We start from the raw sequence: 144,179 nt of genomic DNA on the forward strand, positions 1-144,179 counted from the left end.
GTTTGTGTGAATGTGTAGTCACAATCAGCGGCATTGAGGTCCATAATCAATCAACTGTGAGCGGCTGGTTCCTCTCTCTGGGGCAGGTATCCTACCAGCCATCAGCCAATAAGCCAAGGACTCACACAGAGCAGAATCAATACACACACTTATACACTCAGCAGCTGAAGAACGATTCTGGTCTGGTCTGACGAGGACTCAGAGACACTGGAAGCTGCTTAAAGATGCCTGTTTTTAAAAGCTGGGATTGCTGGAAACAGATGGACAGGTTGATAAAGAGTGATCATTAAATTTAAGTTATGGTCGTCAATAAAAGATTTTGAGACAATGAATTTGTTCTTCGTACAATGTTGTAAATAGGGTAGAGCATGTCTCACACAAAAGTTAAAGAAAATCAGAATTTTTAGTCAATGTTTATTTTTTTCATGCTAAAATATAATAAAATAGGTCCCACTTTATATTAAGTGGCCTTAACTACTATGTACTTACATTTAAATTAATCATTTGATACAATGCACTTATTGTGTACATACATGTCTCTACATTGTACTTATATTTTAAAAACACCTGCATGTAATTACATCTGTAGTTAATTTCTGTATTTACATTTATAATTACACTGTTGACCCATCCCTTACACCTTACCCCTACCCTTAATCCTACCCACACCACCAAAGCTTTCCCTAACCTTACCCGTATCCCACCTCAATAGCAGCAAAAGTGTTTTGCAATTCAATATGAACCCAATAAGTACATTGTACTTATTTTTTGATGTAAGTACATAGTAGTTAAGGCCACTTAATATAAAGTGGGACCTAAAGTTGAAGTAGTAAAATGACTAAAATACATAAAAATTTAAAATCATATACCTTAAAATACCTTAAAAACTAACTAAAAAAAAAGACAAACATACATAGCAAAATTACTAAAACTTAAAGATTATTAGATTTTAGTATAAATATGTTAGACTAAGCTGGCTGTTCCAAAACAATGAAAAAATTGCATATTGGAGATATAAGCATTCAAAACTTATTCATGACATTACAACGCAGCTTCTCATTAGATCTTCTGTCCAATCAAATGCTCTCTAGAATCTGAAGTCCCGCCCCCTCCTACACTATCAGCTGCTGCTGAAATAATTTGTTCACACATTTACTAGTTTCTACATGGTGAATGGCACATAGTGCACTATAAGCGATTCTAGTAGGTTCTTGTCTACCAGGCTGGCTTATAGACTGTGGGTACGGTGAGCCTCATGTGGCCTTATTACTCAGCTATCCTGTAAAGGTAAGGAGGGTTCAGAGACACTCACAAATCTTATGCAGTAATGATCTCCAAAGGGACTATTCTTTTAGAGTCCCGGCCTTTAAGCTGCACAGGAGATATTCTTTCAAAACTGACTTAAACTAGAGAGATCTGTACATGGAGGCCCCTCTAATGTGACAGGAACAGAGGTTCTTGTAACAGGTAGCCTGTCACCGGATAGCTGTAAACAAAATACTGATTGCTGGAGGGACCGCAGGCACAACAAAAGATGTCCTACCATGATGTTACCAAACCGAGGTTCCGTAGGTCCCTGAACAAGCAGACACTGTGCTTCCAATGATCTCTTCATCACCCTGAGCTGGTTGAAGGAATGAGAAAAAAATGATAAGACAGACGAAAGCACGGTTGTACAAACTCCTGACAGGACTCGACATAACTGGAGCAGAGCCCCCCTTCACCTTCCTCCTCCGCAAAAAAATCTGCACTCGTCTGCACACAAACACTGGGAAACGTGGCTCCAGGCAAATCTGCAAGAAAGGAATTGGCAGCTAAAATCAGCCTGCATTGACGGCAGATATGTCTGCATTAGCTAGCTGTGTTGCTTAGCATGGGCAGTGCAGATTATTTTCTCCTTTTCTTTCACACAAAGAATTGGATTATGGTGGAGTTTTTGCCTTTGTTGTCTTTTTCCTAGCATTGGGCTATAATGGTAAGCGCAGTGTCACTGCTATATAGCCATCTGTACAATGCAGCGCTGATACCGATAACACAGGAAATATTCAGCACATTGAAACCTGAGAATTTTTTTCACAATGGACTGGTACTGTAGCTCTGCAGATGGGTTAATTTTGTCTTCTGTGTCACCCACGGCTGGTAAAGTCGTGTGGGCGGAAGAGGAAGGAGCTGTCGCGGTGAAACAGACGCATCCCTCAACAGCTCTCAAGAAATCCTACCAAGTTAAATAGTGGTGTTCCCTCTCCACAGATCTGAACATCCTTATAATTAGACACATATTTTTTAAAAATAAAAAAAATGTTTGTTTAGCATTAGATGTTTACACTGCATTGATCCCTGTAAGTCTGCCGGAGTTGTGCAAGATCCAATCAACCCGCAGAGACCTATCCTCAAGCAATTCCATTGGCTGAGAATATGGAACCTTTTTATAGGTATAATTCTTTTGTACTATTTGGTGGCAGATTATAAATTATTAATTCACCTTACAGTGTATTTCTTCTTAATCATGAAAATATGTTAATTAATAGCTTTTAATTACACATTGCATAATATTACCATAGCTAAAAATGAAACATTCCCTGTGTTTGCACATCAAAACCGGTGAAACTGCGCAGATCAAAAGATTAGAAATGTAAATGTTTAATGCACTCTTTATACAAGATTTCAAAACACAACAAGACAAAATTATTGGAAAATTGTCTGCACATAGCTTAGATTATCAAAAGTCAACAATGGGGTCAATAAGTTTAAAAAGAAATCAATACTTTTATTCAACAAGGATGCATTAAATATATCAAATGCTCTCTTTTGAACTCTATTCATCAAAGAATCCTGAAAAAATGCATCAGTTTCCACACAAACATTAAAGGAATAGTTGACTTCAGAATTCAAATTTCCCGATAATTTACTCACCACCATGTCATCCAAGATGTTTATGTCTTTCTTTCTTCAGTCGAAAAGAAATTAAGGTTTTTAGGAAAACATTCCAGGATTATTCTCCATATAGTGGTCTTCACTGGGGTACAACGGGTTGAAGGTCCAAATTGTGGTTTCAGTGCAGCTTCAAAGGACTCTACACAATCTCAAAGCGAAAATCCAAAGACTAAGTCAAACACCCTTTACAAAAAAAGGTAAAACAACGATGTCGGACGATTTTGAAGTTGGAGGAGATGTTTTTCACCCTGTCGCGGTACATCTGTCTATGTCATTCGTTTTTTTTAGAAAATGGCCAATCGTTTCTCTAGATAAGACCCTTATTCCTCAGCTGGGATCATGTAGAGCACTTTGAAGCTGCACTGAAACTGCAATTTGGCCCTTCAACCCGTTGTACCCCGGTGAACATGGAGAAAAATCCTGGAAAGTTTTTCACAAAAACCTTAATTTCTTTTCTACTGAAGAAAGAAAGACAAACATCTTGGATGACAGGGGTGAGTAAAGTATCAGGAAATTATAATTCTGAAGTGAACTAATCCTTTAAGCAACACAACTGTTTTCAACACTCATAATAATAGGAAATGTTTTTTGAGCAGCAAATCAGCATATTAGAATGACTCTGAAGGATCTGAAGAAGTAATGGCCGCTGTAAATTCAGCTTTGCCATTACCGGAATAAAACCCATTTTAAAGTATATTAAAATAGAAAATAATTTTAAATTGTTTACAATGTTACTATTTTTACTGTATTTTTGATCCTTGGTGAGCATAAGAGACTTAAAAAAAAACGTACTGACCCCAAACCTTTTCAGCAGTAGTGCGAATGTAACGATTTTGGAATGTTTTGTTTAGATCAAGTTAAATGAAAAACTATGATGTGTAAGAATTTTGAGCAGCCTCCAAATTCACATCTGGACGGCATTGATGGACAGAGGCAGAGGTATGCGTGCATTCATAGAAAACAATGGTTTCGAATTTTAGGAGACCTTCATAAGTTTGAGGAGTATGTTAAAAGGATGTACAGATGAACCAGATCACAAAAGGTTACTCAGTGAGTATTTATTGTATTCCACTACTAGAGTCTGAGCTCTAGTATACATACATTATATGTCTCATTCCTCTCTAAATCTAGTGTGTTCAGCAGCATGTTGCTTATCCAGGGCTGATCAGCTGCACTGCATAGAAAGGTTGCAAAGAAACATGCTTGATCATTTATAAAGCAGGTTGTCAGAGATCATCTGAGCCCATGAGACAAACCTATGAAAGGTTAAGTCTTAGTGTTCCTCCTCACATTACAATGTTATTGTATTTCCATCCCTCAAGACTACTGTCTTGTATGATAGGTCTAGAATGAGGCAGAACATCACAACTCGGGCAACCCCTAGAGGTTTGCCTTGCCACTGTATAATGTCTTACAGTGCATTTTATTTATGATGGCTGTAGTTTGCTACTGGCGTAATAATCTGAGATATCTAGTGATCCGACTATGGAAAGATCCCATGGTGATGTTTGTGTGGTGTGACGGCAGCTCTCACTCCAGCAGCAGTCTCCTCAACTCCTGCGGGCAGGTGACTGGGAGGGCACAGGCGAAGTTCTCACACACATACACGGTCGCTTTGCCATCCTGCGGAACCAGGGTGGAGAGAATAGGCAGCTTCTGATAAAGGAAACCCTCTGTGTTACCATCTGCCAACATCAGGACCTAAAAGAGGAAAGAGGGGGAAGGGAAAAAAACACAGAGAGAGAGAGATTAAGTCATAACTGTCATCATGATAGCAGTTAGGTGAGATGGTGGGAGTGGGAGAGTCATATACTTTTACTCTAATGTAAAATTTATGACTCAAAGGGCCATATGCTTTCTTGGCTAGTAATAACCTACAATAAAGTACAGGGCAGGGCGATTATAGTGACAGCCCCATCAATGGTTCATTTCTATGGTCTTTGTTTATATCAGGCCTCTCTATTCCCTTGGGGGTTATAGCAACACAGAGTCAAGCACCTAATATGGGATGAGATGACCTCGACCTGTCCTTGCCACATTCACACCTTCAACTCATCAGCATATAAAATGTCTTATTACAAACCCCTTCAACTACTAACACAATTTTACACCCCTGCATGTTGCAGTCGGTGACCACTTAAACTCAGAATCCAATGCAATTTTTGTGCATTGTTAAAGGTGCGTTAAGTAGATTTTGAACAATGCTTACATTGTTCATATTTGAAATCAACCCAAACCTCTCCTCATTGCTCCGCCTCCGAAACTCACACTCCAATACTAACCACCCTGCTCCGAGTCGGTCTCGAACCCCGGCCCAATCGCTGCTGGCATGCGAGGCGAATGCACTACCAATGACGCTAAACACTGCATTCTCTAGCGGTTGTCAGTGTGCAGTAGTTTACCGGCAAAACTCTCACTGTCTGGCCACAGTTACACACGCAATGCAAGCGGATGTCTGTTTTTCAACAAAATGCTTCACGAAAAGTAAAGCACAGTTGATGAACGAATGAGAAGAAAGCACAAAAAATGAACGTACAGTACACAGGAGTAAATACAGCAGCTCCAGACATTCAAAACCGAATTACTCACATATGAAGTGGGATCAAAGCAGCCTCTGCGTCTGTTTTCAGGCCTTCCCACTTAGCTCTCTCCAGCGCTGGAAAACTTTGCTATTATAAATGCGGGTCCTAAAGCGCTTGCCCAGTCATAAACCTTCATTCCAGTGATATTCTTTTGAGCTCTTTTGTATTGTGTCCCATCTCTTGTTCTGCAGGTTTTTTTTTTTTTCTTATTTTCAAATCTCCCTCTTGCTCATAACTCGTTCTCTCTCCTCGACCGTTATACGTCCCGTAATGCTGATTGGTTAGACGTTTGTTGTTGGTGTCGGCCCGACTAAAGTAAAAATGTAATCTAAGTTTGAGAATGAAACCATAATGTTTGTAACAATCTAAAAATTCTGACAAAATGCTTTGAGAATGAAGTCATGTTACAAGAATAAAGCTGTAACATTTTGAAAGTCATATTGTTTTGAGAATGAAGTTGTAATGTTACAGGAATAGGATAGGAATAGGACCACTATATTGATTTGAAGGATTTATGTAAATCATAATTTAGGATTTGATTGACCAAATATCTTTCATCTAATATTGCTACTAATATATTTTGTTAATTTGGACTTTAATCTCATAATGTTAAATTACGAGATTATACTCAAAAAACTATTTTCAAAATATTTGATTAAAAAAAAAAAAAAAAAAATTGATCTAAAAAGCTATGTGCAATAAAGCTTACGCCTTAATAATTCAATTCTATTGATCCATGCAGACTGTAGCATCACACCCCTCCCACTCCTTCACCTCTCTCAGAGGGGGGAAAGTCTGAAATAACTCAATCAGGGCCATGTCCAGTCAGGGGGGCTGACTGGCACAGCAGCAGGGGAGGACACTGTGGTAGCTACACTGGATTCTGCCTTCTGTAGCAGGGAAGAAAAAACCTTGAACCGAACAATACCACAGCAGGATGGGAGACAGCAAAGAGAGAAAAGCGAGAGGCTGAGCAGCCCAGTGGCCAAGAGTTACCGAAGGGAAAAGGATGAAAGAGTAAATCTACTTTTCCTCAGTGAGACGATTTTACTGCCAAGCCTAAAGCTCAGTAAAATCCAAGAGGAGGGCACGGGAAAGGACTTGTGAATGTGACAGAGGTTAAATCTTAGGACAGCTCTCAAGGCTCAGTTTAGACCCAGCATTTTGGAGGATATTCTCTCTGCTTCCTGGTCTTGACACACTCTGATTTTTGACAGGCATGGTTAACAACTCAACTCTGCAAAACCTGTCCCTGGACTTCTAAGCACAATATATTGTTACTGTCTGTTTGCGAGGATCTTGCCTTTATTGCATCTCAGGGGCCGAGACAATTCCGCATCATTACTTTCCCGCTAGCAGCCTGGCAAGGCTTTCTGTCATATTTGTCGTGACCTCACGCAGGCTGTCTCCAGACTGACTCAAAGAACTGTGACAGTCCACTGAGGCAACATATAAAAAATGACAAGGAGACACAACATTGACTGAAAAGATGCATGGGGCCTGGGGTTAAGCAAAGGCAGGACTTTCTCGTAGTTCATTTGCAAAGTTTGTGGTAACCACCCTTAAAAATTCTCTCAATGTAAAACCTCAACATTTTAGTGCCACGTTAAAATAAAAAATACGGTTTGGAGACTAAAGACGTAATGTTTTGAGAATAATCTCATAATAGACCTTTTACAAGAATAATTTCGGGAATAGAATAGAGGTATTACAAGATTAAAGGAGTAATATTTCAAGAATAAAGTCTCAGAATATAAGGTCTTTAATTTCCTAATTTTACGGCTTTATTCCCAAAATCTTACATATTTTTATGAGATACTAAAAATGCTGTCATCAATGTTCTCAATGGTGGAATAAAATAAAACTAAGAGAGGTCTAATTACATATTCTATAGCGTGCCATCACCCTGAAGTCAATGGCTTTTTTAAACGGGTTTCCGGTTAAATGCCTGAAATAAGGCGTGTGGATATTAATAGCCCAGTGGTTTTTTTTTTTTAAAGCTGTACTTGTCTTGAAAAAGGCGGTTGCTAACAAGTGGCTAAATGGGACTAGAGAGGTTATCTGGGACATTAAGGGCATTTTTTAATGATCTAAGCGCATGGTCTAAAGCGCATGGTGCAAGTCCAAATTGACTTTTGCTAGTATAACGACGGGAAAAATGGTGGGTGTGCCCGGCGCATGGTCTAAAAGGGTTGTCCCCATTCTCTTAATGAGTAATGGGTGTGTTTTGGGTGTAACATGCAATAAACCAATCAGAGTCTCATCTACCATTCCTTTTAAAAGCCAGTTGTTCTCACGCCATGGCGGATTCACTATTTACATGGTGGAATTTGAAGAGCGCAAGCAGGCCATCTACAGGACAAGCTGGATTCCACCAAAGCATTTTTACGTACTTTGGACTTTCCGGCTCTATGCGTTTCGCTTTTTTTGGCCGTAAACAAGCTTGCCCGGTAGCTCAGCCGATACAGAGTTGGACTTACGGCGAGTGTTTTTTTATTTCTGGCAATTGTATTTAGGCTTTAAAATTCATAAAAGTTGTGTTCATTTGTGAAGATCATCATGATGAACAACACATGTAAGAATCATAAACTTTTGTTGATCACAGAGCTTATTTTCTGCAATTATCCAAAAGCCAGTGGACAAATATTGGCTTTTTGTCAAGGGAACCAGGGTGATACTAACTTCTGGGTTGACCTACAAAAATACATCATTGCTGCTGCACTCTATACAGAGTGTGCACTGTCAAAATGTAGGAAGTGGTTTCCCATCATGCTTTTATGCTGCGTACCAGACAACTCAGAATAAGTCCACCTCCTTCCTGAAAATAACCATGGGAATGGTCCTTGAGGTTGGATTCCCAACTTAAAGTCTGCATGAAATTGAAACTGCAATAGCCAATTATTCCCTATTGTGATGTATAACCATGTGAAATGGCTTCTCGGACAAGAAAAAAAACAAACAAAAAAAAAAACAGGATGGGATTTGATTTTGTCCATGAGGAATTGATTGGATCTTTAGATTGTTGACTTTGATCTTTGTCTATAAAGAGCCTAGTGAATACAAAGGCTGAAATACACTGCTATTGTATAGATGTTTAAGTAGACGCAAGTTGGCGAATGTTAGAGCCAATCTGTAGATTTTGGGCAGTCGAAGTTGACCAATTTCACAACAAAATCGAGTAGGATATGATGGGCAGACTCACACTTAGCTTCACACTGTGAATACCTCCATGTTTGATATTTTGAGACAATTTTAGAACACATATTGTTTTCATTTTTCATGTGTCTCCCTGCCAAGCACATGTTTGTGCGTGAGTTTTTGTGTTCGATCTGTTCCAATTTTAAAAGTGCAGTGTATTCCAGTGTTAACTGCTACACCTTTTCCTCACTTCTGTCTACTGCTCCTGTATATATTTTATACTCTGATGTAGTACTCTTTGGATATATTGTATGTACTCTGACAGCAATTCTGAACATTGTTATTTATCTTGTTACCTGATCTCTTGTCTGAGTCCCTATTTTATCCCATAGCCTCATGTCCTTTGGATTAGTCTGGTAGTGTTTTGGTCTATCTCTAACTGCTGGCTCTACTGGTGTTGTCTGGATTGCATCTCAGCTCCTTGTGTTTTGTGCTTTTGCAACAAACCCTTCCACACATGAATCCATCCCTTACTCCTCTGTTTTCTGACTCACAAATTCCCATGAGCTAAGACATGATTCCATCCCAGCTACCATACACTGATATCCTTCTTCCAGACTGTCAGCTCCTACCTTCTCTCACCTAAACACACACAAAATCAGGCACAAACACTCACACACATACACATACACACAAACGGTTGATTAGTCTGGGGAATTTCATCAGCTTCTTCTCCTGGCAGGATGGAGCCTCTCTGGAGAGCTTGAGGCTGTCAGCGCGCACAAGTGGAGCACACAGCCATTAGTCATTTAATTATCTGCCGTAAGTTTATTTCTTGGGTGAAGAGGAATGGAGCATCATGACCTCATTGATTCCGGTGTCTTTGTCTACACCCCTCAAAGGTAAAGGCCACTGTACAGAATAAGTATATGCAGTGCAAGATATTGTCAGTGGTTCTGTGACAGATTAAATGATAAAACATCAATGGGAGTTTTTTTTTATTAAAGTTATATTATTAAATATCCTGACTCAACTAAGCTTTATGATAACAGTGAACGGGACCAACGACTATAAAGCTCAAGAAAGTTCCAGTAGACCACCTTCGATCTTCAACTTATAAAGAAAGTGTAATGCCTCTCGCAGTCCAAAATGCTTACGCTACATCCTACGACGTCAGTTACACTTTCTTTCTAAGTATATGTATATATACTGAATATTCAAATAATATACTGAATTATTATGTATGAAAAATAATATTTTTGTACAAACAAAATAAGAAATAAGAAATAAAAATGTATAAAAGATAACACTGGTATGGACAGTGGAGGGTTAGTCAGTTAAATTGACTAAATATTAACAAAATAAAATAAAATAAAACTGGTGTTGAGAAGATTTAAAAACAAATTTGAGGGTGAAACTGTTTTTATTTTATAAAACTGTTTATAAAAATAAAATATCGAGAAAAAAAAAAAAAAAAAAAAAGTAGGATATTTTAAAGGTGCCCTAGAATTAAAAATTGAATTTACCTTGGCAAGTTAAATAACAAGAGTTCAGTACATGGAAATGACATACAGTGAGCCTCAAACACCATAGTTTCCTCCTTCTTATATAAATCTCATTTGTTTAAAAGACCTCAGAAGAACAGGCGAATCTCAACATAACACAGACTGTTACGTAACAGTCGGGATCATTAATATGTACGCCCCCAATATTTGCATATACCAGCTCATGTTCAAAGCATTACACAAGGGCAGGACGTCTAGATGTGCACAGCTGAATCATCAGACTAGGTAAGCAAGCAAGGACAATAGTGAAAAATGGCAGATGGAGCAATAACAACTGACATGATCCATGATATCATGATATTTTTAGTGATATTTGTAAATTGTCTTTCTAAATGTTTCGTTAGCATGTTGCTAATGTACTGTTAAATGTGGTTAAAGTTACCATCGTTTCTTACTATGTTCATGGAGACAAGACTGTTGTTATTTTATTTTTTTAAACACTTGCATAATATCCGTATAATGCATAAAGACAACTTCATTCTTTATAAATCTCTCCAACAGTGTGTAATGTTAGCTTTAGCCACAGAGCACAGCCTCAAACTCATTCAGAATCAAATGTAAACATCCAAATAAATACCATACTTACGCAATTAGACATATTGCATGGCGAACACTTTGAACAATTTAAAGGGGCCGCAGCCTGAATCAGCGCATATTTAATGATGCCCCAAAATAGGCAGTTAAAAAAATTAATAAAAAAAAATCTATGGGGTATTTTGAGCTGAAACTTCACAGACACATTCAGGGGACACCTTAGACTTATATTACATCTTTTGAAAACACGTTCTACTGCACCTTTAATTTAAAGGGTCATGAAACCCCCCTCTTTCCGCTCAAGTCTAGCTCACAATCTTTTTGAAAAATGCAACTTAAATGGGCGTGGTGGCTGTGAGAAGAGGGGGGGGGAGAGGAGAGGGGGGAAACTCTGATCGCCAGTAGCCCATGCATATCGACTGTCACAAAAATCAGTGGTAAAACATGAGGAAATACTACATTTTTAAAAAAAAAACTGGAAAAGTTAAAATCTAATGAAATACACTGACACTTTATTTTTGTCTTTTCAAGAGTTACAGAATGCCCTGATACATATATCCTACAGTAATCGTAATTATATTTAAAACATACTAATGTACATGTGTAATTACAGTCATTATAAAATATATTGTTGTTTATATACACACTATACATATTCATATATTTGAAAAAAAAATAACGCTTAAAAAAAAAAACCTTGCGTACATAGCATAGATCCACGCGCCGAACCTGCAACACGCTCAGTCAGTCAGGCTGCGTGTCGACTGGAGCAGATCAAGCGACCAGAGCATTTTTAGATTCATTCCATAGGAATGAACCGAAAACACTTGCGCTTACCTGCTCGCTCCGCGCCAACGGACACGCACCGTCAATCAGTGTCAGTCTCTCTCACTGTTTAGTGCCGTTAACCGTCCTCGTCATTGGAAAGATCCACGTGGTGTCATGAATAATTAAGAGAGTGTCTTCTCATTGGATAAAAAACTCAGTCTCGTTAATAATTATGAAACACCAATGAGTCATCAAAGCACTATCGTGCTCTGCCACGTCACAGCCTATGATGTGGACAGGATGAAGATTTTAAACCCGGAAGATGAAAATAGCGTATAAAAACTAAAATTTAACCATTTCCCCCCTACTATTAAATCTAACAGATGCTAACATTGTCTTCAATGTTGTTCAACACACATACCTCTGTTAAAATCTCAGAAATTTTGGTTTAGGGTTTCATGACCATTTAAAAAATGACTAAAAATCTTTAAAAGTGTGAAAAATTAGAACTTCCTCAACTTACCACCACAATCAACATAGTTACACTCAACAGATCAAAAAGCAATGTGACAGGCATTTCCAGCATGCCCACAACTCAAAGTGAGCAAAAAAGTGTGAAAAGGGCAAGCACCTAAGCAGAGAACATTTTCTTCTTTTCTATTTCATCTGATCTAGCGCATGACCTCTGCAGATTCTGCTCCTCTGGTCTGAGTGCCCATGATCCTATGGAGGACTTAATGATGTTAAGGGTTGACTATTCCTGCGAGACTGATGCATAGGTCGAGTCTATGCATACATCAAGATCAACTTGTAAGATGCATCCAGATCCCAAATGGACAATACATAGGGCAAACATAAATCAAACTCTATCATGTTTTATTATTATTTAAAAAATAAAAAGCCTAAGCTAGCTGAAAATTAAGAACTTTAGCTTGTCCGTCTCAACCCTATTTCCTATTAAGCACACTCAGTTCTCTCTTGGGTTGCTCATTAAAGCTTGTCAGGGATTCATCCGGTGGCAAAGAAACTCTAAAGTGACAATTTCCCATGAGGTTGAGTACTTGCGGAAATACTCTCATAAGGAGGATGAAAAGACTTGCAAGGTATTTTAATTGTCTGACTGTAGTCTTAGGCTAAAAGTCTCTCTCTGGGAGATTTTTCCAGGGTGATTTCAGGTAATCATTAAGTTCTCAACTAAGTTCAGGAAAGTGAAAGGAAATGGAAACATCTTATATGGTAGGACATAACATTATACAATTCTCTTCAGAATGACTACAGGTGGATATTATAAAGCCTTTTACCAAGTGCTTTCAGTAAAAGGTTTGATTTGAAAAGCGATATTCAAAAAGTGATTTTCCTCTCTACTTTTAGAGGAAGTATAAACTAATGGTACCAAATGAATTTGATTTCAATTATTACTAGAAGCTTTTTGCAGGCTTTTCACTCCTTTTACCTGCTTCACATCATCTCAAAACATTCTGAGGAAATGACACAGACAAAAGCAGAAGCATTATTCTTCATGATGCTGATTAACATAGACAAAGATCTTGTTTAATCTGAGGGCAGTTGATTTAAAGAAGATGGACAAAGACAAAGCAACTTCTCATCCCTTCAGGGGCCATGGTTGGCCACATCTAAGGTTATTTTGTAGGCTGTTGTTAAATGCAGAGTGCTAGTGACATATGACTGCTGCTGACATAGTCTTATCCAAAAAAAAACAACAACAAAAAAAAAAAACTACTGAACACAGTCCCAGGTTGTAATTGAGGCTACACAGCATGTTATTTCCAAATAGTCATTATGTCCAATGAGATTTTGAAACCAAACTTTAATTGTTTTCTTTGTTTCAATTTGGAGTAAAGCTCAATTATGCTTTCACTACATGCATCAAGAATATCCAATCATGCGTTAGTACATGGGTTTTCAATCGTTTCATATACAGAACCCAAAAATATGACACATGAAATGTATTTTAAAAATGTATACAAATTATATATTTTTATATATAAAGATCTAATAATGCTGTGGGAAAAAATATTAAGCAAGACTAGTTATTATTTTTAGTATCTTGAACATGATCCTGTCCATGCAGCTTTTTTTTTTTTTTTTTCTCGCTATTACAAGAGATGACAACATGCTTATCGACCTCACCCAAACGTTTAGACTAATTCATTAAAGAATAAATTACCTTCTCTCTCGTTTAACTGAAATAATATTCGACCAAGGCTTTTTTCTTGTGACTTTTCCCTCTTTAAAATTAGGCAACGACTAGGCAACAATGGTGACAAATCATTTCAAGGTAATGTCATCTCTAAACTGGACTAATTTGGCTAGTCACACTAAAAGTGTGTTGTTTTAATAAAAGTAGTTTTAGGCTTCATGTTGGAAAAAATAATAGCCTACATTTAAAGGGTTAGTTCACCCAAAAATGAAAATTATGTCATTAATGACTCACCCTCATGTCATTTCAAACCGTAAGACCTCCGTTCATCTTTGGAACCCAGTTTAAGATATTTTAGTCTGAGAGCTTTCTGTCCCTCCATTGAAACTGTATGTACGGTATACTGTCCATGTCCAGAAAGGTAATAAAAACATCATCAAAGTAGTCCATGTGACATTAGTGGGTTAGTTAGAATTTTTTTAAACGTCGAAAATACATTTTGGTCCAAAAATAACAAAAACTACGACTTTATTCAGCATTGTAATCTCTTCCGGAATTCTTTTCATTGAATTGATTCCACTGAATCCTTTCATCTGTCGGCGCTGGTAATGCACTTTTAAGCTGCCGTGGTTGTTTTTGGCGATTATGACATCCGCGACATGCACATTTACGCACATTTATAGCAATACCAAAATACAAACAATGTAAATAGCTTGAATACAGCGTGCGTCACCCTCAGACTGTAAACGAAGCTCGGGCGCACCGGAAAACAAGTCAGCAGCGTCTTACATCAGCAGCATCACTGCGGAGTTGTGAACCACACTCCGGAGTAGAAGGGGGCGGTAATGCACCAAAAAGCTGGATGTCAACCACCGTAAAACAGGAAAGAAGAAGAAGAAGAAGCGGAGTCGTGAACGCGGATTGACAACAGACCCGGAAGAGAATACAATGCTGAATAAAGTCGTAAGTTTTTGTTATTTTTGGACCAAAATGTATTTTCGATGCTTTAAAATGTCGCGGATGTCCTAATCGCCAAAAACAACCAAAAGTGCATTACCAACGCCGACAGATGAAAGGATTCAATGGAATCAATTCAATGGAATCAATTCAATGGAAAGGATTTCGGAATAAAGTCATAGTTTTTGTTATTTTTGGACCAAAATGTATTTTCGATGCTTCAACAAATTCTAACTGACCCTCTGATGTCACATGGACTTCCTTGACGATGTTTTTATTACCTTTCTGGACATGGACAGTCTACCGTACAAACATTTTCAATGGAGGGACAGAAAGCTCTCGGACTAAATCTAAAATATCTTAAACTGTGTTCCGAAGATGAACGGAGGTCTTACGGGTTTTAGACATGAGGGTGAGTCATTAATGACATAATTTTAATTTTTGGGTGAACTAACCCTTTAATGTGTAATAATGACACAATCTTGCATTCTTATATTGCCTACAAACACTCTCTTGCAAATAATACTTGGGTAATAAAGTATTTGCAGGTGAGTGTGCGGTCAGATCTCATTCATACAAAAGCTGCCAAAAGAACATTATTACGATTAATTTCATGATTTCTGACCAGTTTTTAGAAAGCAGAATGAAACGATAATAGTATCAAATTCTGTAAATGTGTTTTAAAAATTACACAATGTTTAATAAATATCATTGCTAAAAATACATTTTGTATTTTTATTTATTTATTTGTTTGTTTGTTTTGATTTTTCTCAAATTTTCCACGAAACCCGTCTTAGTAAATTAGGTAAATGCAGTCTTAGGGCCCTATCTTGCACCCAGCGCAATTGACTTTGTACACCGACGCATGTGTCATTCCTATTTTGCACCCGCGCGAAGCGCGCTTTTCCCTCCACAGAAGCACGTCGCTAAACTAGTGAATGAACTTGTGCTCCCTGGGCGGTTCAGCGCAAAAAAGGAGGCGTGATCCGGCGCAAACAATCCCTGGTGCTATTTTGCTGTTCCATTAAACAATTGCACCACTGACCAGAAAAAACCTAGTCTAAAGTCAGTGGCGCGTTGCGCGTTGTTCATTATGCTATTTTAAGGGCGCATGCTTGACCATAATGTATAGCGTGCACAACGCGCATACACTTTGCTCATGTAATCTACACAGATGCAACAGTTATTTTTGCAAATCATATGTTACACTAAAAAAATATTAACACATGAGATGACGGAAATCATTGTGGTGTGCCACGAAGATGTGAAAAAACCTGTTTAACCGACGCTATTTTGGGTGGGGTTTCTCCCATCCCCATACAACACAACTTCTCTGTCTTTCACTGCTCTTACAAGAACATCAGTCACCTCGGCTGTGAACCGCTCCTGGCGTGAGCCTGGTAAATACGCCATAATAATTGCAATCCATAATGGAACTTGTGCACCTGCTTTTAAAGGGAATGTTGGATGATGCTCTGATTGGTTTATTTCACGTTACGCCCAAACCACACCTATGAATAATGAAGCTACTTCAGACCAACCCATTTTAGATTTGCGCCGGGCGCAAGAGCCATTTATCCTGCCGGGAAAATAGCAACAGCGCCGAGACCCGCCCACAAAGTTACTTGCGCTTCGCGCTTTGACACTTGCGTTTCAGATCGTTAAAATAGGGTCCTTAGTGCATTCGTCTTGGTGGTCAATCTTTAAGTTTTTAAATACATAACTAGTAGTTTAATCAACCTTTTATATATAAAAGATATTACAAGCAAAACTTACCGGGTATTACTTTCAGGAACTGTTTCTAAACACAAAATCTGTGTGACAGACGTAACTGCAAGTATTGCGGAACATGCGTGGGTGTATTTTAGCATCTCCCCTGAAGAAGAAGATGCAGAGTTAGATTGTTCATTAGACATGAGTGATGATGATGATGTGTGACCTGACTTTGGGAATATGAGACAGGAGATTAGCTGACATTAATTATGATTATAAAGACAAGGCAAAGAGAAATCACTGACTCTCAATCTCTTTCTGAAAATCAGCAAAGTGAAGTTGATCTCATCAATGCTTAGGAAAAATAATGCTTGTTTTATAACAATATGTTGGTAACCGCTTCTACAACACAAGTTTTCTAAGATCTACTATAATCCTTCATTGTGTTGTTTCTGAGATTCTAAGGCCTTTTTAAACCTTTGCTTTGTACTCATTCATTCGCGCTGGGTTGCCTCGGGACCTCTCTGGCTGTTGTCATGTCTCAGCGGCCTTGTTAGGGATTCAGAACCATTTGTCTCAGTAATCAGACGAAGTCGAGAACTCTTCTCGGTCCAAAGGGCCATGCTCTACTGAACTGCTGAAATCCCATCTCAGATGAACACTAGAAATATTAGCAGTTAAAAGGTTCCAGTCTCCTCTACTTAAAGAAATAATTATATGAAAACCACAGGATTATAGTTATAATTAAATTAAATTTTAAATGAACAAACGTTTTCTTTGTTGGGCAACAGTACACCTGGACAGCGTTAATATATGCTTATGTATTTGGATGGACTAAATTGATCTCAGAACAGACTTTCTCTGAGCACAAGGAAATCACATGACGATAGTGAGCAGCTGGTTGCCATCATCGGGGAAATGGAGTGGCTGTTCTAATGCCTCTTATTCTACTGTAACAAGCCCCATGAGAATTCGCACCCATACTGTACCACCTTTATAATCAACACAGGTTTTAGCCTAAAGTATGGATAAATTTATTCCAACAATTTCAATCATGCCTACAGATCGCAACGGTTGGGATTAATTGATTTCGAAGAGTGTTGAATTCAAGAGTCCTCTAGCAAACTTGAATTAAATAAGTAAGAACAGATGAGACTGCAAAAGCAAGAGATTCTTAGTGCATTCCCCACAATTAAACCCTGTGCCCCAAAATGAAGGAACAAATGATACAATAATTGGATTTAAATTAAAAAAGATTTTCTAGTCTGGTTGGCTAATGTGTCGTGAAAAATGCATTTTCGCTACAGTCCTCCCAACACACTCTCGAGCTTCTCTATGTCTGTGTTCATAAACCTTTAATACTTTGCACCAAATGCTCAATGAGGTTGAACACTCCATTATCGCATTGAAGGCACAGCGAGAGCCAATCAGGGGATACCCACTTACATACAGTGGAATGGGAATAATTCATTTTGTCTAACTCAGTGAAGCGTGTAGTAAGGTCTCAGGTCACGAACAGAGAATTAGATGCGTCTCTCAGATCACTGCAGGGCCGCACATAAGCCAAATCAGTTTACATAGACTAACGTCCACAATTTAAATGTCAGAATTGTGTACCAAGAACACAAAAATAAGAATGCTATTTTAATTAATTAAATTCTTAAATTTAATTAGAGGTTGCATAGTTTGTTACCTCAATTTAAATTTAAGAATTGAATGGCATTCTTATTTGAATTGCAATTTTTTAAGAAAGGGTCAAACACAGAAAAATGTCCATTCTTAAAATAAAAGTCCATGGGGGAGTCGACAGAGGGAGGAGCCAGGTAGGAGATGATGGAGGTAGGAGTCAAGAAGAGGCCCAAAGCAGTGCCAAGACGAAAGCCCATGGTTGAACAGATGGAGGAGCCAGGGAGGAAGGATCCTGGCAGAGCCTGAAGGATGACAGACCACGGTGGAGCCGAGGGTGTGTGGAGCCAAGGTGGAGGTGATGAGTTGACAGGCCGAGGTGGAATCCAGGGCTAGGAGGCCTGAGGTGGAGCTAGAAGATTGACACACAAAGGCAGAGCTGAAGACCTGGAAGGCCAAGGCAGATCCAAGCAGCTGGGCAGAGCCAGAGAAGGAGGAACCGAGGGGCTGAAGGGAGCAAGTGGAGACAGAGCCGAGAAACTTGCTCGAGTCAATAGAGGAGGAGGGAGTGGGAAGCTGGGCGAGTCCATCGGCGATGAAGGAGACTTGGGGCTGGCTGACGAGGGAGACTTCTAGCTGGCTGACGAATGAGACTTGGAAGCTGGGTGGGACCAGCAGCAGAGACAAGACTCGAGAAACTCCTCCATGTAGTCTTCCAGGGGACAGCCATCTTGTGCAAGGGAGAAGAGAAGGTCTTCAGGTGTGACGGTTGAAGGAACTGCTGCTAAATCCATATTTTTGGTCCATGCTTCTGTCAGCAAGGGGTTGCAGCAAGGGAGAGTTGAGGCAGGATCTAGTTGAAGCAGTGATATTTACAAAAAAATCAAAATACAAAACAAGCAAGAGAATCAGCAGAACAACGAGGACAAAAGCAAATCACTGTGATTCCAATGAGAAGGAACCAAGAACTACTACAACTGAGGGCTATAAATACACAGGGTAACTGAGGAGTAAAAGTAGATAGATAGATAGATAGATAGATAGATAGATAGATAGATAGATAGATAGATAGATAGATAGATAGATAGATAGATAGATAGATAGATAGATAGATAGATAGATAGATAGATAGATAGATAGATAGATAGATAGATAGATAGATAGATAGAATAACAGAACAACAGAACCATAGATAGATAGATGTATCATTTGATAGAATATGGATGGATGGATGGATGGATGGATGGATGGATGGATGGATGGATGGATGGATGGATGGATGGATGGATGGATGGATGGATGGATGGATGGATGGACGGATGGATGTGCTCAGTTCATCACAGAATGGAATCATAATTTTCAATTAAACTAAACAAACATGTTGGCTAATACAAATGGAGCAGACATGCAACCCAAAAGATAAATGATAATGCTGTTTTGATAACCCTTGGTGAGTTCAAGTTAAATCTATCATAGCTATATCTACACAAACACGCAAGGGTGAGCCAGTGTCACACGGACAGTCTTGGGTTAGAGTGGGAAGCGGAGCACAACGCCACTCTAAACGCTCTCACAATGTACGAGCAGGAAATCTCATCAACTCCACAGTCTCCAGGCCTCAGATTCAATTTCACATTTTTCACACAGGAAAACAGATTGTGCCTTTAATATCTGGAAGTAATATGTATGGAAGTGTGTGTGTATTTTAGGAACACTGATGCATGATCTTTCCATTGCCAGCATTTATATGACTATAATGAGTGAGAGCAAGCTCTGTTTTCCTTTGTTGATAAAGAATACCCAATGCCATGGAGACAAAGCACTGGTTCTGGCTGATTCAGTGACTTAAGATGATGGCTCTCATTACGTTTAATTTATGTCCTGACTCTGCAGGTGAGAACCATTTATCCCTCTCTAATTACGTGTCTCTCTTGTTACAAATGAAAAAGCAGATTAGGTAGAGAGAGAGAGAAATGTAGCTAAATCTCAACATATTACTGAAAGCAGACACGTCAGCTCTCCATACATGAAAGCGCCCTCTAACATCCCTCTGTTTACATTGAGAGAATTTTTTTCTGACAAATTTCCAAAATTTTAAAAGTTCAATTTCAGCCACTAAAGTATTAATTAATCTTTTTAAAATGTAACTACATCTACACTACCTTTCAAAGGTTTTGAGTTGGTAAGATTTTTTTAATGTTTCTGAAAGAAGTCTCTTATGTTCACATAGGCTGCCTTTATTTGATAAAATCAGTATTACAATTTAAAATAACTGTTTTCTATTTTAATATATTTTCAAATGTCTCCATTACTCTAGTCTTATGTCACATAATCCTGTTGTGTATAGAACCAGCACCAACTAGCATAAACCATATTGAACCATAGCTGGTCTCTTAGTAGAAGTTTATTCATTTGTCTAAGAATAGTGATACCTCAAGGGATTTAAGGCCGGGCTGATGATTTGACTGCAGGTTCAACTCAATAGCAGAGTCATCTATTTTTCAGTACACCCTTCTGACTTTGCAATCAACAGCCTGATGCAGGTGATCTTTCGATCATGTCCAAGTCAATTAAACAAACAATTCAGACCTGGGTACATCTGAGGCTTAGTCACAGCCAGGCAATGAGAAGTGTGTGTATGTGTGTGTGTGTGTGTGTGTGAGAGAGAGAGAGAGAAAGCAGTTCCTTTATCAGTCCCTGACCAGATGAAATTCTGTGCAGTTTTTTTTTTTTTTTTTTTAACTGGCTTCACTAACACTAACTCATTACTTGCAGCCTTTTCTGGTTGTCATCTTGCTGTGTCTAGGAAACGGGGCCAAGTTTTTCTCTCCTTCTATCAAATCCAAGCGATATGCGAGCCTTGTTTAACATGTGAATTGAACACATGAGCACATAAGATTGAATTTAAATTGAAAATAAAAACCGGACTGGGCTGCTGTGTTTCCAGAGACTGTACAATTTATGCTCTTTGCAGATGCTCTCACTCCAAAATGACAAGTGAGACTGTATTCAGGAACAGCTTCTGAAATTATAGAGAAAGACAGGGAGCTCTCAGAGGCCTTCAGTGATGTGCTTCTTTCCTAGTGATTTAGAATGAATGAGTGAGACTCAGTTTGCCAAGGCGAATGAACTATCCAAATGTTTACTTCAATTCTATGAGACTTTGTCACTGATTAATGCGCAATAACACACCCAATATTATAACAACTTAAAATAGGGACAGCAGGAGGGAGAAAAGTAAACATAAAATTGCTTTTCTTCTTTTTTATTAAACAGTGAACTGAACAAATTGTGTCTCTGTCTTAAGAAAATTCAAATTTTAATTGAATTTAATTTATTTAAAAGATAAAGCTCATTTATATATATATATATATATATATATATATATATATATATATATATATATATATATATATATATATATATATATATATATATATATATATATATATATATATAGGGAGCACTTTTTTGCACATTACAATAATATTAAAGGTTACAATTAACAACAGAGCCAAATTCTTAAATTAGGTTGCTATTTATTTTTAGATATAATAACACTCACATAAAAATTGTATGCAAGCATGTAAATTGCATAAAAGGCAGTTTTTGTATTAACTTTCTGTTAAAAATATATTACAAATATATCTGTTAAAATATATTAGTTTACACAGTGGCCGTCATAACTTGTTTTCATGACAGATTTATTTAAACATACATTAAACATATACATTAAATAATCAAGACAGGTTAAGTAAATGTATGTAAATATAGCATAATGCATATATGTAGCGAAAGAGTTAATTTCTCTAGCGAACTGACAAGCTGTGGACACTGGCATTTCTGAGGTAAATGCTACGTGACATTGTTTATAAGATGTTTCATTGACGTCTTTCTGCGGTTGAAACACTGATTGAGCGATTACACGAGATACATTTCAGGAAGTTGTACTGTATCTTTCAACATACCTTCAGATGTTCATTTAAATATTATTCTGTAACTAGTATTATAGAGATAGAGATGATCGCATTCACTGGCCCTTCGCACTGCCGCTTGAAATAAGGCACCTTTACAGTGATCTGTCACGCCACATCAAAGAGCAAAAACGTTTGTTGTTCGAGTTTATTGTTTGAATTTCGTGATAAAATGGACAGAATTTGAGGGATGAGACTTTGTTTTTTATCGAAAGTAACAAAACACAGAGCTTATTGCTATTATTGGTGGTTAATGGTGGTTAATGGGCTTTACAACTCTGTATTAGTCGGTATGCATGTGTACCAAGCTGAAAGACGCATACCGAAAATTTTCAGTACGAATTCGTGTACCATTACACCCCTACTGTCATTATTTACTCACCATCATTTTGTTCCAAATCTGTATGACTTTCTTTCTTCAGGTGAAGAATGTCCTGGCCACTTTTGCAATATAATGACAGTGACTGAGGACTATAAATGTTAAACAGACGCAAAAGTCCACCACATAACTTGTGCACTATATTCAGAGTTTTAAATTCATACAATAACTGTGTGTGACAAACAGGCTGAAATTTAAGTCATTATTGCCTATAGATCAATATCATTCGGTTAGGGAAACAAGAAACGGATACAGTGCTTTTTTTTTTTTTTCTTTTTTTCTAATTTTGGAGTTTGACTGCCTGGATTTACTATCATTATATTGAACAGAGTGGCCACAATTTCCTTTAACAATGTACCTTTTGTGCCCCACTGTTGGTATGACATGAAGGTGAGCAAATAAATGTTCAATTTTAGGTGAACTATGCTTTTAAACTCCCAAAATTAACCAAAAGCCAATGTGCTTTTTTATGACTAGAGTTTCAGAGATTGATTTTCACACTTCACATCAGGGGACACACACTCACACACTCCAGCATCTCCTAAACACAGAAAGAGAACCATGCTATACATTGTGCAGATGGAAACAATGGATCATAACAAATATTGCACCTTGCCAGGAGCAAGAGAAATTACATTTCTTATACAAAATAGTCTACTAAGAATAAAACCAAAAACACTAATAAATAAAGTCTTCAGACATGAAACAACCTACAAAGATATACATAATGCAATTAACTCTGAGAGAATATACGATGGGAAGCAGTGTAGAACAGGATTTGATTTTATCGATCTGGATTTGACTAAATTGGTTTAATAATAATATTGTTATACTGCTAATATCATCTTCCCTGCCTACACAGATTTAGTTATGTCAGCAGAAAATTTGTTTTAGAAGCAAAGAAAGTTATTAAATTCTGATGTGAGATTATGAAAACCAAAAAACATGCACAATAAGAGGGATATTAAAGTGAATAAATCTTTAAGTTAAGTCTTCAAATAAAGTACAAACAAAAACAAACCTCTAGGTCATGGACCCAGCTTAATGAATGAATGGGACATGACCATATTCCTCACTCACAGAGTCAGTATCATTAAGATTACATAAGTGTAGGTATAATGAGAAAGAAGATGAATGTGCCTCTGCCCCACCAGGGAGGAACAATGTTAATAAATGATGCACCATGAGGAGATCAAACTCAGATGTTACATACAAGGTTCACTGATGGAGTGTAAGGTCACATGCTAACATAGTCAGCTGTCCTCCCAACACCATCTTACAGAGCCACCTGCTGTAACAACAGAAGCAGAGAGAAACGGGACATCCCCAGCCTATTTTCCTTTCACAACCACTCTCATCCATTCTGTTTAAAAACAAACACATTATTCCGGCCTTAAAGAAAGGGAGGGTTACCTCGCTAGAGGTTTTCACATACAATAAAGATTTAGTTAGACTACTGTAATAAATGGCAAATGGTTAGGCACCACTGTGTCTTCTGTTGTGCTTGCTATTGGTATTTCACACTTTAAACCTGTAAGGCCAGGTGTGCTGAGCATGCGTGTGTTTGCTCTTTCTGTCGTCGTGTGAGAGAAGAGAGCATTCGGAGAATCACTGGGGAAAAGGGCAGAAAGAGTGCTGATTTATGACCTTTAGCGAAAGAAAAAAAATCCCAACAAAGCCAAGCCTAAGGCTAACGTCTACAGAAAACTCTTAACTATTTACTAATTATTCTGAAATTTAAAATGTGGTGTGGTGGGTAGCCATTGTCCTAGCCCTTTGCCTGGCAGTGTGTGCGTCAGCATGCATAGGTTAAAAATCTGACAACTTGACCTTTTGCTGGAGATTACTTTAGTGAACTCATTAGCATGACTGTGCTTCAACGCACACACCATTCCGTGTAAACCAATGAACGTGTCATGTACAAGGAAAAATATCTACATACAGCGAAGGGCCACTAAAATCTGAAAAAAAGGTCAAATGTTAAATATGTCAGTTAGTGTTGCTTCAAATTAATCTATTACATGTACAGTGGTATGGAAAGTATTCAGACCCCCTTCAATTTTTCACTCTTTTTTATATTGCAGCTATTTGAGTTAAGTTCATTTTTTTCCTCATTAATGTACACACAGCACCCCATATTGACAGAAAAACACAGAATTGTTGACATTTTTGCAGATTTATTAAAAAAGAAAAACTGAAATATCACATGGTCCTAAGTATTCAGACCCTTTGCTGTGACACTCATATATTTAACTCAGGTGCTGTCCATTTCTTCTGATCATCCTTGAGATGGTTCTACACCTTCATTTGAGTCCAGCTGTGTTTGATTATACTGATTGGACTTGATTAGGAAAGCCACACGCCTGTCTATATAAGACCTTACAGCTCACAGTGCATGTCAGAGCAAATGAGAATCATGAGGTCAAAGGAACTGCCTGAAGAGCTCAGAGACAGAATTGTGGCAAGGCACAGATCTGGCCATGGTTACAAAAATTTTTTTGCTGCACTTAAGGTTCCTAAGAGCACAGTGGCCTCCATAATCCTTAAATGGAAGACGTTTGGGACGACCAGAATCCTTCCTAGAGCTGGCCGTCTGGCCAAACTGAGCTATCGGGGAAGAAGAGCCTTGGTGAGAGAGGTAAAGAAGAACCCAAAGATCACTGTGGCTGAGCTCCAGAGATGCAGTCGGGAGATGGGAGAAAGTTGTAGAAAGTCAACCATCACTGCAGCCCTCCACCAGTCGGGGCTTTATGGCAGAGTGGCCCGATGGAAGCCTCTCCTCAGAGCAAGACACATGAAAGCCCGCATTGAGTTTGCCAAGATGGTGAGAAATAAGATTCTCTGTTCTGATGAGACCAAGATAGAACTTTTTGGCCTTAATTCTAAGCGGTATGTGTGGAGAAAACCAGGCACTGCTCATCACCTGTCCAATACAGTACCAACAGTGAAGCATGATGGTGGCAGCATCATGCTGTGGGGGTGTTTTTCAGCTGCAGGGACAGGACGACTGGTTGCAATCGAGGGAAAGATGAATGCAGCCAAGTACAGCGATATCCTGGACGAAAACCTCCAGAGTGCTCAGGACCTCAGACTGGGCCGAAGGTTTACCTTCCAACAAGACAATGACCCTAAGCACACAGCTAAAATAACAAAGGAGTGGCTTCACAACAACTCCGTGACAGTTCTTGAATGGCCCAGCCAGAGCCCTGACTTAAACCCAATAGAGCATCTCTGGAGAGACCTAAAAATGGCTGTCCACCAACGTTTACCATCCAACCTGACAGAACTGGAGAGGATCTGCAAGGAGGAATGGCAGAGGATCCCCAAATCCAGGTGTGAAAAACTTGCTGCATCTTTCCCAAAAAAACTCATGGCTGTATTAGATCAAAAGGGTGCTTCTACTAAATACTGAGCAAAGGGTCTGAATACTTAGGACCATGTGATATTTCAGTTTTTCTTTTTTAATAAATCTGCAAAAATGTCAACAATTCTGTGTTTTTCTGTCAATATGGGGTGCTGTGTGTACATTAAGAAGGAAAAAAAATGAACTTAAATGATTTTAGCAAATGGCTGCAATGTAACAAAGAGTGAAAAATTTAAGGGGGTCTGAATACTTTCCGTACCCACTGTATATCATTTAGCTTCTTATCATATTTGTATACAAAAGTTCACAACAAATTGAAAATAAAGCAATACAGTAAAAATGAAAAAATAAACTACAAGGGCCCTATAATACACTCGGCGCAATGCGACGCAAGGCGCAGCCCAAGTGTGTTTGCTAGTTTGTGTCCGGCGCCGTTCACGTTTTCCTGTTCAGCGCCACGTCCTTAAATTAGTAAATGCATTTGCGCCAGTTAGTGAGTCCATGGGCGTGCTGGTCTAAAAAAGAGGTGTGTTCAGGCGCATTGCCGGCGCATTGCTATATTAAGGAGCTGAAAATAGACTGCGCTATAGACCAACTCAACCCTAGTCTAAAGTCTATGGCACAATATTTTTTTGTTAGAGCGCGTTGGTAGAAACTGCACCTCTGGGCGCGTCCACAGTGCACGTTGACTTTGCTTATTACACACAGGGATGCGCATCACACTAACATGCCAAATATTAAAAACAAAAGGATTACAGTGTAAAAGAATATTATTGTGTAGGCTACATAAATATAAAAATGTAATGATGAATAGTCATTGCGTGTATTAGAATTAGGCTACCTATTTTTCAATTCAGCCTATTACTACTTATAACAGACACAATCACTGCTAATTCATTCCACGCCTTCTTCAGATCGGGAAGCTTTGGTGGATTCCTGCTTGTCCCGTAGGTGATCTTGAAAAGCGTTCAGCTTTTCCACCAACAAATTCCGCAACGTAAATAACAATCCGCCATGGCGCGAGCGCATCTCGCTCTTAAAGGGAATGGGAGATGACACTCTGATTGGTTTATTGAACGTTACGCCCATTACTCATTAAGAGAATAGGGACAACCCATTTCAAAAATGCGCCCCAGCGCATGGACCGTTTTTCCGTCTTTAAAATAACAAAAGTGGATTTGGACACGCCCTGAGTGCACCTGCGCAGTGTGCTTTACACTTTGCGTTTAGATTGTTAAAATAGGGCCCTAAATGGTTTAATATCACATCATATGTAATTCTACTGTAAGATCCTGTCAAATTAGTTTTTTTTAAGTAAAAAATGAGAATTACCATATAATTTACAATGAAAAACAGTAAAAGGAAATTCCAAGAACTCCTTGTGTGATTATATTTCATTTAAATTGTTTAGTTTTTTCTTATTTTTGTTATCAGTAATGTAAATTAGAGTGATACATTTAATGTTACTTAGTTAATGTTTATTGCAATATTTTATTGTCCTGTGTTACCATGATGGTATTTTGTTTTTGTGTACAACGTATATACACAAGTACTGGCCATGCACGTTTTATGGACAGGCCACTCACGATGAACTCAATTCATCATTTGGCTTTCTATTGTGCCACCTGTATTGTTGTGGTTGCTATCAGCACATTTTGAGGTAAAAGCAGATTTTGGTAGTTCAGGTAGATTGATGAATTAAAGACAGTATTTTTATGGTGAATTTCTGGCAACAACTGTCAGTTTTTACTGTAAATTTTAATTGGATTTTTAGTGTAAGAACTGAGCTAAGATTTATAAATTAGTGTTTCTTCAACTTAAATTACTTTACCCAGGAGAAAACATGAAGAACATATTTCATATGAGACATAATGTTGTAAGAAAAAAAAATTAAATGTCACTTCTGAGCATAAAACTAGTATTATGCATTGTTTCCAATCAAAAACTAGTATTATGCATTGTTTCCAATGAAATTTTTTTTTATTTTTTTTGATATGCAAAAAAATGTTGTGTATTATTTAACTGTAAGCATTTGGAGTACAAAAAATATGGAATTTGTTTTAACAAGAAACATTCTGCCATTTTAATGAAAAAAATATAACATAATGCTATTAAACACAAAATGTGGTTTGAGAAATTACATGCTGGTGAAATTATGATTTCAGAAAAATTTACAAAAATGACATTTCTCCTGTGAGGTACATATGTCCACTGTTGGAATTTGTTAAGGGACAAATTGAATTAAACTAGTAAGATTGTGCAATGTGTATTCTATATGAGGTTATTTTCTAAAAGTGCATAGAGCTGAAGAAACACCCAAAAATAGTTTAAAATTTCACAGCACTTTTTTTTTAAATTAAAAAATGAAATATATATAAATTCATTATTTTTACTTTGCTTAAAGGTTTACCAAAATACATATTCCCAAAACATTTATGTTGCTGTTAGTCTTCATATAGTATTTCAAAGTTGAATGGACAGATTTGAACACCCAATTAGAGTGACCTTAATATTCTCAATCATGCTGAGAACAGAGAGTAAAGCACACTTACTTTATGGGGCAGAAATATGGAGTTGACACAGGAAATCAAACTTGCAGTGTCCTCAGCATCAGGCTGGCCACAGATAACAATCTATGAAAAAATAAGAGACTGTTACATGAATAGAACAACAAACTTGTGAGCAAAAAAGACGTATAAACCACAGAATGAACAAATGAGAATAGAATGAAAGAGATGAGGAAAGGGTGAGAGCTGCTCGTATGGTGCTGTAATGAGGTGGGCAGGTGTGATGTGGAGCGGGCTGCCCTTAGCTGGACCTTTAGCTTGTTATTCCTCCTACTCTGATGACTTCTCTGCCGCTGGTGAGCTCTGATGGCCATGACACATGTTCACAGTTCTTACAACTGTCCGAGAACAGGAGGAAACTTTGGAAAAATGCCCTGACAGGGAACACTTTTATCCAGCAGCATCATTCTAGTTGACGTGACAGATCCGAGCGCTAACGGTCTTCATAGTGAGGACTGTTGAACTTGCTATAGCAAGGGTCATACTGATATCCCATAAAAGCTAATTAGGGATCAGATAAACCATTCAAAAGTTTGGGATCAGTTTTTTCAGATTTTTTTCTTTTTTGTAAAGAAATGCTTTAATTCAGCAAACATGTCACAAAACTTTCCATTTAAAATAGAAGAATCCTGAATCAAAAATATCATGGTTTTTACAAAAATATTAAGAAGCACAACTGTTTTCAACATTGATGATAATAATAAGAAATGTTACTTGAGCACCATATCAGCATATTAGAATGATTAATAAAGGATCATGTGACACTGAAGACTGGAATAATGATGCTGAAAAATCAGTTTTGTCATTACAGGAAGGAATAAATAACATTGTAAAATATAATAAAATAGAAAATAGCTATTTTATTCACAATATTACTGTTTTTACTGTATTTTTCATCAAATAAATGCAGCTTTGGTGAACATAAGAAACTTCTTTCAAAAACATAAAAAATAAATTAAATGAACCCCAAACTTTTGAACAGTAATTATATATATATATATATATATATATATATATATATATATATATATATATATATATATATATATATATATATATATATATATATATATATATATATATATATATATACACAGTGCCCTCCACAAATATTGGCACCCTTAGTAAATATGAGCAAAGCAAAAATATTCTGCATTGATTATCTTTTTGATCTTTCATTCAAAAAATTCACAAAATTCTAACCTTTCATTGAAGGAAAAGAATTGAAAATGGGGGGAAAAGTTCATTATGAAATAAATGTTTTTCTCCAATATGTTTGACACAATTATTGGCAGAATTACAGAAATTAGTTGAGTCTTGAGTCTCAGAAAGCCTAAAAAAATTAGCAAAAAGCACCTACATCCCCACAAGTTGTTCGGGAGGGTTTCAAGAAAAATCCTTCTTTGCACATGTAAAAACAAACTCCAGCATATTCAAGACTGGAACTTCAAATGGGACCAGCTTCTGTGGTCAGATGAAACTAAAAAAATAGCTTTTTGGCAGCAAACCCACCAGATGGGTTTGGTGCACACATGGATAAAAAGTACCCCATGAACACGGATAAAGATGCTGCTTGATCTTTAATGCTGTGAGCCTATTCTTCTGCTGGAGGTCCTGGACATTTTGTTCAGATACATGGCATCATGGATTCTATCAAATACTAACAGATATAAAATCAAAACCTGACCACTTCTGCTAGAAATAATGGGCAGTGGTTGGATCGTCCATCAGGACAGTGATCCAAAACAAGCATCAAAACCAACACAAAAATGTGTCACTGAGCACAAAATTAAGCTTCTGCCATGGCCATCCCAGTTCCCTGACCTGAACCCTAAAGAAAATGAGTGGAGTGAACTGAAGAGAAGAAGCACCAACATGGAGCTGGAATCTGAAGGATCTGGAGAGATTCTGTATGGAGGAATGGTCTCTGATCTCGTCAGGTGTTCTCCAAACTCATCAGGCATTATAGAAGAAGACTCAGAGCTGTTATCTTGGGAAAAGGACATTGCAATAATTGGGTACCAATAATTGTGGAAAAACATTTATTTCATAATGAGCTTTTCCACCCATTTGCAATTCTTTTCCTTCAATGAAAGGTTAGAATTTTGTGAATTTTATGAATAAAAGATCAAAAAGATAAACAATGGAGATTTATTTTCACAGCCGCCTTTGCTCATATTTACTAAGGGTGCCAATATTTGTGGAGGTGTCACAGTCACATGGACTTTCAGTTTGTTTGTTGTCATCTGTCACATGTTCCTTTGTTCTAGTTTCCCGCCACAATCAGTATCCATGGACACTAATCGATTCATCACAGCTGTTTGTCATTTGAGTTCATCAGTCTGTCTATTTAAGTTCCTGTATCTGTTCAGTTAGTTGTCGGGTGTCGTTTGTGTATGTTTGGTGTATGTTCGGTGTATGTTCCTGTCCGGTTCCTGTATTCCCCAGTTGGATGATCTAGTAAAAGACTTGTTTTTTGATATAATCTCCTCGTCGTGTGCTTTATACACCATAGGTACTGGAACAGGAGGACACTGTACATATATATATATATATATATATATATATATATATATATATATATATATATATATATATACACTCAAAAAAATAACTTGTTGGTCTAACTTAATTCAATTATGACACCTATTTCCACACAGTTGAACTGATTTATTTGAACTTAAGCTAGGTTAATTGTACTAATGAGTGAAATTCATCCTAATTGAATGAGATCACACCAGTTTCATTTGACGTATTCTGTGTATGTTTCCTGAACATATTTCATTCTTGTTGATCCAACCAGTGCTTTTTTTTTTTTTTTTTTTGTTACCATCATGGTGAAGATGTGCGCTTGTGCTTAGGTTTTGAGTAGCTGTTGTACACAGACATACATGTTTCATTACCATTGAGAGGGGAAAAGCTGATGACCATATGTAGACTGTGTAAAATTTGTGCTGGCCCTCCAAGTAATTTATTTATATTTCTATAAAAACTAAACTAAAATAACACTTATTCATATGCTAAGTAACATTTATAGCATGCAAGTAATGATCAGATAAAGAACTTCTCATTACTGGCTTGAGCACAGGTAATGCTCGTTGAAAACAATATAAATTTGTTTTACATAGCCACCTAGAACCTAACCACAAGGTCTACACTTCAGCATAATGGTAACCTCAAAAAATCGACATAACATAAACTCTTTTAAATGTCAAATATAACTGAACTTCAAACTTTAAAAGGTATTTCCCTTTACTAAAAAACACATTAAACAGCACTTAAGTTCAACATTTACTGTCCCAATCTTTCCCTATGCAAAGCATGCTGGGAACTAGAAATCCACTGCCCAGGTTCAATCAATGCAACATAAATGATTCATGTAGTCCCAACACAAATGGTTTAGGTTGACCTAACATTTTGCAAATTTAATTTCATTTAACATAATACAATTGAGTGCGAATGCCAATTAAGTAAAAAACTAAAGATTTGTGTTGGTTCAGCTTATTTTATTTAAATAAACTGAACAAGCAGCTAGAATCATTTTTTTGAGTGTATATATATATATATATATATATATATATATATATATATATATATATATATACATATACACATCCAGTTTCCAGTATGTACATCACACGCATGCGTCGTGTTGCTCAGCGTCTTCCAATACTGAGCCGGCATTTTGAAGTAGAACCTGGAAGCGCTGGACGTAAACAGCATGAGACAATGACACAGAAGAAAAGATATTGTTGAATAAAGTTGTTATTTTTGTTTCGTTGTTGCGCACAAGTATTCTCTTCCCTTTATAAAATTAAGTTTGAACCATTGCAGTCACGTTGACTATTTTAACACTGTCTTAAATTGGTACCTTTCTGGAACTTGAAAGTGGTGGTTAAATTTCTGTCTATGAAGGAGTCAGAGAGCTCTCAGATTTCATAAAATATAACTTAATTTGTTTTTCCGAAGATGAACAAAGGTCTTACGGGTGTGGAACGACATGAGGGTGAGTAATTAATGACAGAATTTTAATTTCTGGGTGAACTATCCCTTTAATGAATACAAAAAAAAAGCATCTATTGACCAGATGAAAGGGCTGTAATATCCAGTAATATGACATGAGAGCATATGGCAAGGACTGAGAAAAATCCTTCAGCATGGTAAAGACACTTAATCTGCTTCATGGTGTCAGCCATAACATTAGCCTGCAGATGCATTCAGAAGTGATAGTGAGAGAGTACTGGAAAGAAGTTCACTTTCAGGTTTTCGGAGCATGAAGTGTGGAGGTACTTTAGTGGGACTCTATTACATTCAGCCATGGTTTGTCACCAACATATGCTGTGTCTCACATACTAGTTTGCTGTTGTCTCAAACAGGTTTATTAAGCAGCAAGATTTTATGGTCCACCAGCTTCACTGGATGGTTTTGACACCTTCATGATCAATAGGGCCCCTAAGTGAGTATCTTCCAGAAGGCTTGGCATGGACCACACATGCCTGGGGAAGTTCAGGATGGCTCCCCAGATGCTGAGATCATTAAACTTGCGTGCACAATTGAGAGCTTCCTGTCAGGCTGTATTACTGTCCGGTACAGTAGCAGCAAAACATTGGACCGCAAGGACATGCAGAGGGTGGTGCGGTCAGCTGCATATAACACTGTGGGTGTATCGGTCAACCTGCAGGACATCTACACCAGATGGAACAGGAAAATCATTGAGAATCGGAGTTCCTTGATCAATGATCTATTCTCAGTTCTGCCTGGAGTCATAATTCATTTTCTGGCAAAAAGCATTGTTCACTGTTTATTTACTTACACTGCTGCATAATATATATATATATATATATATATATATATATATATATATATATATATATATATATTATAGTGGTTAAACACGAGACATATTTCAATTTGAGTACATAGAACGGGCAATCTTTGGTCTTATTAATCTATTATTTGTTCCAGAGCAAGTCGAATTGTGCTATATTAAATTTGATAATAATAAACGTTACGTTACATCCTTATATAGCATATCGGCTACAACTAGACGGACATATCAGACTCTTCTCCGCTCTTTAAATACGTAAAACATTAAACTTTATAAACATATGTTTTTTTGAGTAAAGAAAATATGAGATTTTTTTTGTGGTATGAGATAGAGCGTTAGGACCCGGAAGCGCTGCCGCGTGACGTCAGACTTAACAACCGGATAGCCTACTCTCTCTCTCTCTCTAATACTGTAGAAAATTCAATGTGTTTCAATGAAGCGACTCAACGTTCCTTCGTTACTAGTTCTAAAGTGACATTTTAGAGTTAGCAACTGAGGTTTGGTTCAACTGTCAAATTGAGATTTGAATCTGTGGCGGAAGGAAGTAGTGCTGCACAAAAGAGGGTTTTAAAGACACTCCATTGTTGTTCTTATTTATTTTCACACTCGTGCCGTCGAACTGTTGTATAAACGCAATATCACACGAGTAGCCGTGCGATATGGCTGTATCAGCACGCTGTGATTACCTACGGCACTCGGCCTGCGGCCTTGTGCCTACGGACGAATCACAGCGTGCTGATATACAGCCATATCGCACGGCTACTCGTGTGATATTGCTCATATATACACACTCACCTAAAGGATTATTAGGAACACCATACTAATACTGTGTTTGACCCCCTTTCACCTTCAGAACTGCCTTAATTCTACGTGGCATTGATTCAACAAGGTGCTGAAAGCATTCTTTAGAAATGTTGGCCCACATTGATAGGATAGCATCTTGCAGTTGATGGAAATTGATGCACATCCAGGCACCACATCCCAAAGATGCTCTATTGGGTTGAGATCTGGTGACTTTAGTTCAGTGAACTCATTGTCATGTTCAAGAAACTAATTTGAAATGATTCGAGCTTTGTGACATGGTGCATTATCCTGCTGGAAGTAGCCATCAGAGGATGGGTACATGGTGGTCATAAAGGGATGGACATGATCAGAAACAATGCTCAGGTAGGCCATGGCATTTAAACGGTGCCCAATTGGCACTAAGGGGCCTAAAGTGTGCCAAGAAAACATCCCCCACACCATTACACCACCACCAGCCTGCACAGTGGTAACAAGGCATGATGGATCCATGTTCTCATTCTGTTTACGCCAAATTCTGACTCTACCATCTGAATGTCTCAACAGAAATTGAGACTCATCAAACCAGGCAACATTATTCCAGTCTTCAACTGTCCAATTTTGGTGAGCTCGTGCAAATTGTAGCCTCTTTTTCTTATTTGTAGTGGAGATGAGTGGTACCCGGTGGGGTCTTCTGCTGTTGTAGCCCATCCGCCTCAAGGTTGTGCATGTTGTGGCTTCACAAATGCTTTGCTGCATACCTCGGTTGTAACGAGTGGTTATTTCAGTCAAAGTTGCTCTTCTATCAGCTTGAATCAGTCGGCCCATTCTCCTCTGACCTCTAGCATCAACAAGGCATTTCTGCCCACAGGACTGCCGCATACTGGATGTTTTTCCCTTTTCACACCATTCTTTGTAAACCCTAGAAATGATTGTGCGTGAAAATCCCAGTAACTGAGCAGATTGTGAAATACTCAGACCGGCCTGTCTGGCACCAACAACCATGCCACGCTCAAAATTGCTTAAATCACCTTTCTTTCCCATTCTGACATTCAGTTTGGAGTTTAGGAGATTGTCTTGACCAGGACCACACCCCTAAATGCATTGAAGCAACTGTCATGTGATTGGTTGATTAGATAATTGCATTAATGAGAAATTGAACAGGTGTTCCTAATAATCCTTTAGGTGAGTGTATATATTGGGCTTGACATAAAAAACCTCTTGGATTTCATCAAAAATATCTTAATTTGTGTTCCGAAGACGAACAAAGGTCTTGTGGGTTTGGAATGACATGAGGGTGAGTAATTAATTATAGAAATTTCATTTTTGGGTAAACTAACCCCCTAAGTTAATCTTTGTTAAAGCTGTATTTTGTTGTTTGATAAACTTCAAAGACAGACAACACCAGGTATTTATAGGCTGCTGTCACTTTAAGACCCCACAGACAAATTCAATATAAGGATTCACATGACATCCAATTACTTTCTCAACTCTCCACGTTCACCTAAGACACAACCGACTGTGTTTACGAGATGGGTATTTTAACATAATTTTGTGTTTATGTGTCCATCTAAGTGCATGGAAACTTTATTATATTATATTATATTATATTATATTATATTATATTATATTATATTATATTATATTATATTATATTATATTATATTATATTATATTATATTATATTATATTATATTATATTATATTATATTATATTATATTATATTATATTATATTATATATATAGTAATGTTGGAAGCATATAGTGGAAAACTGCCAAAAAAGACTTGGACCAAAGACTTAAGACATGGCCTTGAGAGACTTGAGTCTGACTCTACCTTAGAGACTTGTGAACATGTCTTTCTTAGTGTAGTATTCACATCCGAGGAAAAGCATTTCATTTCCATTGCATCAGCTGGACATGATGTGACAAGTCAAACCAGAAGTGAAACCTGAAATCAAAATTCATATTCAGTACCTGTGGACCAGTTACCTGTTTAAGAGTGTAATGTTGGGCCATGACACTGCGGACCATGTCTGGCAGGGCAATTGGCACCTTAGTCAGTCTATCAGAGAAGGCAATCAGTAATTCCTGAGATCGCTGTATCCAGTCCTTCCGGCCTGTGAGGTGGGAGAGCCGCAGCAAGTTCATTGCTGAGACAGAGTTTGCACTGGGTTCGGCACCATCCTGATCTGAAAAATAGGAAAGAAAGAAAAGACACAATGGCATATCAGTCAGATAACCAGTCCAGTGCAGAAGCCATTGATGTAAACAGTCTGGCTCTTGGAAAAAATGGCATCATAACATTGATGTTTACAATATCAATTTAACCGGAGTGCATTTATCAGGCTAAAAGTGAGCTAAAAGTGCTGAGCTAAGAGCTAAAAGTGCCTGATATCACAAGTGAAGTGGCTCTAGAGCTGCGAGTTGATTTACTTTATCTGCTCTTTGTTTGTGTGTGTGCAGAGGGAGTGCTGGGAGTGGGTTCCCGTGCCTCGTGTCACAACGTAATGAGTTGATTGCATCTGGGAGCTGAGAGGGACAGAAGCGATAACTGATGAATAGCAGCAATGTTGTCCCAACCAAAGACATATAGATGATATCAGGTAGCTCACTCCTTAGAAGACACATGCGCCAAGCGTGGCCATTTACTGCGTGCAAGTCATGTCAGGATGAACGACCATTAACTGCACCATAAATCTGGGTTTTCTTAAAGCTTGACAAGTTGGGAGCAATGAATTAATGAATTATGGTGGAAGAAAATAAGTATTGATCATAATAAATTGTAATTATGAATGTTGACAGTATAATTGGTTTGTATGGCTTTTGTGTAATGTTGATGAAGTGTAGTGATAAAGCTTGCCACAAAATACTACTCATTTGTCTAGTTTATAAAGAGACAGGATAGTGTGACCAAATTATATTTTCTAATCATTCTCTTTCTTGCAGCAAATGCATAGCTAAAAACATCATTTGCACATCTAATGTTGCATTTACCTTGTATTTTCCCAAAATACAGTACAGTTCAAAAATTTGGGGTCAGAAAGATCTTTAGTTTTTTTTGAAAGAAATTAAAACTTTTATTCAGCAAGGATGCATTAAATGAATCAAAACCAAAAGTAAAGACACTTCTAATGTTACACAGCATTTATATTTCAGATAAATGCTGTTCTTTTGAATTTTCTATTCATAAAGAATCTTGAAAGTATCACGGTTTCCACAAAAATCTTAAGCAGCAAATCGGCATATTACAATGATTTCTGAAATATCATGTGACACTGAAGACTGGCATAACGGGTGCTGAAAATTCAGCTTTATATAATAAAATAGAAAGTAGTTATTGTAATAACATTTCACAAAATTACTGTTTTTACTGTATTGTTGATCAAATAAATGCAGCCTTGGTGAGCACAGGAGACTTTAAAAGCATTAAAAAAATCCCAACTTTTGAACGGTAATGTAGCTTCTTAAAATGCCTTTGATGGTAAGTGAAAAAGCTAAAGAAAAGATGACTATGATTATTATTATGATGATGATTTTTAAACTCTTAATGTAGAAATTCCCAGGAAGACAAAGCATTACATGCAGTCAATATGGAAAACAGGCTTTCTATGAAATACTAAAAATTTGCCCAGCAAATTCCTTTGAAGGATTCTTGAGCCCAAAATAAAGAAACCCTATAGATTTATTTAAAAATAAAAACAAACAAACGAAAAAAATAAATAAATAAATAATAGCTACACTGCCTGTGGTTTCTTCGAAACAGCAAAGCTGACTGGTTTTGGTTTTGTCTAGTTTGCCCAAGGCGTAAAATGCAGAGTGGCAGATGCTTTGGGAGGCAATCCGTCTTCCACCGACAGAGAGAGGTGAAGGGACGCGGTTCTGACACGTGACGGCACCGCACAGCTCCTAATGGAGCCAACTCTGCACGCTTGGCTCACTATATAATGGCCCAGTCACTCAGAAAAGATGAAAAATCTGCCTTATGTCCATTTAAATTTATCAGAAGCAACAACAAAAACATAACAGTTAGCTTTCTCTGCCCTTATCCATATCTCATTGGTGTCAGTGCCATTTTCACAGTGTCATCAGTCACAGCCCAGGCACGCTGGTGTGACTATTCGCTCACATCAGCTCGTACTTCCAATTCCTGGGGAGAAAATATGGAGCCAAGCCATTCGGGACATTAAGCCCCGGCACTTATATACTTCGAAAGTATGTGTGTGGATCTTTTTCTTTTTTTGTCATGTCGTGGGGGACAAAAAAAGAATGAAAAATCACTCTTTCATACCACTTCCATAGCAATGTCACGCAGAAGGTGATGAATGGTGCACAGCGTGAAATAAAAGGGATGTGGCGTTTTTTCAAGGAAATATCAATTGCTTCAAGCAGGCTTTTATGTACTGGATCAGTTTTCTATATTGGTCAAGTTCTACCCAGAAACACGAAGAGGGCGGAGGAAGAGATATTACAATTCATCAGAAGATGGACTGGATTAGAAATGGTGAGAAAAAGGCAGTGTGTTTGGGTGAGATAGAAAAGAGAGAGGTACATTACAGAATAATGAAAGACAGTGAGGAGGTTACGTAAGGAGAGAATCAGGCGGTTTCAGCAGGGTACATCTGGCTGAAACAGAGTTACCCAGTCGAGGGTCCATAAGAGTGCAGTGTGGTGGTGCTATCAGCAGTGACAGCAGAGCTCTGTGGTGGAGTGATGCAGAATGCAGACTGACAGCTACAGATCTTCATCATCCTTTCCATGACTCATAACCACCCACACATTCTCTATAGGAGTCCATAGCCTCTCCACACCCTTAGTGCAGGGTACCTTAACACATGATGTCAGTCCTCACCCTGTTTGAGAGCCAACAGCAGTGTCGGATCTGAGGGGTCGCTGCAGAAGTAGCCGCTGCCCTGGGAATCCCAGAAGAGCTGATCCTGCCTCAGCTGGAGTTCTTCTGCCCACTGCAGCCAGCGGACCCTTTGCGTTGCCTCAAACAGGTCCAGCAGCCCACAAACCACAAACGTGTAGTCATCAAGGAAGCCTGAAATGGGAGATGCACTGGAGAGAACGTTATAGAGAACATTAGTAGAGAAGGTCAAGATCTTCTGTTCTTATACAAATACAAATTCAATTTCTTGTTAATGTCGGGTTGACCTGCGCAATAATGTCAGCTTAACTTGCCCTGGGTTGGTTGACATAACATAAGCTCTATTGACTGCATCTGTGGCATGCTGCCAATTTACCACAGAAATAATTTAAACTCCAAAAGAATGGAAATCGCATTTATTGATGCACATATAGCCTCAGAGATTATGAGTTTACAGCAGGAATGTGAAACAGGTAAAGTCTACGAATACCTCATATCCACCTTATTTGCTATTTCTTGTGAAGGTGCGAGACTTCTGAGTCAATGGCTGCTTGGGTAAATGACTAGAAGAATAACTAAGTGCAAAAAACAGTAAAACTACTTGTGCTACAAACTAGTGCGTTTATGATTATGATAATAAATTAAACTAATATGATAATACCCTGTTACCTTACAAAAGATAAGCAGTTTGGAGAATGGATGGATGATAAAAATAGCAGATTACAATGTCAAGCAGTATAATATGTTTATGTACAGTTACAATAACTGGAAGTAGATTTCACAGGAAACCTTGCACATTCAAGTGAAAAATGGCCACAATCACTCTCACGTTAAAAATAAGGTGGATATAAGAAGTGTTATTTTTGTATGATTGAGGTACTTTTATAGTTTTTTTTTTTCTTTTTCAGATTTTGAAATAGTTATTTTAAAATTTCCATTCTCATTTTAATTTTAAAGTTTTAGTAATTTTGTTGAGTTTTTTTTGTTTTAAAGTAGTATTTTTTTTAATGTCTATATAATTTTTAGTTTTTTTTTTGTTTGTTAAGTTATTTTAGTACATATAGTTGAATGAATGAATGAATGAATGAATGAGGCATTTATATAGCGCTTTCATATGTACAACTGTACACCCAAAGCACTTTCCAATCATATCAGGGGTCTCTCCTCATCCACCACCAGTTGAACTAAACGTGAATGAGAAATGTTGCCTTGACAACTAGCTGAAATAAAAAATACTTTTTTATATTTTATTTAAATTTCAGTTAACATATATTTTATTTTAGGTCTTAGATGGTTCCGATTTTTATGGTCTTAGATTTAATTTTAATTATAATAAACCCAGATATAGCCTTTATAAGGAAATCCTAAAATACCATGCTAACACAGTAATTAGTTATGGTTATACTTTCCAAATGTGACTGTGTGTGTCTTGTGTATGAGTGAAACTGATTAGATGGAGGCAGATGGAGCCAGACATAAGCTTAATTTACATAGTCCTTTGAAAACCAGAAGAAAGTTCTCCTAAACTTACTTATCTATCATATAAAAAAAAAGTTGAGGCAGAAAGTATCTGTTTACTGAAAGTGAATCTTTTTCCTCACTGAAGCCCTGCATGAATGCATTACAGCTCGATGGGAAAAATACACATCACACACTCACAGCACAGGTTAAAGTTACTGCATGAATTGCTTTCTATTTCAGTCTATTACAATTGCGTATGTCCACACGGTACTACTGTTCTTATTTCCGAGTGCTTCACGTTGATTTGCTGCCAGGAACTGGCTGTTGCAATCCATGACATGAAATCGGAGGGAAATGTCAGAAGCAGTCATTTAGCCTGCTGCTCCACTTCTATTAATAAAAGGACAGTTCAGCCAAAAAAAGTACATTTTCTTACAATGAAAGTAAAAGTTACACTTATACTATACGAAAAAAGAGCAGTTTGTTCAATAAATGGGTTTGGAATTACATAAAGGTGATGATAATCTGAAATTTGAAATAATTTTTATTTTTCTGTGATCTGTATCTTTAATAATTGAGCATGACAGAAGAGGGAGTTGCCTTACCAAAAACCAAGGGGTTTTGAGTTAGTTAGTGGGATGCTGCCTTAAGATGAAAAAGCTCTGTGCATTGACTGACATGCATACAACGATATTTAGCAGGACCTTTGTGTTATAAAAGCCATTCGAAATTCCTTTTGAGGTGGTGTCACCCAAAAAGATTGCAAAGGTCTTTGAAGTTTAAAATAAATTTGATTCAGATCACATCACCCCTTGTCCTCAGACCCTTAAACAGAGGTGGCACTGTAGCCAGCTGAGTGTGAGGAAACAGATAGTGACAGGTCTGAAGATAGCACAGTGTCGGCAACAGGGCAGACGAGGTGGGTCTAAAGCTGGGAACTTAACCTCCATGGTTCTTAGTTCAAACAACTGGCATTCCAAGGGATGAAAAATGTCATGAGGTGCCAGTGAGGAGATCGCCTTCAACATTTGACCCCTTCCATGTCATTGCCTCAAGCTGTCAGATTTAATGCACTATTCACATGTCATGTACAATAAGTGCCAGGTGAATTTGGAGAAGAACCTAGTGACTAGGTCCTAAACATATGCATATATATACACATGCACACACACTTAGTGACTTTGAAAAGGGACAAACAGTCAAAAGAACCCACTTCGCAACTTGCAAGACTTAAAGGATCAGCTAGCCCGAAGCAGGAGCTAACTGGACTATGCTAACTAGCCCTTTATTGAACTGTGATGTAAGTTTCTTCTCAGGTATCCTCGACCCACAGCAGGGTTTATGGGCTCAGAGAAAAATATGACTCTTCTGTTTCAGTTTTTTTTTTCTTCCCAGCAAGACAACAAAACAAATCAGCCTGCCAGTCAATTTTTAATGAACAGCTCTCCCTGGATTTTTCCATTCCCTCCTTGTTCAATGTCTGTATTCCCACCAGGTGATACAGTCTCTTCAAAGTGCAGCAAAGCCACATCATAACTTCTACACAAACCTGTCAGGAGACCGAAGCTATAAAAAAGAGCCTAACCTCTATCTATCTTAGGAGCCAGAGGGCTTCTTGTTCCAAACTGATAGATCTACTCACTATGCAGTATGATTTTTATACAGCTGAACAAGATTTGGAACACTTGCCACATTCCTTGGAATAACAGCACAGCCACTGGATGGTTCATGAATAATTCACCTGGCACTACATTTTTACCTGGCTCAGATACTATAGCATATTTCTTCTATTACAATAAAAGGCTCTTAATTCCATTTGAGAACTACAACAGTCAAGTAACCTGTCTCGTTCTTATCAAACATTGAAGCCAGATTTTCTCTAAATGTTTTCACTGTATGGCACAGGGCTATTTAAAAGATTAGTTGACCCCACAGTGAACATTCTGTCATCATTTACTCACCTTCATGCTGTTCCAAACCCACATGACTTTCTTTCTTCCGCAGAAGACAAAAGGTAAGGCTGTTTTCCATGCTCTTTTCCAAACAATTATAATGAATAGGGTCTAAAGCTCTCAAGCTCCAAAAAGCACTATAAAAGTATAATAAAAGTGGTCCATGTGAGTCACACACTATTTTCCAAGTCATATGATAGCTTTGTGTGAAAAGCAGAGTGAATTTTAAACCATTATTTATTGAAAATCTTGAATTTGACGAGGAACATTAAGGTGGATGTCAAGAAAGAGGTAGCTATGTCTGATTTGTGAATGAATCCTTCTTTTGAGTTGAATTTGGTTCACAAAACCAGTAATTCATTAAGAAAGCAAAGTGACTTAACAGCTCACTGGAGGGGAAGATTATCAGTGAATAATGCAAATTTCAGTCTTCTTCTCACACTGTTATGTGTAGATGAACATGCACAAATCAGAATGAGTTCCAAAAGTCTTTTTAATAGACCAGGAGAATATGCAGAAGAAAAATCGACAAGGCAACTACACTTTAAAATAAACAACAAAGAACTGAACTGAGAAAACCAAGGGCTTATAAACACAGGGAGTACTCAAGGGAAAACAGAACAGGTGTGGAACTAATGAGTAACTATGGAAACTAATAATGACCAGGAACACAAGCTAAATGGGAACAGGGAAAACAAAACCCCAAACCACACAATGAAACTAAACATACTGTAACCCTGACACACACAAAGCTATCATATAATTTCAGAAGACTTGGAATATATCAAATAAGTTGCATGGACCTGTTTATAATACAGTTATGGTGCTTTTGTGTCCTTTTTTGAAGCTTGAAAGCTTCAGCCCCCATTCAGTTTAACTGCATGGAAAAGTGTGACCAACAGTTTTCAGAATTTCTAATGGTGTCTTGAATGGCATAATAGTGAGTAAACAATGACATTTTCATTTTCTGAAAACTTTTCCTTTAACTATGGATGTGGAATATTAAGTGAGAAACAAAGCAAGAGAGTAGTTCCTCTTGAGAATGAAATCAGGTGGCCAGAAACACAAGTAATTCCCCAGTAAATCATTCTTGCTGGGACACCTGCAAATTATTCTTGGTGAGGGAAATCCTCCAAAGGCAATTAAAAACAAACCGATGCAGATTTTTACATCTCCCTTAGACAAACAGATCTGAACAGAACTGCAAGAGGAGAAAACATCTCATCCTACGCTAACTTTAAAGTAAGGCCAATCAGATGATTACAGAGGGAGTGCTCCTCCTGATTAAGCATTATGCAATGTTCACAACGAAGCAACAACATATTTTTTCATTATCCCATTGATGAACACTCAAACAAAAAAGGTTCAAAATGAAGGTGTAAATATAGGCTGTTTAGATCAGTGATAAATTATGAGTGGGTTAACTCATAAAAATGATTAGCGTGGTTTGAGAAGCGCACTCAGCATTGTGGGATGACCGATGTGCTGACACAGAGTGGTAATGAGAGGTACAAATGAGAGGTTACCCCAAGAATGAGGCCAGTGAATATGTGTGTGTGTCTGTGAGCGATTTCATACGTGAAAAGCTTCGTATTGTGCTGATTCTGGGTCATTTCTACATTAGCAGGATATGTGCCAAGGCAATTAAGACTTTGAAGCAAGACAGAATGTGTGCTAGTTTTTTTGGCCCACTGTGAAGACACATCCAATACAACCTCATCAAAATCATTGTTATAATTTTAGTATTTATTATTTTGAATCAGCTTTTATTTTCAATTTTTGTTTTAGCAATTTTGTTTTATGCTTTTGACTTTTTTATTATTTTTTTATGTTCCTATTTATTTATTACAGAGCCCAGCACATGACATGCAGGGGGAAAAAAAATAAATACAATTTGTTCCTAAATAAAATAAAATAAATGTTATTTTATATAAAATAAAATAAAATTTATTTTTTAAATAAAATTTGTTCCAATTTGCTAAATTGTGTGCACGATTTACTATTTTGTTCCCTCGATTTATAAATCGTGTGCACAATTTACTATTTCATTCCCTCAATTTGCTAAAACATATGCACGATTTACTATTTCGTTCCATCGATTTGCTAAATTGTGTGCAAAATTTACTATTTTGTTCCCTCGATTTGCTAAATAGTGTGCACAATTTACTATTTCGTTCCCTCAATTTGCTAAATCATGCGCACGATTTACTATTTTGTTCCCTCGATTTATAAAGTGTGCGCACAATTTACTATTTCGTTCCCTCGATTTATAAATCATGCACAATATTTATTATTTCTTTCCCTCGATTTATAAATCAATCATGCGCATGATTTACTATTTTGTTCCCTCGATTTGCTAAAACGTATGCACGATTTACTATTTTGTTCCCTCAATTTGCTAAATCGTGCGCACGATTTACTATTTTGTTCCCTCGATTTGCTAAATCGTGCGCACGATTTACTATTTCGTTGCCTCAATTTGCTAAATTGTGCGCACGGTTTACTATTTCGTTCCCTCAATTTATAAATCATGCGCACAATTTACTATTTCGTTCCCTCGATTTATAAATCATGCGCACAATTTACTATTTCGTTCCCTTGATTTGCTAAATCGTGCGCACGATTTACTATTTCGTTGCCTCAATTTGCTAAATTGTGTGCACGATTTACTATTTAGTTCACTTGATTTATAAATCATGCACAAGATTTACTATTTTGTTTCCTCAATTTATAAATCGTGCACATGATTTACTATTTCGTTCCCTCGATTTGCAAAATCGGGCACACGATTTACTATTTCGTTCTCTTGATATGCTAAACTGTACGCATGAATTACTATTGTGTTCCCACGATTTATAAATCGTGCGCAAGATTTTACTATTTTGTTCCCTCGATTTATAAATCGTGCGCATGATTTACTATTTCGTTCCCTCGATTTGCAAAATCGTGTGCATGATTTACTATTTAGTTCCCTCGATTTACTAAATCGTGCTCACAATTAATTTACTAATTTGTATTTGTATAATTTACTAATTGTGCGCATGATTTAGCAAATCGAGGGAACGAATTAGTAAATCATGCTCACGATTTATAAATCAAGGGAACAAATTAGTAAACTGTGCGCATGATTTAGCCTACTGTTTTTTTTTCATGTGCAGGGCTCCGTGATTTAGCTTTACTTTTATTTTAGTTTTAGATTGTCGTTTTAGAACTTATTTTATTTCCGTTAGTTGCCAGGGCAACACTTCTATTTTCTTAAGTTTAAGTTTCTAATATTATATCTAATATTCAGTGTTTATTTTATTTCAGCCTTATTTCAATTAACAACAATTTTTAATAGTTCTAATTAACAATAACAACACTGAGCATAATATGTAAAAAGTACCCTTTCTACCATATAATTTTCAATGAAAAATCCTGAATAAATATTGTATTTTACAAAAAAATATAAAAAGAATTAAAAGAATAAAATTTTGTAATTATAAGATATTAGATGTAGGTTAGCAAACAAACAGCTTACAAACCACCACAATCAACCTCAGTGTTATAGCAGGCTGAATGCATGTTATTTTAGTACAGCCAGAAATGTTCCTTACACTTGCTCCACCTCCATGTTATTTCCACGGTAACAGGAATGGAGAATCCTCTGGCCCTCTTCATCCCACAGGTATTTTTGGAGAAAATAAGCTGCTCGCTCAGCCCTTTCGAGCAGAGCCTTGTCACCCAGCACAGCTCCGACACGTGCAAACCCGGACAACATCAGCCCTGACCATCCAAAGAAATGGGAATGGACAGATTACAAACTTTGGAAAACCTGACCATGTTCATTTTTTCCTCCAGCAAAAGTACTTGAGAAATGAGCAAACAAACTCAAGAAACTGCTAAATAAATAGGTGGATGGAAACACAGCTACTGTTATGAAGCATTTCCAGGTAAATTGACCACATGACAGTTTTGTATCCCTTCTCCACCTTCCTTCCAAATTGTTGCAAAGTTTTGGATTAGTATTCTAGTTCTGCCCCACAGATAATGAAACTCTCCCCTAACAGGGGCTAAAAACCTTTTGATAAAATGTGCAATAGGTGCCAACTAAGACAGAGAAACTTTGAAAGGAGACTGAGTCTATAAGATCAAAAGTACAATGTGTTCAGAGGGTCGGGGATCACTAACAATAGTCCTGTCAGAGCTCTGTGTGCCTGTAGCCCAGACATGTCTCACGGCTACGCAAGTGGGCCTATCAGGTTTGATTAATGTGAAGGGTTACTCTGCAGGTAGCAATATCCAGTCTGTATGCATTAAGAATGTAATGGAGCGTAGCTCTGGAAGGAACACTTTCATTAAACAATGTCTCAGGCTTTCTTTAATTAAGATATCAGCTCATTAGTCACTATTCTTTGAGCGCTTTTGTCAGCTAGAGCTCCAAAGGGGCCATGGCACCCTGCGAAGGCTTTGATATCCCTTCATTAAAGACAACGAGGGCAAAGACCACAACCCAGAGGTCCCCTCTGTGGGCTTTTAAAGGCCTGGCACCACATCTAAGCGCCCCATGAAAGAACTCTAACATAGTGTTGCTATTAAGGAAAACCCAGAAGAAAAAAAAAAAAAACATTTAAGGAGCTTGTCGAACACTGGACCTTGTTTGCAAAGTGAAATCAATAAAATCGGAAGGATAGCTTCAGGGGATGCAAGCATTGCAAATTTTCTTTATGCCTCAGCCTTTCATTGCTCTGGGATTTCCAGCAGTATATTAGTGGATGACACTCATATATTCTTCCAATCAGGATGCTGGAAACATACCGTTCCAGGAAGCTAGCATTTTGGTGTCCAAGTGAGGAGGTGGGCGGGCTCTCCGAACCTCGGCCAGCTTGGCCCTGGCATCGGACAGGAGCTCGGACAGTCTGTCCACGCTGATGCCAAAGTGAGCAGCGGTGAGCTCCACTGAGTAACGCACAATCAGCACATTTTGACCCTGCAGCTCTCCATGGGGGTCCTACAAAAACACCAAGAACACAAGAATCAAAACAAATCAGTGAATGCACATAATTAAAACAAAAATCCCAGCTATTAAAAATTAATGACCATCATAAAATGGGCTTTGTTCACAAATTATGTGTCAAAAACATCATATGCTAATTATATGCACTGATTTTTGAGATATAATGGGACAAAATATGTCAGACAAAACATATTAGTGTTATTAGTATTAGAAACAATTGGCCTCCTGATTTTAAGTAGAAGATAACTAGTACATTATTTGTACAAATGTACGATTTCATCAATTTATTGTTTATTTTCTTAAAACCACCAGTCATTGAACCTTAATTTTTTTTTTATTGTGCAATTAATTTTTTATTTGTTGTATAAAATAATATATGTTATATTTTTTAAATAGACCTTATTAGTAGCAGGTTTCCTGCACTACTTTTTGCCACTGCTGAATGTACACGTCCGTGGTGAAAAAAAATCATACTCACCTAAGTTGTGAGTGTTAGTTTGCGGTTTGAATTTAAAGTTACGTGACCGCAAAGTTATGCGAGTACTGCAAAATAATAAAAAGAAGATGCATCATTTTTAGAGTTGTCATTTCTCTCTGCACCCTTCAAAATAAACATACACTGTGGAGGATGATTTATGAGCAAATGACTATTATGATCTGGATCTTTTAATGAATCAAAACAGATCAACAAGAATAGTCCGCTTCTTGAAGAAATTACTCATATGAATATGAATATGCCTACTTCCCTTGTATATAGTAGGTGAAAAATAGTATGTGAGAAGAGTAGTATGTCCAAATTTATAGTATTCATAAAACAGTAGACGAAAAGTGATGATCTACCACTTCCAGTGATACTCTGAAGTGCACATCTGATGAACATTTTACTATCCCATGAGGCCACAGGAGTGGAGTTGTGAATGGCAGTGAAGCAACGCCACGCCACAGACTCAGTGACAAAATGGTGGATGTATAGAACAAATTTCAATAATTCTACACATATTCATACCATGCTATTATTTTGCAAAATAAATTTAAATTTTCAAACCAAATGTAGTAGCAAACTACTAGACAGTATGTGATTTTGAACACAACTATAGTCTAACAAATCCTTCACTGAATCATTGCACAAACTCACTGAATCGGCCAGAGCCATTTCGGAAGAATGTGATTCACAAACTGAACTGCAAATCAGAAATAAAGCAAGATTTGTGTTATGGTCTGCAAAACATGTTTCACAGACCATACCACAAATCTTGCTTTATTTCTAATTTGCAGTTCAGTTAGTGAATCACATTCTTCAGATGGATTAACTGACAGTGTAGTTAAAGCTGCTGTCTGCAACTTTTTTTTGTTCAAAATTTACAAAAATTATATAATGAGAATGTACAACATGAAACCATTTTCCAAACCATGTTTTTGTCTTACCCTGAATCATTATGGTACACTTATAATAAGTGTTTATATTCAGACTATTTCAGACCGGACTGGTAGGACCCGCCGCAGAGTATCACAGTAACTGCATGACTCGCCATAGACATACACGGAGAAAAGTAGCTCCGGCTACAATGTTCTTCCGCAAGACGCGTGCAGTTCTGTTTATTAACCTCTAGAGGGCCAAAAAAAATGCTGACTGCAGCTTTAAAGATATTTGCAAGACTTTTCTTTTGTAATGGTATTTCAATAAAGCAATAAGCCCCAAGAAGCCGTGGTTTACAGTGAATTTATAACACGCGGAGCGGAGTGCCTAAAACCCCCTTAGCTGTTATAAATTCAATGTAAACCATGGCTTCACAGGGATTATTGCTTTTTTAAAACGGTTACCACACAATACAAATATTAAAGCCAAAACATATGTATCAATGCAACTTTCATAAAGTAAAATCATAAAAAGCCTTCCTTCCGCTGGAAAAAATAGTCCCTGACTGTGAAAAAATGACAAATGCTTTGATTAGTGCTGTGTGTCAGCAGGACATGGGAAAAACAGGAAAAATCCATTAACTGTTAAAAGGACAAGATCGCAGCGGCCATTCAAACGGGTTTTTTTATTGCGAACATAGGACTGACCTGAAGGAGAATGCTAAATCTGAATCTAGGTAATACACTCAGTTACTCGATATCTCTCTCAAAATACTTTTCTACATAATACAGTTAGCTTCAATGAACAATATCAAATGAGAACAAACATATGTTTATGTTGCTAAGAGTGGTTGCTAAGGGTGTTGTACAATGATACACAGAACCGTTGGGTGAAGCGGTCACAGCTGTGTTGTATCAAAGACTATAGAATAACTAGAACTATATAACTATAGTCTTAAAGGGACTTTGGTTGTATTTACAACTTTTTTATAAATAATAAACAATGGTTTCTTTTTGTGAAATACACATGGAACCGCAACAACACACAGACACAGTAGCGCAGTAATACTGATGTAATGAGGTCCCGGGTGTATGTTTGTAAAATAATTTACAACAGCTTAGAACACAGCTCAACCAATCAGAATCCAGAGCCGGAACTATCCGTTTTATAATAATTATTTTAGTAGTTGAATGCTAAATTTGCAAGTAATTGCTATAATTATTTAACAAGTTAGTTTTTTTTTTGTGTGTGTGTGTATATATTTTTTAATTACAGCAAGGCAAAACAAACATTTTGTAAGGAAATGGAAGAAAAAAAAAAAGCTTGCATTTAAGCATTTTATACCTCTGAAAATTAATCTACTTCAAAATAATTATATACATAAACTTTTATTTCTTTCAGTGTTGTAGCCAAGAATCAGTGTAATATGGTTAGACAGGTTCTAGCTCTCATAAAAACCTTAAATTCCCAAACCTGAGCGAGATCCACGTTGCCTTGCTCTTTCACACCGTAATGATGCATGAAGATATCCGCCTGTGTTGCGCCTCCTGTGGCGCCTTCCACGATGTCAGGAAGCAGCTCTCTGATCTCTCCTGCTGTCCACACACAAAACGCTCCCTCTCTCTTCTCAGTGGATTCCGCCGTGGGAAAGGAATCTGCATCCTCAGCGCTATAGAAGCCGCCCGACTGCAGATGGCAGCACAATGCTCAAAATCAAATGTTTTTTTATTTCTTTCTTTTCTTTTTTTGCCACTTGTAGTCTGTTTTTGAAGTTACGTTGTGGCTTCTTGAGGGGATTATTACTTCTTGGCAAAAAGTTCTCTAGTTAATACATTTCAAACATGTTATGTACATAAGTTTAGCATACAGTGGACTTGTTGTTGTTGAAAGTATAACAATGGAATGATTTACAGTACACAGAGAATGTAGTTTTCAAACGTTGCAAACGTGTATATTTTGGGTCAAAGAGAAACATTAACCTCTAGTGTAAAGGTCTTGATACACGGGGCAACTTTTTGAGCAATGTTGCCAGACAATTTTGCCAAGCGATGTTGCTTGGGCACTTTCCCACTGAGAATAGTCAACATATTTCGATCTAAAGTATCCAGATACAAATTTGTTGCCCATTCTCAATGGGAAAGTGGCCAAGCAACATCACTCTGCAAAGTTGCCCAGCAACATTGCTCAAAAAGTTGCCCCGTGTATCATGACCTTGACTCTCACAACCAAAAAAAATGAGGTTCAAGGTATGCTTTTGTTGGTACCCAATTACTCCATAAATCTTCAAAAATATGATTTTAAAAATTTGAGGTGGTTTTAATTGTGGGTGTCGTCAAACCATTCATCATCACAAGATGGCTGGCACTCAGCGCTAGAGAGTGGAGGAGGGATGACCTCAAAAAGGGCTTCGACCTGGGCGATTTTTCAGTGCTTTTGTGGGTCGGTGCTGATTCAGCATTGACTGATGCCAAATTTGGGATTTAATGAGGGAGAAGAAGACTCACCTTGTCACTTAGGTCTCTGGAGACATATAGCAACACGTCACGAGCCACATCTGCAAATAGGCGTTCCCCAGATACCTGCAGAGATCAACAGCCACAATAACACCACACCCAGCGAGTGCCAGATATATCGTTGGTTCATTATACAACTCTTAAAATCATCTTAACTTAGGCTTTTGATATATAACCACAGAATAAGCAATATATAACACCAATAAGTCCTTATTGTGTCTACAAATGTACAGTGTTTCATTATGGCTTTCTGGACATAAGCAATTATCTGGAGAGATAAGAGACAGAAAATATATCATACATTAAAATATTATACATGAAAACACAGAAACATATTCCCACCTGGTAAGCAGTGATATAGGCCACAGCAAGCTGGCCTTGATCATATAACATCTTTTCAAAGTGAGGAACATGCCAGGAGGAGTCTGTGGAGTATCTGTGAAAGCCCTGAAAGAAAGAGTAGCATTGCATTCAGTTAAGTAATTAAAAGCGAAGAACTGATTTTTAACATCATATGTTCAAGACAGGTTCTGAATACACAATTTTTGCATGTCACCTGTGCCACATGGTCATGAATGCCCCCTAGTGCCATCATACGGAGAGTGTGAAGGGCCATTTGCAGCGCTTCTGCTCCCTCAGAGCTGGCACGATTTACTGCCCAAAATGACATCAGGAACATCAGGTTCACTGCGAAAAGAAAAGCACAAGGCCATTTTACACTATTAATGTAAATGCATATGTGTCAGGTAATTACCTCACAAGACAGGTGGCCAACAGGATATCGTGTTCATTCACTTTGTGAGTCTGTTCTAATAACAAATTAATGACAGTCTGTAAATATTGTACAGGTTTTGGTGATAAATCCTTTCAATTCATCCCAGTATTTGTTTACCTGGTGAAGGGAACTTCGGCGCCTCTCGAAAACCTCCATATTCTTCCTCATAAGAGTGAAGCAGCTGCTGGTAACATCTGTTGGCAACATCTGGACCAAATGGAAGAGTTTCTCCAGGGCTGGCAGAAATTTCTGTCCCCTTCCTGAGGGCTTCCAGTACTCTCTCTCCACTCGACTCCAGGGTTTCTCTGTTACTCTGCCACTAAAACACATAGTATGAAAATCTTCAGAATATTACAGCACCATAGTACAGGGGTTGTCAAACTTTTAATATCACTGACCCAAAAATATTATGATCTCCGTGTAGGGGACCCTCTTTGTAAATATAAATGCAGCTATATATTTTCATGCAGAAAGTCCCTTTTAAACTGTGAAAAATATATTTTTGCATTTATTCGAAAAAATGCAGTAAAAAAAAGAAATATTAAAAATAAATGTTTTCTATTTTAATATATTTTAAAATGTAATTGATCCCTTATTTTCAGCAGCCATTACTGCAGTGTTCAGTGTCACATGATTCTTCAGAAATCATTCTAATATGCTAAACTAGTGCACAAGAAACATTTCTTATTGTCAATGTTGAAAACAATTTTAATGCTTAATATTTTTGTAGAAAATGTGATGCATTTTCTTCTTTGATTAATAAAAAATTCAACAAAACAGCATTTATTTAAAATATCTTTTTTTGTAACAATATAAAAGTCTTAACTGTGACTTTTGATCAATTTAAAGCATCCTTTCTGAATATATGTATTAAAAAAACTTCTGAATGGTATATATTATTTGGAAAATGTTTACTTTCTATTAATTCTTTTAATGCTACTGTTAGATTTATAATCCTAAAGAAAAAAAATAGCACTGATAAAAGAATAAAATAATAGTAATTATGTCTAACTTCTTAAATTTAACTTTTTCCTATTATTAGCACCCTCTTGTGGCTTCTGGACCAGATGAGATAAGACAGGATAAGATAACCAAAGTAAAGTAAAATAAAATAAAATAAAATAAAGACACTAATGTTCCCAATACATAAATGAAGGAAATGTCAGTCTCAATTCTTACTTGTTCTATAATTCTTGAAAGCACAGTTTTCAGTCCAGGTCTTCTTCCAGTGTCTCTGGGTGGAAAGTAAGTGCCTCCTATGAATGGCCTGAGATCTGGTGTGAGCCACACGCTCATTGGCCAGCCACCACCTCCACTTGTTGCCTGGGCAGAAAGCATTAATTGTATTTCAATCAGCAAGACGCAATGTAAGTTACAACAATGAATTTTACAAGTACAAACCTGCACAAATGTCATGTAAACTTTGTCTACATCAGGCCTCTCCTCTCTGTCCACCTTTATACACACAAAGTTCTCGCTGAGGACTTTTCCAATCTCCTCATCTTCAAACGATTCCCTCTCCATCACGTGGCACCAGTGACAGGTGGAATAACCCACTGTAAGCAGTGATAGAACAGTGTAATAAAAGATGGACCAACCATCCAATATGTTTTCAAACATATCATAATGTTACCTGAAAGAAAAATGGGCTTGTCTTCACTCTTTGCTTTATCAAAGGCTTCTTGCCCCCATGGATACCTGTAAAAAAAAAAAAAAGTTATATTAGGAAAACTATAGTTTATACATAAGTTTTTAAAATTATTCACAGGATGATTTTGGTGATGCTTTCTCCAAAAATGTAATCATCTAATCATCTAAACTGTGTTTTACAGCAAGGCTGAAGATCTCAGAGCCCCTCACCAGTCCACAGGGTTGTGTGCATGTTGTAACAGATAGGAGGACTTCTCTTTACTCAAGCGATTGGTGTGTTTTGGGGTCTTTAATCTGTCAGGTCCATCACTCCCTGATGCCATGCTGAAGAAAACCGCTCCAGAAGGCCTAAAACAATGAGAGAATATAGTTGTCATAAAATCGATACTGAACTGCCCTAACTGAGTGCCACCACCGAATAGATGGCCTAAGTAAACAGGGAGCCAGGAAATAATAAAAAATAAAGTACAGATGAAATGAAGACTTCAGATACAAAAGTGCCATCTGAAATTTTCTTCTATAATTAGCATTTTTATCAAGCTTGTATGTTTAGGTTCAGTTATTTCACTTTAATGGCAATGAAAATGACCTATTAATTGCCATTAAAGTTTAATTACTGAACCTAAACATACGAGCTTAGACGGCACTTAGAGGCTTTTGCATCTGAAGTCTTCAATTCCATACTGCATACTGCTTAAATTCTGCATTAAACAGAAGTTGCAATAGTCTTTTTCCCATTAGTGACATTAAGAGTGAAACAGCTTCTCGAACAAGAAAAAATGTAGGGTGACATATGATTTTGTCCACTGGAAATCGACTGGATCTTAGGTTTGCTATTGCTGAGATCTCATGTGAGTGACAGGTTATCCCACCCTTAGGCAGAAAAACAATTCATCAGAGAAGAGAAGAGAAGAGAAGAGAAGAGAAGAGAAGAGAAGAGAAGAGAAGAGAAGAGAAGAGAAGAGAAGTCGCTGCAAGAGGGAGGGAGGGGAAGTTATTTTGATTAAAAATGACAAGGGCATACAAATCTTTTTAAAAAATAATGATGTGCATGGATAAATAATTTATAATAAATACTGCAATATTCAATAAAAACAATTGATGTCATGGTGACTAATTTGCAAGTAGTATGAAATGAAATTAAGCACATCTGCTGAAAAACAAGCTTTGCTGCTCTTAATAGGCCTGGTTTCACAGACAGGGCTTAGATTAAGCCAGGATTAGGCCTTAGTTAAATTAGGACATTTCAATAGCTTTTATAAAAACAATAACAACAAAACAAAAAAAACATTACTGGTGTGCATCTTGTGACAAACAAATGGCACTGACATATTATAAGATCAGTTAAAACAGCTCAAACATTCATTTTAGTCAGCTAAAACCAGCTTAAACTAGCCAACAAACCAGTTTTGACAGGGAATGTCAGCTTTTTATATGTAAACAAACATTTAAGAAACATTTACAGTCCAATAGCATATGATTTACTTCAAGTAAACGAGTGCTGTGTCTCAAATCTTAGTAAGCTGCCTATCTAGACAGCATTGTCTACGCATTGAACGTCAGAACGCGACTATTTTTTGATCAGTGTTTAGAAACATAGGCATTTAAAGACTTTGGGCAAGGTCTCTGTGCTAGCAGCAGTGCTAACGAAGTCTGCAGCGTTTTATAACCGGTTGTGCGACTCGAGTCTTCATATCAGACATGAAGCGCTCAGACTGGGAGTATGACAGACTGCGTCAGAGGTCAGTGCCTACCTGAAGTTGTCCCAGGACAATCTGGTACTAGCAAGCACTGACTTTTGTCTAAACTGGAGAGTTTGTGGTAGTCCAGAGCACCGGCTCTTATATAAAGTATGGTTGTCTTTTCGCAGAAAGGATCTGGTGAAGAGCCTGGCCTGTGCGATGTGTTTGGTGGTGGTTGATGATGTAGTCCTTACGAAGCCTAATCTCAGCATCATAGATCCGCACCAACCTGACCTTGGTGCGGATTCACGCAAGGAACTGTCAGTGGAGTGACATGAAATCCATGCATGCGCCACTAGATGTCGCGCTAGATCTGATATAGGTTTCAGTCTTTTAGATGCCGAGATTTATCATCGTATGAGGAAATATATTAATATTTCTAAAATTTTATTTGGAAAATATTTAGTTTTTATTAGGCTACATTATTATTATTTTTCCTACTCATTATAGTACTGTACTGTTCGATGCTTTATTTATCTATTGTAATCACATTTTTGTGTTATTTATTCACTTATTTATTTGTTTGTTTGTTTTAATCTAATTTTTACTTCTTTTAATCTTTTTTATATCATCATTTATTAATTTTAACATATTTTAATCTAATTTGTACTTCTTCTAATTTTTTATATCATTATTTTTTAATTTTAACATATTTTAATCTAATTTTTACTTCTTTTAGTCTTTTTTAGATCGTTATTTATTAATTGTAACATATTTTAATCAAATTTTTACTTCTTTTAATCTTTTTTTATATCATTATTTATTAATTTTAACATGGTATGAAAACCCCTGCAATATCAAACTCTGTCAATAAATCAAAACTTTGGGTTAAAATTAATTAAAATCTAATTAAATTTATTTTGATCTATGAGCATAGAGTTTTCCTAAAGTAGTAGAAGAGAAAATACAAAAAAAAAAAAAAAAAAAATTATTAGGAATATTAGGAATATCATAGTTTTTAAAAAAGCACTCACATGTTCTACAAAAAAAACTCCCCCTTCACAACAATTCTCTTTGAAAATTTAATTTAACAATGTCTCCCTTTAATTTTAGGTTCTATTTTTATTGTTTCTTTGTATTTAAAAGAATTTATACTTTGCATTTTTTGATTTATACTTACAAAATGTGTAAAATGTGTCGAGAACTTCCTGTTTTAAAGGTAAAAAAAAAAATAATAATAAATAAAAACAAATTCCTCATTTGACCGTTAGAGGGCGCCTGTAATGTAACCCGGAATTAGAAGTTATCGGAGGAAGCGTTGCCATTTTCTTCCGGTGAACGAAACAACAACATTGCTGAAGATGGCAGAGATCGGAGATGATGAGCTTAAAAAGCTCGAATATTTGTCTTTGGTGTCTAAAGTTTGTACCGAACTTGACAACCATTTAGGAATCAGCGATAAGGACCTTGGTGAGTTCATAAATTAGATGAGACTGTGTCACGTTATAGATAACTCTTTCGTAACTAGCTGGTTAGCCTCTTTCCACCTGTGCAGTCAGTGCTTGTGCGTCATTTAACTGGAACATGCAGTTATGTTATGAAATAACATTAATTTCCCCAATTATGTTACACGTTTAGTTTATCTAGAATCTGATCTTTTATAATTAAAAGAGAGGCTGGTTTCTGACAGTAATGTGGTCGTAGTTATTTAATGGTAAGTCAACATTGCCTGTTATTTATTTGGAAATATAACCGTCTTCCTTACTATGGAGTTATTTTGAAAGCTGAAACAATTACTGTAATAACTGATATTTTGGCAATGATTACCGTGGTCAATTTTGGTAAGGTGCTGGTTAGTAAAAAATGTTTACTAATGTTCAGACAAACGCATAATCACTAGCTGCAGCTCTGCAGTTCGTGTATAGAAGTTTGTAGTAACAATCTGCTGTTTGTTGTGTTTTTCAGCTGAGTTTGTAATCAGTCTTGCTGAGAAAAATCCAACCTTTGATGGATTTAAGGCAGTGCTGGCTAAAAATGGAGCTGACTTCACGGTAAGGATCTTTGTAATATCTCTCTCTGTTCCTTTAATTTTGTCTTGTGATTTTTACTGTTGCAGTTTTAGGAACATCTAACCCATCTCTGTCCTTTAGGATTCACTTACCAGCAATTTGCTTCGTCTCATTCAAACCATGCGTCCTCCTGCAAAAGCATCTACCAGTAAAGGTAAGAACATTCAGGATCTTTTAGTTCATTTACATCTATCAGGGCTACGTTTCTCGAAAGCATTGTGAGCAAAGTTGATCATAGAGACCGTTGGGGCCAATGGTTTTACAATCTACTTAGGCTTACAATGCTTTTGAGAAATGCAGCCTAGTTCATTTTGATTTGAACAATACCTTCAGGCCCAGCTTGCACCATATTTCATGCCATATTGCCATATTTTCATCTCTCCTCCTGATGATGATTTTCGTATGTGAATTTTATTGTGCAGCCTCTTATCCTGATGCTAAGCCTAAGGGTGAAAAGGACAAGCTGAAAGAGCTGTTTCCAGCTCTGTGCAGACCTGACAATCCTACTACCAGGGTAATTATATATATCTAATGTTTTATATATTTTTTATATTACATATATATACACATACTCAGTTGTGGTCAGAATTATTGGAACCCTTGGTAAATATGATCAAAGATGGCTATAAAAATAAATCTGCTAAAAATAAATCTGCATTGTTTATCCTTTTGATCTTTAATTCATAAAATTATCAAAAATCTAAACTTTCATTGAAGGAAAAGAATTGAAAGTGTGTGTGTGTGTGTGTGTGTGTGTGTGTGTGTTTCCTCATGTATAAAAATGAGGAAACACAAAGGCCACCCCCATTTCCACTATCAGGGCAATAATTAAGAAGTTCCAATCAACTAAACATATTACAAATCTGCCTGGAAGAGGATGTGTGTCTAAATCATCCTAATGCACGGTGAGGAGGAGAGTTTGAGTGGCCAAAGACTCCCTCAGGATCACAGCTGGAGAATTGCAGAGATTAGTTGAGTCTTGAGTCACAGAAGCCTAAAAAAAAAAAGATCAAACAGCACCTACATCCCCACCAGTTGTTCCTGAGGGTTTCAAGAAAAATCCTCTGCTCTCATCCAGAAACCATCTCCAGCATATTCAGTTGTCAGACATGACAGGAACTTCAAACGGGACCAGCTTCTATGGTCATTTGAAACTAAAAAAGAGCTTTTTGGCAGCAAACCCACCAGATGGGTTTGGTGCACACATGGATAAATGTACTCCTTTCCCACGGTTAAATATAGTGCTGGATCTTTAATGTTGTGGGCCTATTTTTCTGCTGGAGGTCCTGGACATCTTGTTCAGGTACATGGCATCATGGATTCTATCAAATACCAACAGATCTTCTGCTAGAAATCCAATAATGGGCCGTGGTTGGATCTTCCATCAGGACAATGATCCAAAACAAACATCAAAACCAACACACAAGCACAAAATGAAGCTTCTGCCATGGCCATCCCATTCCCCTGACCTGAACCCTAAAAAAATGAGTGGAATGAACTGAAGAGAAGAAGCACCAACATGGAGCTGGAATCTGAAGGATCTGGAGAGGTTCTGCATGAAGGAATGATCTCTGATCTCTTGTCAGGTGTTCTCCAAACTCATCAGGCATTATAGGTGAAGTCTCTTGGCAAAAGGAGGTTGCAAAAAGTATTGAATAAAAGGGTGCCGATAATTGTGGCCAGTTTTAAATCAACTGTAGTCACTTATGGATCATTAATGTACTTGAAGTCAAACTATCTTTTTTTCTCCTAACTAGACTATGCTGGATGAGGATGACGTGAAAGTTGCTGCTGATGCTATGAAGGAGTTAGAGATGTTTATGCCCAGTGTTAGTGGAACTGAACCTAGCCGCAGTAAACACAGGTGATGAACTGCTCTACCATAAAATGGATACCATTGAAGTTGATGCTGCAATGATTTCTTCGCTGCATCATATTGTTGCCTTTTAACATGTAAGTATCATCCATCTTAGATCTGAAACCACCAGCAGCAAGAAGAAGCGGAGGAGCAGAAGCCGGAGCAGAGATAGAGACAGAGACAGGGACAGACGGAGACGGCATCGCTCACGCTCTCGCTCTAGATCCCGCTCTAATGAGAGGGACAGAAGGAAGCGCAGGAGCCGCTGGCACTCTCGCAGCAGGTCCAGGAGTCCTGCACGGGGAGATAGAGACAAAGACAAAGGCTCAGACCGGTGGAAGGACAAACATGTGGACCGGCCCCCACCGGAGGAGCCATCTGTGGGGGATATCTACAATGGCAAAGTCACCAGTATCATGCAGTTTGGCTGCTTTGTGCAGTTGGAAGGTCTCAGGTATGTTGGACATACAGTAAACTTACTTTTAAGGCTACTGAATTTGATGTGTGCATTATGACATATTCTTTAGTAGGATTAGTTTGTAAACATATTACTTAGAATTGGCTTTTAAACTATTTTTCTCTCATCCTCCTTTTGTAAAGGAAACGTTGGGAAGGCTTAGTCCATATTTCTGAGCTCAGGAGAGAAGGTCGGGTGGCAAATGTGGCTGATGTGGTCAGCAAAGGTCAAAGGGTCAAAGTCAAGGTGTTGTCCTTCACTGGATCCAAAACAAGTCTCAGCATGAAGGTGAGTGAGTGTCTTTATGGAAGTCACGAGAGAACAGATCTGCATACTATGGGGTCCAAAAGTCACCAATTAAACAACCAGTAAATTACACCCAGTTAAATTTCCAGTTAATTTGAACATTTAATTTACAGATTTGTTATATTCTGTGAAATTAAAGTCGATAATTTGTTTTTAGATTCTGAAATTTTTGGGCCACTAAACAAAAGTAAATATACAAAGTTTAAATTGGTATATAATTATTATTATTATTATTTTATAATTGTTCAGTTCAATTCACATTTTTAAAGCAGCTTTACAGAAGATGCATGCTACAATTTAGAGTAATCTGTTATCAGCGGTGACTGCCAAAGTAATGTCTATATGTCAGAATGTATAGTTCATAGATGATATAAATCATGCAGTTAGCTAAAATCATGTGTTCATTTAGGCAGAAACAATGAGCTCAAAGAAATTATTACTAGTTGTGATAGTAATAAATGCAATGTATTGAAATGTATTGTTAAATCAGGAAAATTTAAAATGTAAGCACTTTTACTTGTCGTCTCAGATTTGTACACCCTACTGTATACGTAAATTATTTGACTTGAAATTTTGGTTATTTCTTGCATACATAAAAGTTATGTGCTCAACCTGTTTTATTGATTTAGTCATTACTGTGCTTGTAATATGTGGACTGATTTTTGTTGGGTTGTCTTGCTTTTACAAGGATGTTGACCAGGACACTGGTGAAGACCTGAACCCTAACAGGAGGAGAAATGTGGGTGGAGAAGGTCAGGAAGAGACATCCATGAGAAATCCTGACAGACCCACCAACCTCAACCTGGGCCATGCTCCAGAGGTAGAGGATGACTCATTGGAACGCAAAAGACTAACCAAGATCTCCGATCCAGAGAAGTGGGAAATCAAACAGGTGCATGGCCATCTTTAATGTGAAATTGAATTTATTCACTCTTATAACATTTGTTTTTCCTTAAGTCCATATTTTAATCTGCATCTTGATCTGTTTGTTCTTAGATGATTGCTGCCAATGTGTTGTCTAAGGAGGAATTCCCAGACTTTGATGAAGAGACAGGAATTCTGCCTAAAGTAGATGATGAGGAGGGTATGAGTTGCATTCAACTTTGTTTAACTCCACATTTGTCACCATACCGATAATACAATCCTACTTCCTTTGGAAACCACCATAATAAGTTGCTTCTAGCTGCCTGAACTGTCACCTTAAAATGTGTCTGTGTTGTGGTTTGTCTTTCAGATGAGGATTTGGAGATTGAGCTGGTGGAAGAGGAGCCTCCATTCCTGCGGGGACACACCAAACAGAGCATGGATATGAGTCCTGTCAAGATTGTCAAGGTAGTTCAAAACACATGTACTCTCACTCTATAGCTGCCTGAGCAATGTTGGAAGCAAAGTTCTTGGTTCTTGAAGTAGACTTAATCTGTGACTTTAAATCTTTTTTTTTCTATCAGAACCCTGATGGATCTCTCTCCCAAGCAGCTATGATGCAGAGTGCCCTGGCCAAAGAGCGACGGGAGGTAAAACAGGCCCAGCGGGAGGCTGAAATGGACTCAATCCCCATGGGTCTTAATAAACACTGGGTGGACCCTCTGCCTGACGGTAAGACAATCAGACTTAGCATCTGAAATAAGAAATAATGTTGTACTCCTTTCAACTCAGGAGGCCAAAACTGTTTTTCTTCTCAGAAAATTCACTTAATACATAATGCACACATGCATAATTTAAAAATACTTCATTTTTGACCTGCAATGCTATGATTAGCCTTGCCTTTTTGGGTTTTTTTTTTTATTCATAATCTTCTAGATGAAATTATGATCTGAGATATCAACCAGGATATCCCATATTTAGATTAGAACACACTATAACTCCAAAACTGCATGGAAAAGTAGTAACATTTGAAAAATAGAAAAGAAAATAGTCTGATTACTTGTATAGTGAAGTAGGATTGTATGAGTACACAGATGTTTTGCGCTCCATCTCCTTCAGTAGTGGAAAAAAAGAACACAAAGTTATGTAATATGAAAGTCATTGATCTATCCAGATAAACTTCCTTCCTATTTGTCCATACCGTGGTTTAGTGTGTTCGTAGATGGCCATCTGATTTCCTGAGGTCTGCTATCGAAGCAGATGGTGGCTGGCTTGCATATAAAAAGCCTATCTCTGTTGCTCATATGCCCTCTGGCCTTATATGAGCTCAAGTCTGTTATCATCTTTGTGCATCTATAATAAATGCTTTTTCCTGTCTTCACACACTCACCATCCATACAGTTGATGGCAGGCAGATAGCTGCCAACATGAGGGGCATAGGTATGATGCCCAACGATATCCCGGAATGGAAGAAACACGCCTTTGGCGGCAACAAGGCCTCGTATGGAAAAAAGACTCAACTTTCTATCCTCGAGCAAAGAGAGAGTCTTCCCATCTACAAGCTGAAAGAGCAGCTCATTCAGGTGTGACTTAACTAATACTCAAGTTTTTTGTGCCTTCGATCCAAGTCATTGAAAATTGAATATCTGCCGATACAGAGTCCCGATCCAATACTTGTATTTTATTATAAGTAAATTATCAAGTACTTGAGTACTTATCAAGTACTCAAAACTTTAACCATTGTGTCTTTACAGGCTGTCCATGACAACCAGATTCTGATTGTGATTGGGGAGACAGGCTCAGGGAAGACCACTCAGATCACTCAGTACCTGGCGGAGGCAGGATATACCACACGGGGGAAGATTGGGTGCACACAACCCAGAAGAGTGGCAGCCATGTCTGTGGCTAAAAGAGTGTCGGAGGAGTACGGTTGCTGTTTAGGTCAAGAGGTAGATGCTTGCTTACAATCATTTTCATGATATAGGCAACAATAATCTAATATTTCTCCAAAATTTTAAAACGGAGCCTTAATCTCTTTCTGTGTCTGTGCAGGTTGGCTACACCATCCGTTTTGAGGACTGCACAAGTCCCGAGACTGTGATTAAGTACATGACGGATGGTATGCTGTTAAGAGAGTGTCTGATTGACCCTGATCTGGGCCAGTATGCCATCATTATGCTGGATGAGGCCCACGAGAGAACCATTCACACAGATGTGCTCTTTGGCCTGCTCAAGAAGGTACAGTACACAAACTGAGGCTTTGTTCACTCACTCAGTCAGTGAGTGTCAAGGTCAGTGTTCAGAAACATACACTTCCTTTCAAAGGTTTGGGGTCCAAAAATATTTTTTATGTATTGAAATAGAAAACAGTTATTTGAAATATGTAATAACATTTCACTATACTTTGTGAAAGCCTTTGTGAGCATAAGAAACTTCAAAAACATTAAAATATTTATTATTTAAAATGATAATTTATTTAAAAAAATTAAAATACTTTTTTTTTTTAGAGTGATCTAGAAACAAGTTAAAAAATGAATACAATAAAATTGAGGCATTGATTTAATATCTTTTCTAAGACTTTAACACTTTGTTGCATGGTACTCTGAACTATATGGGGCAAAAACATAAACTTAGTTGCTGTTCACTATTTCACCATCTCTTTATGGGGCATTTGTTATAGTGTCTTGTTCTTTTATTATTTAGACTGTACAGAAACGAACTGACATGAAGCTCATTGTGACATCTGCCACGCTGGATGCTGTGAAATTCTCACAGTACTTTTATGAAGCACCTATTTTCACTATCCCTGGTCGTACATATCCAGTGGAGGTTTTGTACACTAAAGAACCTGAGACTGACTATCTGGATGCGAGCCTGATCACAGTCATGCAGATCCACCTCACTGAGCCTCCGGGTAACTTTTTACACACAGTTGTTCACAGAAAAACCTGTAAATGCCTGTGAAAATGAGCTTCCTGTAATTAAAATAATTTACTGTACAGGTGACATCTTGGTGTTCCTGACGGGTCAGGAGGAGATCGATACTGCTTGTGAGATCCTGTACGAACGAATGAAATCTCTCGGTCCTGATGTCCCAGAGCTGATCATCCTCCCAGTCTACTCTGCCCTGCCCAGTGAAATGCAGACCAGGATCTTTGACCCAGCACCACCTGGAAGTAGAAAGGTACCATCCAGGCTTTTTCCTCTCTCTGGAGACCTCTGACATGTCAAGTCAAATCAAATTTTCCTGAAAATTTAGATCCCTGTATACACCTTAACAAACATTCTGCGTTTTCTTTCTTTCTATCTATCTATCTATCTATCTATCTATCTATCTATCTATCTATCTATCTATCTATCTATCTATCTATCTATCTTCAGGTGGTCATTGCTACTAACATTGCAGAGACTTCTTTGACAATTGATGGGATTTACTATGTGGTGGATCCAGGTTTTGTCAAGCAGAAGGTTTATAACTCCAAAACTGGCATTGATCAGCTAGTTGTTACCCCCATCTCACAGGTAACATCCATTCCTAATGACCCAGACTACATGCAGTATACATTGTAAGTACAGTTTGGCTCCTAAACCTTGTTTGTGTGGTCCATAGGCCCAGGCTAAGCAGCGAGCGGGCAGAGCTGGTAGAACAGGTCCTGGGAAGTGCTACAGACTCTACACAGAACGTGCCTACAGAGATGAGATGCTCACCACCAACGTACCTGAGATTCAGAGAACTAACTTGGCCAGCACTGTACTGTCTCTTAAGGTATAATTTAAAAAAAAATTTGGTACAAGCTATAATTGTTTTTTTGTTTAGTTTTTTTAAGGGTTGCACCAAATATTAAATTTATGACCGATACAGATACAATTCTGGCAGATACAGATTTTTTTATGCTACAATTTAGGCACATAACATTATAATGTACAGGATGAAAAAATGGATCGGATGTAGGAATGTATATTCATTTAAGATCATTAAGGGTGTGTTCACACTTGTAGTTCGGTTCGTTTGGTTCATTTGGTCCGGACCAAAGAAGAAGAAAAAACATTTAGGCCTGGTCCGGTTGGCGTTCCGATTGGCAATTTTATCACCGAACCAAGATACCGAACCTTAAGGCATAGGGATAGATTCACAACGTGATTGGTCGGATTTTATGACGTATTGCCTATTTTGAGACAGAACTTACCGAACATCCAAAACAGTGCTGTTTGCTGAGGTAAATGCACTCGTTGTGTGTGTGTAGCGAGGCGTAGCCTGCATGTGATGGTATTTTGGCCAGCTGGGAACTCGTGAAGAGCTTATAAAATGTGTAAAGTAGTCAAAACACCGGCGGGAATCCATCCGCCACACGCAAACTATCTGCTGCGTAGAGACGCGCGTCTGATGCCTGTGATGAGCAAACTTGCGTCTTTGACGAGAAAAACCGACACGCGTGAGGATTCTGTCCTTTTACGGTTTCGTCTTCCTGTTTTTGGTTCGGTTACATGTCTTTGGTCCGTGTTGCGTTCATATATCATTCGAACCACACCAGAGTTCGTTTGGAAGCGGACCGAGGTCCATCTTTTCAGCAGTCTCGGTCCGCTTGTTTGATGCGCACCAGGGTTCGGATGGCAGCGTTCACATATGTTCAGATGAACCGCACTAACCGAGCAATCGCACCAGGGTTCGTTTTAATCGAACCAAACATGACAAGTGTGAACGCACCCTAAATATTAGTGTTTTTAAAGATACAATAGATAAAAGAAAAATTATCAACTTTAAGTGAGTGCTAGATTACAAAATGATAATCTAAATGTTAAAATTGAACAAGTACAGTTAAATGTACATTTACACTTGTTGTATTCAAAAATCTAAAAATTCCATAAAGTATCACTATCATATTCGTTTATGCATTTTTATATCAAATTTTCTTTTCAGGCAATGGGCATCAATGACCTGTTGTCATTTGATTTCATGGATGCTCCACCCATGGAGACACTCATCACAGCCATGGAGCAGCTGTACACTCTGGGAGCGTTGGATGATGAAGGTCTTCTCACACGACTCGGTCGTAGAGTAAGTGTGTATATGTCGTCTTTGTGAATTTGTAAATGTGCTCATATCGAGGTTTCAGATGTAGCTTCTCAGTTTGCATATGCAGAATAAAGTATTAAGTTTCTTGTCACTGTTCCTATCAGATGGCTGAGTTTCCTCTGGAGCCCATGCTTTGTAAGATGTTGATCATGTCCGTCCATCTTGGCTGCAGCGAAGAGATGCTTACCATTGTGTCAATGCTCTCAGTACAGAATGTCTTCTACAGACCAAAGGTACTCCTTTAGCCCCTTTAGCCACACATTACCAGATCTGTGGTCAAGAACCGTTACATCATTAAGTAAAGTTTGAGATATCCAAGCAGAGTGATCCTGAAGATATTAAGCATGATTTTACTCTAAATCTCAGGACAAACAAGCTCTGGCAGACCAGAAGAAGGCTAAGTTTCACCAGCCGGAGGGGGACCACCTGACTTTGTTGGCTGTCTACAACTCTTGGAAGAACAACAAGTTTTCCAACCCCTGGTGCTATGAAAACTTCATCCAGGCACGATCTCTCCGCCGTGCACAGGATATCCGCAAACAGATGCTGGGCATCATGGACAGGTGAGGGCTAGAGAATAAATAACTTTATGCTGGCTTACTTGCACATTAAAATCAGCCTTAAAAATAGATTAATTTAAGTTAAATTGACTAGTCTGAGCAGTTTATGTAACCTGCCATTGAAAGTGATTCAATCAATATTGGACTTCCCTATTCACAGAATTAAAACAACTAACTATAGTTATTATCATTACAGTTATTGGCCTTGGTTTATATATATGTTAATAATTATTATATTGCATGCTGTCTTCAGGCACAAGCTGGATGTGGTATCATGTGGTAAGGCTACAGTACGTGTACAGAAGGCCATTTGCAGTGGTTTCTTCCGGAATGCAGCCAAAAAGGACCCTCAAGAAGGTTACAGGACCCTCATAGACCAGCAGGTGGTCTACATTCACCCCTCCAGCGCATTGTTTAATCGCCAACCAGAATGGTATGTACCAAAACAATATTGTTTTTGTATTAGCCAACAAAAACAAATATCAGTGTAGCTTGTGCTAAAGCTGGTTACCCTCTCTTCTCCTCAGGGTGGTGTACCATGAGCTTGTGCTGACCACTAAGGAATACATGAGGGAGGTGACCACCATTGACCCGAGGTGGCTTGTAGAGTTCGCTCCAGCTTTCTTCAAAGTGTCTGATCCCACACGCCTCAGCAAGCAGAAGAAACAGCAGCGGTTGGAGCCCCTCTACAACCGTTACGAGGAACCAAATGCCTGGAGAATCTCCAGAGCCTTCAGACGACGCTAGAAGCTTCTCACATGGTTTTTATAGACTGCAAGTGTCTGATACTGCTGCTGAACAAAACATCAACTTTGTGGTGTTGGCAGAGTGGAGGATAACATGGACAGATGCTAAAAATGTGCTTAAAGAACATGGTGCCCTATTTTCAAAGATAAGATCCTTTCCATTGCTGTGAACCACGTTTGATTTTAAAGGAGGCGTTGCCTCAAAAATGAAAGCTGACCTGATTTTCTGCTCACTTTTTTCTTTTTAAATCAGAAGCATTTAATTTTATGTTTCTTCTGTATGTCTCATATGGCTTTTATGGTTGTAATTGTCTCTACTTTGAGTCTTGGTTCTTCATATTTAAAAAATATGAAATGAAAAAAAATCCGGGTCATTTAACCTGGTGTTTAATGCTAACTCCAGACATTTTTTTTTTTTTTTTTTGGTACAAGCTATCCCGTTAACATAGTAATATTTGCATTTGCACAGTGCAGCTCCTTTTCGTCCATACTCTTGGAGCGACCCTTTTGTGTTGCAGAATGTGTGGACGTCACATCCGTCTGGTCCGTGGATGCTGATTAAAGTGAAGGGGAAGGGTTTTCATTAATTCAGTTACTTCCTCTGGAGAGGTCTGGTCATGTACAAGTGAACAGGATGTTAAGACCACTTTCTTATCACACACAGATCTCATCCTTATTTGGGACCTCTCTTCTGTTTTAATGTTTAAATTACCAACTCCGCACAGGACCAGTGTATCGGACCACAGTGGAGATTTCTATTATTGCTCTTTTCTTAGAGGAAACGATGGGGGGTGGAAATGCCCTACCATTTTTTTTTTTTTATATGGTTACACCTTATGTTTTGTCATATCTTGGATTCATTTTGATGTCAACTTAAATTAAACTCTGTCCTTTAAAAAGGCCTATTTGAGTTTGTTTTTGGTGAGCTTCTAATGTTGAAGTGTGTATGTGTTTTATTTGGTACACCTTGCTTATTAACAGGTTGGACCCCTTTTGCCTTCAGAACGGTGTTAATTCTTCGTGGCAAAGATTCAACAGGGTGCATCCAAACATTCCTCAGAGATTTTGGTCCATATTGAAATGATAGCATCAAGCAGTTGCTGCAGATTTGTCGGCTGCACATCCATGATGAAAATCTCCCATTCCCCCACATCCCAAAAGTGCTTTATTGGATTGAGATGTGGAGACTGGAGGCTATTTGAGTTTAGTGAATTCACTGTCAGGTACAAGAAACCAGTTTGACTCTTCAGACCAGGCAATGTTTTTCCAATCTTCTATTGTTCAATTTTAGTCAGCCAGTGTGAACTGTAGCCTCAGTTTCCTGTTCCAAGCTGACAGGAGTGAAACCCGGTGTGGTCTTCTGCTACTGTAGCCCATCTGCTTCAAGGTTCGGCATGTTGTGCATTCAGAGATGCTCTTCTGCAGACCTTGGTTGTAACAAGTGGTTATTTGAGTTACTGTTGCTTTTCTATCAGCTTGACCAGTCTGGCCATTCTCCTCTGACCTCTGGAATCAACAAGGCACTTTCGCCCATTCTCTGTAAACCTGTAGAGATGGTTGTGCGTGAAATCCCCAGCAGATTAGCAGTATCTGAAATTGTCAGACTAGCCCGTTTGGCACCAACAACCATGCCACGTTCAAAGTCATTTAAATCACCATTCTTCCCTATTCTGTTTAAATTTCAGCAGATTGACTATGTCTACTTAAATGCACAAGTGTACAACTAAAAGAGTACAATTAAATAAAAAGATAAAATCAGGATTGTATTATAGGTAAATGAGAAAAATAGTGAACAAGGCTATTTAATTAGGGACATCTTGATTTTCATTTACACCTTTGGGTCAACAATACATAAAATTATACTTCTCTATGAAAGCTACCATTGAAATAACTCCTTTAAAAGGTTGTGGAAGTTCTTTTTGTTTAGCCAATCAGAATGTGTCTGTCTGTCAAACATTTTGCACATTCACAGCATACTGTCCATATATGGAAAGACAGAAGTCGAGAGTGCAAAAGATGAACTTTGAGTCAGTGTGCTGTTTTCCCGAATATCAGCACAATTGCAAATGTGATAGCCTATTAATTTTATACAGTGCAGAGCTAAAAAATATATATGGCATCTAAAAGTTCTGTGTAAATGTATGTTTTCAACTAACTTTTTCCACTTTTGTTATTTCGGGAGAAATATTGTAGCAAATTTCTGTGCATTTTGCATATGTTGCAAAAAACTGAGACTCATGGAATAGTAGTAATATTGGGTCTTTATTAAGCAATCTCTTGAACCACAGTAATGTGTTTAGATTAGATAGGCCTCAGAAGTGAGAGGAATGCAGAGTCCCTAATGAGATTAATTTAATCAAAACAAAAACAAACAAAAAAACATAGCCTTATATACAAGTGGATGGGGTGGGCATGTGCAATAGGTGCAGCGGGTAGTAAACTGGGATGGGGAACATGGGAGAATGTCGTGGCATTAGTACATGTAGCCTTTGGAGTAGGGCTGTTGGCCCATGTTGGTGGCAGCTGGTTCGGGAGGATAAGACGCTCCCTCATCGAGGTGAGACAGCGGCACCGTGTCCTCCTCGTTGACGTAGCGTTCGAATTCTGCCTTCAGACTTGGCCGCTGATTGTCGGGAAAAGCCAAGGATATCAGAGCTTCCGGTTCACACACAAATTTGTAAACATAACGCTCACCCGCCACCTGAAAAAATAAAGAGTAATTAAATAATAATATTAATAATAATAAATAAACAAAAATAAGGACCCCCTTTTAACATTTCAATAGCAACATTTAAGTATCAGGTTGATACAGCTGAGATCATGCAAGAAAAAAAAGTTTAATTTTGGGTCATTTTAATAAAATGTAAATAAAATGCATATAATAAGTTTATAAATAAATGTAATGAATTTTCACATGATGCACATACTTTAAAGTACACAACTGGATTGAATTTAATTTTTTAATATTGAATTTGAATTATACAGCATGTTTTCGATGGTGTCAAAAAAAAAATAGATCAATGAAATTTACATTTCAGAAAGTTTATGAGAAATATTTGAATAATTTAAGGTTAATTTCACAAATCATTCTGGACTCTATATTTGGAGTCTCTGGGACCCCAAATATAAAATCATTCTCAACTCAATGTGAGGAGAAGTGAGGAAAAAAATAGCATAGGAAACCATGAAATAGGATGATGCAATACCTTTTGCATAATTCCCTTCTCATAATAGTAGCGCAAAGAGCGACTCAGTTTGTCGTAATTCATGGCTGGACGGTTCTTCTGCATCCCCCAGAGTCTTGCCACCTAGAGTATCAAAATAAGACAATACAAACCATAAGAGCAGGAAAAAACTGTACTGCAGTGCCTTAATCTGAGCACAAGAGGTCATTGGTGACTGTACAACAGCTAAACTATGAGAAGGAAGGGCGAGTCCCCACAAAATAATCCAGTTCCCTTTTATATAACCAAATTACCACTAAACTCTGACCAAAAACACCACACGGTGCACAGCGCAAACTGCTGGTTGTCAAACCTATAGAGAAAATACGTATTTATCTTAATCTTCAAGGTTCAACTTGAGGGCCCTTGAGAAAAACTGTTGCACCATCTTGGGCCAGTAAACTTGTGGGTCTGCTGACATTTGAAGAACACATTTTTTGTTCGGCTGTATAGTAAAACTTTGTTGTAATGAATGATTCATGCGTACAGTTGAGCAGAACTGATGGATGCATCTCTGCATGATAGTTTGCTGAGTCATGCCATTTAGCCGTCTACTGACCACAGACAATAGGAGGTTAACGCTCTTGTCTCGACCACTGCGGTGCGCTTAGACTCCGGCAAAATGGAAGGTTGTAATATTTGGTAATGGAACCATTCTCCATTTTATTTCACTATGCTGTTAAGTGGGGTAAATAATGCATGGCAGCTAATGGAAAACTGGCATTGTGTGGATGTGTTCTTAGACCCTGGGGAAGTGTGAGCTGATCGCAAGCAAATCTCTGAAACCCATTGTTTATTCTCTCTGTACTCTGTGAAAGCTGAATAAACACTGCGTCGAATTGATCTGAATCACCCAATAATCATATTTTCCTCTTCGATCTTTGAATGATTCATTTGCTTTTTTGGATGAAAATCATATTTTGCCTTCTGAGAACTCTTAAAAGCCTGATGCTTACCTCCTCTGGTTCAATGAGTTTGAATTCCATGCCACGGCCGGTCCATGCGATGAAGTGCGCATTGCCGGGGTCGTCGAGGAGGGCTACCAAGAACTGCCAGAGCTGCAGTGAGCCACGCCGCTGATATGGGGCACCTTCACGAAACACACTGCCCCCTTCCTGCTTCACCTCACCTGAACACAGGCAAAGAGATTGTCCATTAATTTGCCTAATTAGATCTAAAAACTGTTTTATCTAACATAAGACACGTGGTGGTAAGGATTTGAACTGATATCGCAAACATTCATACAGTGTGGTCCAAATGTCGGAAACCACATTGAAAATCTGAGATTAAAAAAAAAAAAAAACGTATTTAAACATAATAAGCGAAGTTGAAAGAAATGTTATGAGATAAAATGAATAAGAAATATTTAGCAATCAGCACTATTTCAAGTTCAAAAAATGATCAAATTTGTGACATTGGTCATGTGACTCTTTGAGATGCTTGAATGCTAGAGAACATGATTTACACAAACTTGTGAAGTTCATGCAGCTTGAGTGCTGGGTGACAAACCAAATACTAAGAAATAATAAAATTCATTTTAACTTTTTAATTACATTTTCCATTCTAATTGTGGTAAAACAAAATATGTAATAGAAAACAATTGCATCACATTTTTTATAAATGTATTTTCAATACACTGTAAAAAGAATGTTGGTTTAACTTAAAGAAAGTAAGCTACCTGGTTGCCTTAAAATTTTGAGTTTATTGAAATTAAAAATTTGAGTTAATACAATGAAGGCGATTGATTTAATCAACAGAAACTCAAAATATTAGTTGATTTGACAAAAGAAAAAATGTTGTGATAAATCATGAATATAATTTTTACAGACTTTTGGGCCCCATGTATAAATTTAATTTCTAATTTTTGTATGTTTTAGTTTTAATTACAGCACTTCATTGTCTGAGACATTTGAGCATTTGAAGAGACCATTTGTATTTGAAATGAATACTACTTGTGAGAAAATAACATCTGGACAAGTGAGACTTACCTTCAAATTTCTCAGGGACAACACGGGAATCATTTTCAAACATGTAGCCTGAGGACAGGATAAGGGAATTATTAGTGCACTGGTTTAATGTGGATACAAAGACGCTCCGCATGAGTTATATTGTGCTAATGTATTAATGGCAGTCATTAATAACAACAAGCATTTTCCTGTTTGACTTTTCAAATTGAGATCTATGAATACAGTAACTGTTTTTCCATTGATATTTATGAATTCTTATTATGGGAAACATGGACTCTTGAAGATTATTATTATTCAGTTATGTACACTTATGAAGCAAGGAACTAAATTTTCTGTATCTAATGGCTCATTACAGAGATCAGCTAACAACTGAAAATACCCAAAATGGTGCTGCAAATGCAGCGAGCGGAGAGAAGGATTATTTTTCTTCACTCCAGGAAAAATACTCGTCTTTTCCAGTAGTAATATTTACCCTGGAATTCTTTAGGCAAGGGAGAAACAAATGTCCATGCCAACAGAAACACAGACCCTCTGGACTGGTTAGCCAGTGACCGCACAGTACCGGCCAATCATGACGTGCTGTGATTGTGTGAAATGTACATTCTAGAACTATACTAGAGCTGCATGTTCTAGATGGACAAACCATGTCCTTACCTTCACTGTTGTGCTGTGGGTTGGGGTAGACCTCGTTGTGGTGGTACATGGAGGGGCAACCAGGCACATCTGTAGGGCAAACACAAACTCGTGACCCTCAGTTATGGATGCATGCAAATGATCTGTTAATCTTTATTTATGGTTTCTTCTTTGTGAAATGACAACTGCTCTGTTTCAAAACCTATATACGTAGTCAGTGTTTAAAAGCCTGGTGCAAAAGCTAAAGAAATTCATCTCGATTATGTTGCCTCCAAAGATACACATTTTTTGCCAAATATTAGGGAAACATCACACATTCTTCACCGACAATACAATCTCAGAATGCATTTCATCAAGTGAAAGAATAAATCCAAGATAACAGACTAGGCTAGAAACATTTTGATTTTATATAAACGTATTCCTTTTAATCCTGAAAAGAAGGCAATTTCTTAATGTGCTGCGACGAGTGAAAAAAAAAAATAAATTCAAGATGGTGGACGACATTAAAGGGTTAGTTCACCCAAAAATGAAAATTCTGTCATTTATTACTCACCCTCATGTCGTTCCTCACCCGTAAGACCTTCGTTCATCTTCAGAACACAAATTAAGATTTTTTTGTTGAAATCCAATGGCTCAGTGAGGCCTATATAGGGAGCAATGACACTTCCTCTCTCAAGATCCATAAAGGTACTAAAAACATATTTAAATCAGTTCATGTGAGTACAGTGGTTCAATATCAATATTATAAAGCGACGAGAATATTTTTGGAGCGCCAAAAAAAAAACAAAATAATGACTTATTTAGAGATGGCCGATTTCAAAACAATGCTTCAGGAAGATTCAGAGCATAAATGAATCTGCTGTTCGGAGCTCCAAAGTCACGTGGTTTCAGCCGTTGGCAGTTTGACACGCGATCTGAATCATGATTCGATACACTGATTCATTTATGATCCGAAGCTTCCTGAAGCAGTGTTTCGAAATCGGCCATCACTAAATAAGTCGTTATTTAGTTTTTTTGGTGCACCAAAAATATTCTCGTTGCTTTATAATATTAATATTGAACCACTGTACTCACATGAACTGATTTAAATATGTTTTTAGTACCTTTATGGATCTTGAGAGAGGAAATGTCATTGCTCCCTATGAAGGCCTCACGGAGCCATCGGATTTCAACTAAAATATCTTAATTTGTGTTCTTCTGATAGGTCTTACAGGTGTGGAACGGCATGAGGGTAAGTAATAAATGACAGAATTTTCATTTTTTTGGTGAACTAACCCTTTAACAAATGTTGATTATTCAGTGTAATTAAAAATTAATTATTTTACACCATGTTTGTGTGCTATGTATTTTTATGTTAGGTTCCCAACATTTTTGTCAGCCGAACCCCTTATAAGTAAAATATTTACTTGAATACCTACTGATATATTTAATAATTTAACGACACATTAAAAAATATTTATTATTATTATTTTTATAACTCTGATTATAAAGACTGACAATTTTACAGTAACATTTACAGAACAGAATATTTGATCTTTTTTTTATACTACAAGTTACAAAACTAATATTTATGTCTTAAATTCTTTACTTTCAAACATTCAAAGCTTCAAGCACTACTGAAGTCAATTTTAAGTTGCTTTACTGTATGAAGCACTATTTGTGTGAGTTGTGGCCTATGTAGAAAATTCCAAAACAGTCATTCATGAGGTTACGTTGTGGTTAGGAAATGCTGCCTTAGGAGGAAGCTGTCTATGTAGGCAGCCGGCAGCGAGGCAGCTCACTGGGTTTGAGACCACAGCTAATCATTGCTAGTCCTCTTTAGGCACTATTTCTGTAGGGTGTGAGGCTGGTGCATCTGCAGATTTGATAACCTCTGCCACTGAGTGCTGCAAGGACAAAAAGTCCATTTGTCATAAAGTCGTTTGTCATAACATCACCTGTCGGCAGCTTTATTTTTAGTCAGTAAAGAGCAGTGGATCTTGTACAGTACTGCAGGAAGCCAGAATCAGGTTTATAACTGTTGTAACTATCTTTCTCTCTCTCCTTCTATATGTCCTGTATAAATAAGAAACTGTTAGTTTGTGAGGTGGAGCCATGATTCATGGCTGGAGAATGCAGTGGCAGAGGCCATGATAAGAGGTCACAGGGGAGAAAGAGCTCTGAGGGACTAGAGACTAGAGCACTTTTCTCATACATAGATCTCAAATGAATGTCAATGTTGACAGAGCTGTCGGACTGGAACTTATTCCATTTTAAACTGAAACACCGTCACAGGACCCTTTCTGAAACAAACTTAATGAAAACATAATATTTTGATGTGATTCTGAAATAATAATAATAATAATTATTATTTAAAAAAAATAAACACAATAAGAAATATTGCTATTATAATATTTACTTAAGTATTTAAGAAAAAATACATTTTTAGCACTTTAATTCCATCTAAAAGTGTCTCTTATTCATAGTTTTGGTTTCTTATTGATGTTGGCATATATATCTCTCTGTTTTTGTTCTGTAGCAGAGCGGCAGCCACCGGCCTGGGCAGGGACGAATCTACTGATAACATGCAGTACTCCACCTCAGATAGGGCGTTCTATCCTCACACAAACATCCTTTTGTTCCAGACTATCGCATCCAATGTTGCCACATTTTAGCACGTATGAATCTGAGCTAAGTAGTATCAGCCTTTCTTAGTGGTATAAGTGCCAAACAGTGTTATTTTAGTATATTTTAGTAATTTTAATATTTCATCATATTTTTATTTTGTTTGATTTCAGCTTTGTTTCAATTGCAGAAAATTATTTTTAATAAAGTTTTAGTTTTTGTTAACAATAACAGCACTGGCACAGAAAAAGACACCGCGTACCTTAAAACTAGGAGGGAACAAAAGAACCCAGAAAAGGTCATGCTTCTTTTTTTTTCCATTTAAAGAATAAGTTGAACTGGTAACTTTGTTTTTTTATGCTCATCTTTGTGCAATGTTTGTTAGATCAAGATTGTTTGTAGTCTTTCACAGAGCACTGATAAGTCGGACCTGCGCAGGGTGTTATGTTTCGACCCTGTGTCAGTCGCTAAGTCGAGTTGGAGGAGGTGAGCTCGCCTGTGTTGTGAGTATATGGCCTGAGCCCCCCGGCTACAACACAACTACCCCCAACCCCCCCCCCCCCCCCCCCCCCCCACACCTCCCGCCCGCTCGACCAAGCCAGCGCACGGGCTCGGGTTACCGAGGATACGCTCATTTTTCCATTATGAGTTCATCTGCCTGCAGAAAAAGGAAGCCGCTGCTGCAACCCTACACACGCGAGAGCTCCGCTGGGGATTCTAGTCTTTCCAGTGCCCTCCATTTTCTCAATGAAATTCCTATGCCTCCCTCCCTCTCAAAGAACACAGGCAGAAGGGGAGGGGTGAAGGAGCAGGAGTGGGGAGAAGTACAGAAACACTGTTGAGACCTTTGCAAAGTGTCAGTGGATGTTGGAAGTGGAGAACAACAAACAAAATCTCTTAAAAAAAGAGAGATTTTTCAGTTTTGCTGACCAATTTGCTGTTTACATTAGTGGCCTAATGTGGTTTAATTATTCAGGAAGTGAGATGAAAGAAGACACCATTTCAAAGCAAATGAATTCACTCTGTGTCATCAGAATGTACTTTGACTCACGTACCAGGTTCATAAGTGTAGTCAGTGGGTTCCTGTTTGACCATCATATGGGCAGGAGGAAACCTCTGAGGCTGTGTCCCGGCCATGTGGGCCACTCGGTCGTATAGAGGGTCCAGGTACTCCTGTTTGAAGTTCTGCTGAGGAGGATACGGCAAACAGGGGTCAGAGTGTTGCCTATGGTAACTGCCGCCTCCGCCCCCGCTGGCGTGGGCAGGATGCATGCGCTGCAGGGCCTGGCCTTGGGAAGAGAATGGTGGGCACATCTCTGCAGAGCCGGAAGGGAACCTGGAACTGGGAGGAAAAATTGAGCCTTGATTATCACATATGCTTTCTTAACTGTTCTCTTTTGATAGATATAAAACACATATTTCATAAATATAATATATAAATTTATAATAAAATAAAAACAAACAATACTAGTCAAAAATGTGCACTGATATTAAAATTCTGTAATTATTTACAGGTTATGGCTGATAAGCATTGATTAGCAGATGTTGAAATTCTAGACTAAGTTGTATAAATATTAAAAATAAGCAGTCAATCAATTTAAATGCTTTAAAGTGAATTTGGCACAAAGTCCCTTTAAGACAAGTCATTTCACTCGGCGGCCATCTTTGAAACGCCTCTCGGGCATCATGGGCATCTTGCAGCTCCTATCTCTTTGAATGGGGAAACATCAAATTCTCCAAAACTATTCGCCAACCTTACGATTAAATTTCATATTTGAAATCACCAATGAAATCTGACAACAACTGTCTCATAAATGTTTTTTCCAAACTCTTGAATCATGACAAAAAACTATTTTTCAGGATGGATCAAGCTAATGCGCATGCGTAAACCTAAATGCGCGTCTCTTGTGCCTCATTTCGGAGGCACGCGTCTGACTGTTTCTATAGAAACCAGTGCTTCTAACGGCCTCTGCAGTGACGCGATGACTTTACCAGTCGACGATTGGTTCTTATTCCGCCATATAGACCACTTAATCGCCTACGTCACTGTGACGTCACCGCTCTAGCTGGAAACATAAACATAAGGAAGAACTCATAGCAGGCACGCTAAAAGTTTGAGGTTTTGACTTTAAAATGTCGTCTTCTTGTGTTTTTGGCTGCCAGAGTAGAAGGAACAGCACTTTTGGTTCAAAACTAAAGTTTTACCGGATCCCGGCAGACATTCCTTCACAGAAATCAAGAAGACAATTGTGGTTGAATGCAATACGGCGTACAGACTGGACGGAGACGATCATAAATAATGCCCGTGTTTGCAGTGCACACTTCATATCAGGTAAAATAATCTATGCATATGTTCGATGAGGTAAGTGTAGATGACTTGGGTAAAGTTGGTTTTATATTCGCACATTCATACTTCTGATCAATTCAGACTTTCCAATAAATGTGCAATAAATTAATGTTTGCGAATTTTAAGCAGCGACATGATATTGACAACCAACGATTGTCAACTTACAACATTTTTCACATATTCAAATTCATATTTCACAAAGTTTACAATCTTTTAAGGGGTCTATTGCACGTTACACTTTCTCTCATTCAAAACAATACGAGTGACATGTCTTGTGTTATTCTATAGTCTTTGATTTGGCATCACAACATTGTAATGTACAGAATGAAAATTGGATATTATTTTTAAGATTTGCTACACATCTTAGAAATTATTTCATTTAACAGTGCTATTAAATTAAAGATTAACTTTAGTGAGCATTTGATGTCGGCAAAGGTTTGTAAACAGCAAAGAAATTGATTTGCAAGTAGTATTCAAAATCACAGTTTTTAGTTTATCAGCCCATAACCGCTATGATAACCATATATCATGTAGTCAAATCCCTAGTAAGTAGACACACCTACACATTCTTTAACATTATTGTTACCTGGGGTTCATGGGGTAACTGTGGCTGTGGCTGTGGCAGGCGTGAGATTGGCTAGCTGAGGGTGGATTCATGTACCCTGACTCCGGCCGAGTTCCCACTGTTGGTTTAGGGGAGTAATGCTGCATAGGGGACATGGGTGTCCCTGGACAAGAGCTCTTAGATCCTCCCGCTGCTGCTGTTGTTGCTGCCACAGCTGCTCTCTTCTGCTCATAGGCACTGCAGGGCACACGGACACTTTCAAAGTCAACAATGCATTTCTTACAAGTCATAGATCATGTATGGATGCATCTTCGACTATGAGCACTTTTATATCTCTGGGGTAGATTTTTATATAAACTAAGAGATATTTTTTTAAAAACAAAGGCCACATTAAAACTGTAAAAGTGTATGTATAGATTTTATTTTTGCTTTACGCAAGTTCCAGATGTTCATTATTAAAATGTGAAAATGCTAAATTAAAATATCAATTATTAATCAATTAATATTCAAATCCGGCCCTAGAGTTTAACTCAAACTCACCTGCCTGTAATTTTCTGCTAACCCTAAGAGAACTTGATTAGCTTGCTCAGGTGACTTTGATTTGGGTTTGAGCTAAACTCTACATGACAGTGAGCCCCAGGGCTGGAAATGAGGAACCCTGCGTTATAATGGGAAGTGTGTGTTTTGAGAATCTATTTTCTGTGTTTATTGTTCATAGAGGACAAAAGAGCCCATAGATAAAGAAACACCTGTTTATGCCATAAAAGTATAAAATCGTGTGAGAGACATCTAGCAACAGCATCCAGCTTTTGACTGACCTGGCGTAAAGGCACTGCTCTCCATTGGGGTAGCTGAAGCTCTGCTTGTGGCTGCAAGACTGGCTGGGGTCTGAACCTGGACTTTGAGGCTCTTTCTTAATCTTCACAGGCGGGCTGTGGAATGCCACTGCTGCGATACACAGAGAAACATGTTCATTTATGAGTCACATTCCAGTTAATTCCTGTCTCGAGAAATGACACACTGCACTAAAAATACAACAAGAGTACACAATTGAGAGTAAATATACACATTTTTGTATTCAATATACTTTAAAGGTCTTTGTTTGTCCTTAGCGATAGTGAGGGCAGTAGATCATGCAAACACTTAACTCCACAATAGTTAACACAGTAACCCCTGGTTTCACAGACGATGCTTAAGCTATTCCTAGACTAAAATGCATGTTTGAGCTGTTTGAACTGAAAGCAACTTTCACTGACAATATAAAATATGTCAGTGGCATTGTTTTGTTTCAAGATGCATACCAGTAATGTTATTTCTAAGGCATGCTTGTAAAAGTTTGTAAAAATGCTCGGCTGAAAAGTACTTCAATGTATACTTCAATGTGCTAATTAAACTAAAGCCTAATCCTGTGTTAATCTAAGCCCTGTCTGTGAAACCAGGCAATTGTCTCCTAGACTCAGCTTTAAAGTAAATTATAAATATCCACTAGCATTTAAATCACTTCCATTAAAGTGGACATAACCATTTTAGTTTAATTATTAATGTGCATTAGATTCCTATTTCCAGATTTTGTTTTCTTCAACCCAAGCACAGAACTTCTACAAAGCATTCATTGGCTGCGGTTAAATGAGCATGTCTTTTATAAACACATCAACAGATGGTCATTTACATAAGAATTTTTTTTTGTTGTTTCTTCAGTCCAGCTTTTAGAGATTTTGGCATTTAGTTGAGGAGTAGCAGAGGAGCCGCCCAGCATGCGTGGGGTCTGGGTCTAAACCGCAGTGCTGTTTATTATTGGAGGGGAGCAGCCAGGCTCAAAGACGGCACGGTACAGGATGTTTTTCTGGGCTGTTCAGGGTAAACAGCAGCAGCTGTGCTCTTCCAGCTGAGCAGCAGCTCTATGTTTATGGCTGTTTATGTGTTGATTTGTCGTGGGCGCAGACCTGACAGAACAGGCATTGCTGAAACCCAAGCCCAGGTAATTGCATATTTCATTCACAAAAAGAAGAAAAAAAATGGGGGAAAGGCCTTCCAATACTGAAACAAAGTAGCACAACGTCCTCCGCTCTCAGCGGGAATACTAAAATCGAAAGAGAAAGAGACAAAATCTGAACTGAATGAGTAATGAGTCTGCTTAATTGCATATACAAGATTTATAGATTTGAAGAAAAAAAAAAATGATATCAATACTACGCTTTTATAATGGACTGCTCATTTGATCAATAAGGCTGCCAGTTCTTTTATAAATTCATTACGAGCATAGAATCACTGCAGACACTAAAGCCACTCTATTAATGTAATGAATCATTCCTCTTTAAATACACCAAACGGGGATTTCAAAGGGGACACCTCGTGACGTGTAACATTGTCAAGACACATCCGTCTGTCGTTAAATCTCCCTGAGTTTACAGACTGATGGCAGTCGAGTAAACGGAGATCTGACAATGAAGGAAGCTCTTGTATTTTATTGGTGTATTTTGCCCAAAGCTCTTTGTTTCTAATTTCTCTCTTTGCAATTTGTATGAAGGTTACATCACTGTTCCCTAAAACCACTCATATTTCTTAGATTTTGTTTCTCAAAAAAAAAAAAAAAGGGGAAGGTCGGGGGGTGAACCTAAATGTGTAATGTAACATCTGTGTGAAGTGTTTAGATATTCTGGGTTCTGTTCTTGTAAATCACGTAAGCAGTGATCAGGAAAGAGCGAGAAGGCAATTTATTTATATATATATATATATATATATATATATATATATATATATATATATATATTATATATATATATATATATATATATATTAGATATATATATAGATATATATATAGATATATATATATAGATATATATATAGATATATAGATAGATAGCCAGTTGTAAATGTAAACAAAAAAAAAATATATAAAAAATTGTTTTTTTTATGTGACATATGTATATGAATTTACAGTTGTCATGGAGTTACATTACAGCTGTATAATTTTCAGCCATTATTGCAAATGATAATAAATGTAATGTAAATAGTTTAAAGAAAATTAACATTATATTTATAGTATATAGCTCATATTATATTTATATTAGATTTAATTTGTTCACTTAGTGTTAATATTCCATTACCAAACATTTTATTTTATTATTTATTTTATTTTTTCATTTGCAATATTATCAAAAATATTGTTGTTGGACTTGAGAAGAAAGCCTGGAATTAAAATGAGCTGTTATTATTTCCCCCCCCCTAATAGTGTGTTATATATGGCTTTTTAAATTATACTGAAATTTTTCAGCCTTAGAGCACATAAGCCCTATAATTTTAAAGCCTCTTTTTACATTTACTGTGGAAAACTTATACTCTAGAAAACTGCAAATTTTCTTCAAAGTTTAAAGTTTTCACAAAAAAGAAAAAAATCCGGCCCTTGACCTAAAATGAGTTTGACACCTCTGGTGATTGTAATCTGCCACATAAGGCTATAACCCTGGAGACATTAGATTTAAATAATACTCTCCCTACATACGAGTGCATTTAACATTCACACCTCCCTTCAAGCTACATCTAAGTGTGAAAAACCAGTAGCATTGTACCTAAACGACAAGAGTGTCTCCATTCAGGATGAGCCTTTAGAGACAGGCTGGGCTAGAGGTGAGAGCTGAACTTTACATATGTAAATAGCACGATTCAGTGAAGAGGATAAGGGGTGAAAGGTGATGGTCATGGTTGAGTGCTTTAGGAAGTAGGGGATCATTATGGAAGGCCATTCAGTCAACTCCCACCACAAACAAATCTCAGGACCCCGATACCCCCCCTGCCCCAAACAAAAAAGATCCACCAGCTGTGACAGATGGAGGTATGGTGGCTTTAGTCAAGAGTTCTGGGGGATCATCCTCAGAGAGTGTGTTTTAGTACAAGTAATCACTAGTACATTTATTTCGAATAAAAGTACCATTGTTCAATTCGGGAGTGTTCGAGCACTGCTTTGGATGAAGAAAATCAGATTTCAGTCACTGTTAAGGCAGAACAGCTTTGTTTTTGAGTTAAACCTTAACTCTCCTGATCATCTGGACAGTATTGTATATTCACGTCAGGCTCACATCCTGGAAACGTTCATCTTATGACAGCTACAGTTGAGGCCAACCGTATCAACTCAACAGGTACAATAAGCTAAAGTTTGAGTAATAATATCTCAAGACTTTAAACCTATCATATCGTACCAGAGGAATGTGACTGCTGTGGCCTGTCGTCAGATAAAACACAAATCCTGAGCAGTCTTTATGCAAAGACTGTTTGATAAAAACACCGAACAAAGGATTATCGTATTGCTTTTGTCTGGTGTGATGTGAACGAATCCTTCATGCTCATTTGATATATGAGCTGATGTTGTGATAAAATCTGATTTTAGATTATGATAACAGTCTGCCTGACAGTCAGTGAAGAGATGCCACCTGGCGTCCCACTGGCCATTTGAGACCAACGGTGACAAATCAATAAGAACAACAAGGATGCCAATTATGTCTGAATGGCTTAAAGGTTGAAATGGCAGTATTGATTTTGGGCAGCCCACTTAACACAGCTCTCAAAGCTTGCTTGTGTCCTTTTAAGTACAGCCTGTCATAGGAAGTACATCGAGTGTGAAATAAAAGTGACAGGATTACAAAAGAAAAAAAATCATTCTTATAATAATCCAATTGTGAATGTCAATACAGAATTCCAGTCAAACAACAACCCCTAATTGTAGACATTGCAGTGCTTAAGGTACTTTTATGGCCAATATTAATATATCTTATAAGGGGCCTTTACACGACGGAAAACGGAAATCTTTATATGCGTTTTGGCTGTTCATTTACATGACAATGGCATTTTGTGGGCCTGAAAACACAAACTTTTGAAAACAGGATTCAAAGTGTAAGTTTTTGAAAACGATACTGTTATCGTCTCTGTGTCAACTACAAAAATGTGAATTTGTGAAAACGGTGATGTGGCGACCAGGGCGGGCGAGAGCCGTGAGGGAACGGCGCGAGGCCGGTGGCGCGAGTGTTAATGAGCTTCACCTGGGAGGCGCACCGGCCTTGAGTCCCTCACGGAGGAGCTCCGGGAACATAAAAGGAGGAGCGACTACCGTGGAGGACGAGAGAGGACCAGGCCTGGACTTTATTTTATGTTTTATTATGTTTGTGTGGCCGGCAGACGTCCGCGAGGGTCTGCCGGCATTACTTTCGTTTTGTTGTTTGTTTATTTTTGAATTAAAGTTACGTTGAATGTTCGCCGGTTCCCGCCTCCTTCTTCCCATATCTACTAACCTTGTTACATTGGTGCCGAAACCCGGGAGGAAGGAGGGACATGCTGTCGGAGAGCCCTCGCTGCGGAGGGGGATCGCGGTGCTGCGGAGTTCGGGCAGCGCGGGAGTGAAGACCGCGAGAGGCTGCCCGAGGCGGTGGTACTGGAGCCTAGTGAAAGGTGGGACGGAGAGCTCGAGGCCGTGCCCCTGGCACGAGGTGGGGTGGCTGCCGTCCAAGAGGGAGCGGAGGAGTCGCCGCCGTTCGCCGTGGGCCGGAGCCTGCTGCCGTCCGCCATAAAGGGGAGGAGCAGGGAACGGGGGACTCGCTGCCGGCTGCCCTCAGTCGGAGGAGCCATCGCCGGCCGCCCGGAGGCGGTCGAGGATCGGGCCGTCCACCGAGCGTCCAGTGCCACCGCATGGCACCGCGAAGAAGAGCCTCTCGGCAGGCTGAGGACCAAGCGGCAGTGTGTCGGGGAACCGGACCAAGAATTTTTTTTTTTCTTTTTCCTCTCTCCCCTCTCTCGTCCTGTCGCTCCCCTTGCTTCCGTCTCCTTTCTCTCGTCTCGTCTGTCCTTACCCCCAGGTGCTGCGGCCGCCGAGACAGGCCCCGGGGGGGAGTAGAGCGCAGTCTCGGGAGTACCCCCCGGCCTGCGAGGGGCGATGGGGGTATGTGGCGACCAGGGCGGGCGAGAGCCGTGAGGGAACGGCGCGAGGCCGGTGGCGCGAGTGTTAATGAGCTTCACCTGGGAGGCGCACCGGCCTTGAGTCCCTCACGGAGGAGCTCCGGGAACATAAAAGGAGGAGCGACTACCGTGGAGGACGAGAGAGGACCAGGCCTGGACTTTATTTTATGTTTTATTATGTTTGTGTGGCCGGCAGACGTCCGCGAGGGTCTGCCGGCATTACTTTCGTTTTGTTGTTTGTTTATTTTTGAATTAAAGTTACGTTGAATGTTCGCCAGTTCCCGCCTCCTTCTTCCCATATCTACTAACCTTTTTACAGGTGATGTCATACCCATGCGTATTACGTGTTTGATCTATAGGCACGTAGTGTTTCTTTACAAAGTGACATCGCCAACTACTGGCCTGGTATGAATAATACAGCGTTTTTAATCGTTTTCGTGGATCCGTGTGAAATGGGATCATTTTGACAACGTTGTTGTCAGTACGCGAAAAATGCAAAGGAAAAACTTATTTTTTTTTACAGTACAGTCCAAAAGTTTGGAACCACTAAGATTTTTAATGTTTTTAAAAGAAGTTTCGTCTGCTCACCAAGGCTACATTTATTTAAAGGTACAATTTGTGATATTTTTTTCCGCTAGAGGTCGCTAGAAGCCTATTCAAAACAAAGGCGTAGTTTGATGACGCCAAGTTTTAAAGCGGAAACTTGGGACATGTGTTCTCCATCTCAACGGACGGTGCAAAAGAATAGGGATTGGAGTCTGGAAGAACTCATGTTCGTGGATGCGTTTATTAACGTTACTGTAGTATGAAGCAGAGCTGGACCTAGTGTTGCGGGAGCTGAACGAGGAGCTGGAGCGATTGATCAACACACGCCTCACGAGCAGCAGGACTTTTATTATGACACAGTCACCGGCGCCGCTTCAGCTTTTCCGGTCATGAGTTTACGGGAGCTGTCCTTGACGACAGAACCAGCGGCAAATGGTAAACAGTAATTATGTTCCATAAATAAGTAACACAATCCACCATAAAACGTGCAAGAAGTAAATAAGGAACTGCTTGAAGCAAGCTAGTGGTTTGCTGGACGCTAGACTCTACTTCCGCATTTGTCCACGGCACTATTGTCTTGTGGTTTCTACGTCAGTAAAGGCGGTAACAAAGGTAACTGACGTCATTGACAGGCGACTGCACTGCCCCGTGTCACTGTTTAGAATGGGAATTTTCTCAACATTTACAAGTAGTTGAAAACATTAGAGATATTGTTTGTAATCAGCTGGACAAAATATATAACACTAGCCTAGTGGTTTTTGGATATTTTATTGCAAAAATTTTACATATTGTACCTTTAATTAAAAATACAGTAAAAACAGTAATATTGTGAAATATTATTACAATTTAAAATAACTGTTTTCTATTTGAATATATTTCACAAAGTAATTTATTCCTGTGATGGCAAAGCTGAATTTTCAGCATCATTACTCCAGTCTTCAGTGTCACATGATCCTTCAGAAATCATTCTAATATGCTGATCTGCTGCTCAAGAAACATTTAATGTGTACAATTGTACAAAATATTTGTGTACAATATTTTTTTCAGGATTATTTGATGAATAGAACGTTCAAAAGAACAGTGTTTATCTGAAATCTAATCTTTTGTAACATTATAAATGTCTTTACTGCCACTTTTGATTGATTTAATGCATCCTTGCTGAATAAAAGTATTCATTTCTTTAATTTCTTTTCAAAAAAATTAAAATAAAAATTCTTACTGACCCCAAACTTTTGAACGGTAGTGTATAATGCTACAGAAGCTTTGTATTTCAGATAAATGCTGTTCTTTTGAACTTTCTATTCATCAAGGAATCCTGAAAAAAAAAGTACACAACTGTTTTCAACATTGAAAATAATCATAAATGTTTCTTAAGCAGCAGATCAGCATATTAGAATGATTTCTGAAGGATCATGTGACACTGAAGACTGGAGTAACGATGCTGAAAATTCAGCTTTGCATCACAGGAATAAATTACTTTGTGAAATATATTTAAATAGTACACAGTTATTTTAAATTGTAATAATTTTACTGTTTTTTACTGTATTTTTAATTAAATAAATGTAGCCTTGGTGAGCAGACGAAACTTCTTTTAAAAACATTAAAAATCTTAGTGGTTCCAAACTTTTGGACTGTACTGTATATATCAGTTTTTTTTTAATGTTTTTAAAAAAAGTCTCTCATGTGCACAAAAATACAGTAAAACAGTAATATTGTGAAATATTATCATTTAAAAGAACTGTTTTCTGTTTTAATATATTTTAAAATTTAACTTATACATTTGATTGCAAAGCTGAAATTTCATCAGCCATCACTCCAGTCTGCAGTGTCACATGATCCTTCAGAAATCATTCTACTATGCGCAAGTAACATTTATTAATTAACAGTTGTGCTACTTAATATTTTTGTAGAAACTGATACTTTTTTTCCGCAGAATTCTTTGAGGAACAGAAAGTTCAAAAGAACAGCATTTATTTGAAATAGAAATCTTTTGTAACATTAGAAATGTTGTTGTTTACTGACACTTTTGATTAATTGAGCCCCTTTGTTTCAAGATTTTGATTACTGGGCCCCTTTTGATAGAGTGTATAATGGCCTGGTGAACAATACAAAGATAAGTTGTTGTTTTTGGAGTTTTTGGTTTAAGTAGAAAAGAAGCTAAGCTTTTTAAAAAGGTTCTTTCTCTCATTTGGGGAGGTTTATATAAATTCACGATCATTAAAATGATCCGTGGAAAGTCCGGGGAGGGACAAGGATGATAGAAAGGACTGTTCTTTCAGCTAGAGGTTTTGCAGAAACAATGCTGTCATCTCAGCACAGTACAGCAACACATGGTGGACATGTGGTGTCCATGTCAACACGATCACAATGAAAGAGAGTGCAAGCGAGAAAACACAAATAAAAAAGGAAGTTCTGGCTTCTCTCAGATGGTGATTGGCCAGGGGTTTTTCCACAAAAATGCTCGCTTGTGTTTGACTGTCACTTCAGAGTGTCAGCAACTTCCCTTTTGAGTTTCAGACGGCTATCGGTAGCACAAAACTGTTGACAAACTTGAATGACAAGATAAGTAGAGTCTCGTGTGAAGCTACATTTGTGGGCTCTCAATACGTCCTTTGTTTGAAAACACAGCTTTTGGATGCTTAATGTGTTTTTGTGTAGTAAATGTCACATGGTGATGGGTGTGGATGAGACTGTCTGAAGACGTCTGAATGGTATAGACACGTTTCTGTTAAACGCACGGTATCACTTCCCTTTATGATCGGGTTATTTTTTTTCTGCTGAAACCCTATGACACCCTTTGCCAATAAAAGAAATGCACCACCCGTCATTAAAAATGAATCATTAAGCTATATTTTACCATTACCAAAAGATTAACTTAGGAAAAACATAGACGAAAGTGAAAATGCGAAAGGTGGATGACCATAATCTGTAAGCGCAATAGAATGATGTCATCCATGGCAACATGATAGTGTTTTATGCGTGCGTTCATGTGGAAAGTGTAATCAAACTCTCAACCTCACATTCATCAGCCCTCAATATATTGCAGTCCGCACTTAATGTTTAATGCATATATTGATTTTCTGCTCATTGCACAAATTATATAATGAACTCTACTGTAGAGAATGGAGACGTAGAGAGGGACGTTTTTATCTCCGAAGGGAGATAACACCTGCTCATTGAATTTCTGTCAAGCCGGTGAGAAATACATTTCTACTGAGACTTGTCCCATCTGGACTGATATCATAATTATACAGGGAGAGATAAAGAAACACTCAAGCTTTTTTCTTAAGGTGCCTGATCTACTCTTGAGATCACCCTGGATCAATAGATCCATCATTGCTTTTTCAATACGAGGCACGTCGCATTTCAGCAGAACTGCCCTAAGATTATGCTGAACTGAACTAAGCGAAGTGATTAAGACCGGCAATGACTTGCACTATTTAGCTGGAAAAGACTCCAAACACTGTCTATCGCAGTGCGCTGGAAGTCTCTGATGTGTGTGGACGTGTGTACGTTATGTTACATATGTTCTATGTTATCATTAGCCCCCCACCTCAGTTTCTTTTCTATCAGCAGGAGAAGGGAGGAAAAGAGGAAAAGAGCCTCTCTTTGAGAGTATGAGAAAAGACAATTTCCTGCCTGTAGGTTTAGAGTGTTTGCCCCGTTGATTCTGTCCTCACGATGCAGTAAAATACACACTACTGTCCATTCAATGCCTTGGCAGCCATACCTCAGCCTGCAGTAGATGTTCTAACTTGTTCCAACAGCAGACCGGGCACAAGCTTCTAAATTCATGGTTTACATAGTGTCTGAGCTTCTGTTTACTGGCACTTACAGTATCCACCTATAAAAACGCCCTAAAACATCATTTAAAGAACACTTATGCTTTTACACACAATATTTTCATTGAATTCATTCATGTTTAATCATGATTTTAAGTCTCTTATGCAAACCAAAGCTGCATTTTACCATAAAAACAATACTATTATGAAATATTATTACAATTGAAAATACTGTTTTCTATTTTAATATATTTTAAAATGCAATTTATTGCTGTGATTGCAAAGCTGAATTTCCAACAGCTATTACTCCAGTTTTCAGTGTCACATGATCCTTCAGAAATCATTCTAATATGCTAATTTGGTGCTTCTTATTATCAATTTTGAAAACAGTTGTGCTGCTCAGTAATTTTGTGGAAACTGATACTTTAGCTCTCTGGATTCTTGGATGAATAGAATGTCCAATTTATTCGAAACAGAAAACTTCTGTAAGATTATTAATGTCTTTACTGTCACTTTTGATCAACTAAATGCATCTTTGCTGAATAAAATATTAATTTCTTTAAAAAAAAATCTCAATGAACTCAAACATTGGAACAGTAGTTTATTTATAAATGAACATGAACTGAGATTAGTAAATGTAAAAAAAAATTAGGTATAATAGTTCATCATACCTAATGCATGAAATAAATGTAAAAATACACACGTATTGTGTAGTGTTCGAAAAACAGAGCAAGCAAAAAATGAACTGTTAAAGACAGAGCAAAAAAGGAAAGAAAAAACAAGAGAGCAGAAAAAGTAGAATAACAAGCAACAAAGAAAAAGCAAAAAAAAAAAAAAAAACACAAAGAAAGAGTGAAACAGAGTAAAGAGAGAGAGAGAGGGTGAAGAAAGAAGAAGAGGTAGAGGAAAAACATCTCTGTAACGGCTGTGTTGAGCGCAACTCTCAGTCAGTCCAAATCATGAATGGAGATTCCGTTTTCTCTTAATGTGCTGCCTCAGCCAGTCCCTCACAACCAGCCCATTCATAAAAAATGTGGGGCTTAAATGTGCGCGTGTGTCGGTGTGTGTGTGTACGCGTGTGGCTCATTTCTCTGCAAAAAGTTAGTGAAAGAGGAAAGCCTGGCCCCCTCTACGGGGTAGAATGACTGGTCTCTGTACATTTTTGGCACTCTTGAGGATGTTTTTGCAGACTTTGTTGCATAGCAGCTGTATTTTGGAAAGCTGAGAGCTGTAGAGCTGCATATTTTGTTTGAGAAGGGGCGGGAGGCGAGCACAACAGCACAATCCAGTGATATATCAGACACGTCGAGAGAGCTAACGGAAGGGCAACGCAATACAAACAAGCTTGGGACTGTAAATTTAGAAATCCCTTTGCACATCTCTTGTGTTTTCATCTCTCTTTTTAAGCAGACTTCTCTTTTCTTGAACTGGATTTATAGCCACAACTTCCTATATAATTACTACAAGGCACAAAACCAAACAATGGCTCTCACAACACAGCATTTGCAGGATTAACTCACATCTTGGAACACTCAGTGTTGAGACAGAGAGAACGGGAGAGAAAAGGCAGCCTAAATTATCACAATTCAGTACAGTTGGAGGGGAAACAGGATGGGGGTGGGGTTAAAACCTCCATTCAGAAAAAGGAACCATGAGGGTGGAGTCAGTTCTGTTCTTGGGCATTTTCATGAATGGGAGAAAGAATCCTGTTTGTTGAGTGCCTTTACAAACAAAATGAAAACTCCTTCTACTAATCAATAGTATAAAGAGATCTGGAAAAAATATATGTATAATATAATATTTTTTTACCCATTTTTGTGGTGAAAAAAAAAAAAATTCATAGGCATAAATGGAAAAAATATTTACAAAATCAATAAGAAAAATGAAATAAATATTATATATGTACAGTACAGTCCAAAAGTTTGGAACCACTAAGATTTTTAATGTTTTTAAAAGAAGTTTCGTCTGCTCAGCAAGGCTACATTTATTATATATTTGACAGTAATTTATTCCTGTGATGCAAAGCTGAATTTTCAGCATCATTACTTCAGTCTTCAGTGTCACATGATCCTTCAGAAATCATTCTAATATGCTGATCTGCTGCTCAAGAAACATTTATGATTATTTTCAATGTTGAAAACAGTTGTGTACTTTTTTTTCAGGATTCCTTGATGAATAGAAAGTTCAAAAGAACAGCATTTATCTGAAATACAAAGCTTCTGTAGCATTATACACTACCGTTCAAAAGTTTGGGGTCAGTAAGAATTTTTATTTTTATTTTTTTGAAAAGAAATTAAAGAAATGAATACTTTTATTCAGCAAGGATGCATTAAATCAATCAAAAGTGGCAGTAAAGACATTTATAATGTTACAAAAGATTAGATTTCAGATAAACACTGTTCTTTTGAACTTTCTATTCATCAAATAATCCTGAAAAAAAATATTACACAAATATTTTGTACAATTGTATACATTAAATGTTTCTTGAGCAGCAGATCAGCATATTAGAATGATTTCTGAAGGATCATGTGACACTGAAGACTGGAGTAATGATGCTGAAAATTCAGCTTTGCATCACAGGAATAAATTACTTTGTGAAATATATTCAAATAGAAAACAGTTATTTTAAATTGTAATAATATTTCACAATATTACTGTTTTTTCTGTATTTTTAAATAAATAAATGTAGCCTTGGTGAGCAGACAAAACTTCTTTTAAAAACATAAAAAATCTAAGTGGTTCCAAACTTTTGGACTGTACTGTATGTTTTTCCCCCCTCAATTAACTTGATTTTTCCACCTCAAAAACTGGTAAAAAGCTTGCATTATTTAGATGTAAAAAATCAAAAATGTTCACAATTACTATTTCATAAATATTAAAAGACAAAATGTACACTTTTATTGGTAACACTTTATTTTACAGTGCCGTAGTTAAATGTTACTACACGTACTTATTATAGTAATAACAGTAAATTATGCATAATTACAAGTAACTAACCCTAAACCAAACCCTAGCCCTAACTGTAACTCTATAGTAAGTATGAAGTTAATTAAAAGTACTCAGTACTTATTTGAGTAAGTACAATGTAACTACGGTACTGTAAAATAAAGTGTAACCCTTTTATTTTATTACAATTTTGGTTTGGTGTTTTCTTTGTGATCCGTTGTTCTGATTCATTACCTTTGGCCACTCTACAGCACTGTCTAAAGCCTGGAGGAGTCATTTTAAAGTGTTTAATGTGCTAATGATTCCCTAACTAGTCAACCTAGTCATGTTCACATTTACAGCCCAAGTTTTGAATGACATTTTATGTACCAAGTAGAATCGTTCCACCAAGTTCCATCGCTAATAATGACAAACAGAGGTCACAGTTACGCCAAATGGAGACTCTCAATGTGGAAAAACGAGAGGGATGGGGATAGATTTTCCAGATGTGCAGGTGTTGCACAACAGCATGTCCAGCACCTCCCCCCACTTCTTTAATCTGGCATTCCGTTCTGTCCCAGAGTCTTAGACTCACGGTCGTGCCCAGACGGGAAACAACTTGACTGGCAAAACAACCGAACACTTGGCTTCATGTATCTTGTTTTCCCTTATGTGTTTACAGACAAAAGGCAAAGAGACAGTTATGAAACATAACATGCTGGCACTGTTTAGCAAAACATCTGACTCACCTGAATGTCATGGTAATCTTGTGAGTGAGTGAGTTTGAACCTAGCCAAGCGATAGGGAGGAGGCTGTGTTTGGATCTTAGCTGGTGGCATAAACTGACCCACACTATAGAGACCACAAACGTGGGAGATTATGTTTATGTTTATAGCTGCCTTGTCAACTCAAGCCTTTTTTTCAATGAGCGACCTCAAATGGCGACCAATTCGTGAGTAATTACTCCATTACGTCTAAATGAAAGGGCGGGTGTTGCTGTCAGTCAAAGCTTTGCTCCACTTAACTAATGTGACAGGCCTGTCAGCCTGAACTCCCATCTCCTCTGTGAGTATTAGGAAAGGCTGTCAATGGCAAAGAGCACTGGTGATTGGTTATGTCCTGATGGGGTTAAGTAGACATGACCCTTTCCTGCCCCAGAGTTCATCTCCACTTCCTCCCCCTCATTGTTGCACAACAGACAAGAACAATATGTTATGGGGAGCATCTGTCACTAGAGGTCAGATCTGGAATGGGGTACTAAAGCACTGTTTGCACACATGAGTTTTGGGATTGCGACTACTCTGCGTCATTTAGGAAGCCACGGACCAGGTCATGTTACTGAAAAAAACAAGATGTATGACTCATACCATGAACTTTGCAACCTTTGAAAAAAAAAATTGTCACCATAACAGAGTTGCCAACGTGGTAAAGACCCAACCCGATACGTTGTGAATGGCTCTAACAAAAGGTTCAAGGGGAAGTGTTTACAGAGCGCGCACCACAAAGCCTGGCACGCCATTGACGGGAGACACAACAAAATGAGGAAAGCAATTGAAAAGGCAGCCTTTGCGTTGCGCAGTACAGGAATTTGCTTTCCCATTTACACCTCTGACGGACACAAAAAGGAAATCTTTGTGCTTGACTCATGAATGATCTTTTACCGGCTTCCTTGGCTGCTCAATTGAGTCTTTCAGGCACATGCAAATGGAAGGTGCTCTTTAATATGAACATCCAAATGCGTCAGTGTAAGTGTAGGTTATGTATCGAATGTTTCTGTCACACAGAGCCTGAGAACAAGACTGTTCGCCTGAAAAACTCCACGCCTCAGCCTCCAGCAGTTTGTCAATCACTCACATTTTGGACAAATAATTGGAGGACAAACCTACTTCCTTTTCTTTATCTTTTTGTTTTTGTCATCTTTCTCACCCTCTCAGGTTTCAAGTTCATTAATGTTCATGCTTAAGATGTAAATCAAAAGGGATGCTGTACTTACAGTTCTCTGAATGGAAGTCAGGAACAAACTGCTCATCGTTGTCAGGAACTTGAGCTGCAAAGACCACCAAAACATTAAAATAAGCATTATTATTTTCAAATTATTTTTTTCTTTATATTCTTTTATGAACTTCCTCTGAAACCCAGTATATTACTGAAGTGTTACCACAAAGTATATGCACTTTTCCTAAATTTAACTAGTATCGATTCTATAAGTGCTGTTTCTGTTTGAGGTGAATTTGTGGAAAAATTAAAATTAAGTGAAACAAATGATTTGAATTTATATATAACTATAAATTTGTATAATTATACTATAATTTAGTATCGTCCTCATACTTCAATGTTAAATATGCTGTTTGACCAATTTGTGGTCTCTCTCTCTGACCCCAAACAGACCATAAAGTTATTTATGTTTTCCTGCCTGTCGTAATTTTTGAACTGTTGACTCAGAGATCAGACTCAAAATATGTCTTCAAACCAAGTCATTTTTCTTGAGCGCACATAGCCTAAATGTACAATGTGATTTGATGAAGGGATGGGCTGTCCATTAGCCTAGCCTGTGTATCCCTTCATCATCCCTGCATGTGAAACCTGAGTTACTGCCTCTGGACAGCCCGTGACCTTCACCTCCACTTTTCCATGTGCCAGCACTTTTCCACAGGCAGCAGATCAATATCACCACTGAGTGTGTGTGTGCAGATATCTTGATTACTGCTGAATTCCATCAGATGAACAGTAGATGGGCTATTATTACTCTTGTATCAAAATCTGCCCTGCTTCTTTTTTTTTCTTTTTTTCTTTTTCTTGTATTTGTATTTTTGCTTCTTCTTTGCTTGTATTTCTGACACTGCTTCACCTTTATCTATATTAATATTACTTTTTTATTTTATTTTAATTTTTTAATTTTTAAAATTTTTATTATTTTTTAAAGCAGCACCCGTGCTTTCTCTGAATGACTTAGAAGCCGATTGCACGACACAGTTTTCAACTAAAAATGTAAAACTTTTTATGTGTTTGGGCATTTATTTATACGACAATGGCGTTTTGGGGACCTGAAAAGACAAAACTTTTGAAAACTGGTTTCAAAGTGCAAGTTTAAAAACAATACCGTTATCGTCTCCTTGTAAACTACAAAAACGATGATGTCATGCAAATGCGTATACATGTTCAGTCTATAAGCGTGTAGTGTTTCTTTACAAAGTGACATCGCCACCTACTGGCCTGGCATAATTAATACAGCGCTTTTAATCATTTCCGCAGATCGTTTTGACACTGTTTGTATGTGAAAAATTGAAAAACGTATGTTTTTTAGTATATTGTTGTCATGTAAACGTACCCTTAGTTCTTAATTGACCTGACAAAAGCCAGAAAAAAGTATAGTTTTATATACATTTTAGTTTGTTAATTAACTGATTCAGTTCTCTTTTAATTCCCCATCTTCGAAGCTTTATGAATCTTTTGTTTCGAATCATGGTTCGGAGCGTATATCAAACAGCCAAAGTCAAATTTCAATGGTTCACATGACTTTCGCAGTTTGATACATGCTCCGAACCATGATTCAAAACAAAAGATTCGTAAAGCTTCGAAGCTTCATGAAGCAGTGTTTTGAAATCGCCCATCACTAGATATTGTTGAATAAAGTTATTATTTTGTTTTTTTGGTGGAATACAAAAAGTATTCTCGTCTCTTCATAACATTAAGGTTGAACCATTGTAGTAACATGAATTGTTTTAAATATGTCTTTAGTAGCTTTCTGGGCATTTGAAAGTGTTAATTATCTTGCTGTCAATGGAGGCCTCACTGAGCCATCATATTTCATCAAAAATATCTCAATTTGTGTTCCAAAGATGAACGCAGGTCTTACAGGTGTGGAATGACATGAGGGTGAGTAATTAATGACAGAATTTTCATTTTTGGGTGAACTAACCCTTTAACATCAACTGAAATTAACAGGCAGTGATTTGTAGATAATGACGACAAAAATTTAGTTTAGTTTAAAGCAAGGGCGTGTTGAAGTATCAACTTGATTGGAGTGACTAAATTTAGATGTAAAAGGATAATTCCTGCCACATTATTATGCTAATCCTACAACCTAATTATCAAATATAAACATGTTGCATTGAAAATTCACTGAGTTCAAAGCTTGGCACTTTCATTTCCGACACTCCTACACATCTGTATCATATAGGCCTTATTTAAACATAAAAAGGTGATTAATGTCAGACCACAAAAAAGTGATGTCCTCCCCCTACTCATCACCAACACTCTAGCCCAACCCTGCTGATGGATTTACAGACTTTCAAGCTGATGTAGCCAATTACCTCGCTTATCCATCGTAAGCATGTTTCAGCAGAATAAGAAACGATTCAGAAGAGTAAATGTAGCAGTGTAGCGTTAATACTAAATGTCTCTTCCTGCGCACATTAAAAAAAAAAAAAAAAAAAAATCTAAGGACATTCTCAGACAATGTTGGTGAGCTCTGCTTGGTGAAGTGTTCTGGAATTCATCACCTGCTTTGAAGTCTTTGAACGCTGGCTTTTAAGGTCATGCAATAAGTGTTTGCGGAGAGAAAGGGAGCGAGAGAAAGAATAGAGAAGATAAGTGTAAGGGAAAGTAGAAGAAGAGTGCAGTTCCTAAAGTTTAATGAGCCTCAGACAAGGAAAAGATTGCTTTGAACTTTTTCTTCACATCGAAGTATTGGCATGCATATAATCAGAAGATTAATGTATCTGGCATTGAGTACAGTCATTTTTTTTTCTTAGGTGTTTATAAACAAAATAAATGTGAATAGATTCTGCTGAGCTTTAAATGGCTGTGTGTTTCTTTAAAGGTTGTGCTGGATGAAATCTATAGACACAACCAAAAGCAGTACAGTAGCAATCAATAATGTCCCATAAAGGGTATTAATAATAATAATATGTGGTTTTGCTGACTCTACTTTTTGTAGATTTGTGAATTTGCAGACTGGTTCAATAATGGAATATAATACCAAAGACTGCTACTCAATACAGTTGAACAGTCACTGTTATTATGCTAATAAACAAAATAATAAATAAAAATAGCCACATTGAGTTGTCCTTGAATAAAACAGCTAAAATTTATACATACTGATGCATTGATTATGGCCTTGAATTTCCTGTCATAGTGTTCATCTTTTTATATATATATATATATAATTGTGGTGTAGACTCTGCTGTTCTTTTATATTTAGAATGATTTTCAGAACTATATCTTTATCGTTATCATCCTTGGTGTGAACAGGCCTTTATTCTCAGCTTTATTTTAAACCAACTTCCCTATGCACCACAAAATATTTACCCTTAAACTGGCATTTAATAATAATAATGAAAATAATGATAATAATAGATAAACATACTACCAAAAAATTTAATTGTTATAAAAATGTTCAGTTTTATGGCTCAATAAAAGGCACGAGCGAAAGAAATAGTTCTTCCTCTTTTGTCCACTGCTTTTTTTTTTTTTTTTATCCCTGACATGCAATAGCTCTTAGTCATGTGGACTAGTGTATGACAAAGACGCTTGAAACTTCAACATACTTCTTTTTTCTTCGTATTCCCTCTCCCCTTTCAGCCAGCCAACTATAAACACAGAAACCAAAAGGATGGGAGATTTAAATCCATCTCTTTAACATTAATCTGGCACTTCCTGTGTGACGGAAACAGTACTGATGCCCCTTTGAGCATGCTCAAAGAAATTACATTAATTTCATAGATGCTGCTCTTATCCTGTTGCTATACTGTAATTATATTAGAGCCATTTAAGTTTTCTTCTTTTCTGCCCCGAGGAAGATTAGTAAGGCTGTTTTTATGAGACAAAGCTGAAGCCAATATTTGGCCCACCAGATCAAGCAATAAATCATTTAGACATGTTTCAACTTTTTTGAAAAGGAACACACACAATTTTTAGACAGATAAAAAAAATAACTGTTTAATGTGAGTCCCTCAAGCTCTTTAATTGAAACCAACCCGATTTCTCTCAGTAGTTAGTCTCTCTCTCTCTGTGTGTGTGTGTGTGTGTGTGTGTGTGTGTGTGTGTGTGTGTACGCGAACGCATACGTGGTCACATCAGACCATGTGTCTGTGTGTATCTGTGGGAGTGTCTCTCTGTCTGTGTCTGTGTGTGTGTGTGTGTGTGTGTGTGTGTGTGTGTGTGTGTGTGTGTGTGTGTGTGTGTGTGTGTGTGTGTGTGTGTGTGTGTGTGTGTGTGTGTGTGTGTGTGTGTGTGTGTGTGTGTGTGTGTGTGTGTGTGTTTTTCAAGTCAATGAGCTTCCAGGAACATCTTGTCAAGGGCTTTGAAATGCAAGTCAGCACAAGACCAAAGTTTGTCTCTGCATGCATGGAGACATGTTTCCTTTTTCTTTGAAGGAACCTGAATAACTTTTTTTTTTTTTTTTTGGTTCGGCAGATCCTGGGAGGAGCCAGGCGGTCTGTCTTAAAATGTAAAGAATACTCACATGACTGGACAAGCTTTTCAATTAACAACTTTTGGCTTCCTTCAATGTTTTATCTTACCCTTTAAAGTGCAAAATCCCTGCAAGCAGTGTTTGTTTTAACAATATGATGAATTACTCTTCATAATTACCTGATAATAAGCCTTTCCCTCCGACTAGAAGAAAGAAAAAAAGTTCATGGCCAGCAAAAAATGTGGCTGCTTTTAAAAAGCAAATGTGTATGAACAATAAAGTTGTTCTTTGCTCTGTACTCTCTGGTCAAACTTCATTGCAGCTAAAGTGTTACTCCTTTTCTACTCATTTACATTTATTCATTCAGCAGACGCTTGTATCCAAAGCGAATTACAGCTGAGAAATACAACATGCGATTGTACTTCACCTGTTAAATTTCAGTGTACTACTTGTTGTGATGATTCTCTATTGTTTCTGGTTTACGGTCTTTGCCTTCTCTGTCTCCTGAATGATGTGTGAAGTTCACAGTTTGACGCTGAATAATAATAGCAGATAGTTCTGCTCTCAGGATGACGCAGTATATTGAGACAGCATGTACTTTTTGAGATATTCCAGACTAAATGCACACGTCCTAACATTTATTAGGACATGATATAACAAAATATATTAGGACATGTACATTTAGTCTGGAATAACTCAAAAAGTATATATGGCCATATGCCATCTCATCTTAACTGTATGCAATTACATCCAGTCTGTTTTAACTTCTGACAGAGCATTAGATAAAATTATGCATTAACATTCTCACTAATATAAGCTAAATGTGCACAAAATCCTTGTTTATCATTCCATTTTTAAAATTGCATTCAATTCACCTCTTAATTATTATCCTAGAATACATATAAGGGTTTGCTATGGGACAGATGTATAATTCATTCAAAACAGCAGGGTTCCAGCCACCCGGTCTCATTGAGAGCAGCCTTTGTGTTCTCCACACTCTGACATGTACACAGTAAATTGTTTCTGGCAGGGTTCATTTCAACTATTTGCCTCCTGACTGTCTAGCTTTGATGCTGTTTGTTTGCTTTGCCTGGGTGTACTGGCTTTAAGAGCCTTTGTCAGGATTTTTCGATAAAATGTAACCAGCAGAATTGTGCAACCAAGGCATTTTTGTACACTTAACAAAAGCAACACATTTGCAACTATATGTTGACATGGCGATTGTCCTGATGTACAGCAAAACGAACCTTAAATACTGTATCCTGCCTATTTAAAAAGATGATTTTTTCTAAACTTCTAAATTGAAAACATGAAACTGCTGTCCTGCCTTATTTGGGCAAATAAGCCACCCCAGTCTGATTAGTCTTTCTATTGTGTTTCTTTTATAAATCTAACTGAGCTGTGTGCACTTAGCATGTCCTTATGTGACATTTCCTAGCTCATTGCCACTAGAGGGACATATTTATTACAATACAGACACACAATACATGCTTAGAATGGACACATACCTTCGGTGAGCCATGTCTCCTGAAGTTGGCTTAAATCCTGAAAAAGATCTAAAAACAAGAAACAGAAATCATTATCATTCGGATCTATTCTTTCATATGAGCTACACATATTTATTTAATTTTCATAAGTCTAACATAGTCATTTTTTTGACTTTTCACTTTTAAATTCTGACATTTTAACAGATACCGTCCTGACTATTGAAACAGTGTAGATAAAACAATATCAAATTTGTTAAACTTGCTTGCTACTTTACCTTCAGATTCCTGAGGGGGTAATTCGGTGTCCATGTATTTCCTTTTCGTCGCCATCAACAGTCTATTTAGGGGCCCATTTCCTTGCGACCTCTACAAAACAGAAATAACATTATGTAAGTGAAAAATACATACACACATTGAAGAAGAGTGTGACTTCCTAATGAAAAGGGTGGATATTTATTTTAATAAACACTATAGAGAACTAGAATTTTTAAAAAGAAATGAAAAAAGTGATTGTTACAATGCACTAGGCTATGACAAGGCACAAAAAATACAGGATACTGTCAAGACTAAATACTTTTTGGTCATAGGATAGTTTAGGACGATTCAGCATCAAAACTTAATTCAGTGCATTGCCCCTTGCATTAGCAAATACTGACAATTCAAGCATCCTAAAAACGGAAGTTTTGATTTCCTTTAAGAGTTCAAATTTGAGTGAAGCTTTTACCGAAAGGATTAAACTTTACCTTATTTTGAGCACAACGTACAACATATGGAGAAATAGAATATTGAGTAGACTATTTACTTCAGTTTTACTTTGTATCAGCCTAAACTGAAAGCAGTTTTTAACGCAACAGCGCTTGCTTAAAACAAATCACATGCAACGACGACAGAGAAACAGCACAACATCCCCGCGTGAAGCGCAACGACGCTTTGAAGTGAATAAAGCCATACTCACATTAGCTAAAGTATAAGGCACTTGCTGGTCCAGATATCCATCCATCTTATAATCCATGCCTTAACCGTTTGTGGTCATTTAGGCTGTTTTAATGAGATCCACGCAGACTGAGAGGGGAAGGAAGACGGACAGAGGCAGCAGCAGCAGCAGCAGTTTGTGAATGGAGCGCGAGAAGGCTGCATACGTAATGAGCTCCATTCACAAAAAACCACCAGCGTGCGTATAAACACACACTGGTCTCTGCTAAATCACAGTTTGGACAGCTCGAGACCTGTTCTTTGCTCCATTTGAGGCAAGACGCTATTGTTTAAAGAGTTTGCAATGGATTTTGTGGGGTGAAAACATTTTATACGGATATTCTGACACCTAACTGAAGTATACGCCACGTTTATGCTGGTATAGTGTAAGAGTTATAGCCTACTTTATCATTGGCCTAAAAGGTTCGAAACAACAAAAATAAAGATTTTATTATCTATATAGATTTAAGTGATGTTAGCCTATAGGTCTACACTGTAAAACGTATATTTGTTTTATTTAGCCTAATGTGGCTTGTCATTGTAATTTATGTTATTTCTAACTATATTTTCTCTACATATGATCACTGTAGGTTAAGTTTTAAAATGTCAGGAAGCAATAAAAAGCAACTTTTTAATTTTAGTGTGTATGTGTGGCAACAATGCGTTGATTAAAGAAAATATAAACACCTTTCCTAAATCATTCTGCTGACTTTAACTTGCTTTTCTTGTTGTCGGATGTTCGCTTAGTCTTTAGGGTTTTGATTGGTGGATTTTCTCTTTCAAGAGCTCAAATTTCTTCTCTTTGTCCTTCCTTATGAATGAACCCTCTCTGCACATTCCAACCAATCAGTTTCAACGTTTAAACACCGAGGGCGGAGCTTGCGTTCTTTTAGCCAATCGACGCTTGAGAATCCCTAGGGTTTTCCCTAGTACGTTTCCAGTTGTTTTTCATTCACAAAAAAAGGGGAAAGTCGAGGAAGGAAAAATGCCATTCATAAAAACTTGCCCCAGCAGGAATGTTTTATGGTTGTTTTCAGCGTTTGCTGTATTAACAACAGATACAGCTTGCGAAAACATCACGTGGTTGCTGCTGGGCTAGGAACAGCAGTGGATGGTTGCAATCTCAGAAGTGTAAGTGACTGTCTGGCAGCAAAATCCGCAAACAGCGACACACACTTTCCATTATAAATCAGAATTACCTGTGCAAAACAATGACGTTCTCTACATTAAACTTCTTGTAAACAGCGTTTTGGAAGTTCCTCACAGCCTACTCTATTAATGTTTGGCCATTTCGTGCGCTGTGCGCGGACATTTTGGAACATCAGCAGTGTGTGTGGGGCTTCTGGAGAACTATTACTCCAGTGTTAGTAGCCTAAAACTGTGGCAACTAAAAACGGGGTATTTATTTATTTATTTGAAGTTCAAAAAAATGCAAAACGTTTTCTGTGATGGTAAGTTTAGGGGTAGGGTTAGTGTAAGGGGATAGAATATACAGTTTGTACAATATAAAAAGCATCACACCTAATAGCAGTGTGTGTGTTTGTATTAAGTAGCCTGTTTTATGTTAAGGAATAGCATAAATATTAATAAAATTGCGTATTTAATACATATTAAAATAGTATATTTAATACAAAGAGGGGGCTTCTCACATAAAGTAATTAGCTACCGTGTGGTTTATGACAGATATATCACTTACAGCTGCCTTTGTCTTTTTCTGTTTGTGTGTAAGGCAGCTCTCTGAACCCGAACTGCTGGTCAAAGAACCTAGTCCTAGACTGTGTGTGTTTTCAGTTAGTGCCAGTCATCCATGTGATGTGAGAGATGAATGAGAAATATAAGGAGCCAAGGACGGTTGTTCCTTAGCACACATACAAACACTCCACCCCATCGAAGAACAAGCCCTCTATTCTTTCTCAAATTCGTGTCAGGACAATGTTTACTCATATATGTATGCCTTTGATTAAAAAGAGATTTCTCTAAGGTATCTTGTAAATTTAGTAGTCAAAACACTGCTTTGTGAGGACTTTCTCCCAACTAAATACGTATAGCATGCACACAAAAAAAGAAATAGACTTGCTGGGATTTTTATTATGCTCTTTCAGGGGCTGTTACTGTGTTTATTGAAAAGCAATTCATGTTGTACTCAAAATATAAAACCCATTGAATTCGGCTTTAAACAAAGGTTGCAATAGTCTTTTCTCCCCAATTGTGATGTAGGCCAGAGTGAAATGGCTTAACGAACAAGAAAAAATGTAGCTTGCGACTTGATTTTGTCCATCAGAAATTGATTGGATCATTGTGGATTGCATTTGCTGTGATCTCATGTGAGTGACAGGTTGTCCCGCCTCCAGCCGAAAAAACCCCCCCACATAAATCAGAGAAAAGAACAGATGTCAGTAAAAGAGGGAGATGCAGTTATTTTAGTTAAAGATTACAGATTAAATAAAATAAATATTACAGATTAAATAAAATAACATTAATAACGATGATGATGATGATGATGATGTGCACGGATAAATCATTTATAATAAATACTCCAATATTCCGCAAAAACAATAATTGTCAAAGGTTCCATGGTTTTTAAATTATTTAATTCATTTTGTTTTATTAATATTATTATATTTGCGATTAAATACATGTAAAAAAAAAAAAAAAAAATGAAACATAAAAATAATAAATATTAGGAATAACATTAAGCATTAAAATGCCAAAATAACATTAAATAATGTGAAGTCTTGGCTTACACTCTGTACTTTGACCCCCTGTTGGGATTTCCATTATCTCCCTTGCCAGGGCTAAGCCATGTGTTCAAGCCATGAAACGTATGCTCACGTTTTTCCTGCCAAATATTTATCTTTTCTCTTGACCACTGTCTTATATATTATAATATGTAAAACTCTCTCTCTTTCTCTCTATCTATCTATCTATCTATCTATCTATCTATCTATCTATCTATCTATCTATCTATATATATATATAGTGCATGAGACAAAATCCCACTTTTCACACCACCATAGACAATAATATGGCATGTCCAGTGGGGCTTGTAGCATTTAGAGTAAACAGGAAGTTAAGTGTGTGCATAGGCAGGCGCTTGGTAAGGTGCTGACCCTGGGATGTTTACAGTGCACTGAGGGTGCGAGGAAGGGCAGCTCACCGGGCTGGGCCATGTCAACTGGAAGGAGATTCCCAGTGCAAACAGTGCCGTGTGAAACTCGGGAACAGGGCATGCAGGCAAGGGTGGGGGACAAACTTTTTCTTCAATCCTCTACTAAATACTACGACTAAAAATAAGCCCCGCAGACGTGCTGGCCACTGACTTATCTGACATCCTTTTTATGCCACGTTGCCAAATTTGGAGTCAGGCTGCCTTGTATCCTGTACAGCAGAAACCAAGGCGCCTGTGTGCACGTCCTCTGATTTCCTTCAAACAGTTTTAGCTTATTTTAAACTAAGCAAGTAAGTGTAAGCAAGTGTATTTCACTGTATTTCGCTATATATTTTGATTGCATACATTGTGAATATTTAAAACAATTACTGTGGCTGTAAATGCTGTGTTCACCTTGTCCACATTCAGGATTGTAGATGCTTGAAACATTCATAAAGAGCGGATCAGCCTGTCTGTTGCTCTGCGGTCTGTTGTAAATCATAGTGTGGTGTGATGGCAGACACTGTGCCAGATTTACACTCTCTGGCACTGGGTCATTGTGTCACATTGTCTTTGCCTGCTGCTCTGCACCAGCTCACATTAAACGATTTCTTTCTAGTCCCTGTGGAATACTCAACTCTGTGGGATAGTATAAAATGATACGCAGCCGGAGATCATGCCTATTTGTAGCTGTTTGTCTTTATATCAGAAAGTTTGAGTATCATTGTGTCCTTCTACAAAAAAAAAAAAAAAAAAAGTTCCAGAAGTGTTTTGTTTGTTTGTTTGTTTGTTTTTTGCTGCGATGTCATAGAAGAAACATTTTGGGTACTCGAAAGAACCATTCAGTGAACAGTTCTTAAAAAAATCTTAGGGTGAAGAACATATTAATAACCTAAAAAAGGTTCTAAAAGAGGATTCCCTTTCAGATGGAGCTGGTGGAGGAAGTTGAGATGGCGTCGGCCCTTTCTCAGCTTTCAGAAACCAGCTCTGGTGTTCTCATTCAGGGATCGGAAGCCCGCTCTGCGGCTTCTTCCGCCCGGGATGAGGACCCGATGCTGGCTCTGAGGAGTTAGATGTTCTAAGCATCGAGGCAAGATAATTAAAGGACTCGCCACCTCATTGCCCTGCTTTTGAGTAGCTGCTGGAGGTTGTGACCAGAGCAGTGGCCAACAGTGGCCATCTTGGGCCCGAAAGAGAATGGCTATTGGGTGATGCTGAGGGTTGAGGAGACATTAGCATCATATCTATCACCCGACAGTGCGTTATTCCTTAAGACAACCCACCAAACCCTGTCGTACGACATCCACGCTGGTGGGCAAGGCATATATGGTGGCGGGTCAGGCTGGCGCATGCCTGCACATGATGGGCATCATGCAGGTATTCCAGGCTGACCCATTAAAGGATTTGAATGACAGCGGGGAGTTCAGGCTTGGCAATATTAAACAGTTACGTCTAGCTGCAGACTTGTCTCTCTGGGCCACTATGGAGACAGCCCGTGCCATCGGCCACTCCATGGCAGCCTTAGTGTCTATAGAGAGGCATTTGTGGCTGAACTTGTTGCCCCGCTTTTGTCTTCTGGCCTCTTTGGCGACACTAAATACTGTTATCTAGAAGTTTCTGGAGGCAAAGCGACAGTCAGCAGCATTCAAACAATTTATCCCCCGCTGTTGATGCAGATCTCGTGGGGCTGCCACCTTGTGTGCTTCACGACACATCGGTTTCCAGTGAACGCAAATCGCAATGTCCGACCAAAGTCGTTGTGGCCCTGTTGAGTTTGCTTCCTCAAAAGAGGCCTGTAGAAAAATTTGTTTGGTTGTCTCCTGCTGGCCAGCCGATTCAGGGCACCGAAATTATTTCACAAACAACACCCGAGGTTAGTCTTGAGAGACTGATTTCCCTAGTAGAATATATAGAAGATTGGAGGAATCTTCAAAATATATCACAGTGGGTCCTGCGTACAGTAGAAAGAGGGTACAGAATTCAATTTGAGTATCATTTGCCGAAGCTTAGTGGGGTGGTTTACACTATTGTCAACTTCGAGCAGGGTCGGCTGATGGAACAGGAAGTTGAAGGGGCATAGCTGCCTTCCACACGCCTTTAATTGTTGGCCCTCTGGGGAAGCATCAACCAATTGATTGTTTCCTCTGTGAAGCTTGGAGGATGAGTCCTGTCGTCAGTGTGGCGCAGTGGGTTTTTTGTTCCCCAAAGTGTTGTTCCGACGCAGAGTGAGTTCCCTTGCAACGGAACGTCTCGGGTTATGACTGTAACCCTTGTTCCCTGAGAAGGGAAAGAGATGCTGCGTTTTTTGCTACACCTCATGAGTGGCTGAGATTGGCTTTCTTTAACCTATCAGAAGCTAACACTACCTTCCATGTACACCGTCACATGTGACATCATGACACAACACCAATCGAGATTGGGCTATTTCCACACATGCTTCAGACGCTATCACGCTGGAGGCGTTCCCCAAAGTTTCTTTAGAATTCCTCTTCAGGGAACAAGGGTTATAGTCGTAACCGGAGACGTTTTTGCAGCGATGCCACATTGAAAAAACAACTTGGGTTCTCCAAAGAGCCATTCAGTGAACAGTTCTTAAAAGAACATTTTTTTCTTAGTTTGAAGAACATATTAATAACTTAAAAAAAGGTTCTAAAAGAGAGTTTTACAGCACTGCCACAGAAGAACCATTTTGGGTTCCCCAAAAGAACCATTCATACCCCCTTTCCACCAAGGCTGTTTGAGTGCTGGTTTGGAGCCAGAGACTAGTTTCAAATCAGTTCTTTGTCTTTCAATACCCAAAGCACCAGCTCTGAACCAGGAAAAGTGGTTCGTAAGTAGCACCAAAACATTGCTGATCTAAAAGTAAGAACCGCTTGCTTCATGGGCTGGGGGCAGGGTTACCGTGGCCAACAAGAAACTTGTGACCGCCATTGTTGAAATAGCAGCTAATCGAGCTAATAGCAGCTTGATTGTAATCTCCATCTAGCTATACTAATTATGGCGAGCCGTGTTTGGATGCTGATGTAGATTCGCAAAGCCATGAGTATCAATAGTAATGAAACATCTGCAGTTGTTGATGGAAGGCTTGTTTGAGATGCATCAGAGCTGTGCAGACCGATCAGCATGGGAGCATTTGTAGAGCATATACGACTCCTTGTGCTTTTGGGTCTGGGGCCGATCGGTCTGTGTGGCGCGGGTGCATCTTGAACAAGCTTGGTGTGTTTGGGGCTACCATGCTATTGTTGCTGTAAAAGATGAGACATATACAGTGACGTAAGACCTGGCTCTGTGCTGGCTCTCTAGCCTATGGAAAGGCAAACCAGTTCTTAGAAGGATCGTCATTTGAACCAACTCCAAACTGGCAATAGCACTAGCTCTGAACTAGCACCTGGTTCGTGCTGGTGGAAAAGTCTTGTCAGTGAACAGTTCTTAAAAGAACCATTTTTTTCTTAGTGTGAAGAACACATTAATAACCTATAAAAGGTTCTAAAACCTTTTAATCCTTTCACCAAACCTTTTGTGCAATGGAAGGGTTCCATTGATGTTAAAGGTTAACTATCAATGCCAATAAAAAAACTTTATTTTTAAGATTGTACAGCTGAATCACTGTGTGAATGTTTTTAAGCGTGCCTCTGTCTAAGTTTTGTAAGTCTGATGGGCATTTATGTGGCTTCGATACCGGTCCTCTCCTTTTATTCATTCCTGCTTGGTGTTTGGCCGTTGCCAGGATGCCTGCCTATGTCAAACTAGGCAGGAAATGCCTCCGCTGGCATCTGAGCAGGCATACGCGCCTCAATCCAAGCATGGCCCAAGCACCTGCAGCCTCAGTCTCCTGCTTCAGACAGAGGCCTGCTTGTTTGTCAACAGGCCCTGTCCCTGTTAAAGTCAGGGTCTCTCCGTAAGCTCAGTGCCATAGAGGATCAATCAGACTGGCACAATAGGCCTGTCCTCCAGCGAGATCTTTCTGATGCCCACACAGCTGCACCAGCCCAGCTGAATGTATACATCAGACACAATGACCTTTCCCTCTTATTCCCTCTTATTCCCTCTGACAGCTTTTCTCTGGCTGCCAGCAGCACATCAGGAGTCCATGGAGAAGACCATTTTTTTTGTGTGTGTGCCTTCTAAATCGGGTGGGATCGGGGCAGTGTGAAGACATAGAGGAGTGTTGTTAGCGTCTCTGACAATGCGGCTTTTGTTTACATGCTCAATTGTTGGTTCAGCCAACTAGCTGACATTTCCATTTATAGCCCATTTTCCAGGCCATTTCCATGCTAATTTAAGGACAAAACAAAATCACATGAACATCAGCTATAGTAATCCACTTGTGTCTGGACCACAGAAGGAGTCATGGGGAAGAGTGATATCAAAGACTTGAAAACTGCAATGCTGAAGCAACTCAAAGCTTCTGTGTTACAAATACAACATGCAAAGAATCCAGTATTTTATATTATCAATATGTCTTTTATATTGTCAAAGAAGCAGTGGTTCTCAACCTTTTTGAATCTTAAAACCCTATTCTCAACAACAATATTAAAAGGCCCTATGACTTTTCAAGTTATTTTTGATTTACTGGATATTAGAAATGAAATGAAAATATGAAAATGAAAATATTTTAGTAAGCATAACTTTAAAGGTGCCCTCGAATGAAAAATTTAATTTATCTTGGCATAGTTAAATAACAAGAGTTCAGTACATGGAAATGACATGCAGTGAGTCTCAAATTCCATTGTTTCCTCCTTCGTATATAAATCTCATTTGTTTAAAAGACCTCCGAAGAACAAGTGAATCTCAACATAACACTGACTGTTACGTAACAGTCGGGGTGTACGCCCCAATATTTGCATATGCCAGCCCATGTTCCCAACATTATGAAAGGCATTAGACAAGGGCAGCCAGTATTAACGTCTGAATGTGCACAGCCGAATCATCAGACTAGGTAAGCAAGCAAGAACAATAGCGAAAATTGGCAGATGGAGCAATAATAACTGACATGATCCATGATATTTTTTGTGATATTTGTAAATTGTCTTTCTAAATGTTTCATTAGCATTTTGCTAATGTACTGTTAAATGTGGTTAAAGTTACCATCGTTTCTTACTGTATTCACAGAGACTGGAGCCATCACTATTTTCATTTTTAAACACTTGCAGTCTCTATAATTCATAAACACAACTTAAATCTTTGTAAATCTCTCCAACAGTGTAGCATTAGCCATTAGCCACGGAGCACAGCCTCAAATTCATTCAGAATCAAATGTAAACAATATAACAGTATACATTACTCACATAATCCGACGCATACATGCCGCATGCATGACGAACACTTTGTGAAGATCCATTTGAGGGTTATATTAGCTGTGTAAACTTTTTTTAGGCACTGTTTAAGGCAAGCGTGAGCTACGTGGGCGGAGAGCACGAGATTTAAAGGGGCCGCACAGCATAAATCGGCTCATATTTAATGATGCCCCAAAATAGGCAGTTAAAAAAAAAAATAAAATAAAAATCTATGGGGTATTTTGACCTGAAACTTCACAGACACATTCAGGGGACACCTTAGACTTATATTACATCTTGTAAAAAAATGTTTGATGGCACCTTTAAAAAAGCATTAGAAAGAAGCCCAAGGGTTATGTTTTTTTTTTTTTTTTTTGATGCAATTGATTAACTGATGGAAAATATATATGACTTATGACTATGTCCAGGTCAAATCGCAGTTTTATTAGACTATTTATTAGACTACCTCATATATTTCCAAAACAGTGGAAACCCTGGTTCTTCAAAAGGGGAAAGGGCATGAGTAAAAAGAAAAGAAAAGATATTTTATTAGGATTTTTTTGTTTGTTTGTTTGTTTTGACTTATTTTAAATCCTTTTAGTCATTTTGAAGCCTCTTTGGAAGTTTGCTCAGGCTCCCTTGTTGTGAACCACTGCTTTAAAGCAACTCTGGGCACTCGGCGGCGGCCATTTTGTAACGCCTCCAGGCACCTTTTTTTCAGTCATATAGTAGGCTTACAGGTCATATATAACAGACAAAGATTAAAATCTCCAAAACTGTTGGTTGAAATTAACATAATAAATTAGGTCAGCAAATTCAGATTAGGTCAGCTATGCTAATGCAAAAAACACAGGTAATTGGCTCTTTTATCTGTAAATTAGTGTTATAATTTCTTTGAATCTGCCATTTGCAGTCACAAAATTAAGATGTGTAAGTGCATATATGATTGTATAAAGGAATAAATGGTGCTCTGAGCTACATGTGGTCTGTGAATATAAGTTGTTTAGTGTGCACAAAACAGTGGGTCGCAGGAGTTTTGGCTCTGTTTGTAATCACTGAATAGCAATTCCCATCCAGATACTTTTTTTCCACGTTGAGTTTTCTGAAGGGATTACTGTAAAGTCAGTTATATTTTGAGTTGTAATTAGTCTGCCTTCGTACAAACAGAGCAATATAAACAATGTCTCCAGATTTTCCTCTAAATGAACACAAGCCCATTTGGGAGTGCAAACAAAAAGGTTTGAGTGTTTAGTTTAGGCTTATCCGGTTTTGTGTTGCCTGATAACATTCAGCTTGACCACAGATGTATAACTTGACACCCTCTTACAGCTGAGAAAATATGTTTCAATGGGTTTCATTGATTCTGTTTTATAATTTATATCTCATAGAATGTTGCATTTATGTTCATATATGTAAAGTAAAACCAAAACTGTCAACCTTTTTAACACTGTTGTTCTTTTCAGTCCTAAAGATACTTGTGTGTAGTTTCCTAATCCAGTGTGTACTTGTTTTAAGGAGCGGGCATTAACTTTCTCTAAACCTTGTCAATCACGACAAAGGGCATGCATGTGAAGAATGGTGTGAACATATTTACTATGTTAAACGCAGACTTGCCTTGAGCTCTGGTCATGAAAGGCAGCTGGGATCTGCATGTCTGGCATGTGGGACCTGTGCTCTAGTACAGTGGCATTTGTTTATGAGAAACGTTCAAGGCTGAAAATGCCTCCATATTTCTTGCAGTCCTCTGTAATGAAATGTGTCCACATGGAGCGACGGCTCACATTCACTGCAGAAACAGGTGACTGGTCAGCGTTTCACAGGAAAGAGTGCTACATTTGAGGACTGAACTAGTAATGAACAAGCTGTCCTACAGAGTTTAGCTCCAATTCTAATCAAACACACCTGAACAAGCTAATCAATGTCTTCAGTATTACTAAAGCCCTATGTATACTTTGTTTTTTTTTTGTGTTTTTTTTTTTTTACAGTTGAACGCACAGTTGACTTGTACACATACACAGGCGTTCGATGCACGCACAGTTTTGAGCAATCTCTCGCCACGAGTTACAACCCATGTAAACATCCATTGTCGCTGTAGCTTGCATGCGTTCTGGTCTGTTCTGTTTATGCAGTTTTTCTTTGACTACCTTGTGAATCGACAGCCCCAGGGTACGCTGTCTCAGACTGAGTACAGAAGCGAAATGAAATTGAGCGGAAGTAGGAAGTCTGACGTAGTCAGGCTAACAGTTGCTACCTTGTGGATAAACTAATTATTGCAAAAAAAAACTAATGCGCACATGCGACCTTGTTACAAAAATTCAGCGGTGCACGTACTTATCTGATAACGAAATTTGACCCTCGCGTATGCGTTAAAACTGACCTATACTTTGGGCTTGAGGCTACAGTTGTTGTTTTTTATCAGGGATGGCCAGCAGCATTCCAGGATCGATGTTGCCTATCCCTGATATAAATTATTAAAATAATAACAATAATAATAATAATAATAATAAATTAAATATTTTCCTAAAAACATGTTTATTATTATTTTGCTAAAAACATTCAATAACACATGGCCTATTTTGAGGTCATTTATTCTAAAATGTATTTTTTAAATGTTGGCAATTTATGTATATTTATTAATAATAATAATTATTATTATTATTATTATTATAGCAACAATAGCAATAATAATAATAATTAGGCCTATTAATTATAATGCTAATATTTGAATTACATTAAATAATTATAATATTAAAGGTGCACTATGTAACCTTTTTGTTCAAAATTCGTGTTTATATTTTAGACTGTGGGAAATTGCGTACTTACGTCACTTTGCCCCATGCATGGCTTTCGCTATACTTTGACGCATGAGGGAATGGCATTCGTTAGTTGTCACAACAAGCGACATGGAGCACGCTAAATATCGAACCTCCAGGGAATCACCAGTTTTTAAAAAACACTGAGCAGAGGAGAGTTTGCTTGCAAAAAGAGAATGTGACAGTCAGAGTTCGTAATAAAACAAGAATCAACATTGGCTTGGCTGTTCGGAGATGGTAGGAACTGATTTAAATGTTGTAAAAGCGACGCGGAGATGGTGTAACTCAACAGGTATGTAAGGTATTTTATTGAACAGTTCAATTGTACAGAGTTACTTTAACAGAGTTCATTGTAGAGCATTATCTGTGAAGGGTCATTACATTATGGTTGTTGTATTGCTGTGCTGGAATTAATTTTCAAGGAAGTACCATTTCTATTAATAGGTAATACAGCTACAGTAACTTCTTCAGCTAGTCAGCTTGAGATGCGTGTGATGCTGACGCAGGAGCCGGCCAATACTGAGCTGGTGTTTGTACCACTGTAGTCACATGGACAATTTTAACAATGTCTTTAATACCTTTCTGGATCTTGAATGGTGGTAATTACGTTGCTTTCTATATGGGGGATAAAAAAAAAAACCTCTTTGATTTCATCAAAAATATCTTAATTTGTGTTATGCAGATGAACGTAGGTCTAACAGGTTTGGAATGACACAAGGGTGAGTACCTAATGACATAAATTTCATTTTTGGGTGAAATAACCCTTTAGGTGTAGCACTATATAGGGTGAAATAACCCTTTAGGTGTAGCACTATATAGGGTGAAATAACCCTTTAGGTGTAGCACTATATAGGGTGAAATAACCCTTTAGGTGTAGCACTATATTAAATAAAAATCGCCCTCTGTTCCAGGAGTGCAGCAGGTAGCCTGTGACTGATCTCAGACCTCTGTCTAATGTCAGTAAATGAAGTCAGTGGTATTTGAAGGCATGAGCTCATTTTTCCATTCATGCTGCACAGAAGTTCAGTGTAAAAGACACCTCCACTCAGAGTGAGTGAGAGAACCTCATCTACTTCAATTTAGATCATTAGATGAGTGCACACCATCATGTTTTCTCACCTTCCCGAAACCTCACTCTACAGATATCAACCCCCGCACAGAAAGACAAACGCACAAGCTAACACACCCATACACCCATTTTTTATCTTCATATACAAGTACATCCACTTGCCCATGCAATTTCACAATAATCTGATTGTAATTGAGGGTTGCATATCGAATAGGCCTGTGTACAATATCAAAACGTTCCCCATCACCCTCCCTCAAAACCTCCATCTTATCCATCACGCCATGACATCAGCCCTTGTCTCGGTTACACATCCTCCCCAGTGTCCTGATGGCTGAGATAACGCAGGAAAGTCACTGATTAGCTGGGAATCTCATTACATGGAGTAAAAAGGAGTGACTAGTTCTCTCTGTGTACATTTTTGAAGAATGGTATCGGATGTTATACCTTCCTGTGACCCCTATAGTGCTAGGAACTAAATTCATCTTGGGTTAAATGAGGAACAAAGTATATGCCATCCAACTTTGATCTCTCTGATGTTCAGAAGGTGATGATTCAGTTGAGTTATAGCAGTGGGCATATGATGTCTGCTGTATTTAGTCATAGAATATCACACACAGCACCTGCTACATTCACTTGCTTTGTCCTATCTGAGTAGCGAATGATTGCCTTACAGCAAACCTGCATGGACCCCAGAATACAATACACTTTGTTAAAAAAAAATGAAAAAATTTAACAATCTTTAAAAACCTAGCTTAAAATAAATATGCCAGGTCTTGTATTCTTTTTATTCATGTTGGTTTTATATAGCTATAGCTTTGAAAAAATGTTTATACTATTTTCAAGAAGAAAAAAAAAAGAAAACATTTGTCAAGGAAAACATTCTTATTTTATTTGAAAATTTTGTATTTTATTTATTAATTCAGTTAAATATTAAGTTTTTGAGTTTTAAAATAATGTTAATGTTAAAGGTGCAATATGTAATATTTTGCAGCAAAATATCCAAAAACCACTAGGTCAGCGTTGTATATTTTGTTCGTTTGAGTACTTACAATATCCCAAACACTTTAATATATTACACGTTTTAATAGACAAGGGGACAATATATATTTATAGACAGAAAACTAATCGTTGTTATATAGCTCAGCAACACGTTTAGTCTTATTGTTTCTTATTGTTTAATCTAATTTTCTTGATTTTTTGCGAGTACCATGCTTTACCAAAAACACTATTTGGTCAAGTAACGTTAGCTAACATAGCACAATAATAAGATGCTGCTTTATTTTTACTAACAGTAATACAGAATTTTCTCCATCATTCAATACGTTTTAAAATGAATTGCATGCCATCTATCAACACAAGACATTCAGTATTTAATATGATATCCTAAAATCAATCTAACTTACTGCAGTGCGTCTCAAATAAGTGTCGCACAGCAGCGGCCGAACGCACAGAGTAATGCTATAACATCAGTTTCAACACTCTCAAATGTATCTAATATGATAAACAGAGCTGCGTTACCTCATAACCATGACCGGAATAGCGGAAGCGGCGCCGACGACTGTGGCATAATAAAAGTTCCTCTGCTCGTGAGGCGTGTGCTGTGCAATCGCTCGTTCAGCTCCCACAACACTCGGTCCTGCTCTGCTTCATACTACAGTAACATTAATAATCACATCCATGAACATGATTTCTTCCCGAGTCCTATCCCTATTCTTTTGCACCGTCCGTTGCTGTGGAGAACACATGTCTCAAAATTCCGCTCTAAAACTTTGTGTCATCAAGCTACGCCTTTGTTTTGAATAGGCTTCTAGCTACCTCTAGCAGACAGAATTCTTAATAATAATAAAAAAACATTCTAAGAGACTTATTGAACTTGATCCATAGTCATGAGGGTCTGCAGGGGTCTTTTCTATGATTTTTTTTTTTTAAATCTTTTATTGTTTTATTGATTTGATTAATTATTTGAATTTTTGTTTTATATTTAGGCTTATATATATTTTTTTTTTTTCTGAATGTTTCTGCATGTAGATTGAACCAAATGACTTTGATTTGGCATACAAACTTTTTCAAATATTAATAATCAGTGAAGCAAGTTTGTTATAATTTTTTTCTAGGAAATAATATGAATAATTTGATATTAAAACTACTTAAAGGTGCAATATGTAAATTTTTGAGGCATCTAGCGGTGAGGTTGCAAACCGAAACTAATGGAGCACACCCCTCACATCCCTATCTTTCGGAGAAGCTACGGTGGCCGTCTGGCCAGCACGATACGATATTGTCGTCTGAGACTCTGCAAGCTGCCTCTAAAAACACTAACGAACATAATGAAGAAACGCAATCTGTAGAGCAGTTTGTCTGTTTAGGTCTACTGTAGAAACATGCCGGCACATAATGGCAACTTGACATGGAGGGGGGACCGGGTGTGTCTCATACATCCTGAAAAGTGAAGCCGCGGGCTCTTTGATCGCCCCCTGGTGGCTGGATGCAGTACAAGTCATAAACCCGCCCTCTCAATGCAAACTAATGGCACTTGTCAAAATAACAAAAAATTAATTACACATACAATAAAAATTTCCGAAAGATGGTTTTGGTCATTTAAGGTAGTTGTTATCATGCTGATATATATTCAATAGTTCATTTTTGTGATCAGTGTGATTTTTGCAAGCAATTTGATGCTATAGAAACGGGGCGTGTCGTCACGATTTACAGTTGATTGACAGCTTCTCTGAGGACTGTCGGAGCTTTGAGGGGAGATTGAAGATGAATAAATAACTATTATTTTTCGATTTCTGTCTTATTTCTCACTGACAAAAGTTGTTGTTCAGCAGTAAACTGTCCTAACCGACCTACAGATTTGATGGATCACTGAGTTTTTTTTGGTCACGTTAAATGTGGGCTTTATAAGCTAAATGTTATTAGCCAAGATAACACGGCTAATGTTAGCCATGACGGAAAAAGCAGGTGATCATAATCTGGCAGTTACTAATTATCTTTATGGGTATAAAATAATAATTATCAGGACAAAACTAATCCTACTCTGGTTAATTAAAGAGCACTGTCTAACGTTACAGCAATCGATCTGCTGTAGAGTTAGTTCAACTTTACCGAGGTTTCAAAAATATTATTGCTCTAGAAACAGAATATTTTTTCACAAGTATAATTTTAATTTGTGTATAATTAATTTAAAATACATCAATTACGATATGTTATTTTGACCTAGTTATGAGTAATTTAGTTTAAAACTGAACAATGTGCATTAATAAACATTCAAATAAATGTAAATTCCTTATTGCCAGATGTAATTAGCATCGTTTAAGCCAAATGAAAAAGGGAGGAGGAAAAGAAAAATATAATAAACAACAGATAATAAAACAAATAGGTGATCTGATCTTGGTGACGCAGACGTCTGGGCGGAAGTTTGATACCGCGACTCCGCCTCCGCCTCCTGGTTTCACTGACGAGTCTTTCTGCGCATGCCCAGGTTCCAACATGTCAACGCCCATCATCGTCCGTTTTACCTTCAGTTCATTACAATTGAAGGAAGCGGCGTCGGGTCGTCCATCTTTTTTTAAAGTCTATGGGGGGGACCCGCGGAGTATTTAGATTGTTAATAAAAACATAACGGTTCATTATGTAAGGTCTTTATGCACCTGTTGCAGACCCCGCCTCCGGAGACCCGTCAGACAGATTACTGTCCCTGTGTAAACAGGATAAAACAAAAAGACAGAGAGAGTCGCGTCAGCTCCTTCACAGCTCCTCTGTTGGTGTGTGAGGAAGCATACGCAGTTCACCAGTCAATTTGCGACTCCCGGGCAAGAATATCAAAATAAGAGTCCTTTTTTTTCTGTCCATATAAACCAACATACATTTGACAGTTTGCACACTGCATAAAAAATAAGGTAATCATTGAACTTATATACAGATTTCAGAGAAAAATAAAAAACACAATTGAATACATACTTTGTGTGTATCACACACCACCAAACATAGTTTTGTAGGCTATATTATATTGCATTTCTGTCAATAGATCCTCCCAAATTTTACACATTGCACCTTTAATATGATTTTCTTTACAAGCTTTTCGATCTTTTATTGGGCTTTATTCTACATTATGATTGACTTTATGCCCCCCAAAAATATTTAAAATAATTTTTAATTTAGAAATTAAAAACATAGTTATCATAAAAGAGGAGTATAATTTCTAAGAATTAATATGTCTAGACAAAGATAAAATGTGTTATGTCATCGACCCTTCTGCCAAAGATATTTTAGTGTGAATGGGTGGGTCTGACCGGCTGCGTGTATTTTTAGCTATTCAATTACTTGCTATTGCATAATAACCGGAGATTCAAAACAAGTCACGTCGCCGCTTGTTATTTAAACCCTTTTGAGAACCTGTTTGTGTAGAGCATCATAGTCCGTGGGAGAGTATCTTTAGTAGGATTCATTTCACCTTCAGGTGTTGCTACTGTAACTGGTGGCCTTGTTTTTTGGGACTCTCAGATATCACATTCTTTTTTATCTTCACAAACACGCTTACAAAGTTTTTCAGTGACGTGATTTATTTGTGGGGCTTTTTTAAAGATTACAGTTTAGTTCAACTCGTGTGCGACAAAGCACCAAGGTTAATCTCAGCTTTGTTACCCCTGCATGCACTGAACAGAATGGCTAGGCACATCATCTTTCATTGAGACTATCGTGTCACATTCAGCCCTGGGCAATCTGGGAGTTGGGAGCATCTCCTGTTACCCATAACTGAGCATCCTGTCACTGCCATGGTGAAAGTCAATACAGCCTCTGTAATGCTTTAAGGTGGCAAAATAGCCTTAGGTCATTGAGCAAACATTAAACAGTTATGTACCCACGTCGCCATCGAGGCCTGAGCTTTCTCACTTTTACATTCATATTTCAGAGGATGTCAGTAGGAACAGATGGAGTCATTCAGCAAAAGTGCTCGATAAGGTTTATGGCTCTATCGCACAGCAACAGAATCCAATGAAATAAATCCGGAGGCCTGTTTGTCAGAGGTAAACATAAGCTAAGCTCTGTGGGTTTTGCTAAAGCACCTGTCTTTGAGCTGTATATAGTTATTAAACAGAGAGAAACACATCAGTTCTTTGAGGGTGTGGAAAAAGCTAGGTTCCTCTCATTGTTTTAATTGCATCATATCAATGCATTGTTTTGCTACAGAAGCAATACTATACCTTTTAGAATGAGTCAGTTAGCACTGAGATCATTGTAATCTCACACCATTAATGTGGGTGCACTGACCTTTGGGTTTCCAATTCCAACCACCATAGTTGTGGTGGGAGGCGCCACCGTGTGGTCGTTGTGAGAACAATTTATTCCGGTTTGGCTTGTTTATTAGGTCAAAAAACTGAATTAGGCAAAATTCTTGAAGGGAAAGGGGACTTTTATATTTCAATATGAACATGATTACATTTTGTATTACTTTTTGTATTGTACTCCACTGGTAGGTGTCAGAAATTGCTGTGTTTATCTTACTACTGTCGCATTATGGCTTAGTAATTATAAATATCTAATGCATGAATTAATGTGATTGTATAATAAAGACAATAAATATATATAGTAATAACTTTTTTCTTTAATCCAGTCAACTAGTAAATAAGCTTATTTAGTACTTTTGCTGGTATATACATACATTCTCCAGTAGATGGCAGGACAAGCATGAAATGTCAGTAGGCCTTTATTTCACAAAAAGAGCATTCTTGTGTTGTAATTTAAGTGGTTCTATATAGTATACCAGAAATATCTTCTGACTAAAACTCTTAAACGGTATTAATCATAGCTTGATTATTTACTCAGTGTAAGAACATTAACAGGATGTAAGTACAGTAAAGAGATTTTTGAGAATTCATAATTCCTATACATTTTTAATGATGTCATTTTCTGGAGGATGATGTAAGGTTCCTGGATTTTGTTTGTTAAAGTGATGATATATAAGTCTAAGGATTAAAAGTGATGTGATACTGATGATGTAAGAAAAATACAGTATTACCAAGTAAAAAAGAAAAGGAAAAAGAAAATGTTTAATTCAAGAAAGGAGAAAAAGAGAAGTTTTAAGTTTTTAAGTTAATTACTTATTTGTGATCTTTTAATAAAAGAAAATGAATATGATTTCCATTTTTTTTTTTTTTTTTTTTTTTTTTTTTTTTACTGTGAAATTAATAATTTAACCTATACATAGCAGAAAGGCGAATATGATAAAGACATGAACATGCTACACTCTAAAAAATGCTGGGTTAAAAACAACCCAAGTTGGGTTGAAAATGGACAAGCCCAGCAATTGGGTTGTTTTAACCTAGCGGTTGGGTTAAATGTTTGCCCAACCTGCTGGGTAGTTTTATTTAACTCAACTATTGTTTAAAAATTACTGTATTGCTTAATTAAAATTAACCCAAAGTATGTTGGAAATGAACATTTATTAATGTTCAATGAATAATTATTAAACAATAAACATTTATTAAATTGCTTATTAATAAATTTATATTAATAAACTATTAAACTATTAAATTTATATTAATAAAATATTAAAGCTTATTAATAAACATTCACCTTTTGTCTATTATTGATGTCTCTAATTGCATCTGGTTTTTAATTTCCCAACTATTTTGGGTTCATTTTAAGCTAGCCATATAGCAATTTTTAAATAATAATTGGTTTAAATAAAACTACCCACCAGGTTGGGCAAACATTTAACCCAACCGCTGGGTTAAAACAACCCAATCGCTGGATTTGTCCATTTTCAACCCAACTTGGGTTGTTTTTAACCCAGCATTTTTTAGAGTGTAGCACACTGTGCATGAAATTCCTTGTCATGATCTGAATATAGGCTAATAGTTACCATGTATATACATAATTTGTGCATGAACATAAATATTCAAAGTCTATATGTGCACTCTAAAAAATGTTGGGTTGAAAATGGACAAACCCAGCTATTTGGTTGTTTTAACCCAGTGGTTGGGTTAAATGTTTGCCCAATGTGCTGAGTAGTTTTATTTAACTCAACTGTTGTATAAAAATTACTGTATTGCTTGCTTAAAATGAACCCAAAATATGCTGGAAATTAACATTTATTAATATGTTTACTAAATGAGCATTTATTAATAAGATAATGAATAATAAACATTTATTAAATTGCTTATTAATAAATGTACACCTTATGATTATTATTGTTGCCTCTAGTAATTATTATTTTTAATTTCTCACCTATTTTGGATTAATTTTAAGCCAGCCATATAGTCATTTTTAATCAACAGTTGAGTTAAATAAAACTACCCAGCAGGTTTGGCAAACATTTAACCCAACCACTGGGTTAAAACAACCCAATTGCTGGGTTTGTCCATTTTCAACCCAACTTGGGTTGTTTTTAACCAAACATTTTTTAGAGTGTAGTAATTATGTGTCTGATTTTTAATTTTTAACCTCTTTTGGGTTCATTTTAAGCCAGCCATTCTGTAATTTTTAAACAATAGTTGGGTTAAATAAAACTACCCAGCACGTTGGGCAAACATTTAACCCCGTCGCTGGGTTTGTCCATTTTCAGCCCAACTTGGGTTGTTTTTAACCCAGCATTTTTTAGAGTGTGTGTTTGAGTGAAAATAAAAAAGCATGTGAGAAACAAGAATTTGCACTGATCTACTTTCATCACATAACTCAAATACCTGAATGTGAATAAGACAAATTTATAGAAAGCAGTGATGTCTTGCTCTTTCCAGATCTTTTCGAACCCAATTAAACTTTAACCTCTGAATGTACACAGAGACATTCACATATACCTTACTGTATAATAATCCTGTATAAACATTAAAACCAATCTTACCAAAACCAGAGAAATTCAATATCTTTAACACATTCACCAGGTTTTAAACATTTAAAACCATCTGTTGGACCTGTAGATCAGTCATTAGACCATGAAAACATTTCATTTCTGTGCTTCGTTCCTCCCAGCATGCACCTACACTTCTCATCTCCTCCTCTTGCTTTCATTTTCTACCTCTCCATCTCTTTCATTCGTTCATGCCCTCTGTTCTTTTCCCCCTTTCCTCACCACCTCTCCCCCCCATCCCTGGTGAAATATGGACAGGAAGATGAGTGAAAGCCAGCCTGTAGTGAACCACATGGGCCTTGCCAGAAGCCCACAAGGTTGGCAGGTAATAATGGCAGCCTTTTTTGGAAGGGACCAGTATTTCAGCAGCATTTTATTTTCTTTTGATGAAAAGAAGAGAAGACAGGAGAACATCTGGAAGTGTAGAATAACACCCGTTTGGCTGGGCGGCTGCAGTAGATGACAGATTCTGTATTTTTTCCTCTGCCTGTTTGCTGATGCGTCTATGGAACATTCCTGTATTCAAATGAGTTTGTTCTGTGAAAGTCATTGCGCAAACTTCCAAACATGTTGAAGAAACACTACGATCAAACAAAAATCACTGAAATAAGTGAAACGTGTAAAGTGAAACTTCTTATTCTTGAAATTTGTCACTGACCCTTTTTTCATATTCATCATTCATGTTCTGTCAGCGCTGGTGTTTTTCTGTCTTGTTTGTTGTCACAGGTGCAGATGTCTGTTAGCTTTAGTTTACCTCAGATCTAAATGTTTCTCTGCCATTCATGTGAACTTTAAGTATATAAAAGATATTTAAAGTAAAAAAAAAAAAAAAAAATCCTGAAAACAAATGTATCACAGTTTCCACAAAAAATATTGATAATAATAAGAAATGTTCCTTGAGCACTGAATCAGCATTAGAATGATTTCTGAAGGATCATGTGACACTGAAGACTAAAATGGCTGCTAATAATTCAGCTTTGCAATTGTCACTAAAATAAAATATATTTTAAAACAGTCACAATATAAAACAGTTAAGAATATTTCACAATATTAGTTTTAACAGTATATAGTATATTTGTATGCAAATGAATATATATATATATATATATATACTCAAAAAAATGCTGGGTTAAAAACAACCCAATTGGCAGCCCAGCAATTGGGTTGTTTTAACCCAGCGGTTAGGTTAAATGTTTGCCCAACCTGCTGGGTAGTTTTATTTAACTCAATATTGTTTAAAAATGACTGTATTGCTTAATTAAAATTAACCCAAAGTATGTTGGAAATGAACATTTATTAATTTTCAATGAATAATTATTAAACAATAAACATTTATTAAATTGCTTATTAATAAATGTATATTAATAAACTATTACATTTATATTAATAAAATATTAAAGCTTATTAATAAACATTCACCTTTTGTCTATTATTGATGTCTCTAATTGCATCTGGTTTTTAATTTCCCAACTATTTTGGGTTCATTTTAAGCTAGCCATATAGCAATTTTTAAACAATAGTTGGTTTAAATAAAACTACCCAGCAGGTTGGGCAAACATTTAACCCAACCGCTGGGTTAAAACAACCCAATCGCTGGGTTTGTCCATTTTCAACCCAACTTGGGTTGTTTTTACATTTTTTCATATCTAAAATAGCTCATAAGACATATTTTCAGGCCTCACAAAGCTGTCCCGAGCAACTCAGCAGCAAGTGTTCAGACGTTCCCCCCTGTGGTGAGAACAGACCCCCACTCTCCCCTGCTCTAGCTAACCTGGAGCGTCAGCACCCCCACTGGGTCCTAGCTGTTTATCTCTTCCGAAGCGCCCGTGATTAATGAGGCCCTGAACACATCCTCTTTCCCCTAAACCAGCTGAATAAACAGGCCACGTTATTCCAGCCCAGCCTTGCCTGGGAGCTCAGCTACAGGTTGCCAAAATCCCCTGGTTGTCCCGCACAACTCCCCAAGACCCCCTGGCTCTCTCCTGGGATGGTCCTGTCACGCACAGGAGACAGCAGAGGGCGATGAGGGGCAGGAGAAGAGTACAGAAACTATGTTGGAACTGAAATCGGATGAATGTGCTCCATTTTTACATCATTTTTAAACGGACAGTTCACACAAAAATGAAAATGTGGTCAGTATTTAATTACCATCATGTCATTCCAAACTTGTATGACTTTTTCTGTGGAAATGAGCTGTTTCTTTTTACTGGTACTGTTTTGTTTGTTTTTTTTAATTAGTCACTTGGTGAAACACAGTGACTGAAAGCTGATGTTTGACTGTTCTAGTTGGTACCCCTTTCATTTGGCACCGAGCTGGAAGACTGATTACTGCATTTCTGTGTCTCGACATTCTGGTGAAGTAGATCGATATCAGAGAACAAAACCACTGCTTTTCCCACTTGATCCAACCACAGACGGCATTCCAGCTGGAACTGGGACTTTGTTTTTCACCCTGTTATTTTTTATTAGTATGGCCTTTGTTTAGAGAGAGTGAGAGATTTTTTTTATATACTTTCCCTTTTCTCTTTTTTCTTTTACTTTATTATTATCCTGATTTTCCAGATGACACAGAGAATCCCATCCACTTGTTCAGTTGTTGAGTACATGAGGCTTTGGTTTATTTGTTTAGGAGGGACAGGGGTGCTAGAAGTTTGTTTCCTATACGCTGCTCTGGTGTCAAAAGTTGTACTCTCCACTCATTGGGGGGCTTTCCGCAGTGACAGGACGAGCTTTACGAAGGCCATTCCCTTTTTTATTAGTTTCTTGCTCACTTCACATTTAGGCCATTTGTCCATAAGTATTTCCTCCTCTGTCTGTTTATGTTTCTGCCCGTAGTGTCTCAACTCACACCTCCCAAACTGGAGCTGATCATTGAGTATGACTGATGACCGGACCTTTACAAGCATCCTTCACCCAAATGTGAAGGGGAGTGATCGCAAAACCATTACACATGGCTGATTACACTTACTATTAAGAGCAGTCTGGACTCAAAACAAACAAAAGTTTGACCCACAAAGGTGCTTTCTCTATAATGAACAAATGCTGAGCTGGGCAGCCTCACCTTAACACTTGTGTGGAGTTGTTCAAGTTTTTTGCCTTTTTATTGCCTTTAGCAATGGTTCCCGACAGGTAGGGAGTACTTGAAAAGATTTTGAAATCAGTACTTTAAAATAATATTACATTATTTTTATCTGCCTTATCTATTAGCACTGTTAAAACAATTAATTTTTGTTTTCTTTTTTTAATGTCTAGTATTTCAATTATACTTTGTGAGTCCATTTTTCAATTGATTGTTTAAAAGTGAATTACTATAGTAATGACTTTTTCCACATTTTTATTTTTCACTGTTTCTTCTCCAGTACTCATACGGAATCTGTAAATCTTACAGATAACAAACCAAGATTTGTTTCAAAACAACAGAATGAAACATTAAATTATAATTTATAGATGTTATATGGTTATCTATAAATAGTTGACTTTGCAAGTGCCCTTTCAGAGTTCCTCTGAAACCCCCCACCTTCCCTAGCTCCACCTGTATAGATCTGCTACAGGATATTTTATATGCTATTTGTGCAGCAGCAGTATGTCTTACATGCTCACAGCAGCATATCAGTGTACGTATAGGCCGTAACAAATTTCCTTTACTTGCAGCATAGCAGATCTATTCCCAGGCCAGGCGTCAAAGGTAGGAGGGTGTTGGGTCGGGGATCATTATCCACCAGCTGAATTATTATCATTATTATTATTATTATTATGCTATTTTTATTATTAAATTAATATTACAATTAATTTACCCCACAATAATTTCATAGCACATTACCTCATAACAGACGTGCTGTGATGATAATAAAAGATGTTAGATTAGCTTACTCATTTAAACAACAACTGGTTTAACACAAAATACTACTTCTAATTTTTTTTTTCACTACGTATGGGCCACAAGAGAAATATTTAGAAAAAAAAAAAATTAAGACCGTTATATACCATTATCAGAACATGTTGAAGTAGATTCAGCTCTTATTGTCTCAATATGCGCCATTAATGCAGCGTCAGATGTCAGTTTTTTACTTTCACTTTCTGTGGTGAATAATTGACTGGGTTTATGGATATTGGATATCCATTGCCATTACCAAAAATCTAGTGGTCATGATAAAAAAAAGTAAAAACAGTTATACTAAATACTGATTTTTGCTTTTTTTTTTTTTTTTTTTTTTACATTTAATGTATATATTTCCTGTATTTTCTGTTTGTATCATAAAAAAAGACCAAAAAATAAAAAATAAAAATGGATGGGCATTAAAACTTTGCTAAAACAACAAAGCTGATGTTGGCCTAAGACTTTTGCACAGTACTGTATATATATTGACAGTAATGAGTTACTGATAGTAATGCTGAATGATATCCAGTGTAATGTGAGTTAAAAAAAGAAGATATAGTTGAACCTGCTGATGGGGCTGTGGAGGTACCCAATGCAAAAAAAAAAAGAAAAGAAAAGAAAAAGGCCTACCCTAGAGTATGGTAGTCTGCATTGATTTTATTGTCAACAGCCAGTTTTAATCCAAACACTGAATATGGGACTGTAAAAATTAGAGGGGGAAATGTTTCAGAAAATCAGTGGTCTTGGTTGGATAGTGATTCCTGACCGAGGCTGGATAGAACACTTTGGCCTGGGCCTGTGTGGCGAGACAGAGAGGGAATGTGTGGAGGTGTTAGCTGAGCGATAGGGAGCAGGGGTGATTACTGTTGACAGGGACTGCAGACATCATCTCAGTGATACAAGCTTCCCTTTCCTCAAAACCAGCTCCTCTTTGAGTTGTTACCCATGGGGACTGAGAAATGACTAAGAAACATCTGGAGCATGGTGATGTGCACGTTGCAATAGTGAGCTTTTACTTTGAGTTTTAATGTCTAGGAACAATTATTGACGTGAATTGAAAGTAGAAATGGAAGCAACATCATATACCCATCGGAATCAGTACATAATTAATAAATCAAACGTGGACTTACATTGGCAAAACTACTGTTTTAGCCCACAAACTCATGGAAGCACATAATAACCATGTTTGAGGTCATGTATGGAAACATAACTGTGGTCGAACCTAAAAATGAATACCACTATTTTTTGTTTTGGTTTGGGGTTTTTTTGGAGCTTGTAAGCAAATTTGATTAAATAAATACTGTAATAAAGTGATTTGGATTTGTCTCAAGTTTAAGTAATTTGTTTTGCATCCCATCATGGAATTTAAGTTCGAAGGTCAAGTTCAAAAAAGTCACATTCTCTGAAGACAATGGTGGAATAGGTTAAAGTATCATATGTTTTGGAACTGAGGCGGCGTTTGTATTGTTTTCAGTTACAGCTTGTGAGTAGAGTTTTAGCACTATATCTGAATGGTCCAGCAGTGTGTGTGTGTGTGTGTGTGTGTGAGAGAGTGTGTAAAAGGGGTGGAGGTCCATAGGCCGTGGCCTGCAAGTCGCCGGTAGGTATTCTCCTGAGACACCACACTCATATGTGGAAAAGAGCTTGACGCTCTTCCTCGCTAGGAGCGGAGCAGAGAGGTGGCCGAAGTGGAGCCAACCCAGAAGAACACAAACAGAGGTGCTGCGTGAGCCACAAATCCCTGCTTCCTCTGAAACTTCCAGCCTGCTATTTTCCTGTCCAAATTCCACAGCCATTAAACTTTTCCTGGCAACTGTTCAGAAAACAACAGAGCAAACCTCACCCAGAACCCCTCTCCCTCCTCTCAGCCCCGCACCAGCACTCGGGATATCGGAGATCGGGAGTCGAGCTCCTTAAATAAAAGTCTGACTTCATAGTTGTTTTTGCCATGTATCAGATTTCCTCCAAAGTGTCTACCGGTCTTCAAAAGGGACAAAATGAGGTGTTGCTGTGAGTGTGGCTCCTTTTCCGTCTATTTGGACTCCACTGTGTCTGACTGTGTCTCATAAGAGTGCACAAATTATGTAAAACATGGCTATAATAATATTTGGCTATAATAACATTTTTATAATATAATATAATATAATATAATATAATATAATATAATATAATATAATATAATATAATATAATATAATATAATATAATATAATATAATATAATATAATATAATATAATATACAGTTCAAACATTTGGGGTCAGGCAAAACATTTTTTTTAAATAAAGTTAATGCATTAAATTTGATCAAAAGTGACAGTAAAGAACAGAAGATTTGTGACAATTTAGCTTTGTCACTAAAGAAAAAAAATGTAATTTTAATATGTGTATATATATAAAAAGTTATTTTTAATTGTAATATTTCACAATATTATGGTATTTTTTAATATTTTTAAAATGAAATAAACAGTTTTGGTGAGTATATGAGACTTCTTTCAACCCCAAACTTTTAAATATAATACATGAGTATTATCACACAAATAGCCGTGCGATATGACTATATATCAGCACGGCTGTGATTCGACCGTCAGCATTCACAGTGTGCTGATATACAGCCATATCGCATGGTTACGAGTGTGGTATTGCGTTCATACACAAGTGTGTAAATAAATAAGAACAACAACAGAGTGTCTTTAAAAACATTGGGTCTCATTCATGAAACACGAGCAGAACAAATGTTTGTGTAAATCGTGTGTAAAGTGGTTCCGGCGTAAATTTTCAGATTCATTAAAATGTTCGTATTTTCCAAATGTTAGTTGGTACGAAAGAAATCTACACCTGCTCCCAGCCACGCGTAAATAGTGCGTTTAACATCCAAACGTTTTGCTCATTAATAAGGCTGCATTTTAATTCACCTTAATAAGGTACACACAGCATTTTGAAAAAATATTATATATAGTAATCACATAGGTTTTTTCTTTTTACCTTTATTGTGAGAGCCAGTAATAGCATCTGCAAACAGAGCACTTTAATCAAATAATTAATTGATTTCAATAGGGCTGGGCAACCTAATGGCCCCAAATGGCCAAAATCCTTCGTTTGGTGTCATAATATGATGCCCATATATAGTTGTCAGTCGGATTTAATGGGCGGGATTTATGGTAATTGAGAATGAGCGTGCACGCGCGTCCTATTTGGAATTCATTAACACACACACACATTTCACTATCACTTCTGACGTTTACGAAGTATTTGTGAATCAGGAGAAGAGTTTTCGGGAAGGTCTCTTTACACGCAAATCACTCACATATTTACTCGTATATTTACGAATGTTTCATGAATGAGACCCACTCTTTTGTGAGGAACTTCTTCCTTCCACCAGAGATTCAAGTTGAAAGTTTAACATTTGAGCCCAAGCCTCCGTTACTAATTCTAAAACGTCAGTTTTTTAGAACTAGTAACGAAGGAACGTTGAGTCGCTTCACTGAAACTCACTGTAATATGTAGAGTATTATGAGAGAGAGATAGTCTGAGTGAGTGTATTACCTGCTTCTAGCTAATATTCTTCAGGTCAATCTTATGTTCATAATCACAAAATCAGTTTGAATGTCCCCTGAGGAAAGCGATATCTTTTGTCTTTGTCCTTTTAACATTTGAGACATTCCCATGACAGCGCTAGTCAATGCATGCATCTCATAAGATGTTAAAATTAAAAACAATGTCCTTGTTTCCTTGTTTCAGTCCATTACAATATAAAAGTCTTTGCGAATGACTGACTCACTCATAAAGACAATCTTTGCTGCCATCTCATGGCATATTAATGTAACTTTCACTGAAGTTGAAATCACTAACAGACTTTTTCTCATTACCAAAAATGTTATTGTTATTTATATAAAATATTATTCATTGAATAATAATATTTAAATGAACAACAATAGCATTATAACAGTATAAGAAGTAAAACAGGAAATAAACACAAGCAAACAGTTCAGTCAAATGTACAAAAGCAGCACTAGTTAGTGCAGGATTTAATTTCAATCTAAATATAAAGTTATGAATCTTAATATAGCCATCAAGCCAAATCTATTAGCTCTGGAACAAGTAATATATTTACAAGACCAAAGATTGTCCATTTGATATACCCAAAATGAATTATACCTCATGTTTAAACACTTTAAGAGCCAGTGGCAAATTCCCAAAGGACTGGCTGAAATGAAGCTGTGCTGCTCTGCGGGTACATGAGTGCTGAACGGTCGCTGGCGGCCTGGAGCTCGCATCTCTGGTAGCGTCTAAACAAATTTACAAATAAGCACTATGTTTACAACTATAAAGAACTATATTCTCTCCTAAAAAACTCTTAAAACTACATTCTGTCACAAATTAACAATAGTATCTATAAAAATATGGTCGGTTTGCTCATCCGCCATGACACTCGCTGTGAGAATGCTGACAGCAGAGTGATTTGAATGGTGGAATGGTTGCCTTGACGATATTGGTAGAATATCGCATGGCTGGAAAGATCTCACAGCCAATCAGATTCGAAAACTTGAACTCACTCTCTGTAAGCTGTTAATCAATGACTCAGACTCTTCCTTCCTTCGTCTCTGTCTCTTACCTTGCCTCTTCTTTTCACCTCTCCAGAGGAATCCCATGAGGATACCAGGGCCATGCAGCTGCTATGAGTTGTAAAAGGCAGAGAGAAAATGACTGAGAGGAGAGAAAGCAGTCTGTGTGGGTCAAGGGTCAAATCTTCAACGCTAAATGAGAACAATCTGGGGCTGCTTGTGAACTGTGAGTCAAACCAAAAGTCAGATTGAAAGTAAGGCAAAATCAACTTAGGACCAAGTTTAGTAATAATAGAGAGACCGTAACCTGGTAGATAGAAAGTAGGGTATGAAAGAAACCACATACCTGTGGTGTACACCCAGAATGCAGTGGGCCTGACTCATAAAGCTTCAAAAAGATGAGTGGTCCTCAACTGAGATGGACTATGTTATAATAGAGCCAGAGCCTGCTCTGAAAACCGATCGCCTGGCAAGAGCTGGTTAGACTGCTGCTTAGACTTCCTCTTCAGACTCATACAAATTTCAATGTAATCACTGCAAGTGTATATTTCCTGTCTTTCATTCATATGGTCATGGGGAAATGAAAGCAGGTGACTGGGGAGCTCAGTCCTGGTGGTGTGGTGGATGGAGACAAGTGGAATAGGGGCTGCAGACAGCATGTTGGATCTTGTTCCCCTCTACAGCTAATTTACAGCTGTGTTATGGAAATCAAAGGCTAGTTTGCAGTTTATCAAAAAGGCTGTTCCGTGTCACAGGATGAAGACTGTAATCCGTCACTATGTCCAGCTGTCTTGTGCCTATACTCAGTAAGCAGAGGTTTGTGAATACATAACAAGCCTAATCTACAAAGAATCTTGTTTGTGCTGAAAAGAGTTATGACTTGAATTTAAATATTCAAGTCAAGTTATTTTTATTTTTATATATTGGCATATATACCATGTGTGTATATGAGAGATGTATAGTTGACGAACCATGTGTGCTAACATGCTAAAAACTACACAAAAAGGGCTATTTAAATGCACTGCCATTTTGCTTTCCTGTTGTTTAGTTATTATGGTAAATACAGTCGAAATACCTCTGATTATGCAAAAAGAAGCTGTTTGGTGACTAAATTGTAGCCTGCTGGGTAGATAGCTTTCCTTTATACATGCTAGCATACATGCTAACCATTTGGAAAATGTCAGCATACTTTGGATAAGATGATAATCTGTAGTTTTTTATGACCTAGCTATAGTTTTGGGTACAAAATTGCTGCAAAAAATGACTTTAGTTTTGAGGCCTTCTCACATAATGATAACCATAATGAAATCTGCTTGGGGACATCTTTCGCCTTCGTGTGAATTTCATGATTGCATGGTTCCCTATTGAAATGAATGGATTTTGCTGCAAAATAGTTATCGTCCTTGGTTCACATGGCCCATTATTGTAGGGTTAAGATTTTCACTTGTCTATAAAATTGATAAATAGCTAAATTGTGACATATATCCGAATGAAATGGCTTCCAGTACAAGACAAAAATGTAGAGCGAGACTTGATTTTGTACATTGGAAATTGATTGGATCGTTGTGGTTTGCTTTCATGGTGGCTTTGAGAACTACACAAATCAATGGAAAGTCCCAGTTTAGATGTGAGGTAAACGCGTGTTTGTATGTGTACGTTCTCCATGCAGTATGCATTGTGTATATTCTCAGAGCCCCAGTGGGTTTGCCTCGCTTACCTCCTCCACACAAACCTCAGTGCGACTCATTCAATCCTTGAACTCTGCTCTGACCTCTGCCTGCTGTTTTCCCAAAAGTTCTCAAAGTTCTCAGATATCTTATTTCATACCAGAGGAGGCACTGACCAGTGAACAAGAGTCTCTGACTGATGCCAGAGCAAGCGGCCAACATAGTGTGCTCATGGGACAGGACCAAAGACTAATTAGATTTGTTCAGACGGGTTTAGAATGTTTTTCTTAAAGAGGAGAAATCCGAGGACAGTCCCAGCCTTTAAGTGAAACTGAGATGTTGTTTGTTGATCTTTTTACAACCTATAGGCTACTTGTGTTGTCAGGCTTCTGCTGTAATTATCACTAATGAGAATCCATGTTGACATATGCTGTGTGTTTAAATAACACACAGCTATTATGTCAAATTTAAGAAATGTCACTGTGTGCTGTTGTACTGAATGTCAGAAAGTTGTAATTGATTTTATATAACAGATCTATAAACAAGAAGTTCATTTTGATTAAATTGCGTATATAAAATTTGGGTGAATTTTAAGAAAACCTAACAGCATGTGTCCACTGGCACAGAGTGATTGGAGCTGAGCAACACACTCACGCAGGGGACTGTGGGAGAGGAGGTGATTGACAGAGGATGCAATGGAAATCACTGGGAGCTGTCGAGCATCCAAAAGTTGACATTCTCAATTTTACAAAAACTTCAGGTGAAAAATACAGAGTTGCGGCCAATCGGCACAGGGTGCAGTATATGTCATAACTCATAAGCGTTTCAAAATTAGCCACCGAGCACCTGGGACATATTACGATGCTGTTTTGTAAACCCGAACAGTACTACTTACTTATAAAGTTTGAGAACACTGCAAATAAAGTCTGTTAATTCATTGATGCAACTTACAACAATTACATTTTCTGAACGAGGAACCCTCGTTCCTCTTTGTTTAGGTGTTACGCTTGGCTCCTTCAGGGTCAAAAATGACAAACTTTTTTTTTTTTTTCAGGAAAACCAATGTAATTTATTTTTGTTCAGTAATATTTTTTGATTATTATTTAAAATTTTGAGGGTATTTTATGATACTGTGCAAAATGTGTACAATTTTTATAAGCTATTTTTCCCCTTAAAAATAATACACAATTTTTTTTTTCTAATATATTTTACAATTGTTTTTCAATTAAAGCAGTATTCCATGTTAAAATAGAGACAGTGCATTTAAAATCCATTTTTGAAGGTAGATTAGTGTGATCTGGTGGGAGTAAAAAAAGAAAAAAATATGTAATGCCATGTTGTAAACCACTAGATTCCTATGTAGTTCTATATAAAGTGGCTCATAAATTATCTGTTGTTTTTACAGATAAATGCTTATTTTGTTAAGTTGTGGATTTGGATTTATACTTAGTCAAGGTTTAGTTTTTTTGTTTGTTTGGTTTGAAATGTTGATTTGAAGTGTCAGTTTTTGCATTAATTTTACTACAGTCAAACCTGAACACAGAGGCGGACATTTTATTACACATAACATCAAAATTCAATATAAATGTAACAAAAATGTTTTACCACAGCTTAATAAACCTGGGTCTGATCTGATTTCAACCTCTTATTTGAGTCTTTTGGCTCAATTTTACCATTTATTGTTACAGCCACAATGGTTCAGTTGTGTGTGTATAATAGTGTGTTGTGTGAGTGTGTATTTAAGTGCGTGTGTCTGTTTTGTACTCTTGATGTTTTAGAGTGTAACCTCTTCCTTGCTGTTCTTTTTTTTACTGCTTTGTGGCTGAATTATTGATTTTATTTCACACATTTGCCAAAACTTGCTCTGTGTTATAGTCATGCCAGTTCATGTGTGTTGGGGGTTTGCACCACCAAAAGATTCTCTGAGTTTTCCTATTTTTTTGTATTTCCCATTCATTTCCTATATCAGTCATTTTTGACCGCGAAAGAGCCAAGTGTGAATAATTTCAGACTAATTTTTTGACCGAAGAGGACCAGAGGGTTAAATGATTATTTTTAAGTTTACTGAACGACATAAAGTGACGTCATTCATCCACGTCACATCGTTTCTCTAACCGACGTTATCAGAATAATCCATTCAACATTAAACTTACATAAACATATGTAAAGCCCTTAGCCTAATCCTCATTAAAAAGGTTAATTCTTTCATAAAAGATCTGGACTGGCCAGCCTGCTGGCATGGTCAGTAACTGGTAGGCAGCAGGCCAAGCAGGTTCCCCATAGAGCCAGTTCCAGCCGCTTGTGTCTGGGACTTGAGATTTGTTTGTCTGCTCCATGCAGCTCAGTATCCAACAGACGTGAGCAAGACACACAGGCCTGGCATTACCACTGCTCACACGCTAATCCTGCCCAGACCAAACAGCTTACCCTGGCCAGGAGGGAACATGCTCGTGAAAGCAGGTGTTAATTAGAGCCAGCTCAGTGTGGTGGAGCTGCTGGTGTATGCAAGTCTGTGATTTAGTCTGTGAAGAATGGGTGGGCTCATGTGCTGTGACATCACACTCATACCGTCCCGGTGAGGGAGCACGCAACGACAGGACTTTCATTGTTTGCTGGGAACGGGATCCATGTGTTAGAAATCCTCCTCCCACGTGCCGCAGACATAGACTCGGACTGAAACCCAACACTGGGCCCAGGAGCACCATGCTGATGAAAGACAGTGTTAAGGCTCCAGAAATCCCAGCCTGTCACGCCACAGCTCAGCCATCGCCACCCCCAGTCCCCCGCCCATGGCCTTATGGGAGATGGAGTCTGAGTGTGGGGGTGGTTAGAAGATGGGAAATAGGGGGAGTGTGTTGAGCAGATGAAGTATATAATTCACATTCTTCAATACTTCAAAACGGCTAAAATCTCATCCAGCTCTTGAAAACAGAACAGGAAAACATTTGAACAAGATGGCAAGTAAGAGTTTAGTTTTCATGTAGTCTTAAAATCTGTTAATGCATCTGCCGAGTCAGTTCTAGTATACATGGATGATTCTTCAATTTAGGGAACTGATTAAAAAAAAAAAGTTAAAGGAGCCCTAGAATTAAAAATTGAATTTATCTTGGCATAATTAAATAACAAGAGTTCAGTACATGGAAAAGACATACAGTGAGTCTCAAACTCCATTGTTTCCTCCTTCTTATATAAATCACATTTGTTTAAAAGACCTCCGAAGAACAGGCGAATCTCAACATAACACAGACTGTTACATAACAGTCGGGGTGTACGCCCCAATATTTGTATATGCCAGCCCATGTTCCCAACATTATGAAAGGCATTAGACAAGGGCAGCCAGTATTAACGTCTGGATCTGTGCAGAGCTGAATCAACAGACTAGGTAAGCAAGCAAGAACAATAGCGAAAAATGGCAGATGGAGCGAAAATAACTGACATGATCCATGATATCATGATATTTTTCTTTCTAAATGTTTCGTTAGCATGTTGCTAATGTACTGTTAAATGTGGTTAAAGTTACCATCGTTTCTTACTGTATTCACGGAGACAAGAGCCGTCGCTATTTTCATTTTTAAACACTTGCAGTCTGTATAATTCATAAACACAACTTCATTCTTTATAAATCTCTCCAACAGTGTAGCATTAGCCGTTAGCCACGGAGCACGGCCTCAAATTCATTCAGAATCAAATGTAAACATCCAAATAAACACTGTACTTACATAATCTGACGCATGCATGCAGCATGCATGACGAACACTTTGTAAAGATTCATTCGAGGGTTATATTAGCTGTGTGAACTTTGTTTATGCTGTTTAAAGGGATAGTTCACCCAAAAATTTAAATTTGATGTTTATCTGCTTACCCCCAGGGAATCCAAGATGTAGATGACTTTTTTTATTCAGTCGAACGCAAATTATGATTTTTAACTGCAACCGCTGCCGTCTGTCAGTCAAATAATAGCAGTGATTGGGAACTTGAACAATAAGAGTCGAAAAAACTTCTAGACAAATCCAAATTAAACCCTGCGGCTCGTGACGACACATTGATGTCCTAAGACACGAAACGATCGGTTTGTGCGAAAAAATGAACAGTATTTATATCATTTTTTACCTCTAATACACCACTATGTCCAACTACGTTCAGCTTCTGGCTAGTGAGGTCTGATCGCGCTCTGACAACGGAAGTGATGTCTCGCGCTCATTGAAGTATATGGGCGAGACATCACTTCCGTCTTCAGAACGCGTTTTTTGACCTCACTAACAGGAAGTTGAACGAAGTTGGACATAGTGGTGTATTAGAGGTAAAAAATTATATAAATAATGTTCGGTTTCTTGCACAAACCGATCGTTTTGTGTCTTAGGACATTAATGTGTCGTCACGAGCCGCAGGTTTTAATTTTGATTTGTCCAAGCAAGTTTTATTTACTGTTATAGTTGAAGTTCCCATCCACTGCTATTATTTTACTGACAGACGGCAGCGGTTGCAGTTAAAAATCATAATTTGCGTTCGACTGAAGAAAAAAAGTCACCTACATCTTGGATGCACTGGGGGTAAGCAGATAAACATCAAATTTTCATTTTTGGGTGAACTATCCCTTTAAGGCAAGCGCGAACTCCGTGGGCGGAGAGCACGAGAATTAAAGGGGCCGTGCAGCATAAATCGGCTCATATTTAATGATGCCCCAAAATAGTCAGTTAAACAAAATTATTTAAAAAAATCTATGGGGTATTTTGAGCTGAAACTTCACAGACACATTCAGGGGACACCTTAGATTTATATTACATCTTGTAAAAAAACGTTCAATGACACCTTTAAATAAAAACAATAAAAACATTCATTCTAGGTTTGGGATTGTAAGGATTTTAACGATTTCAGAGCCCGTACACACGGAGACGCGTTTAGCTGTATACGTAAACATTTCGTATTGGCGTTTCGTCCAGATGGATCCGGCATTTTGGGAGCCTGAAACCGCTATTTTTTTAATTGGGGTTCCAGAGTGGATAAATCTGAAAATGACACCCCTGAGTTTTTTGTGTGTACAGCCAATCTGTATATTTTGTGAAACGATGATGTCATCACCCCACGTGTTGACCCTAGTCAGACACCGCTACGTCACGTGACAGCAACAACAATGACGGACTAAATGCTTGTCTGTGCTGCAGAAGCTACCGAGCCTTTTAGCTTTACTAAAGTAAAGCTTTATTACTAAGCTTTACTAAAGTTTATATACAGCATGCAAGGTTTATGCACATGCCCCAAGTCTTTTAGTGTATCTCAGTTTTTAGTGTATGCCATACTGGTCTGGCATGTAGACTACATCGTTTTGAGTCAGTTTCAGTGGTTTCATGTGTACGCAGATATTTCTTGAGATGATGCCGTGTTTACGGAATTTTTTTTTAGAACAAAGAAAAAAAAGATTGGATAGGGAAAACTCTGGCTTCATGTGGATGTGTCTGTTCAGATTCATTGTGTTTTGGTTTCATTTTAATTGTGTTCCCTGTCCCGATAAGACTGAGTTGTGTTTGGTACTTAGTTCCCTTAGTTACTGATTACATTCAACTGCTATTCATTTAGTTTCCTCATTATCTCTGTATATTTAGGTCCTCAGTTTCCTCTGTTCATGATTCTGTTTCATCTTGGTATTATGTGGTTGTGCTATTATGTTTTCCTTGTTATCTCCTTGGATTTATCCTTATCATATCCTCTATCGCCATGTGTTTAGCCTATTACAGCCACAGTTTGCAACAAGGATTGATTCAACCTTACTTTTTTCTCTTTTTAAGTGTTGAAATATTAAATTTGCCTCTAATTTCAAATAAGTGAAGAGTGACAGTTGGAGGTCATAAACATGATTAATTTTACATGATCTAATAATTCCAGTCAATATTTGATGCATGTAATTCTAAAACAGTCCATTTATTTTCATTTTTATACATTTAAAATGTGTTTTGATTGATATAACAAGTCAGTACCGTAACACACAATAGCAAAGTTTCTGTGTCAATCGTCTAATAGTCGATCACTCTTTGATTTCATGCATTTTCATGAACTTGCAAAAAAATATTTAAAAAAAAGTAATTGTTATAAGTTACATCATCTTACCAGCAGAGGACCATGGTTCTAATTGGACCATGCTAAACGGCCAACCCTTGACTTCTTGGTCTGAACTGCATGTGCTTAAAGCTCCTGTGGCTTTATTTTTAGATGTAACTCTTGCATGAAGCTTACTTCCCCTACTCAAAGTGTTCCCATGGTTTTGAGCTGAGTGATGTTGAGTGAGCTGACCCTGAACGAGGTCCTCCAGTGCCCATTTACACATGCTCACACCAGACAATGTACAATCAAGCAGGTCTTCCAAGAGATTTTGGTTTCTATCATCTCTCTCTCTCTCTCTCTCTCTTACTTACTGAACTTACAGTCATTCATAACATATATATTTTTCTAAATGCAGTGGTAACACCTCATTTGGCAGATGGCAGGTTCCAAAGTACCTGAAAAAATGTAGCTGTAAAAAATTGTAATAATAAAAATCTAACAATTATTAAATATAATGCAATATATTTTACACTCAATAAATGTAATACAATAATAAATAAATAAAATAATTAATGAAAACTAATTAAAACAGATAATATAAAGTTGAGCTTTTTAAAGATTTAATATATATTTTTTAATTTATTTGACCTTGACAGGTTTGGAACTTCAAGTGGTGAACTCCGAAGCACCAGATGTAGAATAAAATGGCAATAATTTTAAGGAAGAATCTCTGGAATGTTGAAACACATGTATACTATGTCTCTTAATCTATCAGCCTCTCATATTTTGCAGGTACCAGTTAATCCCACATCATCTTTTACTGACGGCAATAAAAAATGAGGTAATAACTTTTATTGATCATACAGTCTGTGCTATAGTAAGAGGGTCTATTGTTTGGTGTAGCATGTCCTGATGGTTGTGGTTCACTGAGCCGGGTATCTAGCTGGGGCAGCACCCTCAGCTGCCAGGATCAATTGTATTGGGTATTAAACTGCTGTGGGGAATACCGGATCAAATGAAACTATCAGACAAGACTTCTTTTGTTTGGTATAGGGCTGTCTGGCTACTGAGACACCTCTGAGAGAGAGGCAGGGGGAGGCAGACTGAAAGAGAGCAGCTGATGGATAGCGACTGTTGTGCTTCGCTATGGGCCGGCATGTGCGCATGGTTATTTGTTACTGAAGGACCATTACATTAAATAAAATTAAATTATAACTCTTTCCAGGCCAGTTTTTTTTTTTTTTTTGCCAGGCAGCTTCAGCATTTTTAATATTTTTTTTACAAAATTTTCATGGCCCCCAGAATATTTTGTTGTATGAATATCTGGAGTAGATCAAGTCCATCGATATTTCATTCTGAAAAATTAGGCAGTTTTGATTTATATGCTATTTAATGTTTACATGTGCATAAACAATGCTTCTATCACTTGTTTCCACTTCTTCTTCACCTGTGTTTTGATCTGGAGATTCTGTACTCTTTCAAAAGATGTGTAATAGCGCCCTCTACCACATGACAGTGAAAACATGGATTGCTGGAAAATTCCGTCAATGGCGGGGAAGTGTTGTGTCATATATATATATATATATATATATATATATATATATATATATATATATATATATATATATATATATATATATATATATATATATATATATATATAAAATATTATTATTATTATTATTATTATTATTTATTTTTTTTCTCAGTAAAGCTTTTTGCATTTAACCTGGAATATTTATTTTTAAGGAAAGAAGGTCAGGTCAGGTTGTTTTCCTCAGAAATTTTATTGCCAGAGCTTACTAAGACTAGGATGGTAGATGGTACTCGACGTTTTTCCACTTTTAACAAAATGCTTTTACAATTTATAATTTTTTACATATGGGTCAAGCAGTGATTTTCATGTTCCATTCTAGATTATTCATGGTGCACTGTGGCCAGGTCCTGTCCTGTTTCTTTCCTTCAGTGAGGTCCAAACTACTGACAAACAACAAAAGAGATTATTTTTAGTAGATTCATAATTTAGTAGAACAAAATTTCCTCTCTTCTTTGGGTTATAAGACCTGTCAAAGGAACATGGCAGGAAGTCCTGCATAATTTAAAACTGCGCTGCGCGGCTCCGGCCCATCTTGAATGATTGTGCAATGAAACTGTGAGATTTATTTCTCCTGAGGGGATCACTAATCATTACAGGGGCTTTTGGGGGGCACGGATCTTCACTGACCACATCCTCCAAATAGAAGCTGTTTCAAAAGATTCTCACACACACATACGCACATGTACACACACACCTGAACACGCATTTTTCTTCTACTTTTTCTCTCTAGTGGAAGTACTGTCTTGGGAGGATGTGCGGAAGCTATCACACATTTCCTCTGTTTCTTCCTCCCCTCCTTCCCAGCAGTTTCTTCTCTGGACAAGGGAGCTAAAATCAGGCAGAAATTTGCAGGCTGTCTTAAAACGATAGTGTAAAGATGGTTTAGGACAGTAAGAGAGAGAAGAACTGCAGACTTGTTTTATTGTTTCTTCAGGGCCCAGTGGCTTGATGAATAACAGTCATCCTGCGCCTCTGTGCTGCCAAAATATCAAAGACTGATTCCAATGACTGATGAGCAGTTTATGGCTGTAAGAGCAGATTATGATCTCTCTGTCTGTCTGTCTGTCTGTCTATCTATCTATCTACACTATATTGCCAAAAGTTTTGGGATGCCTGCCTTTACATGCACATGAACTTTAATGACATCCCATTCTTAATCTGTAGGGTTTAATATGGAGTTGGCCCACCCTTTGCAGCTATAACAGCCTCAACTCTTCTGGAAAGGCTTTCCACAAGGTTTAGGATTGTGTTTATAGGAATTTGTGACCATTCTTCTAGAAGCACATTTGTGAGGTCAGGCAGTGATTTTGGATGAGAAGGCCTGGCTCACAGTCTCCACTCTAATTCATCCCAAAGGTGTTCTATCGGGTTGAGGTCAGGACTCTGTGCAGGCCAGTCAAGTTCCTCCACACCAAACTCACTCATCCATGTCTTTATGGACCTTGCTTTGTGCACTGGTGCGCAGTCATGTTGGAACAGGAAGGGGCCATTCCCAAACTCTTCCCACAAAGTTGAGAGCATGGAATTCTCCAAAATGTCTTGGTATGCTGAAGCATTAAGAGTTCCTTTCACTGGAACTAAGGGGCCAAGCCCAACCCCTGAAAAACAACCCCACACCATAATCCCCCTCAACCAAACTTTACACTTGGCACAATGCAGTCAGGCAAGTACCGTTCTCCTGGTGACCACCAAACCCAGACTTGGGATTGCCAGACAGAGAAGCGTGATTCGTCACTCCAGAGAATACGTCTCCACTGCTTTAGAGTCCAGTGACGGCATGCTTTACACCACTGCATCCGACGGAAAACCTGAATTCAATGATTTGGAGGGGTGTCCCAGTCTGTCTGTCTGTCTGTCTGTATATATAAATCTTAATATAAATATTTAATTTTAAATTAATAATATTTAATTATATAAATATAAATAAAAAAGAATATAAATCAAGTGACTAAAAAAATGCCTACTATGAAGAAATGTATTTATGTCATGAAAGGTTTTTGAGGTCTGATGGCTGTAACAGCACAATGAAACAAACAAACAAATAAATACAATTCCTATATAAAGGTAAAAAGGTCCCACTTTAAATTAGGTGGCCTTAACTACTTTGTACTTCCATAAAAAAAAAAGTACAATGTACTTATTGTGTTCATATTCTATTGCAAAACACTTTTGAGGTGGGATACGGGTAAGGTTAGGGACAGGTTTGGGGTTATGGGTAGGTTTAAGGGTGGGTCAAGGTGTAAGGGATGGGTCAACAGTGTAATTATAAATGTAATTACAGAAATTATTTACATTTGTAATTACATGCAGGTATTTTTTTAAATATAGTACAATGTAAAAACATATACAGTACAGTCCAAAAGTTTGGAACCACTAAGATTTTTAATGTTTTTAAAAGACATTTCGTCTGCTCACCAAGGCTACATTTATTTAATTAAAAATACAGTAAAAACAGTAATATTGTGAAATATTATTACAATTTAAAATAACTGTTTTCTATTTGAATATATTTCAAAAAGTAATTTATTCCTGTGATGGCAAAGCTGAATTTTCAGCATCATTACTCCAGTCTTCAGTGTCACATGATCCTTCAGAAATCATTCTAATATGCTGATCTGCTGTTCAAGAAACATTTAATGTGTACAATTGTACAAAATATTTGTGTACAATATTTTTTTTCAGGATTATTTTATGAATAGAAAGTTCAAAAGAACAGTGTTTATCTGAAATCTAATCTTTTGTAACATTATAAATGTCTTTACTGCCACTTTTGATTGATTTAATGCATCCTTGCTGAATAAAAGTATTAATTTCTTTAATTTCTTTTCAAAAAAATAAAAATAAAAATTCTTACTGACCCCAAACATTTGAACGGTAGTGTATAATGCCACAGAAGCTTTGTATTAGAATGATTTCTGAAGGATCATGTGACACTGAAGACTAAATGATTTATGTTTTGATTTTTATAATTTGTTAATACTTAAAAAATCCTCTTGCACTGAATATTACTTGAGTATGCTTTTCCCAATTGAAAAAATAGATATAAAAGATGTAATACAAAATGTGGTTTGGCATGGCTTGTGGTTGCATAGCTGAGCTGTGTGAAGGGTCATGAAGCTTTGATGTCAGAGTGAAATGTTGCCTCTGTAAACAATAACACCATACAGATGGACCACAGCACTGAAGCAAGGCCTGCGAGCCACGCTTTAATTCTGCAGCCGTCTCATAGATCTGACCTGCGCACCTCTAGCTATCCATCACACCCCCCTCAAAACACACTTGAGTATGCCAAACATCACCAGCCTCTTTATGTGTTCCTACAATTGTATCTGAGTCAAACTGTGAGGTATTGCAAACTGTTGCATTGCCAATGTATGTTGAACAAACAAGTGTCTTTGTTTTGCTGGCCACAAAAGGTTGAATTGACAAAGCTTATAGTCATGAGCTACTTAAAAATTGTGTCTCCTACTGAAATGTGCATTCATCATTGTGAGCTGAGCCACAGAATGATGAAGCTTCCCCACTTTGTCTTCTGGTTTCTTTAGGTAACTGTCAGTCTGAGCTGTGAGCGTTCATCCTGTTCAGTAGGCCAGACTTTCTCTTCCATCTGTCTCTTTTTCTCTCGTTTCCTCTCTCCGTTTAACCCCTAGAGAATCCTTGTCTAAATGAAGTCACCGGGCAAACAAGTGCGAGTACTCAAGATCACGTTACTTAACATGCTATTTTTTGGGGGCCAAAATTAAACAAAACGGTTCGGTTCTGTTTAAATAGCGTGTACGTGCATGTGTCTTTAAGAATAAATCCCCTACTGTGTTTATTTTAGCAAACGTCACATGTGTAAATGGACCACTGCAGTGCGCTTTTATTAGGGGCTCTAATATCATAATTAAGTTTACATGCATGGCTTATTTTCATAGTCATTACTAGAAAAGCAATAATACTGCATGTAATGGTGGAAAGCAAGCTGTGGCTGTACAGGGTCAGCAGCACTGTGGGACTTAACCCCATCATGGGTGTGTATGGAACTATTCCTGCACCTCCACCTAACAGGCCACTCACCTCTCCAGTCTTTGTTTGGCTGGCCGGCCAGTCAGAGTATAGGCCCACCATTGTGCGTCCCTGGACCCTGGATGCTTTACCACTGTTTTCTTTGGGAAGCAGGAAATTGGATGACTGGCTACCTGCTACAACAACATCCTGTACTTGAGAAGTCATCTCTTCACTCCTACCCACCTATTATTCTCCACAACACTACACCAGCGGTCACTCTCCAGACTTCTGGTGTGACTGGCCCCCACGTGGGCTGGTCGGAGTTCTGGTTTAAATTGATTTTCGGGCCCATCCAGATGCTTCTGCAAAACTTTTTGGGCAAAGAGAGTCAATCCCAAACACTGCACTTCCATCAGAGCTTCGAGAGCATTGTGGAAGATGATCAATATGCTTAAAGGAATAATTCACAGAAAAAAAAAAGATTCTGTTTCATACTCAATGCCATTTTCTTACGTCCATACACATTGTTTTGGACCCTGATTGACTTTCATTTTAAAGACAAAAACAATTGAAACTTTCTTCAGAATATCTGGTTTGTAAATGCAACAGAATTTTCATTTTTTGGGTGACCATTTATGGGTATGAAACAACCTATAAATCTATTTCAAATGTATTCATGTCATGAAAACCTATACAGTAGTTTAAAAATCACACAGAATTGATTTGTGTTGATCAATTTACATCTGCTTTTGCATAAAGCTGCCTCCACGCCAGCAGGTGTCAGTATAAAATCATTAAAATTCAAATGAGATCAGAAGAAAAAAAAAAAAAATCACAATTAGTTTTTTCTTAGTTTTCAAATTTATTCTTTTTTTTTCTCATTTTTAAGTAACATCTGTGCTTTATTAATTTCATATAAAAAAGAAAGGTACAAAATAAGGGAAATGATTTATTCTAAGAGCAACCTGACAACACAGTTTAGGGTAAAAAAAAGAAAGACATGTGATATCGATGCTTTGGTGGTTTGGCGTGATCCTAATCTGTGGAGATCTGTGGAGCTTCACAGGTGGTTCTGATCAGGCTTCAGTCACCACCACCACCACCACAGTGTGAAAGACCTATATCATGCCGTCATGGCTGGAGGTCAAAGCTATTAAACCAGGGTTTGAACAGTTAATATAAATTGTTTTTACACATGAGTAATTGGGTTTTTATAGGCCTCTGATTTCACTCGATCTGTTTAAGAATGAAAGTGAAACATGTGGACTGAAAGTGGATGGTGCTTCCAAGCAGTTGAAGCTCTGTTGATAATTAGTCATCTGAGCGAAGAGAGCAACAGGAAGCACGGACGCTTTTGTCCATGAAGCAGTGTAACGGGATACGTGGAAGGACTAGTGAAAAATTGGACCGTGCGTATTGCCGAAGTGAGTTGGGTGACTGTAAATATGAGCAAACGTCTAGATCAGAGTTTTACTCAGAGCTGGGCGAGGCGGCGGAGTCCATTTCATCTGCTTCAAGGTCATGAGGAGATGCGGGTTGTCCTCCTTTCACTCTCTTCCACTTCATCCGTCTGTTTTGAAACCACACTTTAACCTGTGAATAAAAAACGTTGATGCATTAAAACTGTCTGGAAATGATTTTGAGAACAAATGTGCACTCTCTTGAGTGATTCAAAATAATTCTGCAGCCAGCAAATCAAGAGATTTGTGACATTATTTCTGAAGGCTAAGCTCTGAGGAACACAAGTCTGTGACCCCTGTGCATCTCTCTCTCCGTGGAAACCATCTGTTCCCACACTATTTTTACATGCTCCTTCTT

The 144,179-nt window shown here is 37.6% G+C and overlaps 4 protein-coding genes across 8 annotated transcripts in view; 1 reads left to right on the forward strand and 3 right to left on the reverse strand.

Annotated features, from left to right (window-relative positions):
• Window positions 1-3,735: 3,735 nt before the first annotated feature.
• Window positions 3,736-55,635, reverse strand: spata20 (spermatogenesis associated 20). The gene is made up of 16 exons (XM_067368577.1): window positions 55,200-55,635; window positions 53,656-53,793; window positions 53,429-53,493; window positions 53,197-53,351; window positions 52,975-53,118; window positions 51,913-52,114; window positions 51,577-51,707; window positions 51,363-51,467; window positions 51,012-51,086; window positions 49,981-50,193; window positions 46,952-47,144; window positions 45,751-45,919; window positions 38,724-38,932; window positions 35,864-36,063; window positions 28,248-28,328; window positions 3,736-4,635 (listed from the first exon to the last, which is right to left on the reverse strand). Exons 1-16 carry the CDS (start codon window positions 55,400-55,402, stop codon window positions 4,465-4,467), a joined length of 2,454 nt encoding a protein of 817 aa, XP_067224678.1. The 5' UTR covers window positions 55,403-55,635; the 3' UTR covers window positions 3,736-4,464.
• An 808-nt stretch (window positions 55,636-56,443) lies between these two features.
• dhx8 (DEAH (Asp-Glu-Ala-His) box polypeptide 8) lies at window positions 56,444-67,200 on the forward strand. The gene is made up of 23 exons (XM_067368576.1): window positions 56,444-56,597; window positions 57,093-57,178; window positions 57,278-57,350; window positions 57,619-57,710; window positions 58,954-59,060; window positions 59,170-59,508; window positions 59,655-59,799; window positions 60,506-60,709; window positions 60,814-60,901; window positions 61,052-61,149; window positions 61,266-61,413; window positions 62,083-62,264; window positions 62,436-62,630; window positions 62,734-62,919; window positions 63,385-63,595; window positions 63,684-63,865; window positions 64,063-64,203; window positions 64,292-64,447; window positions 65,600-65,737; window positions 65,860-65,988; window positions 66,122-66,318; window positions 66,569-66,748; window positions 66,843-67,200. The coding sequence occupies exons 1-23, from the start codon at window positions 56,489-56,491 to the stop codon at window positions 67,060-67,062; spliced, it is 3,606 nt and encodes a 1,201-aa protein (XP_067224677.1). The 5' UTR covers window positions 56,444-56,488; the 3' UTR covers window positions 67,063-67,200.
• Window positions 67,201-69,320: 2,120 nt separating this feature from the next.
• etv4 (ETS variant transcription factor 4) lies at window positions 69,321-101,232 on the reverse strand. 5 transcript variants are annotated; one of them, XM_067369620.1, is made up of 13 exons: window positions 100,458-101,232; window positions 99,778-99,868; window positions 99,524-99,571; window positions 97,150-97,191; window positions 93,594-93,647; window positions 79,220-79,349; window positions 78,423-78,638; window positions 76,545-76,831; window positions 72,907-72,975; window positions 72,274-72,321; window positions 71,242-71,414; window positions 70,268-70,369; window positions 69,321-69,762 (listed from the first exon to the last, which is right to left on the reverse strand). In XM_067369620.1, the coding sequence occupies exons 1-13, from the start codon at window positions 100,512-100,514 to the stop codon at window positions 69,535-69,537; spliced, it is 1,545 nt and encodes a 514-aa protein (XP_067225721.1). In that variant the 5' UTR covers window positions 100,515-101,232; the 3' UTR covers window positions 69,321-69,534. The 5 variants fall into 5 exon arrangements, with proteins under 5 accessions (XP_067225721.1, XP_067225722.1, XP_067225724.1 ...); XM_067369621.1 differs by lacking the exon at window positions 97,150-97,191 and adding an exon at window positions 98,195-98,218; XM_067369623.1 differs by lacking the exon at window positions 100,458-101,232 and adding an exon at window positions 100,246-100,404.
• A 42,030-nt stretch (window positions 101,233-143,262) lies between these two features.
• Window positions 143,263-144,179, reverse strand: part of meox1 (mesenchyme homeobox 1) — a 5,559-nt gene continuing 4,642 nt past the window's right edge. Inside the window, exon 3 of the mRNA XM_067369795.1 lies at window positions 143,263-143,954. Within this exon, the coding sequence (XP_067225896.1) occupies window positions 143,832-143,954 (123 nt within the window). The 3' untranslated portion in view covers window positions 143,263-143,831. The remainder of the gene's footprint in view (window positions 143,955-144,179) is intronic.

The sequence above is a fragment of the Chanodichthys erythropterus genome, chromosome 19 (genome assembly GCF_024489055.1).
Source record: "Chanodichthys erythropterus isolate Z2021 chromosome 19, ASM2448905v1, whole genome shotgun sequence".
Lineage (NCBI taxonomy): Eukaryota > Metazoa > Chordata > Actinopteri > Cypriniformes > Xenocyprididae > Chanodichthys > Chanodichthys erythropterus.

Excerpts from the sequence above, each read along its gene's own strand:
- etv4 (XM_067369620.1), bottom strand. The coding sequence starts at position 100,514 with ATGGATTATAAGATGGATGGATATCTGGACCAGCAAGTGCCTTATACT. Across the intron at positions 76,832-78,422 it reads AGTTACCCCATGAACCCCAG|TTCCAGGTTCCCTTCCGGCT; the intron begins GTAACAATAATG and ends TTTTCCTCCCAG. Across the intron at positions 72,322-72,906 it reads CCCACAGCACAACAGTGAAG|GCTACATGTTTGAAAATGAT; the intron begins GTAAGGACATGG and ends TCCTGTCCTCAG.
- spata20 (XM_067368577.1), bottom strand. The coding sequence starts at position 55,402 with ATGATGCTGAGATTAGGCTTCGTAAGGACTACATCATCAACCACCACC. Across the intron at positions 53,794-55,199 it reads TTGTCCTGGGACAACTTCAG|GCCTTCTGGAGCGGTTTTCT; the intron begins GTAGGCACTGAC and ends TCATTGTTTTAG. Across the intron at positions 53,352-53,428 it reads CAAGCCCATTTTTCTTTCAG|TGGGTTATTCCACCTGTCAC; the intron begins GTAACATTATGA and ends CACTGCTTACAG.
- dhx8 (XM_067368576.1), top strand. The coding sequence starts at position 56,489 with ATGGCAGAGATCGGAGATGATGAGCTTAAAAAGCTCGAATATTTGTCT. Across the intron at positions 59,509-59,654 it reads GTGCAGTTGGAAGGTCTCAG|GAAACGTTGGGAAGGCTTAG; the intron begins GTATGTTGGACA and ends CCTTTTGTAAAG. Across the intron at positions 62,920-63,384 it reads TCTTTGGCCTGCTCAAGAAG|ACTGTACAGAAACGAACTGA; the intron begins GTACAGTACACA and ends TTTATTATTTAG.